This window comes from Erythranthe guttata, chromosome 14, assembly GCF_056151865.1.
Source record: "Erythranthe guttata isolate IM_541 chromosome 14, IM_541, whole genome shotgun sequence".
Classification (NCBI taxonomy): domain Eukaryota; kingdom Viridiplantae; phylum Streptophyta; class Magnoliopsida; order Lamiales; family Phrymaceae; genus Erythranthe; species Erythranthe guttata.
Window position 1 is genome coordinate 17,177,346 of NC_142546.1, and position 142,420 is coordinate 17,319,765.

Sequence of the window (142,420 nt, forward strand, 5' to 3'; positions counted from 1 at the left end):
ATAAAAAGGTCCGCCCTCGTTCATTTCAAGTTGGAGATTTGGTTCTCGCAGTAAGAAGGCCAATTACCCTCACCCAGCGAATGGGGAATAAATTCGCGTCTAAATGGGACGGCCCCTACGTAGTGAAGGAAGCTTACACAAGCGGCGCTTACAAGTTAGTGGACAATGATGGATTACAGATTGGCCCCATAAATGGCAAATTCTTGAAGCGTTACTACCCTTGAAGAAACATTTACCTTCGAGGAAGAGAACATGGGAAATTGATGTTGCATGTTTGCTTGAACTACGTTATGACTTGATCCCTTTGAGGAGGGTACGTAGGCAGCTTAGACCCATATTCTAAGTTCAGTCAAACCAAAAAAAAAAAAAAATTGTTCTAAGTTGTTCGCTTGAACTACGTTATGACTTGATCCCTTTGAGGAGGGTACGTAGGCAGCTTAGACCCATATTCTAAGTTCAGTCAAACCAAAAAAAAAAAATAAAAAAAAAATTGTTCTAAGTTGTTCGCTTGAACTACGTTATGACTTGATCCCTTTGAGGAGGGTACGTAGGCAGCTTAGACCCATATTCTAAGTTCAGTCAAACAAAAAAAAAAAAAATTCGTTGTAACTGCGTTTATTCTAAGCAAGTTCGGTTAATTTTCTTTTAAGTTAACCAACTTGTAAAATCAAGCGGATCCAAAAGTGTGCACGATGTAATCATCCAAAGTTATTATTTGCTACATAATGATGAAAAAAAAGGATGCCAAGACGATAATAAGGCCTTATGAGGAGCAAGAGAAAATTATATTGCATAAAAAAAAAGATGGAATGTTCTTTTACATCGAAAGATAGTAAAACGACATGAGAAAAAAAAAAAAATTAAAAAAAAAAATAATAATAGGGGGTAGCACTTAAGCGAACAAATCAAAAGCTTCTAGCTCCCGCCGAGATTCTTCAAGTAGTGCTTCCATCTTCTCCAAAGCTTCCATCTCATGGTTAGATAAGAATGGTGTATTCTCAAGACGAGAGATATTATCTCTTTTCATAGCCACAACCTGCTGCATCTTGGCCAAATCTTCTTCGACTTTACCAAGAATGAACTTGCTGATTCTTTCTTGTTCCTCAGCTCTTCTAGTTGCTTGGTGATTTCAAGAATTTCAGCCTTCACATTGTTCGCCGTTTCGACGAGCTCACTCTCTTGCAGTTCAGCCTCGGAAAGATCACGTTGCGCAAGCGAAAGAGACTTCTCGTGCATCTCTTGTGTCTCTCTCTGCGTGAAATCCGATTTGACCTTTGTGTATTGCGAAACATCTTCAAAATATGACTTCAAGCGCTTCTCCAACGGTGATATGTCTTTCATGTAAGCTTGCATGTCTTTGAGCACCTTCTCGATCGCTGGCTTTATCTCGGAAAGTTGTTGAAATGAAGTATTCATAATCTTTTGGGAAATCCTTTGCCAATAAAAATTCAAAAGTACTCTTTCGGCTTCACTTTTGATGATCTGAGGAGAAAACTCGGAGGCCTCACCATATGCCTTCTCGATTGTGGGAACAGGCAAAACTGTCTTTGGTTGTTGTTCAGTAGAAATCCTCCCCACTGCAAGAGAAGTTGTTTTTTGTCGTTTGTCTTGAGGACGCGAGGTGGCACCCGTTTCATGTAAACCCAAAAAGTTGGCCTCGTTTACCGACCCCAAACTGACCTGAGAAGTAGGACGGACACCCTCTTCGAAATCGGGAAGCTAAAAAAAAAAAAAAAAAAAAATTAAAAAAAAAAAAGAGAAAATTAATTAAAAAAAATGATAATAAAACGAATCAAGAAAGATAGGGTGATTTATTTTACTGATCCGTCTAAAGGCAATGAAGAACTAGGCACGCCCTCAAAAAAGGAGGAATTTGCAACGGCTAAGTCAAAAACCTTGGATGTCTCTTTCGATGGACAGTGGTTGCTAGACTCGTCGTTCGAAGGTAAAAGCGCGGAGATGATCTCATTCCCTTCACCATGAGCGGCTTCGAATGCGGGATCAGAGGCCGCGTTATCAAGAGGAATACGCCGTTTCCTAGTAGAATTCTCCGCAGCTTGCTCGACGTTTCCCTTTCCAATAGGTGAAGAAACATGAGGTTCTTTGGGGTCTTTCGCTGAAGCTCTTTGAACGGTGCGACCAAGTTTGAGTGATAACATAGTGTTTGCTCCTAAAGAAGTTTTCCAACTTTGGGCCCACCATTCTGTATACTCTTTTGTCACCAAAGGGAAGGAAGATGTGTCACTTGGCATAATAAGCTTGGAGGATGTTCCCAATAGAGTGCAAGATTTCCAAAATCGGATGAGTTCGTGCAACTCACAAGTCAATATTTCTTTCTTTAAGTCACCCGGAATGCTTTGGCAAAAACCATGTTGGCGGCTGAATCTATGAGGACTGTACGCTTCAATGATGTGTTCTGCTTCACAACGGAATGTCAAATAGCTGGATCGCAAAGCCACAAGAATATCTTTGCATTTGCTGGAGAGTTTGGCATCGTCCGTGACTAAGATTTCTTGTTTGGAATACCACAAATCTCGGAGCTTTGACATATTGATATTATGAAACAAGTCGCGTGCCTCATCGAGATCAAAATGTTTAGCCATGTTCTCTCCCGCATATTTCACCATATGAGCGCCGATTATCTCGAGTTTGGAATGAAAGTGAGTCTCGAGAGTGTGTCCTATCCACGCATAGAGATAATGAATGGGGAAGATAATAGGAGACTCGCCTAAGTTCTCCGATGTAGATATTCCCCTTAAGCCGCGGTAGATGCTTGCCAGCACAGGAACTGCCAACGAAAAATATTCTCCTCTAGCCATTCGACTTGAAACCTTGAAAACAGAGGCGCGTATCTTATCAATTGATCCATGAGGGAGAGCAAAACTACAAAGCCAACATGCAATAAACGCGGCCAAGTAAGTTTCTTCTTTAACATCCTCCTCAATTTTGAGCGTTGCAAACGGTATGTCGTATTCCTTGGGGCGAGATAACTTTGATGCGTCGACCTTTCCACAAGGATTGCGAGAAAGTTTTGGCTTAGAAGTCCTCTTTCTTGATAACCTTAGAGGAGGCTCGCTGTATCTGGTTGGTCCTTTGAACCAAAAGTCAATCCAATCGGAGAGTAGTACACCACTGGAATCCTTTGAAAGTCTGTGGTACGCCATGAATAAATATTTGCAACTACGAGGTAAAGGAGTTCCACGAGAGTCATTATTGAGGAGCTCTTTCGCTGAAGGAACCACTTCGTCGTAGAAGTCTCCATGAATGGACAGCCCGCACAGTCCGCGTATGTCCCATAGGGAGATCGATAATTCTCCATTGGCCGCGTGCAACGTGTTCGTCGAAGGGCACCATAGTTCAAGGAAAGCTCGAAGAACCTTTTTGTTGCAGACGTACGTGAATAGCGAGGCATGAACAGCTGCATATATCTTGGCTTGGCGAAGGGTATCCTCATAATGGCCTAGCACGTCTTCTGTCCACTCCCAAAAGCCGACGTGAAAGGACACCTCTCCGAAGTTGGACGGTGGAATCTTCCACGAGCTTCCCTTAAATGAGAAACGACGATGTGGGAGTATAAAATCCACAGGTTTAGCTTTTTCGTCGTGAAGCGAGGACCTCAGCAGCAAGACTCGTGAGCGGGAAGAAGAGCCGGAACGAGAGTCAATTGTTTCCCTGGTAGCCTCCTCGGACCAATTGGAGAGGTGCATGGATTTTTCGATAGATCGTGACTGGGAAGACGGGCAGTTTGAAGCCGGTTCATGAACGCGCAAGGTTGTACCTTTGATTTTGAAGTTGTCCTTATCATTGCGAATAACAATGCATGGAAAAGGTTTGTCTCGATCTTCGATGTACATCCACGAGTTCCCTAAAGATTATTTAAAAAAAAAAAAAAAAAAAAAAAAAAAAAAAAGGGGGTCAGAAGCAGCAGGAAGGGGAGTGATAATACAATTTTGGTAGAAGAAAGTTGAATGCAAATTCAGATATTAACGGCAATTTGGATTTTTTTCGTTGAGTCAAATTCACAAGCATGTTATGTGCGTGGCCACAAAAGGTGTTTGTTTATGTTAACAAGGAATTAAATTTGACCAAGAAAATCAACCTACCAATTGTGCAGCAAAAAACAAAGAAAAAAAAGAGGACGAGGTCTCGGTGACTCTATGCAACAAAAAAAAAAAAAGAGATGAGGGTTTTAAAGCCGCAATATGAAGCAATGGAGCTACATATATTTACATATATTGAGTATGTTGATATAAAATTTAGGAAATTATTCCTTCTTCTAAATTACTTACGTAAGAAAATAAGGTTTAGAAGGAATCTTCCAACATTGCTTACCAAGAGTTGAAGGGGTATTACTTTTAATTACCAAACCAAAAGATTTGTGAAGATTGTTTCTCATTATACTCACAGTTGTGGTCTCGGGATTTTGGAGGATGGCTTGGAATTTGTCTCGTGCGGCTGGTCTACAAGGGCCACAAGTGATGAGGCCCGTAACAAATTGTAAAAAAAAATAAAAAAAAAAAAAAAAAAAAAAAAAAAAAAAAAAAAAAAGAAAGAAAAGGGGCTACTTTCTCGATGACAAGCACTGAATGAGAAGGTTGGGCTAATACTTGTTGCTCAACCCATGATGAGCTATGCCATGTTGGATTGAATTGCCATGTCACCAAGTCTCGGTCAACCCTTCACGTTTGTGCAAGAATGCACTTTACATGGAGATCACTTTTTTTTAATTATGATTTCCGAAAAAAAAAAAAAGAAAAAAAAAATAGAAAAATAGAGAGAGGTTTTGAGTACTTCAAGTCTCGTCTTTCACAAGTACGTTTCCCCGTTTCCCGTCGAGACCTGAAGTGGGGGCATTTGTTGACATCGAAATTGAGATTAAATTACAAAATAATGGCCTAAATAAATTGGTTATTAATTTGGATCTCGATTAATAGTCCATAATAAATATTGGGCTTGATACTGAAGTCCACAAAATTTGGGCTTCACAAATATATCATATGGGTTAACCCAGAATTGAGTACTAAATTCTCATTCTTGGGTTAGCTATTTGGGCCCACGAAATATGGCCCACAATAAATAAATTGCAAGTATACAAGTCCACGGGCCCAAGTTTCAAGTCAAGAAACCCTAAAACCGAGCCTATAAAAGTTGGTCTCAAACACATACAAGAGGACGGGTACACAAGCATCAAGCAAGTACACAAGCATCAAGCAAGTACACAAGCATCAAGCAAGGCGTACATCAAGCACTCAAAAGCTCTCAAGTCTCGAGCTCTTGCCACGACGAAGAACAACAACCGCGGAGGTTCTACATCTTCATCAAGGCACCAAATCCACAAGACCTAGAAATCCCCAAATCGATTTCTAGATATTCATATCTACTTCCGCAAATCAACGGTGGAATCAAGCTCTCAATTCAAGAACAAGCTTCGGCCCTTGGATTAAATCTAGGAGAAGAATCAGAGGAATCAACAAAGATTGTAACCCATTTTCGTTTTGATTAAAATATAATTATTTGTTCCTATTTTTTCTTGTCTTGTAATTTATTTTGCAGACATTTAAATTTGAGGTTAACAGTATATTTTTTAGTTTCACTGCATGGAAGCATACATATAAATCACGAGGCAAAAATGGTGATTCAAAAAATATATAAAAGCTCACATAAAAGGTTGTTGACAAACTAAACGAACCCGAGATAATAACAATAGTTCAGGCTATTCTCGTCTGGAAAGTGATAAGGTTTCTCGGTGATTCGAGAATTGAACTGCAAAAGATGAAAATAGCTAGCCTCAGAGTTCAAACTTACACAGGCTAAAAATAAGACATTATGGACAGTAAACTAATATTATTATATTGCTTACGTTGTTGACAATAAACGAGTAAGCTGGGTCAGCGAAAAATGAATACGAGACGGAAGAGTCGAAATTTGCGGCGAACACAAGATCGGTCACGTTATTATCGACAGCAATTTGTGTCACCGTGATATTATAAGTTGGTCTACCAGAAAGATGGGAAGATAAATTAAAGATGGAAAAATAAAAACCGAAGAAAAAGCAAAGGAGTGATCACTCGTTGCTTACTTTGATTGTTGAAGATTAAAGGGAGTTTTTTTCTGTAGCGGACTCCCTTTATCTCCAAATTCAATCCTTCCAACGCTACTACTAGAGCCAAAGCACAAGGAGAAAGAATTTGCCACAAGACCTTTGTTAGCTAAAACGCTAGGGATAGATATATTGTCCATACCAAGTCCAAATACACCATTAATACCAGCAACGTCTAAGAAATTTCCGGTTAGATTTTGGCCACATCTGAAACACAAGATATATAGATTAAAGATTATTACATGACCAAAATAGAAGTATTTTAGGTTTTGGTGAGAGATCGGGTGTTCGAATCCCTTTGGGCGCGTTTGTTGTAAGGTCATGTTATAAGACCATTTGAAAAAGGGGGGAAAAAAAAGAAGTAAAGAAGTGAATTGAAGTGGATTAAATTTTAGAGGTTTGAGGGGTTATGTAGCATTTATCAAAACTGCAAAAATTAACGGTAACAACCGAAGTTTTAGTTCCTTGGTTTTTATAAAACGAAACATAACATGTTCTCCGCACAGTTTACGTGCAAGACTTTTGAAGAAGCCTTGATCAAGACTAGATTCTTGAACTGAATTAACAAAGTCGCAGTAACGGTAAGAACAGAAGTTCTTGAATTGTATAAAAGACAACATAATTTGTTCTCATTACGCATGTAACGTATTTTACATCTATATAATTCTTTGCTCTGAAAAAAGAAAAGTACCCACCCAAATGTAACCGGGACATCGACAACGTCTTGTGGAGTGACATTTGTACCCAAATGCAAAACATCATCTACCAATATACATGTACTTGAGGTAGCACCGTATGATATTTCGTACGAACAAGCATTATACATGGTAGAGCATCCTCTTGTGGGTCCACACTTGGTACTATTGCACGGAAGTGGCTTGCTAGTTGTCGAATTACTGGGACTGTATATCGCTAGTTCCATTTTCTGTCACATTAAAATTAAATAAGAACAACACGAATTCCAATAGAGGCAAGGCAATACGGAGGCATAACTTACGAAAAGCAGGTTTTTTTAGTTCACTAAATAAAATATCATAAAATATATCGATTAAAATGCGTTGGATTATCACTTGAGTAAGGAACTTCCGTGCACAGGTAGTACAGTCACATGGTAACCAGAACAGGTCCTTGCTCGTGTCGAGTGCCACAAAAAATTCCAAACTAGGAGTACCCACACTAAGATATGCATAATGCAAGCTGCAAATAAGCAGAATCGAGGATATCAATACTCGAACATATAAGAGAAGTTTACAGGGAAAGCGTGTATGAATTAGGATATACATGTTGGAATTAATGCACTTTCTAGAAGTATATCCACATGCATGTACAATGTATGATAGGATACATGAATAGGCAAATACATGAATACTGAGATACATGTATATCTAGGATTCATGATGAATATATTTAATATGATGCATGTACTACTGATGCCTAGACTAGTATAAATAGGTGTAAGATTGTATTTGTAATTCAACATGTATTAGCAGGAGTAAAATATGTAGGAGATACGTACTCCTCAATTATTTCCTTGTTAATCTTGTTCATATATTTCCCCAAAATATCCAACATGGTATCAGAGCCCGATTGATCATACTCAACTGGGACGTTAAAAAAAAAAAAAAAAAAGAAAGGGAACACGAATCCCTGCCTTCGAAAAAATCTCGTTGAATCAGTTGATCACGCATTCAATTGATTGAAGATTGCAGAAAAATATCCAAAGGGAATACGTATCCCCAATCAAATCAAGAAGGAGATTTCATGGCAAGTTCCAGACTCCCTCAGTGAATGAAGAAGGAGATTTCAATGGCAAGTTCCATAACTCTCTCAACAATCTCTTCCCATCTTTGCCGGAAAAATTTTGTGCAAAGATTGAGTAGAAAGAGAAGAAAAAAAAAACTTCCTTGAGGAGTAGTAAAAGAAAAAATGCATCCCCATGTAGTATTTGCAAGTCAAAACACTTGGAGAAGGATTGCAACTACAAAGGCAAACCCCATGTACAAACTATAAAATAAAGGTTTGGACATTCGGAGAAGTATTGTCGATCGAAAAAAAAAAAACACCAAGAAAATTACTCCGAAGAAAATGAAGAATATTTGCTAGTCAATTTCCAGAAGAAGAAGACGACTGCAGATTCGAAGAATCTTGGAGCTGAAGAAGAAAGCACATTAAGAAGAGTGTATCCACATGCATGTACAATGTATGATAGGATACATGAATAGGCAAACACATGAATACTTAGATAGTTAGATATATGTATATCTAGGATTCATGATGAATATATTTAATATGATGCATGTACTACTGATGCCTAGACTAGTATAAATAGGTGTAAGATTGTATTTGTAATTCAACATGTATTAGCAGGAGTAAAATATGTAGGAGATATGTACTCCTCAATTATTTTCTTGTTAATCTTGTTCATATATTTCCGCAAAATATCCAACAATACACACGTGCGCGCGCACGCAGTACAAACCAAACGACACTAGCTAATTAAACAAAGAAAGAAAATGGGGAATAACTTACTATGCAAGATTACTGATGTAGTAAGTCTCGTTGCCAACAGAACTATAGAAAGTGAGGACGGGTTTGGTAGAGGCGGCAAGGCGGCGGTCGTGGAGGAGCTGATCGCGGTGGGCCATGGCGGTGTAGTAGTCAACCGTACCCTTCTCCGGCAACCCATCCAGATTCAAATATTCCTTAACAGTGTCGGAATATCTGTGGTGGATGTCGAATCCGAACGTCCCAAATGCTTCGCCGCACTTGGCATTAAACCAACACGCAAACGCTATTAGCATCAAACAACCCCCAAATACTGAATTCTTAAAACACATCATCATTAATTACTTTATATTGACCAAAAATAATCCAAACCGAAAACAAAGGAAAAAATAAAAAATGAATCCCCTATAAATACTATGATGAAAATGACAATTGTTGAAGTTAATGGATAAGACATATAAGAAAGAGAAAATTAGGAGAGTTGAACCTGTCAAGTCAAATAGAATTAAGTGGAGATTAGAGAGAGAAGAAGACATGATCACCAACTTCATAATATGAAATTGAAAGCCAAAAAGTCGTCGGGTGGCCAACATAGCATGTTTCATGCCTACTATAGATAGTTTAATCTGTTTGCCAAAGTCAACGTTTACAAGATCGTCTGAGAATCTGGCGGCCATGCGAATTCGAATAAACCCTTACTTTTAACGGTAGGGTTTATCAATTTTGAATCAAGCCACTTTTATTTGACAAGAGAATTTGTTAGAGCGGAGTTGAATGTTTCTCTGCGCCACAATTCCAATTTTTTAAAAATTATTTTTCCGAAAGTTGTGATTTCCAATTCTTTTTTTTTTCTTTTTCAATGTACATATTGGATTTCCATTTTTGATCTGGCATTTTCATTTCTGAAAATATTTCCAAAAATTAATAATCACATATTCTTTTACAGTGAATATCCCATGCATCGCACAAGTGAGTGAAGTAGTAGTTATTTTCTATATTTACCCTTCACCTTTCAATAGTATTATATATTTCGGTAAATGAGTGATACCCCCTTGTTTTGAAAATATATATGAGGAGGTCCAATAAATTTTTATCTCCTAGTCAAAAACCCAATTTCTGATCTTAATTAGTGAGACCCCCCTGAACAATTTAAAATATCTATTTTACCCTTTTAATTTAAATTAATATATACCCTAACCCTAACATTCTCTTCGATCAAACCCACAACCCCGTTACATCACTCTCTTACTATCTCTCTTCATCTCTCCTCTCTATCTCTCGTTCACTCTTTTTTTTTTCTTCGAAATTAACCACCACCAGATCTGAAAATAACATGAGAGACGGCGCGATGAGAGCAGCGGCGTTGCAGGAATCACGGTGGGGAACGGCGGTCTGCGTGGCTTCACATCGTCGGAGCACCACCCGTTCTTCTCCGCCACCCGATTCACAATTTCTTCCCGTGGTGCATCGGTGGAAGACGTGAAGCGACGGCGGCGCGGCGGTAGCCCAGAAGAAGCCGAAGATCGGCAAGAAGATAACATCGGCAAGGAGAATCGCCGAAAGGAGATCGACGACGATTACGAGGAGAACGGGATCCATAGTCCGTTGCACGAGATCGCGTTCCAGGTAAACAACTCCCCTGGTGATAATCTGGCGTAAGTCTTTTTTTCGTCATATTTAATTAAATTATTATTTTCTCTGAATTTTCGTGTTCCAATTGTTCAATATATACATTAATAAAATGAATGCAGAGGAAAAATGGAGAGAGAAAGATGATTTTGAGAGGGTATTCTCATAAATTAACCCTCTCTGTTCAATCAAGGCTATGCATATTTAATCAATTACATGTTCGCCTATTTTCTCATTGTTGATTGAAGTTGTGGCTATGGCTGCTGCCTTTTATTACTTATGTTTATAGTTTTAATTTCCGAGTCCATGGTTAAGGTACAACTATAAGAACAGGGATTTGAGTGCCTCCAAGATGTGGTGGGAGTTCAAATTCCAATTGCACCTAACATAATCAAAATTAGTCACATGTAGTAACAAAAAGCACATAATTATATGAGACTATAGTTGACTACATGAGATTATAGTTTACTAAATTAAATTTAGGGTTAAATACAGTTTGCACCCCTGTACTATCACCATCGTCGCATTTACCCCCCTGTACTATGAAATGCGACAAAACAACCCCTCATTTTAACAGTCAACTCTCACGTCTTTAACGACGTTAGTTTCATCAGTGAAACTACCTTTTTACCCTTACCACTACGACCAAGTGAATGAAAAAAAGCTTCTGCAACTTCTGACATTGGCTAAATTTCTACAAACTGTACAAAACTCTCTTCTTCGCCCAAAATTCTCTCCGATGAGTGACTTCATAATTGCTCATTTCTTCGGGTGTCATCACAATTGTAAAAATCCTCATTTTCATTTTGGTTGAAGTTTATGATATGGGCAGTGAAGCATTTCCCATGGTAAAGTGGAGATAAAAAAAAAAAAGGACGGTAAGGATCACAAACCATGATTGGGGGCTAAATTAGTGATGTACGTTTCTTGGGCTCAGGGGTATGACACCGAAGGAGAGAGGAATTGATTTGGGGAGCTCCAAATCGAAGGGTCTCCTCCATCAATTTCATTTTGCCGTTGCAACAACCACAACCGCAACTGATGGTGTTGTTTCCTGCAGCGTGAAAAGCAAAGATCCAAACGTGATTGAAGATAAGGTTTGAAGAATCATCCAAAAACAAATTTTATTAAACCACACATCCCAAGAAATTGGATGTTTATCAAACCCATTTTTCTATTAAGCTTACAATAGGGTGTAAATTTTATTTCATATTTTTTTTATATCATTTCAATTTTGCATTTCTCTATTAAGCTTACAATTACATATTATAGAATTTAATAACAATTACATATTATAGAATTTGATTGAACAAAAAATAAATGATTTTGCGGAAAAAAGAGAATTTTTTTATAAAACAAATTTCATATAAAATGGCTTTTTTTATAATTTAAAGATCAGGAATAATTTTTTTTATGGCTTTATAAGATTTTCAAATAATTATATATTATACATTTTATGCAAATATTATAATTAAGTATTTCATTTGTTTTTTTGGTAATTGTTTTGTCGGTTCTGAAGTAGTAGAACTCTTCTTGCATTTCTTTTGTTCTGCATCTATTTATTTGAAGGGTAAAACTGTCTTTAAAAAAAAAGAGTTGTTGTCAATGCGCCACGTCATCCTTAGGGGATAGAAGAACTAACGGTTGCTAACAGTAGGGGTTATTTTGTCGCATTTGATAGTTCAGGGGGGTAAATGCGACAGTGACTATAGTACAGGGGTGCAAAGTGTATTAAACCCTTAAATTTATCAAAAGTAGAAATGGCTTTTGTGTGTGATTTTAATTTTATTAATAATTTTAGTTGTTGTGTTTGATTATTTTTTTTTCCTGCAATCAATTTTTTGGTGAATTTTATCTATGGTGTTCCACTTCAACTTGCTTTGATCTTTGACCTTTGGTTATACGAAGAATAATGACTAGCATACTTTGTTTGTAATTTGATTTTGATAATATAAGCTGTCTCGTATCGCCTGGAGAACAAAGTTAGGTACTTGAAGGGACAAATAAAGTCACATACATGTATATAGTCACGTGTGGTCATATACATGTAGTCATATATAGTCATGTGTAGTAACATACAGTAATATATGGTGTAGTCACATATAGTAATATATAGTCACGTGTAGTAACATACAGTAATATATGGTGTAGTCACATATAGTAATATATAGTCACGTGTAGTAACATACAGTAATATATGGTGTAGTCACATGTAGTAATATATAGTTATATATAAACTATGTAGTCATGTAGTCATATGTAGTCATGTATGAGTTATGTGGGGAGTATCTATGTGTAGGTGATAGTGCGTGTGTGCACATTTAAATTTGAAGCAAAATTCGTTATTTGTTTAACTCTTTTTCTTTTTCACAGGTCTTGGTGTTTGAACTACAATGTAGTAAGTTTTTTCACAGATCTTGGTGTTTGAACTACTATGTAGTAAGTTTTTGCGGAGTGGATTGTGTTCGTTGTTCAAAACAAGCGGTTCTCGTGTTGACAAGTGCGATTTGAGTCAAATTTAATCGTATAGATAATTGTAGTCATGTATAATTCCATGTAGTTATATATATTTATAGAGCTAATAGCAAAGACCCCCCTGTGTTATTTCTAATTGTTGAAAAAGACCTTGTGTTAAAAAAATTAACAAAAACCCCCCTATGTTTTATTTTAAAAAACACAGAGCCCCTTATTTTAAAAGTAGTTGTTGACTTACGTGAAATGACTCTAATATCCCTAGTTAGTTTTTAATAATATTTTAATTTTAATAAAAGAAAATAAAAGAAAATATAAAATTAATATAAAAAAAATAAAATAAAAAAGAAAAAAGAAAATGGACTACATCTTCTTCCCATCACCCAACCCCTCACCCCAACACACCCAACTTTTCATACCACATCCGCTGACGCGCCACCACATCCGCCGCCGCACCACCACCACTTGAAACACATTCTTCTCCGTTGAACTTTGGGTTATTGAGAATGGTGAATTTCAAGTTTTGGGTTACCAAGAATGGTGAAGTTGAAGGTCATAATCAAAAAAAAAATTCCCAATTTTTTACATGGAAAATGGGGCTTAAGCTCTGTCCTCTTCCCCTTGTCTTCTTACCTTTTAATTTTTCCGGATTTGCAACAAAACTGAGCTTGAGAATCTGGAGTCGATTGATGTTTTTTACAGGAAAAAAAAAATCAGAAAATGGGTCTAGAAAGATGGCCTTTTTGAAAATAAGAAGGACCGAATTGAAAATTTTGAAAACTTCAATTTGGTGCTTACAATTCTAGGGCAAGTCTGTAATTTTTAAGACTTCTAATATGAAGGATATTTAGGTCATTTCAGGTCAAAAAACACACCCCCAGACGCACATACGGCGAGTGTAGCGCACGATAACCTGTCAGGGGCCTTTTTGGCTTTGACTAACTTTCGTAGGGGGGTTCTTGCTAATTTTTTTAACATAGGGGTGTTTTCGGCAATTAGAGATTTCACAGGGGTAGTTTTTGCAAAAAACCCTATATTTATATACAAGGTATGTGGTTTTTCTGATGTATAATGATCTTGATGATTGTTTTTTTTTTTTTTCACTTTTTTGTTAGGCATTAAATTATTTATAATATCAAGAATCAAATTTTGAATTTGTTTATTAGTATAGATGATTTTTTTATATATATAATCAACGGTTTTTATAATCGATCGATCATAACTTTGGGGTAAAAAAACAGTACATGGCTACATATAACTATACATGACTGTGGTATACTATAGTCATGTGTAGTCAATTTCAGTACAGTAAATTAAAAATTAAAAAAAAAAATTAAAAAATCAAAAATTAAAAAAAAATTAAAAAATTAAAAAAATTAAATAAATTAAAAAAACAAAATTAAAAATAGAAAATAACTAAAAAATAAAAAATTAAATAAATTAAAAAAAATAAAAAATACAAAAAGAGGGTACGTATAAAAAAAATAATAATAAAATCAAAATTTATAATTTTTTATTAAAAAATCTGAAAAAATGATAAATGCGGGTCTAAATGTGTGGAGTGCAGTTAGCTATAATGCTGAATGCAGTTGGAAAAGCTGAATGCAGTTGGTTAAAATTTACAAATAAGGGCACAATAGTACTTTTGCATCTCCAGAGGTGTATCTCAAAGAAAGAATTTTCGGGGTGGACTTATCCCTATATATTTTCCATTCTAGGGGTGCATATCAAATGGCCCCTTTTTTGGGGTTATATGAGATAACCCCTTTATTTAATTTCCTAAGAGGGATAAGTCCAATTAATAATCCTATTTTTGGGATAACCCCCTCCCATAGCAAAATACTTATATTACCCTTATAATGTATTTTCGAATTTTAATGTTTAATTTAATTACCCAAAACAACTCCCCTAAAAATCCGCCTAATCCCCAAAATCTCTCAAAACATCTCAAACCGTTTCAATTAAACTAAATTATGTTTGATTCTATTTTTAATTTTAACCTTTTTTTTTTTTTGCAGAAATTGTTTTTTAAAATTTTGATTAAATTGTATTTTTTCTTTTGTAATTTATTTTATTCTGAAGTTTTTTTATAAAAAAATTATAAAATTATAATTTTCTTAAAAAAAAATATTTTCGTTATTAAAAATTGATTTTTTTTAATTGTCTTTTTACATTTCGATTTAAAAAATAAGGTTTTTAACAAATTGAAATTCACTATAAATTTATCGAAAACCACTATGTAATCTACGAAAACCACTAGGTAATTAATGTATTCCATTACAAAAATTCATTATAAATTTATCGAAAACCACTATGTGTTAACGTAGTTCATTACGAAGATCCATTATAAGCTTATCGAAAACCACTAAATAATTAACATTATCTATTACGAAAATTCACTGTAAACTTATTGAAAATTTCAGTTTTTTAAAAAATCATTTTCTTTCCAGGTTTACCAAAAAATGAAATCCACTACACATTTGTCAAAATTTATCGACATTCATTATAAAAAAATTATAAAAAAAATAACGTAAAGTTCACTATTAAATTGTCGTAATCCATTGTAAAATTAACGTAATTCACTATTCACTGTCTAAGTTTAAAATTCACTATTCCGATACACATCGAAATTTATGAACACTCACTATCTAAAAAAAATTAACGTAATCCACTGTTCACTGCCTGAATTTGAAATCCACTATTCACTGTTTGAAATCCATTATTCACTGTACGTGTTGTCAACCTCATCCCTCTACCGTAATCCACTATTTAATGTCACGTAAGAATTCGAAAACCACTATTTACTAAAACCACTATCCACTATTCATTGTCTAAATTTGAAATCAACTATTCACTGTACGCGTTGTCAACTCCATCCCTTTAACGTAATCCACTATTTAATGTCGAAAACCACTATTTACTAAAACCACTATTTACCGTAAGCGCGTCGACACCCCCTCATCTATTCCTCGCGCCTGCAGCAGGTATATTTTGTCTGAAATCCACTACAAGTTTATCAAAAACCACTATGCAACTAACGAAAACCACTGTGACTGTGCAATTAACGGAAATCACTATACAATTAACGAAAACCACTGTACAATTAACGAAAACCACTATGCAATTAACGAAAACCACTATGTAATTAATGTATTCCTTTACGAAAATTTAATGTAAACTTATTGAAAACCACTATGTAATTAATGTATTCCATTACGAAAATCCACAACAAGCATATCAAACTACAACTATCAAAATCCACAACGAAAATTGACCGAAATCCACTACGAAATTATTGATATCCACAATGATATTATCGAAATTTACCACAAACTTATCCAAAACCACTAAAAACATACGTAATCCACTACTAACACAACTCAAAAATAACAAACAAAAAAACATAATCTACTATTTGAATCGCTTGGTGGCGCCGTGGCGGTGCCTATATTGCCTTGGCGCCGTTATGTGAATCGCCAGGTATGAAGGCGGTGGTTGGTGGCTCTGACCACAAGCAGATTATTGTTCTTCTCTGTGAGGACGACGACGAAGAAGATCCAAAGACGATGGTGGCGTGTTGGCGTCGCACTACACCTCCGCCAAAGTGTGGATAATGACGGATGACATCAAATTTATCCCCTACTCACAAAAACATGGTTTCATATTTAAAATCAAGAGAAGTACTAAATATTAATCACAGAGCTTGACAATAATTATAGATAGTAAAATATTGAAAATTAAATTCGTAACCATCATTTAACTATTCTCTATCCTGCAGAACTTAAATCTTTTATAGTAGTATTAATTTTCCAAATCATATGAATCATCTATTTATCATAATTAGTTATCAGACTACTATATATACATATATTGTCACGAAATCATGTGATATGAACAAAACCAAAAAAAAAAAATTTGAAATCAAAATACATCAATTATAAAAAGCATCATCTAGGGCAAAAAATATAATTTGACATACCAATATTTGCGGAATTCTTCCTCATGAATCCATTTTTCAATCGTCCCCGCCTTCTTCTTCTCTTCCATTGATTCCGCATTTTGCTTCACCTTACAGTCGTAGACGGAGAAAGGCTAGACTGTACTATGCACGAAAAAAATCCAAAAAATCGGCGTGGAAAGAAAATAGAGGGGCATAGGAAACCGTAGTACACCTTTGAGCGAACCATCGATCTGCCGGCAACACTGAAACCGGATCTTCCATTGTGGTCGTCGGCGGCTTTAAGCGAGGAGAAGGTCACCGATTTAGTCGGCGGAGAAAGGGTGGTCGAATTATTAGGGGGAGGGGAGTATTGTGTGCTATAGAATTGAAGAAAGTAGAAATGAATATAGATGAGGAACGATAGATTAACGGCGGTTCAAATTAGATGAGTACATGACTATGACTAGGTCAAGAAGGGTATAATAGGATTATAATGATTTAATAATATAATATTTAAATAAATGGATTTATCTCAAAATGTGGAAAAATAAATGGATCCCCTCTAATTGTAAATGTCATATGAGGGGGTTTTCTCAAATAATCCCTTTTTTTTTTCACTTTTCAAATTTTATAATTGGGAATCCAAATCATATCCATCTTGATATTGTATCACTTAATATGAGTATTTAACAGGGAATGTGTATCGTCAATTCAATCTCATGGGCTCACCGGAAAAGGGAAGATGAAAATGGATTTCGGTTAATTTGAGGAAGAGGGCTTTTTAGAAAGGGGCTTTAAGATATAGGTCCCTAGTGGCAAAATTAATTAGAACTAAATGACAAGTCTAACTAAACATTTGCTTCACATCCTTTATATATTTTATTCCAAAAATGCTCCCACATACAAAAAATGAAATATGCACCAAATGATATTTAAACTGCATTTATAATTTTTTTCATTCTGCATTTAACATTTTTATTTTCGCATCTAGCATTTTTGTTATTATTTTTTTTGTAGAACAATTTTTTTTTTTTTGCATTTTCGTATTTTTTCCTTTTTTTTTTACATAATATTGCAAATTGTGATTTTTTAATTTTTTTTTCAGCTGTAGTCTTCTATATAAACCCGTAGGAAACCATAGTAGTCAGTAGTCATGTATAGACACTCATAGAAAACTATAGTAATCCATAGTCACGTTTTCTCAAAACCCTAATTCCTCTTTTTGAACCCTAGCCGTCAAACACCATAGACACCCATAGATACTCATAGAAATCTATAGACATAAAGTCGAAAAAACCTAGATCTACCCCACCAAACCGTAGATCTCCTCCACCAAACCCTAGATCTGTGACGCCAACATCACCACGCCGCTAAAAATGCCACAAAACACCACCCACGCTGCCATAACCGCCCACAACGTCGAGCACCACCGACACCATCCCCAGCCCCCGAGCGCCGCCCCCCGACGCCGCCCTCATGACCAACCCCGCCCCAGAGCCGCCGTCGCCGCCCTAGAGCCGCCGCCGCCATCACCATCCATCCCCCATGCCACCGTCTCCAACATCATAGTCGCACAACGTCGAGCACCACCGACACCATCCCCAGCCCCCGAGCGCCGCCCCCCACCGCTGCCCTCCTGACGAACGCCGCTCACCGCCACCGCCGCCCCAGAGCCGCGGCCCGCCATCACCATCCCTCTCCCCATGCCACCGCCTCCAACATCATAGTCGATTCCATCGTCACAACCACCGACCCCTCTCAAATCATGACATGGAGTGTGGCGAGAAAGATATCTTGAGATTGAGAGAAATAAATCGAGAGAGCGAGATAGAGAAAGCCAGAGAGAGAGAGCGAGACAGAAAGAACGAGAGAAAGAAGAACAAAGAGGAAAAATAGATCTGAGAAGAAACGTGAATATGTTGGTTATAAGATTTAGGGTGTAAAGGCAAGATAGGGATTAAAAAAAATTAAGGATGTGGGTCATATAAATTTTCAATCTAAGGATTTAATTAAAAAATTGAATTTAGACTTGTCATTTAGTTCAAATTAGGTTTCGTATGAGGGACTCCTAGCATATTACCCCTTTTAGAAATGCTAAGGACTAAATTGAGAGAAGACTTCTTTTTGGAGTCAATTCTGTATTTTTTATTAAAGGGTATTTGGGTCTTTTCATGTAAAAAACACACTCTCAAGGCGTATTATCGACACGATCAACTCGAAAGAGCTTTATTGCAGAGCCGGCCTTGGGGGTAAGCCAGGGAAGCCATGGCTTAGGGCCCCACCCCACAAAGGGGCCCCACAATTTGTTTCATAAATCACTATATAGCCCCAATAATTAGTTATATAGCACATTTTAGTCCTTAAATATTTTATTAAATGCTATTTTAAACTATATGTTAATGGAATATTTTATAATCTCAACTATTCAAAAAATATAAAGAAAGACCAATTTAAATATTGGTGTTTTGTAGATAAATTGTTTATAAATGAATTATATAATTACTTATAGTATGTTATTAATATCCAAATGTATATGCTAATTTGTTTTTAAGATTATAATTAAATCTTAAACCAAACATCCATATCACAAAAAGATTGAAACAAACTGTTGTCGGTTGAGATGGACAATATAATGATCAATATATGTACTTTTAATAATTTTGATTAACGATTGTTTTTTTCCTCCCCGTAATGTGTTGTTTATGCATGAAATAGATGCATATATCATTATGTAGAAAAAAAAATTGTTTATTAAATAAGATATTTGTTAAAATGTGTATCAATAACAATATAATTTAGATACTATTTAAGAAAACCAAAGCGATAATATTAAACTTCGCTTAGGGGCCCTAAATTCTCAGGACCGGCTCTGCTTTATTGACTTTGACTTCTCATCATAGTGGATACATGCTAATTGTTTTAACATATGGACTTTTAACCACACTCCCAGTCGTATAGCGACGCATGTAGCTCACGATCAACTCGAATGGGATTTATTGGTTTTGACTTCTCATCAGGGTGAAAATGCTAATTATTTTAATATATGGATTTTTTACCACACTCCCAGTCGCATAATCCACTCGTGTAGATCAACTCGAATGGGCTTTATTGGCTTTGACTTCTCATCATAATGGAATAAATAGTAATTATTTTAACATAAGGACTTTTCCGATGAAACTTATCACAGGGGTACCGCTTGTTAAAAACTCCATTTCAGTTGATAAACCTCTGATATGTGAATAGGGGCATACTTTTTTATTTTATTTTTCTTTGAAGAAAAAAAAAAAAAAAAAAAAAAAAGTAAACCAAAAAGAAAAAGAAAAGATTAACGATACGGTTTATTCGAATTGTCATGGCAGATTCTCATAAGATCCACCAAATTAAACGTGGACTTTCGCAAACAGATTAAACTAAGGAAAGGGCGCCATGAATGAAGCATGCTGTTTCCACCCGACGACTTTTTGTTTTGAAATTTCATATTACAAAGATGATGATGATGATGATGATGATGATGATGATGATGATGATGATGATCGTGTCTTCTTCTTCTCTTCTCTCTCTACTCTGCAAGTTGTCTTTGAATTGATCAAATCGACAGGTTCAACTCTACTAATTTCTCTTTCTTATAATATATGTGATTGCACTATCTTCAACAATTTGCATTTCTATGTTCTTTTTTTTTTTTTGATTATTTTTTGTCCATATAAAGTAATTAATGATGTCTTCCAGGAATTCAGTAACTAGGGGTGGTTTGATGCTAATTGTGTTTGCGTGTTGGTTTAATGCGAAGGGCAGCGAAGCATTTGGGACATTCGGGTTCGACATCCACCATAGATATTCCGACACTGTTAAGGAATTCTTGAATCTGGATGGGTTGCCGGAGAAGGGTACGGTTGACTACTACACCGCCATGGCCCACCGCGATCATCTCTTCAAGGGCCGCCGCCTTGCCGCCTCCAACACCAAACGCCTCACTTTCTTTGGTGGCAACAAGACTTACTCCTTCACTTATCTTGGATAGTAAGTTATTCCCTATTTTCTTTCTTTCTTTCTTTCTTTATTTTATTAATTACCCAGGGTGTTTTATATGATTTGTTTTCGTAAATTTATATGCAGCTTGCATTATTCATTTATTAGAGTGGGTACCCCTGCTAAGGATTTTTTTGTGGCACTTGACACGGGTTCTGACCTATTCTGGTTACCATGTGACTGTACTAACTGTGCACGTAACTTCTACTTGACCAAGGGAACTGTAAGTTCCTTAATACGCCAGTCTTTTAATGTTTAAACCAACTCATTTTAATCGAAATAATATTTTACGATTTTGTTATTCAGTGAACTTACAATATTGCATGTATTGAAATTCCAGTTTTTCTTATTTAATTTTTATGCAACAGAAAATCGAACTAAACATATACAGCCCTAGTAATTCGACAACTAGCACGCCAGTTCCGTGCAATAGTACTATGTGTGGACCGAAAAGAGGATGCTCTGCCAATTTTAATGCATGTGCTTACAAAATATCATACGGGGACACCTCAAGCACAGGGATATTGGTAGATGATGTTTTGCATTTGGGTACAACTACCAATCCACAAGATCCTGTCGATGTCCCAATTACGTTCGGGTGGGTACTCTTTTTTTTTTTCCTGGAAAAAACTCTTACTTTGTTTGTTGTGATATTTCGAAGCATATAAAACTGCTCTTGATCAAGATTCTTGAGAATTCTTAGATATATATGGTAAGCATAATGAGGACAAGCAATGTTATACAATTCTTTTTTATTTGGCCATGTGGTCGTACCCAGAAATTCTTTTTTTTTTTTTTTTTTTGCTAGTATACAAGATATGTTTGGATTCTTATACATTGTTGGCCATGTGGTCGTACCCAGAATTATTTTTTCTTCTTATTTTCTCATGTGCCTCTATACTAAGCTTTAACGAATATATCTTGTGTTTCAGATGTGGAAAAAACGTAACCGGTTATTTCTTGGACAGTGCTGCTATAAATGGTGTACTTGGACTTAATATGGACAGTATATCTGTGCCTAGCATTTTAGCTAACAAAGGTCTTATAGCAAATTCGTTCTCCATGTGCTTTGGCCCCGGTGGACGTGGAAGAATTGAATTTGGAGATAAAGGAAGTCCACTACAAAAAACAACTTCATTTAATCTTCAAAAATCAAAGTAAGCAATACTTGATCACTCCTTTGCTATTTCTTAACGTTTTATATTTTTTGCATCTTTACTTATCTTCCCAGCTTTCCGGCAGCCCGACTTATAATATCACTGTGACACAAATTACTGTGGGTAATAACGTGACCAATCTTCAGTTCACCGCAAATTTCGACTCTGCTATCTCGTATACATACTTCACCGAGCCAGCTTACTCGTTTATTGTAAACAATGTAAGTTATATATATAATAATGTTTTTATTATTGTCCATGGTATCTTATTTTTAGTCTAGGAAAGTCAGAACCCTGATTCTACTTTCTTATTTTGCAGTTCAATTCTCGAGTAACCGAGAAACCTTATAAAATTCCAGGCGAGACTAAGCTGAACTATTGCTATGATCTCGGGTTTGTTTAATTTCTCAACAACCTCTTATGTCAGCTGGTATATTATTTTCTGAATAATCACTTTTGCCCTCATGATTTATATATGTTCTCTACAGTGCAAATCAACAAGGGTATATAACCCCAAACTTGACCTTGACAATGAAAGGTGGAAGCCAATTTAATGTTACCGCACCAACAATTGGGATTATACGTGATGTGAGAATTTTTTTTTATTTAGGGGATAAATGGTATGAAAATATTCCATCATAAAAAAAGGGTATATTACAACCACCCCTGAGGTGTGATCAAATTCCAAAAACTCCCTTTTTGTTTGGGTAATTACAACCACCCCTCAACTATAAATCTTCTTACACGTCCAGCCTTGTGGTTTCAAATTTATTGGAATCTTCTTGATTATATGGAATATTATCACTTTTGTACCCGTTTTATCTCATTCGAGCTCTACATTTTGAAGCGACGTGATCATAAGATGTGTTGTTTGGCTTGTATACATCAGATTGTGGTGCATCAGAAACTGTATTTTCACACAAAACTAGTACAAATTAGAGCACATTCCACAGAATCTAGATGATTATGTTGAATTTGACACCATAAGGGTGGAGGTGCAAGAAAATTCATAGTTGAGGGGTAGTAAATGTAATTATTCAAACAAGAGGGTGATTTTCGTAATTTGATCATACCTGATGGGTGGTTGTAATTTACCCTAAAAAAAAAAGTGCCAACATTTTCTATATTCATATGCAGGAAGGTGGATACGCACGCGTATTGTTTGGCTATTGTCAAAAGCAGGAGTATTAACGTCATTGGACGTGAGTATTGTAACCATGTATTGAAATGAATGCTGATTTATTCACGAACTTCGTGTGTTAATAATTTGAATTCTTCCCAGAAAATTTTATGAATGGGTACCGCCTGGTCTTTGATCGCGAGGAGATGGTTTTGGGCTGGAAAGAATCTGACTGTGAGTATTTGGATTCTTCATTATTCTTTGCTAGTGTCGTAAGCATGTTATGTATGTATATATGGGCCGTGATAATGCACTCGATTTGAAATTGCATTCAACTCTTTAAAATTCCAGGTTCCGATACCAGCTTGTCCGAAACTCTACCCCCAAACAATGGAAACTCCTCGCGTCCACCACCACCACCACCACCACCACCACCACCACCACCACCGACAAACCGTGCCGCCCACTTGAGTTTCATGACTATCGGAGTACTTGCTGGGGTCATACTCGTCATTTTCTCCCACCACTTGATCATTCTTTAATTTCTTCACTAGTTTTCTACCGCAGGAGGAACATTTTGTCGATTTTTACATGAGATGGTTTGGATTATTTATGTACATGTTCTTTCCACCATTTTGTAAGTTTTTTTCCATAACACTTGCATGTATGCAATATATTATTGCATGCTTTGTTAGTTGTTTGCCGTAGTTTGTTGTCACACTTCACATTTTTCTTTGGCCGGATAATTACATTACTGTCAAAGATTTGTCTTCGAATTGGAATTCGTTTTTGAAATTCAGTCTCTAAGTATTAGTATTTCACATTGATCGTCCATTACTTCTCTAGCTGTCTTGTAGTCAGCGATCTTTTATTCTTTTTCTTCATTGACTTCTCTCATGTTTCTTACACCCACTAGCAGGTGCACGTAGGTCCCACATGTTTCATTGAGATTATTTTAGGGAACCCCTCGTATATGGGAATTATATATAATTAACCACAAAACAAATTACGACGACCATCGTCGTCGCGATCGAGTCCTTGCGGCTTGCATCGCACGGTGCCGATGTCGGTAAGGATAATGCAAGTTCTATAAAAAAAAAAAAAAAAAAACCACACAAGCAAATTACATCCTGATGCATACTTCCTCTATTTTGAAATTAATTTGATAGACCCCATTGCCCACCATGAAGTACCTAAAATGCTCATTTTAAAAATCAATTTTAAACCTTAGCCAACTGATATTCGTCTTTTATTCTCTCTCAACTCCCAGATCCAAATCTCGTCCCCATAGATCTCCAAAAGGCGAAGTTGCTTCCTCGAGTCATAACTCTCTCTCCGGTGGTTGGAATTCGATGGTTTAACTGTCGTTGGCTTCCTCTCGTCGAACTCTTTCTTCTGGTGGCGATTTCATTCAGTATGGAGCACTCGATATGATTCGGCAATCGTTTTACAGTCGGTGCATATTTCGACGATGGTGGGTATTGCTGGAGGTGTAATTTGTGTTCCGGCATTCAAAATTTGACGGGCTACCCATAGTTGGATTCCTCTCGTCGAGATCTATATTTTGATGAAAACTCCGTTCAATTTTTCTATTGCCATATTTATTTATATAATGTTTTTCATTTGTGAGCGCGGAACCTTAGGTGGTTATCGGCGGCTAGGGTTTTGGTAGGAGGCGCTTGGGGTGAGGAGTCATTGGCGGTTTGGTCTAAAATTCGTAGCATTTCGTAGCTATGGCATCTCTCTCTCTACCTTTCGATCTCTTAGTGTTTGTTGATTTTTTAGTGTTCTGATATTTCTTCAAGTTTGTTCATTTGCACCAAAAAAAAAAAAAAATTGTTTTGATTTTTGCAATTGTAGCTTAATGAAAGTCATTGATCCTCTCCTTGAAGGTGTCAAAACATTTGGTTAAAGTTACATCTGCTTCAAGTTACAGTGTTCAACAGACTGCATACATTACTGTATTTTACTATACATTACTAGTTACATATAGTAACATGTAGTTACATATGCATATATTTGTGTATTTTCGATTTGTATTTGTTGGTTACAAAGTCATTTATAATATAAATATTGAAATTGTATTTTTTTGTTGTTGGGTTTATGAATTTCTTTTGTATAAATCAGTATTCGTGTGTGTACATAGTTGTTCACTAAATATATGAGGTAAAAAAAAAAGAACATGACTACGTATGACAATAGTTTACTATAGTTGCATGTAGTTAGTTATTTTCAGTAGAGAAAACATATTAATTTAAAAAGGAAAAAAATATAAAAAAAAATTATCACAAATTTTAAATTAGAAAAAAAATATACCAATAAAAAATGATAAAATAAACAAAAAGGTTTTAAAAAAACATATATATAAATAAATCAGCGCAAATGCTAAATGCAGGACCAGAAATACTGAATGCAGTTTGACCGAAAATTGCATATAAAGACAATATATTTCGCCTCTCCAAAAGGTTATGTCAAAAGATGATTTTGGCTTGGGTTTATCCGTAGTTTATTAGGCACTAGGGGTGTACGTAAAATAAGCCCTTTTATTAATTAGTTTTCCTATGTATTTATTAATTTTCCATCTTGTATGTTTGTTGTTGTTTAAAAAATAAAATAAAAAATTGTATAAATACAAATTGGGCACATCAATTCCAAAATACCCCTCCTAATATAATTTACATCAATTTCATACACAATGTCTGAACTTAACAAATATTTCACATTGACCTCATGTTTTAATATATATTAGGCTGCGGCTATATGCAAGACTAATTTCACTTGTGCAAGACCAAATTAAAATTTTCAATGTATAAATACTATAATACCCTTATTTATTAAATAAATAAAAAATTTCAAATATGCAAGACCAAAAATTCAAAAACACAAAAAACCCTATCACAAGACCACAAAACCACAAGACCAACTCTCATCTTCTCTATCTTCCAAAATCCACAAGACTTTTCTCCTTCCTCCTCCATTAACCCACAAAACCTAGAAATTCAAAATCATCAAAACTCAACAAATCTTACTAAGATGACAAGTATGGAGTCAGAAGACATCACAATAGAAGATTCTACGATGGAAGAACCCAAGAATGTATGCATTTATGGGTTTTTTAGCTAGAATATTGATTTTCAAAAAAAATCCCACACAAACGAATTCGACATGTACAGGTCGAATTTTACAGGTAAAAATCAACATTTAGATGTCGATTTTGAGGTATAAAATTCGACATGTAGATGTCGATTTTGAGGTATAAAATTCGACATTTGAATTTGTGCTATAAATTCGACATGTCAATGTCGATTTTTACCTATGAAATTCGACGCTTAAGTGTCGATTTGTAGCATAGTTTTTCGACACCTTGGTGTCGATTTTTGTTTTTTTCTCATTATTTGTATTTGGTCTTACATGAGAAAAAAAAGCCAATTTAATTTATGGGCATACTTGTCATTTCATCTTAATAAAATAGAATCTTTTGGAATCTTTCTTTAATTTGGTCTTGCACAAGTGGAATGAGTATTGCATACAGCCGCAGCCTATATACCCTAATTTTTATAATTTTTTAAAATAAAATATTTTTTTATTCAAATTTTTTTTACTTTAATTCAGCCACTGGTGATGACTTTTTCTTTTAAAAAACCTTTTTTTTTCAAAAAAAAAAAAAGCATTTCCCGCCACCACTGTTGACTTTTATTTAGTTATTTATTATTTATTTTTTTGATATTTTTTGAATTATTTTATTTTCGTGCCTTTGACCAGCCAACACAGTAACATATTGTCTTACACAATAATATTAATGTGTTCACAGTAATATTAAATATTTTTAACCTTTTTTTTCTAAAAAAAATCTTTTAAATAGTGTGACATTATCGTGCTAATAGAAATAGTACTTGTCTGATAAACTAATATTGCATGCCAAAAAATAATATTAATATAAACACAGTAATATTAGTATGTTAACAACAATATTACTGTCTGAGACAGTAATACTGTAGGCCAAGACAACAATATTAGTGTGTTAACAATAATATTAGTGTATGAGACAGTAATACTGCAGGCCAATACATTGAGATCACTATATTAACAACAATATTACTGTATGAGGCAGTAATATTGCAATCCAATACATTAAAATTCTTGTTAATGCAATAATATTATTGTGTTATCAATAATATTATTTTACAGCAGTCAAAATCTCAGGGGAAAAAAATTCAACGTCGGCGACCAACAAGAAAAAAGTTTTAGAAAAAATAAATTCCAAAAATAAAGTCAACACACGAAAAAAAAAAAAACTCAAAGTCGGAGACCGGTGGTCAACGACGGCTGATCGACGGTCACAGACTGTGACGGTCAAAATTGGGGTCTAAATTGGGTTAGGGTCAAAATTGATTAACTAGTAAATTTGGGGCTAAATTATGGTTTAAATTATGAAATTGGGGTGACTTAGAGTTTCAAGGAGTTAGGGGTTCTTTCGTATATATAAGTGAATTTTTCTTAGTTACAAATAAATGGTGATGCGTGGATATATTTACAAGACAAAATAGTAGAATGTTCTTTCTACCCTCCCTTTGAAAGTGTGAATGTTTGTTTGATAACTTTTTTTTTCAAGTCTGAACTCCCTTTAGAAACGCGGATGACCTCTCCCGAGATCTGTTCAACAACTCTATATATATTGGCACTCATCAACGAGAGCACAATATTGCTTTATAGATTGCCCTCGCAAAGCTTCAATACGATAAGAAGTTTTACTTCAATAAAAATTCTGAGATCTTCAATAACTCATGAGCCTTTATATAGGTACGAATTCAACATCCAAACCCTTGTGTGATCTCCAAGAAATCGTATAATTAGGGAAAATACAAATATAGAAATAAATATTTGCCAACAAATATATCTAGCTAGAATAAGATACATGAAAATACATCAAATTCCTAATAAGTGTAATATAAACATAGGACTCTAAATAATTTCAAAAAATAAACATAGAAATAAATATTTTCCAACCTTTTAATTCCAAAAACCGAATTTCCTTGATCTTCAATATTCGGAAATCCGGTGCCAGCAATATTGAAAATTAATTTTGAGATAAGTTTTATTGTAATGAAAAATGAGAAAAAAAAAAAAGAAAAAGAAAAAAAGGGTAGTATATATAGGCAAAGAATAATGAGAAGGTAACAAACAAGCTACGAGGACCAACTCATTAAATCACACCATAATGCATACAAAGTTACCAAGAAATTATTGAAGTTGAACCATGTGTCTATATCAATGTACATAAATTTTGTAAATCATCCCATGTAAGAGAAGTGTTCCAAAGGTTGTACAATAGTACCCAAAGTTCAAACAAACATATCACTCAAATAAGGCAAGTAGTAGGTCACCAAGAATCTCATGATTAAAGAAGGATGAAGTTGTGTGCGAAAACGGCAAGCATCACCATCACAAGTCCGTTAGCCATCGAACTCAATCGGCCAACATCGCTTGCCCGTGGTGGTGGTGGTGGTGGTGGTGATGGTGGTGGAATTAGTTTTTGTGGTGGTGGTGGCGGTACTAGTTTTTGTGGTGGAGGTGAACGAGTAGTGTTTGGGGGTATAGTTTTGGACAAGAGGGCATCATAGCCTGAGATGAATAAATTTTCAATCATATATAGCGAAAAAGGAAAAAAAAATGAAAAATGAAAAAGGACATTAAGTAATGATAATTGAAAATGAACTCACAGTTAGATTTTCTCCAACCCAAAACCATCTCCTCACGGTCGAAGACTAGGCGGTACCCAGTCATAAAAATATCTGTTATAAGAAAAAAAGAAAAAAAAAACACAGCATTAATATCCGATAAATCATCACATAAGCCTGAAGGTCGGTCGATCCACGAATTATAATAATCCCGATTTATCATTTTGCTTATAAATTAGAAAGAAGAAGGGTGAAGAAAGAAAGGGAACAAAGTGAATGTATACATGATGAATTTGGTATTAAATATGGCAAATTACAGTTTTCATCCCTCAAGTTTGCATTGATTTCATATTTGGTCCCCCATGTTTCAACAATTTAACACTTTTGATCATTTCCGCCAATTTTACCATTAATCCGTCAGTTAAGGCAGTACTGGGCACATGCTTGATTCCGTTATTACAAAAGGAAAATTGACGGAAATGACTAAAAGTGTTGAAAACATGAGGGACCAAATGTGTTTTTGTGAACATGGGGACCAAATATGAAATCGGTGCAAACTTTATGCATGAAATTTGTATTTTTCCCATATTAAATACTTAAGCTCTGTAGAAATTTAGAGTTGAAAGCAAAAAATATTCAACACACGCAAAAATTGTAACTATTCGTTACCGTCACTTCATACTCAATAACTCGCAATTGCAATTTAAGCAAACAAACTTATTGGATACTCACTTCCGATGATGTTAAAATCCTCGATTTGTACGATAGCCAAACAATACCCAAAACCACCATCCTGCATATGAATAGAAATCTCAGCACTTCCTTTTTTGAACACATGGAACATCCTCATAAATTTATCCGCTGAAAAATTTCTTACCGGCCGTTTAAAATAAAGAATTGGTGCATTAATAGTAAATTCGCTTCCACCTTTCATTGTGAAGGTTATGTTTGGGGTTATAGGGTCATCTTGATTTGTACTGCATGGAAACATACACAAATCGTTAGGCAACAAATGACGATTCGAAAATTTACGTTGATAAATTAAACGGACCTGAGTTCATAGCAGTAGTCGAAAATAAACGCGAAAGGAAATACATAGCGTTTCTCGGTTACGCGAGAATTGAACTGCAAAAGAGGAAAGTAGAATCAGAGTACATACTTTCACAGGCTAAAAAAATAAGATATCATGGACAACAAATTAACATTATATATATCTATATAACTTGGGGAAAATTACAGTTTCCGTCCCTCAAGTTTACACAGTTTTCAGATTTGGTCCCCTATGTTTACAAAACACACATGCTTGATTCTACTAGTACTAACGAAAATTTACCGTTAGTCAGTCAGTCAAGAAACTGATGGGCACATGCTTGATTCCATTAGTACTAACAAAAATGTTAAATTATTGAAACAAGAGAGACTAAATATGTTTTTTTTTGTTAATATGAGGGACCAAATATGAAATTGAGGTAAACTTGACGGACAACAAATGTACTTTTTCCATGTAACTTACATTGTTTACAATAAACGAGAAATCTGGATCGCTGAAGTATGCATATGGGAGGGAAGAGTCCAAAGATGCGATGAACTCATGATTGGTAACATTTGTACTCACAGCAATTTCTGTCACAACTACATCATAAGTCGAGCTGCGAGAAAGATGGGAAGACAAATGAGGATGGAAAAAAAGATGGAATTTTACAGCTATCTCCCTCAAGTTTGCACCGATTTCACATTTGGTCCTCCATGTTAAAGAAAAACACATTTGGTCCCTCATATTTCAATATTTTAACACTTTTGGTCCTTTCCATCATTTAACCGTTAGTCCGTCAGTTAAGGCAGTGAAAGGCACACGCTTGATTCCGTTATTGCTAGCGAAAATTAGACGGAAAGGACTAAAAGTGCTGAACTTATGAAACATGACGGACTAAATGTATTTTTTGTAAACATGGGACCAAATGTGAAATCAGTGCAAACTTGAGGGACAAAAATGTATTTTTCCCAAAAAAAATATATAAATAAAAATAGAACAAGGAAGCAACTCGTGCTTACTCTGTTTGTTGAAGAGTAAAGGGAGTTGTTTGTTGACCCGGACTCCCTTTATCTCCAAATTCAATTCTTCCATATCCATCATCGCCAAAGCACATGGAGAAAGAATTTGCTGTAACATTTTTGCTAGCTAAAATGCTAGGCACAGATATACTGTCCATACCAAGTCCGAATACACCATTAATACCATAACGGTTCAAGAAACTTCCGGTTAGAATTTTCCCACATCTGAAACACAAGATATATGCATTAATGCTTAAATCACACTAACAACAAACTAATATTTAAAAAAAAAAAAAAAAAAAAAAAAAAAAAAAAGGGTACCCACCCGAATGTAATCGGGACATTGACACTGGCTGCTGAAACGACATCTGTGCCCAAATACAAAACATCATCGACCAAATAACCGGTACTTGTGGTGTTGCCGTATTTTATTTGGTAAGAACAAGCAATAGGACTGGTAGAGCATCCTCTTGTGGGTCCACACAAAGGGCTGTTGCATGGAAGTGGCTTGCTAGTTGTCGAATTACCAGGACTGTATATGTTTAGCTTCGTTGTCTGTTACATCAAAATTAAATAATAACAATTGAAAACACAAACACGTACGATATAAAGTCATCGTAACCTTTTCAATTGAAAAAAAAAACGATATACCGACAATTTAAGGGACTTACGCTTCCCTCAGAAATGTTGAAGCTACGTGTACAGGAAGTGCAGTCACATGGTAACCAGAATAGGTCACTGCCGGTGTCGAGTGCCACAAGATATTCCACAGAAGGGGTACCTACTCTAACAACTGAATAGTACAAGCTGCACATAAATTGGGCGCTATGAATTACTAAATGTATTTTCAGTTCTCTAAAGTGAAAGCTGCTTAATATGCTTAACAACGAAAATAAGTAAGTGGAAAAGGGATTAATTAGCTGCCATAGTAGAATACGGCATGAGATAAAAATCGAGCAACATTATCTGATAGTTAATTTCGGCAGTAAAACTGAAAATTGATTTCCGAGCCAATGTTTGGAATCATTTTGGTGGTTATTTTCATTTTATTTTGGGAAAAATATATTTTGAGGGAATAATTTGAGAATGAAAGTAATTTTGCTTATAGTTTGAGTGAAACAAGATACGATGCAGCAGTCAGATCATGTTTAAAGGTATTGAAAAAATAGTATTTTAGAAGAATAATTTGAAAATTAAAGTGATGCTACTTTTTTTAGTGAAGACATTTTTATATTGTTGCAGTCAAATCTTTTTATGTAGCAGTCAAATCATGCCTGGATTTGAGATAAACTTTAGAAATTGTTTTCGGATTTTTTTGAAAAGCTATACAAACACGCATTCGTTTCGAGGAAAGAATAAAAATGAAATAAAAACATTTACAGAAAAAATCCAATAAAACAACTTGTTGGTTTTATGATGGCACACGCCCACACAGAGTTCGTATAATTATCCCAGATAAAGTAAGTACTACGAAACGACACAAATTAGAACAAAAAGGAAATAACATACTTGTTAAGAGATCTGAGTTTGTAAGTCTGGTTGCCAGATGAACTATAGAAAGTGAGGGGTGGGGTGGTGGAGTCGGCAAGGCGACGGCCTTTGAAGAGATGATCACGGTGGGCCATGGCATTGTAGTAGTCAACCGTACCCTTCTCCGGTAACCCATCCAGATTCAAGAATTGATTGACAGTGTCGGAATATCTGTGGTGTATATCGAACCCGAATGTCCCAAATGCATCGATGCTCTTCGCATTAAACCAACACGTAAACACTATTAGCATCAAACAACCAATCACTGAATTCTTAAAACACATCATTATTTACTTTATTTTAAACCAAAAAAAAAAATAATAATAATAATAAAGAGAATTAAGTGAAACCCCTCTCCTATTTCCAATCACTGAATTCTTGTATATATATACATGCACACATTATAAGAGAGAGAAAGGAGAGTTGAACATGTCGAAAAATTAATAAAAGTGTACTTGATATATTTGAATAATAACAAGTGGAGAGTAGAGAGAGAAGAAGAAGAAGAAGAAGACGTGATCATCATCGCCATGATAAATTCATAATGTTGATAATATGAAATTGGAAGTCGAAAAGTCGGAGGCATGCGAATTGCCATCTCTAATTTGTTTAATCTGTGTTGGACAATGTCTATATTCGCAAGAGCATATGCTAATCAGGCCAAAAAAAAAAAATCTAAGTCGTATCAGTGGCCAAATCCCCTCTCTTCTGGCTTCTGAGTTCACTTTTTTATTTCCCCCGCAAATGAAATATCAATCACAGTTAAAGAAGAAAAATAAATAGAACACATCTTTTTGTTTCAAACATTTATTTTGACAGAATATCGCATTAGTAATCTTCACAACACTAGTTTATCAATTGTGTGCATAACTCTGACTAGTGTCTAATGTAGACTCTCGTTTTTTTTTTTTTTTTTTTTGGATTTGTAAAACTTTCTTAGATCGAATTGTTCCACTATTTTTTGTGTTTTTTGGATTTCTTTTTAGTAAAAAAAAGTCCACAAAAAAACTATTCACTCTAAGTAGAAACTTCTGTTTTTCGATTTTAAGAAAAACATGTGGACCAATTTTGAGTTTAAATGATTTTTCACCATTTAAAATAGTATAATTAAATAATCAAAAAAAGAATTTAAAAGTATAATTAAATAATTTCGTTAATTTTGGTCTTTTTTTTTATGGAATAATTTTTTCATTCCAACTTTAATATTTTTTATTTTAAATGTTTCTATTTTTTTCGAACGACATTGAATAAGCTATTCACTTCTTAAAAGAATTGATAATTTTCGAAAGTAAATAATTTTTATGTTCATAATATGAACACACTAATTTGAGAAAGGCTACTAGGGAAACCCACATACAATATAAGTTACTAATTGATGGAAATGTAGTGATTAAGATAATTTATACCACATTTGTAATACGGCCAAACACTCAAAATGTCACAATTAACATCATCTTAAATGATAAACACTATAATAATGCTTGCATCTTATCATACTCAACTGCTAATATAAAACGATCATATATTTTATCAAAAAACATTGCAATTATCCTTTCATGAAATAATATTACTATAATTGGTATTTTTGAGGAATATGCCATTGAATAACTTATTATATTTTTTTAAATTAACCTTGATTCATAGGCATTTTTTGTAATTGAGATGCTTAATGTCGTTTTAATTTTAGTGATACTATTTCGATTTCAAATGGAATTTGCACCATTTTTTTCAGTACAAATTTAATTTGGAAAAGTCAAAACACAATATAAGGGGTTCTTTAAGTTGACTTTTTAATCAACTTGAATCAACTAGATTGAATATTCGGTTATCAAGTTATACATGAATGAGTTAGATGTAAAACTCATAACATCGAAGTTGTAGTCAATGTTTATTCATTATTGCATAACTCTCTCGTCTAACATCCAATCTAATTGATTCAAACTGTATTAGAAAGTTAACTCAAAAAATTACACATTATGCGTTTTGTCTTTTTTCGAAATTGAATCAAAAAATAATAAAAATTGCATTCAAAGTCAAAATAATAGTATTAGTATTAAAACAACATTTATCACCTCTGATAAATATATATATATATATATATATATATATATATATATATATATATATATAGAGAGAGAGAGAGAGAGAGAGAGAGGGAAGGGGTTATGCGTTGTGTCGCATAGAATAGACTTTGATTTCGAAATTTTTAAAATATTTTAGAAGGAATTAGACAAATGGGATCAAATCATTTATTTTCATATAAGTAAGAAAATTTTAGGGTCCATTTGGATGGAGGGATTTGGGGAGGGATTTGATTTGGGGAATGGATTTGAAATGACTCCAATTTTGGAGTCATTTGAAATCCATCACTATTGCTCCAAAATCAACTAAAAATGAGGGGTGGGGATTTGAAATCCATCTCCAAATCCCTCAATCCAAACAAGTCGGATGGATTTGTTATTATGGATTTGAAATCCCTCCCCCAAATCCCTCCATCCAAATGCACCCTTAGGTTTTAATTAAGGGGCAATTTTATAAAACTCCATCATTCCTTCGAATGATAAACTCATTTTTAAATTACATATTAAGTATAACCCTTCAAATGCAGAATGCAAAGTGGCCCTGTTGTATTGTTATGACAAATTAATTAAAAAATTGTGAATATTCCCTATTTTATATTCATTTTTAAATTACATATTAAGTATAACCCTTCAAATGCAGAATACAAAGTGGCCCTGTTGTATTGTTATAACAAATTAATTAAAAAATTGTGAATATTCCCTATTTTATATTCATATTTTATTTTTATTATTTTTCAATTTTCAATTTTTATATTATTTGAATTCTTTTTTTTCTTTGTGTAATTTTCAGTTTATTTTATAAACATATGTCTTTTAAATTTTCTTTTTCCAATAGGTTTACGTTTACCAAATTAAAATACATTACACATTTATCGAAATCCACTACAAATTTATCGAAATTTAATAAAGGTTTCCAAATTTCATTTTCTTGTACCCTCGTCTTTTTTTTTTTCTTTTTCTCCTTAATACACCCGTAAGCGCCTCAATAACTTACAACTCTTCGAACTCAATTGAATTTTTCAACTAAAAGTTGGTCAAATTGTTTTTTTTAACCAAGTTGACCAATTTCAAATCCGTACATGATAATGATCCCATTAGAATTTGGGAATTTATCAAACACAATTTTTTTTAGTTCTTTAAGTTGGCTCTACAAATTATCTTGGGTCATCTATAATTGGTTCCAAAGATAGTATAATAATAGTAACCTGTGCCAATTAAGTTAGTCGAATGAGTAGTTCAATTTCAGGCTGGATTTGTAAATATTCCATTTTAATATTATCTTGCAGTCATATAAGATTATAACGATAACAAATTATATTTGTATTTTTATTTTTAAAACATAAAATACCTGGCAAAACGAATTGCACATATATAATTTTTTTAACATTTGATGTATTCGCCAAGTTAATTGGGGATTTTTTTGGTTCATTTATTTAATCCCCTCCTGGATTTATCAAATACTTTTGACCAATTCCGTTATGTATTTTTTTATTAAATGTTATTGAAGATAATATATTTAATTAAAACAATAGAAAAATAAACTTTTTCTTAATTTTAGGATAAAATGGTTGCTAAATAGGAGATAACAAAAATTATATATACACATAATTAATTTATTTTTACAAATATACTATTAAGATCTTAGATTGGCATGACATTTCTTGCACCAAAATGCGAAATCCCTCGCCTCCAGGGCCCGACAAAGATTGATGGAGGAATGTAAATCATGGTAAAGGGCCCCCATCCCTTGGTCCGACAAGGATTGATGGAGGAATGTAAATCATGGTAACTCAACGACCCGTTAAGATAGCGGAAGGATTGATGGAGAAATGTAAATCATGGTAACTCAACGGCCCGTTAAGATAGCGGACCCGGACCTGATGCCCACAAGGAACCTATCTGGTTTGGAATGACACCAATACTTATCATTGTTTCGTTATAGATGGTAGTTAGGGATTAAGTTAATATTTGTTATACAACGTGTCTGCCTCTATTTTTTTTTTTTTTTTTTTGTAAGAAATATAATGTTTTTAAGGAGGTAGAGATGACTCGTAAAATATATAGTGTAAATTATAATTAGTAGCCCTGTGTTATTTTGAAGGGCAAATGATAAATACAGTAGAACCTCGATAAATTAATACCCGATAAATTAATAACTTCGCTTAAATAATAAATTTTCCTGGTCCCGATTCGGGGACAACGTGCTAAATTAATAATTCGCTAAATTTATAAGATAATACACATTCGAAAATTTTAAGAAGCCCCATATAATATATAAATTAATAATGCACAAAAATAATTCTTAAATTACATGGTACATTATATATTTTATAGATCTATGAAGGCTTAACACAATATAATTTAATTGTCTCTTGTTTCTTGTTGAAATTCACATTACCATCAATCTCGTCCCTCACTTTTCTTAACATGGTTAGAGTTTCGTTATAGTTTTCTCATAAATCGTTCTATACCGTTGCTGCTTTAAGAGCTTCCGTCCATGGAACGAGCTCTATAGTGCATTGAATTAATAATACAATTAATAATATACACGTAAAAAAATTATACAAAAATGTATTTATTGAAAATAATAATAAAAGTAATTTCATAAATTAATAAGTTATTAATTAATATATAAATTAATAATTATTAATTTATCGATAAGTTAATATTTCGCTAAATTAATGAAATTTTGATGGTCCCAACTGTATTAATCTATAGAGGTTTAACTGTATCCGCATGACAATGAACTTAAATGAACATATGTTTATATAAAAAAAATATTTTCGCAAATAAACCCATCCTCATGTCTTTTGTCCAAAATACCCTTCATAACATAATTTTTATCAATTTCATCCATTATACTCTAACTTCATCAATATTATACATTAACCTCGAATTTGAACAAATATATCACACTAACCCCACTTCATAAATTTTTGAAAAAAATAATTTTTATAGAAAAAGAACTTTTTCTTAATTTTTTTTCCGGCCAGTATATATATATATATATATATATATATATATATATATATATATATATATATATATATATATATATATATATATATATATATATATATATATATATATATATATATATATATATATGTTAGTATTTCTTTTTCTGTCTGCTTTTTTCTGGCGGTCACCGGCGTCGAATTTTTTTATTTTTGTTTCTGTCGCCGTTGATAGGTGGCGTTGAATTTTTTTTTTCTGCCACCGCTACCACCATTTGCTCCCTCCACCTTCTCGCATACGCTGCTCGGAGTGAGATTTGCAACCGTCTAGGTGGAACACGAGCTGTAGAATAATTTGCATCTCAGAGTTTCAGGATCCAATTTGGACGAATTCTCAACAAATCAATTAATGTATAATTTCATATGAGTAAATCTGGGGGTCCGGATCTAGTATATTAAAAAAAAAATAGTTGAAAACATCTCGTTTCATGAAGATTGATCGCATTTACTGTTTTGAGTTTGATTTAGATTAGTTTGGTTTGATTTAATTTAGTCTTCCCACCTAGTTTTTACAATGACGTACTTGTTTTCGTTACTTTGTAATTGATTTCGTCTTTTGCTATTTTTATTTTTTGTGTAGTTATTTTCGATAATTTTATCATTGTTATCGATAGTTTTATAGTTATTTGATATAGTTGATTTCTACAATATATAGTTAATTTCTATTTTTTTTATAGTTGATTTCGTTAATTTGTAGTTGTTTATATTTTTTGTAAATTTTCTATTTGTTAACCACTATTTTTTATATAGTTGTTTTATGGTTTTCCAATAGTTGATTATCGCGAAAAAAAACGAACAATTGATTCTGCAAAAATGATTTTATATAATAATTGTTTTTCAGTAAAAAAAAAAAAGCCAAACAAAATAGTGGTTTCTGGGAAAAAAAAGAGCCAAATAACGGATAACCGATATTAAAATTAAGAAAAATGAAATAAAACAAATCGAAACTATAATCGATTCGGAAATATTGTAGTTGATTTCAAATTTTTTATAGTTGATTCTGAACAAGAAAACTGAAATTAAAAAAAATATTAAAATATTTTTTAAATAAAAATTTAAAAGAAAAATACTTTTTGAAGTTATTAGTGTTAGTTCTTAAATAAAATAATAAGAAAATGATTATTTATTAAAATTATATTTGAAAGAAAAAGGGAAAATTTGTTAGACACCTCTTATTTTGGACTTAGAGGGTGTTTGGCTAAGCTTATAAGATGTTAAAAGGAGCTTATAAGATGTTTTAGAACTTATGAACTCTTCCAAAGTGTTTGGTACATTTAAAAAAAAAAAAACTTCATTTTTTTTTAAATAAGCTCTTAGAGACCAAATAAGATCTTTTTAAATAAGTACAATTACCCCACCTTTTTATTTAAGATCTTATAATTAGTAAAAATAGGAAATAAGCTCATTATCCAAACACTCTAAAAATTAATCATAAAAATAAGATGTAACATCTTATCAGCTCTAAGAACATCTTATCAGACGTAAGAGCTTATCAGCTATTTAAAATAAGTTTAGCCAAACTGATATAATATAAAAAAATAGGCCTAGGTCCTTTCACATAAAACAATAATATAAAAAAATAATATATAAAATATAGAGACATAATTACCCTTATTAAATAAACATATTTTAGGGGGATTCAGTTGTTTACGTAAAGTTGGGAAATCAAATCCCACTAAAAACGATTGAGGGTAGAGTAATGACAAACAGATCTTAGTCGATTCAAGTGAAATACGAGATCTTCATGAAGAGTTCGAAAAACCAATATGAGTGTATTACAATTAAACGCCAGAGTCGAAGTTGATAATTAGTGAATCATTTTTTGGCCTGTAATCAACATGAAAATAAATTATACGCAAAGGTTTGTCAATTGATGTTTGTTGTTTTGAATTTTCAATTTATTAATCGTCGTTTTTACAACTTAATTTTCGTTCAATATTGTTTCTCACCGCCCCATCACCATTTAATTTTTTTTAATTATTATTTTTTAATTTTTTTATTATTATTATTATTTTTTTTATAATTTTTTTATGTTTTAAAAAAAAATTATCTATCAGGTATATATAGTCAATTAAAGAATTAGCTACTAAAAAAATAATTATAACTACATAAATACAAAAATCAACATTTTTTTATAAAACAAATAATATACATAAATTTTAGTTGATTTATACGAATCGGAATCAATACAAAAAAAATCTAAAAACGAATTAAAAAATAAAATCGAGTAACCTTAATCGACTACTGAAACAGTCGATTAACACTTTAATCGACTATCGGTGCATAGTAAATTAACTTAATCGACTATGATGAAGCATAGTTGATTAAGGGTCGAGCATGTGGGAATTTCTCAATCGTCACTACACCAACACCGCCACATTATACCATCACCATCCCACACACCATTCAAACAAAAAACATAAAAAAACATAAAAAAAATAAAAGAAAATTGAAAAAGAAAATCGATCCACCCTTCTTCGTTTTCAAACAAAAGAACCCACCACCACCTACACGGCGGTCTGAGGCGGTTTTGCACCCACCTCCGCCCAAGGCCGCCGCTCAACACAACTAACTTCCATCTAAAACTTGAGAGAGCCGCTACATAATACATTCGGGTATACAAAAAGCGGACCCACCACCACCGTCATTATCTTCCTCATCTCCGACGCCGTCGTGCATCTCCGACGAGAGTGGGAGCTGCAATGTCTGGAGGAAAGAGAGAGAAAAAGAAAAGAGAAAAAAGAAGAAAGAAACGAGAAAAGAGATGGGATAAATGACAAATGAGATTAGAGTTTTCAAAAAGTACATTGTGCAATTAAAGGTAGATTTACAATTATGAAAATAGCATTTAGGTGGAATATTAATTACGGAAAAGCTTCATGGCCAGAATCTGGCTGGCCAAAATGGTCAATTTTGTAAATACATATAAAAGTTTATTACACCTAATTACTAATATACCCTTCAACTATAATAGGAGTAATAATTAATTCCAATTTGAAATTTTTGTCTCTCTCCTAATATAATTACCAGGATTCATAGTTTCCAAGTATTCAATCAGATTATAATTTACAATGATCAATGACGTCAATTAAATTCCTTCATCTATTTATTTTGTTTTCTTCATGTCCAGATTCTAAAAATTGTAAAAATAAAATAGAGGCTTCTACTTCTTTTTATAAGAGTGTTTTTTTGTTTGGATTTTGTTGGAATAAAGACACAAAATTGGTGGAAAATTGTATCATAATAAAGCTTCACATACCAGAAAAATAGTGGCTACAATAGATACAATTATGAGTTATGCTAAAAATACGACAAAAAAATGTGTTCTTGATAATTAGTGATGCGATATTCTGATAAAATAGCGGTTCAATAGTCTGAGTTAGGGGTGATAAACAAGCCGAGCCGACTCGTGAGCTCGATGAGCCGGCTCGAAAAAAGCTCGAACTCGAACTTGAGTTTTTCGAGCTCGAGCCAATTTTTAGTTGTTCGTGAGCTCACGAGCTGGCTCGCGAGCCTTATTTATTATTTTTATTTTTTTAAATTATTTTTTTATATATTATTTTGTATTTAAATAATATATAATAATATAAAATATTATAGAAATAAATAATAATATATATAATTACATTTTATTGTTGATTTTGTAATTTTTTAAAATAATTTTTAATAATAATAAAATATTAATTAAAAAATATTAAAAAATAATAAAACGACAAAATGAGCTTGAGCTTGAGCTCGAGTTCGACAAAATGGCAAGAGCTCGAGCTCGATCGAAAAAAGAACAAACTCGACGAGCTCGAGCTCGACAGAATAGACTCGAGCTCGAGCTTGAGCCTGTCAAAAGAGGCGAGCTCGGCTCGTTCACACCCCTAATAATAATAATAATAATAATAATAATAATAATAATAATAATAATAATAATAATAATAATAATAATAATAATAATAATAATAATAATAATAATAATAATAATAATAATAATAATAATAATAATAATAATAATAATAATAATAATAATAATAATAATAATAATAATAATAATAATAATAATAATAATAATAATAATAATAATAATAATAATAATAATAATAATAATAATAATAATAATAATAATAATAATAATAATAATAATAATAATAATAATAATAATAATAATAATAATAATAATAATAATAATAATAATAATAATAATAATAATAATAATAATAATAATAATAATAATAATAATAATAATAATAATAATAATAATAATAATAATAATAATAATAATAATAATAATAATAATAATAATAATAATAATAATAATAATAATAATAATAATAATAATAATAATAATAATAATAATAATAATAATAATAATAATAATAATAATAATAATAATAATAATAATAATAATAATAATAATAATAATAATAATTATAATAAAAAATAACTGTTAACTTAACGTTGGTTTATTGTTTCGTTCAAATATGATATACTCCCTCCGTCCCAATTTAAATGTCGTTTTGGGTTGTTTTGCACATATTAAGAAAATCAATAAATGTGCATAGATTATAGTGAAAAAACAGATAAATTACTGAAATATCCTCAACATTAATTGATTCTCAACTAATTAATTAGGAGTGATTAAGGTTAAAATTGAAAATAATGCAATTAATGTTTCATTGAAAATTTAAAATGACAAATAATTTGGGACAAAAAAAACTCTCTAAAAAGACATATAATATGGGACAGAGGGAGTATTGGGTTTTATTGTTTATCGTGAGAATGTGAAAGGTTACATGTTATAACCTTTGTTTACTTAGGCTCAACTAACTTCCATAATGACAAATTGGGAACAAAATTAAAGAGATAAATTAATAGAGCCAAAATCACTATTAAGGACATAAATGTAAATAAATAAAAGAATAAAAAAAAATATTAAATTCTGGTTGGCCAGATTCTGGCCATTTAGCAAGGTCCTATTAATTAAGGTAATTTTCTCTAATTATTTTTAGGATGGAGATTTTGTTTAACTACATTTCCTAGATGTTGGAGATCTTGTTAATTTTCCTTTTTTTTTTTTTTTTTTTAATAATCTTGATAAGTGCAAACTATTATATTATGTAATATTTAAGATAACAACTATTGATGAAAACAATGTAAACCGTGATCGTTTCTTAAATCACGCCATATTTGCATATATATACGCCAAAAGTCTTTCATAAATTATTGAAGTTGGAAGGTGGAACCATGTATTTATGTATTATGTACATAAATAAATACTGCAATTCATCTCATGTAAAAGAACTAACACAGTGTTCCAAAGGTTCTTCAAACAAACGGATCACTCAAACAAGGCGAAGTAACAAATTGGTAATAAGAATCTCATGAAGAAATAACGATGAAGTGGTATAAGAAAATGGCAAGTATCACAGCCATAAGTCCACTAGTTATGGAACTTGATCGGGCATCACCACTTGGCGGTGGTGGTGATGGTCGTGGTTGTTGTTGTGGGGGTGCACGTGTACGAGTTGGGGGTATAATGTTGGACGAGCTGTAATCACAGTTAGATTCTTTCCAGCCTAAAACCATCTCCTCGCGATGAAAGACTAGCCGGTACCCCACCATATAATATTCTGTCAAGAAGATATATATCAATCTATTAATATAGAAGAAAAAAAAAACAGCATTTATGTCGAAATAACTCAAAATTGAATTACTCTGAAGGAAGGAGATGGATCATGAAATGTAATTTAAAGAGACAATTGGAGAAAAGCAAAAAAACTTATTGATATACGGTTCCAATACTCACGTCCGATTATGTTAATACCCTCGGTTTTGATAATAGCCAAACAATAGACAGGTCCATCATCCTGCATATGAATAGAAAATCTTAGCACTTTTTTTCTCATAAATTTATCCACAGACAAATTTCTCACCTCCTCAAAGGTAATTGTTGGTAGAATAACATTAAATTGGTTTCCACCTTTCATTGTGAAGGTCAAGTTTGGGGTTATAGGGCTATCTTGATTTGCACTGCATGGAATAATATATAAACCATAAGGCAAAAATGACGATTCAAGAAAATATACCAGCTCTCAGAAAAGGATGTTAAAAAATTAAACGGACCTGAGTGCATAGCAATAGTCTAAAGTAACGTTGTAGGGATAGACATAACGTTTATCGGTTATGCGAGAATTGAACTGCAAAAGAAGAAAGTAGAATCAGAGCTCAAACTTTCACAGGCTGTAAAATAACATTATATATAACTTACATTGTTTCTAATAAACGAGTAAGCTGGATCACTCAAGTATGAATATGGAACGCCAGAGTTGAGAGTTGCGGAGAACTCAAGATTGGTGGCATTATTACCGACAGTGATTTTTGTCACACTGATATCATAAGTTGGGCTGCCAAAAAGTTGGGAAGATAAACGAAGATGAAAAAAATTAAACTGAAGAAAAAGCAAAAGAATGAGTACTCTTGCTTACTTTGATTTTTGAAGATTAAAAGGGAGTTGTTTTTTGTTCGGCAGTCCCTTTATCTCCAAATTCGATTCTTCCAGTTCCATCAGTGACAAAACACAAAGAGAAAGAATTTGCTACAAGGTTTTTGCTAGCTAAAATGCTAGGGATAGATATACTGTCCATACCAAGTCCAAACACACCATTAAGACCACGACGGGTCAAGTAATTTCCGGTTTGATTTTTTCCACATCTGAACCACAAGATAGATTCATTAACTTTTATTATATTCATCAAGACCAACAATGTGAAAAGAACAAAGTTCTCGTTCTGTGGATTCCTCTCGTTTTTCCAATATGCAAGAGAAGAAACAAATAAGTGAATAAATACTAATGACTTATTACAATCTTATATTAAAGACCAACATATGTTTTTTTCCAGAAAAGAAAGTACCCACCCGAATGTAACTGAGACATCGACAGGGTCTTGTGGATTGGTGTCTGTACCCAAATGCAAAATATCATCAACCAATATCCCTGTACTACTTGTGGCGTTGACGTTTCCTATTTGGTAAGAACAAGCCTTAAGAGTGGTAGAGCATCCTCTTGTGGGTCCACACATAGGGCTATTGCACGGAACTAATTTACTAGATGTCGAATTACTAGGACTGTATATGGGTAGATCGTATTTCTGTTACATCAAAATTAAGTTAGAACATAATGTTATAACTTCCAAAAATCAGGTTTTTAAAATGAACTGGTTCGTCACTTGGCGTGAATAGTGCACGCTGCCAATAAGCACGACATGGCGTGATATTTTAAAAAAAAATGATGGAAAGAGAAATGAGTAGTTATATTATATATATACTTTCATTTTTCTAAAGCAAAAAGCTACTTCATATATGCTTCACGACAAAATTAAATAAGTGAAAAAGGATTAACGGCAGATGTTAGTTAATACCTAAATGTGATTAGGGGTGGGCATTCGGGTCGGGTCGGGTTATTCGGGTTATTCGGGTCGGGTTATTCGGGTTTTTTGCAAAAAAAAAATTACCCGAACCCGACCCGAGATAACCGGGTACCCGGTTGCCGGGTACCCGGTTATTTCGGGTCCGGTTCGGGTCGGGTTCGGGTTTTGCTATTTTCCTCTTTTTTTTTTTTTTTTTTTCTGTTTTTTTTATTATTTATTTATTTTTTTTTTTTTTCCTAATAATTATTTATTACTTCCAATTCGAAATGTGACATCAAACTTCATAAAATATCAAAAATATATTAGATGTTGTTTTACTTGGATTACAAATACGGGAAGTAAAACATATTGTTATATACACAGATTCATAAAAACAAAAGAATTACTAAATTTATTACACAAAAACAATTAATCACAAAAAAAAAAAAAAAAAATAATAATATAAGTTACATAAAATATACATATATATAAAGACATACACACACACATATATATATATATATATATATATATATATATATATATATATATATATATATATATATATATATATATATATATATATATATACAAACATATACATATCTATATACATAGTCTGTATTACAGACATATACATATATATATATATATATATACAGAGTACAGACATATACATATGTACATATATGATATATATATATATATACAGACATATACATATATATACATACGTACAAACATATACATACAGACATATACATATATATACATACAAACATATACATATATATAATACATAGTCTGTATTACAGACATATACACATATATATATATATAATTTTTTTTTTTTTTTTTTTTTTTTTAACCGGGTACCCGGTCGGGTACCCGGGTAGAATTTCTAATACCCGGACCCGACCCGGTTTGGGAGCACCGGGTACCCGAACCCGGGAAAAACCCGGTTACGTCAAAAATTACCCGATCCGGTCGGGTAATACCCGACCGGGTCGGGTTATACCCGAATAACCCGACCCGAATGCCCACCCCTAAATGTGATGAACATTGAGCAACATGTCTGATGGTCAATTTCAGCAGGAATAATGAAATTCTCTAAAAATTGTAAATCAAAACAGTGTACAACTAAGCATCCCTTGCTTTAAAAAAAAAAAGAAAAAAAACAAACTAAGGAAAGAAACGAAACCAATTAGAACAAAGAAAGAAAAAGGAAAGAACTTACACTCCAAGAGTCGACATTCTGTAAGTCCCATTGTCACCCATGAAAGTGAGGGGGGGTGGGGTGGTGGAGGCGGCAAGGCGGCGGCCGCCATTGAAGAGATGATCCCGGTGGGCCATGGCGGTGTAGTAGTCAACAGTATCATTTTCCGGCATCCCAACCTCGTTCAAGTATTCCTTAACAACGTCAGAATACCTGTGGTGGATGTCGAATCCGAATGTACCAAATGCTTCGATGCTCTTTGCATTGAACCAACACGTAAACACTATTAGCATCAAACAACCCCCAAAAACTGAATTCTTAAAACACATCATCATTAATTACTACTTTATAAGGACAACAAAGAATCCAAGCCAAAAAAATAAAAAAAAAGGAGGATTGAGATGAGAATGAAAAATTGTTGAAGACAAAGCAATGCATATTATAGGAAAGAGAAATTCGGAGTGTTGAACATGTTGAGTACTGATAAATTCAAATACAACTGGAGAGAGAGAGAGAGAGAGAGAGAGAGAGAGAGAGAGAGAGAGAGAGAGAGAGAGAGAGAGAGAGAGAGAGAGAGAGAGAGAGAGAGAGAGAGAGAGAGAGAGAGAGAGAGAGAGAGAGAGAGAGAGAGGCGAAAACGCGATCAATCAATCATCATTTCATCGTCATCACCGTAATAAGAAATTGGAAGCTGAAATAGTCATGGCCAAATTATTCATGCCTCCATTGTTTAATATGTTTATTGTAAAAAGTCTACATTTTGTAAGAGCATCTGCTAATTATCTGGCAATGTTTTCCTAGTACTTACGAGCTTCCCACTTTTCCCTCCATTTTGGGGTAAAGAGCATTAAAAAAAAACCCAAGTGTTTTGTAAAACCTGGACCAAATCCTCTGTGTTAATTTTATTGCGTAGAATTCCCCTATGTTTTGTTTGCTCTTGTACACAGACCCCTAACCGTCAAATCTGCTAGCACGTGTCTGTCACGCCAAAGATCCAAAAGTTGTCTACAATTTGTTAGACAGGGCCCAAGCAAAATATCTCCGGTCAACGCCGCTGGTGTTGACTTTTTTTATTTATTTTTCTTTCTTTAACATCTTTTTGACGTGTTTACACAACAATATTGTTATGGTTGACAGTTATATTAACTATATTATTGAGAAACACATTAATATTAATTATTTTACTGTGAAACACAGTAATATTAACTATACTACAGTGAAACACACAGTAATATTGTTATATTAATCTCTACCACAATAATATTAACACAACAAAAGTCATTACTGTGTAATAGAGTAATATTAATATGTTGACCGTTCAACAAAGTTAAACATAATAAAAAGCTAAAAGAATTAATTTTGATGTGGTTGGTAGTAATATTACTCTCATCCACAATAATATTACTGTAACAATAGTAATATTACCGTCAACCACAATAATAATATTGTGTTTACAGTAATATTACAATAGTAGACAGTAATATTATTACATTAATCCGTCAACAATTCAAACAAAACAAAAAAAGCCAAAAAACAATAATATTGATGTGGTCGACAGTAATATTATTGTGTTTACAGTTATTTTAACGTCAATGACAATAATATAATTACGTTAACTTGTCAACAAATCAAACAATAATAATATTGTCGATGACTGTAGTTGTACTGTAAATCTGTAATCGACAATAAAATTACATAAATATACTGTCAACAACAGCACAATTACGTTATTGTACCATCAACGACAGTACAATTATGTTAATGTACTGTCGGTGAGTATAACTACTGTTAATGATAGTACAATTACGGTCAACATTTAGCGACGGGCGTAAAAAAGTACAAAAATTTTATGGAAAAAAAAACACTAAAAAAATTAACGCCGGAAACCGGCAGCGGAAAAAGCAGAAAAAAAAAAATTGTTCGTCGGAAACCAGCGATAAAAAAATAATTTCAGAAAAAAAAAATTTAAAAAAAAGTCAAAATTTGAGATTATAATTCATAATTTGATGTAAATGGTTGGGGTTAATTTTGTCATATACATTATTTTTTCCTTTATTTATAATACATATTAAAGGGATAGGCTTATTGGCGAAAGAGATATAACTCCTAAACATAAAATAATAAAGATGATTGATCACGAACTTGGACATATGTATACAAAAAACCCTTTAGTCTACATCTCACGTGATTTCCAAGCAATTCCACACTATCATTTACAATCTATTTTATTAAACTTTAATTTTTACTTCTTAGTTAAATATTTTTATTAATTTTAGGGTAATGGGCTAAGCTCCCTTCCAATCATCTTTAATTAAAATAAGTACATTTTATTTAGTTCACTTAAGGAATGGGACTAGCTATTAGAGTAAGAGAATTTGTGTCAATCAATTAAACTTAAATTAAAATTATATTTTCACATAATTATATTAATTAATTTTTAATAATTATTTATTTCACTGCCAAATAATTATTGCACACTCGCCCACATTCTCAATCGTTATATTTGAGCTTCGATTATAGTAGTCTCTTACATTAAAATAGTTCTATAACCACTAAATGATTTATTTAGTGCAAAATAAATTGATGATATATTTTCTTCAGTCTTATCCACCTAACTTATTTGAGTATGCCGAATTTAAAATCAACTTGGCCAAGTCTTAGGCATACACAAACCTCAACGTCGGAGATGGCAGTTAATGGAGGTGGCGGATTTAATATTTCTTTTCTTTTCTTTTTGAATTTTATTAAAAATGAACAATAAAGTGGTCCTTAGTAGAATCAGACAACTATATGAAATATATAAAAGTAGTTAATTGGAAAATTTGTGGGAATTCTTTCTTCGTCTATATTTGATGTGATGGCAACCTCGGCCGCATACTTATTATTTTTATAAGTGAAAGTGGTTTATTTAGTGTTCAATTCTTAAATATTAGTTTGATATATTTCAATTTTCATCTCCCTTCATATTTAATATTGTCTTTTGTTTCTTGAGAAAGCAGAGTGACCGCCGAGGGGATGACTAGGTGAGTGATGCTTGAAAAATGTTACAATAAGAAGAAAATTACATAGAGTATGCTCGGCTTTGTTAGAATTTGTAGTGTTGATTGTTTGTAGTGGATTTTCTTAGTGGGTTACAATTATTTACATAGTGAATTTTGATATATTTGAAGTACTTTAATCACATTTTCGATAAGTTTATAGTTGATTTTTCGTAATGGTTTTTGTTAATTTTATAGCGGTTTTCGTTAATTATATAGTGGTTTTTATTAATTATATAGTGGATTTTCCTTAATTACATAGCAATTTTTGTTAATTATATAGTGGTTTTTGTTAATTACATAGTGGTTTTTGATAAGTTTATAATGGATTTTTGTAACGAAATACGTTATCACATAATGGTTTTTGATAAACTCATAGCAAATTTCAATTTGTTAAAAACTATTTAAAAAAAACTGAAATTTAAAAAAAAAACAGAAGTAATAATAATAATAATAATTAGATAATAATAATCAATTTTTTGAAGAAAAAAAAAATAATTGATTTGGTGAGAAATTTTAGGGAGTTAGCTGAAGTTATTTTTTGGGAAGATATGATGTTTTTTCTTTCTTTTTTTTCCGATGAATTAATTTAGGAGCATTTTTGGAAGTATACAAGAGTGAAGGGGTTCTCATTAATTGGTAATTTAAAATTGGACTTATCCCTATAAATAAATTGTATGAGGGGGTTTTGTCAAATAGCCCCTAAAATTAAAACCATTTACTAATCAATAGAGTTTGTTTATAGTGAGATACCCCGTGTTCTAAATTCATATGAGGTCGTATGTTTCAATAGATTCGACCCTAGAAAAATGACATGGATGATGTTACAATTAATGAATCATTTATCAAAGTAGCATTCATGGATGGTGTTACAATTAATGAATATAATGGGAAATGCCTAAACAATTTTGCACTATTTGAGAATAGTCGACTCCTAATTTCAGCCATCAATTTTTTCAATTATGTCTTTGCCACCTCATCAACATTATCACAAGACTATCACCGCCTCATCACTATTTAATTTTCTTTTTAATTATTACTTTTTATTTTTTTTTATTATTATTATTTAATTTTTTAATAATTTTTTTTAAACTTTTTTCCTCCATCGGGTATATATAGTCAATTAATGATCTAACTACTAAAAATAAAAATAAAAGTACAACTACATAAAAACAAAAATCAACATTTTTTTTTACAAACAAATAATATACATAAATTTTAGTTGATTTATACGAATTAAAAATAAAATCGAGTAACCTTAATCGATACCAAAACAGGCGATTGTATTATGTACATAAATAAATACTGCAATTCATCTCATGTAAAAGAACTAACACAGTGTTCCAAAGGTTATACTGCAGTCTTCGAACAAACAGATCACTCAAACAAGGCAAAGTAACAAATTGGTAATAAGAATCTCATGAAGAAAGAACGATGAAGTGGTGGAAGAAAATGGCAAGTATCACAGCCGTAAGTCCACTAGTTATGGAACTCGATCGGGCATCACCACTTGGCGGTGGTGGTGACGGTGGTGGTTGTTTTGGTGGTGCACGTGGACGAGTTGGGGGTATAATAATGGGCGAGCTGTAATCACAGTTAGATTCTTCCCAGCCTAAAACCATCTCCTCGCGATCAAAGACTAGCCGGTGCCCCGTCATAAAAATTTCTGTCAAGAAGATATCAATCTATTAATATATATATATAAAAAAAAAAAGACAACACATTTATGTCGAAATAACTCAAAATTGAATTACTCTGAAAGAAGGAGATGGATCATGAAATGTAATTTAAAGAGACAATTGGAGAAAAGCAAGAAAACTTATTGATATACGGTTCCAATACTCACGTCCGATTATGTTAATACCCTCGGTTTGGACAATAGCCAAACAATATACAAGTCCATCATCCTGCATATGAATAGAAAATCTTAGCACTTTTTGTTTTTTTTTTCTTTTTAATTTTTGCGAAGGAATTTTCTCATAAATTTATCCACAGACAAATTTCTCACCTCCTGAAAAAGAATTGTTGGTAGAATAACATTAAATTGGTCTCCACCTTTCATTGTGAAGGTCAAGTTTGGGGTTATAGGGCTACTTTGATTTGCACTGCATGGAAAAATATATAAATCATGAGGCAAAAATGACGATTCAAAAAAACATACGAGCTCTCAGAAAAGGTTGTTTAAAAATTAAACGGACCTGAGTGCATAGCAATAGTCGAGAAAGTCGAATGGATAGACATAAGGTTTATCGGTTATGCGAGAAATGAACTGAAAAAGAAGAAAGTAGAATCAGATCAGCTCGGACTTTCACAGGATGTACAATAACATTATATATAACTTACATTGTCTGTAATAAACGAGTAAGCTGGTTCACTCAAGTATGTAAATGGAACACTAGATTTGAGAGTTGCGGAGAACTCAAGATCGGTGGCATTATTATCGACAGCGATTTTTTTCACAGTGATATTATAAGTTGGGCTGCCAAAAAGTTGGGAAGATAAATGAAGATGGAAAAGGTTAAACCGAAGAAAAAGCAAAAGAATGAGTACTTTAGCTTACTTTGATTTTTGAACATTAAAGGGAGTTGTTTTTTGTTCGGCAGTCCCTTTATCTCCAAATTCGATTCTTCCAGTTCGAGCAGTGATAAAACACAATGAGAAAGAATTTGCTACAAGGTTTTTGCTAGCTAAAATGCTAGGGACAGATATACTGTCCATACCAAGTCCAAACACACCATTAAGACCACGATAGGTCAAGTAATTTCCGGTTTGATTCTTTCCACATCTGAACCACAAGATAGATTCATTAAATTTTATTATATTCATCAAGACCAACAATGTGAAAAGAACAAAGTTCTCGTTCTGTGGATTCCTCTCGTTTTTCCAATATGCAAGAGAAGAAACAAATAAGTGAATAAATACTAATGACTTATTACAATCTTATATTAAAGACCAACATATGTTTTTTTCCAGAAAAGAAAGTACCCACCCGAATGTAACTGAGACATCGACAGGGTCTTGTGGATTGGTGTCTGTACCCAAATGCAAAATATCATCAACCAATATCCCTGTACTACTTGTGGCGTTGACGTTTCCTATTTGGTAAGAACAAGCCTTAAGAGTGGTAGAGCATCCTCTTGTGGGTCCACACATAGGGCTATTGCACGGAACTAATTTACTAGATGTCGAATTACTAGGACTGTATATGGGTAGATCGCGTTTCTGTTACATCAAAATTAAGTTAGAACATAATGTTATAACTTCCAAAAATCAGGTATTTAAAATGAACTGGTTCGTCACTTGACTAGATACTCAAGATCGACAAAGGAAGGGACTTACATTTCCGTCGCTACCGTTATAGTAGCGTGCACAGTTAGGACAATCACATGGTAACCAAAATAGATCACTGCTTGTGTCAATTGCCACAAGAAATTCCAAATAAGGGGTACCCACTCTAACGAATGAATAGTGCACGCTGCAAATAAGCAAGACACGGTGTGATATTTTTATAAAAAGTGATGAACATTGAGCAACATGTCTGATGGTCAATTTCAGCAGGAATAATGAAATTCTCTAAAAATTGGAAATTAAAACAGTGTACAACTAAGCATCCCTTGCTTTAAAAAAAAAAAAGAAAAAAAAAAGAACAAACTAAGGAAAGAAACCAAACCAATTAGAACAAATAAAGAAAAAGGAAAGAACTTACATTCCAAGAGTCGATCTTCTGTAAGTCCCATTGCCACCCATGAAAGTGAGGGGGGGCGGGGTGGTGGAGGCGGCAAGGCGGCGGCCGCCATTGAAGAGATGATCACGGTGGGCCATGGCGGTGTAGTAGTCAACAGTATCATTTTCCGGCATCCCAACCTCGTTCAAGTATTCCTTAACAACGTCAGAATACCTGTGGTGGATGTCGAATCCGAATGTACCAAATGCTTCGATGCTCTTTGCATTGAACCAACACGTAAACACTATTAGCATCAAACAACCCCCAAAAACTGAATTCTTAAAACACACCATCATTTATTACTACTTTATAAGGGCAACAAAGAATCCAAGCCAAGAAAAAAAAAAGAAAGGAGGATTGAGATGAGAATGAAATATCGTTGAAGACAAAGCAATGCATATTATATAGGAAAGAGAACTTCGGAGTGTTGAATTTGTCGAGTACTGATCAATTCAAATACAACTGGAGAGTAGTAGAGAGAGAGAGAGAGAAGGCGAAGACGCGGTCGATCAATCGATCAATCAATCAATCATCATCATTTCATCGTCATCGCGGTAATAAGAAATTGGAAGCTGAAATAGTCATGTCCAAATTATTCATGTCTCCATTGTTTAATATGTTTGTTGTAAAAAGTCTACATTTTGTAAGAGCATCTGCTAATCTGGCAATGTCTTCCTAGTACTTACGAGCTTCCCACTTTCCCCTCCATTTTGGGGTAAATTAAAGAACATTACAAAAAACCCAAGTGTTTTGTAAAACCTGCACCAAATCCTCTGTGTTAATTTTATTGCGTAGAATTTCCTATGTTTTGGTTTTTCTTGCATACAGACCCCTAACCGTCAAATCTGCCAGCGCGTAACGTTCCGAAAGTTGGCTTCAATTTGTCTACAACTCTCAACCTTACCAAAATAACCTTCAAATACCTTGTATTAAATATACCTTCATATTTTATGTTTATTTGCATAAAATCCCTGTTTTAGGATTTATTTGCATAAAATCCTTCTTCTAGGAAAAAAGTAAAAAGAGAGACAAGACACATATTTTTTTTTCAACATTGACTCGATATTTCTTCAATATTTTTTTATATATATCAAGAAAGTTTGAACTTATATTTGCATATCAATAATTTCATAATATTTTAATTTTAATTTTCACTGCCCGAATAAAATTGGAACCAAATGTCAGACTTCATTTTATTTGTTTTAAATATTATATATATTCTTGAACTTCTCCAAAACAAAAATAAAATATTAAACGATTTGTTTTAAATATTTTATATACTCTTGAACTTCTCCAAAACAAAAATAAAATATTGAACGAATTGCATACACGCAAACAAAAATCATATATATAAAATTGATAAGCAACAATAATTTATCATTATATATAATAATTAAAGTCAAATTAAACTCGTCCATAACCAATTCCATAAGGGTCCATTTGGATTAGATTTAGAGAAAAAATTGATATGGGGAAGGGATCTGAAAATGACTCTAATTTGGAGTTCATTTGAAATTCACCACTATTGCTCCAAAATCAACTGAAAAGAAAGGGTCGGGATTTGAAATCCATCTTCAAATCTCTCAATCCAAATAAGTCCAAGAAATTTGTTATTGTGGATTTGAAATCCCTCCATCAAAAGAGAATAATGGACAAACATGCGAGGGTCAATGAAATTATGTTCTGGGTTGAGAAGACCGAAAGCTTTTTTGTTTTCTTTCTTCTTTATTTTTTGTTTCTTTAAATTTATGTTAATTGATTGAAATGACAAAATTATATATCTAACGGAGTTGGTAACTAACAAAGAAAGGGAGTGTGTACAAGAAAAAACAAAACAGATAGTGATTCTACGCAATAAAATTAACACATGGGGATTTGGTGCACGTTTTACTAATCACTGGGTGGTTTTATACTCTTTATCCCTCCATTTTGTTAGTTGCCCTTTCTCTTCCTCACACATTTAATGCAAAACGGCGTCGTCTTGTTTAGAGCCTCCAGATTTGCACAAATTTTCTTTCTTTTTTCTTTTTTCGTTTTATTTTTTTGTTGCGGGGCAAACCGAGTATTTTTTATTTATGATTTTTTTTTCATTATTCAATTCTAATAAGAAAAAGAAAAGTAAATTTGAAGAACATGATTTTTAACTCTAAAAAGTTAAAAATATAAATGGTTTGAAATTAAAACTAAGTTTATGTATTTGGTACCAAGTCAAAATCCACGTACTTTTTATAATTGCTCAATTATAATAGGAGCAAAATATAAAAGGACTTGAGCTTTACTCTATATTAAAAATTTGGAAACTTTTAAATCTCTTTTATTCTCAATAATATATAGTTTATTATTGAGATAATTAGGATATTCAATTATTTATTTTAGTGTACATGTTAAATATAAATAGGAAACAATTTATTTAAAAAAAATGTGATTATGGTTATTAAAATCTTATAATTTACGACCCAAATTCTTCGATTCAATTCATACCGTAATAGATTCAAATCTTTGAATAAAATTTAAATGTCAAAACTCAAATCGATTAAATGTTAAAATTTATCTTTTACAATATAAGATTCAATTCTTTAACCTTAGTTGATTCTTTATATTCTTCAAAATTCATGTAGTTTTTAAATAGCATCATTAAAAAAAGACTTTGGACCTGGATTTATTACCATAAAGTTTAAAATCTATGGACCAATTGCCCATTTAAAATTCCCCATAGTTAATGCTTGACTATCATAACAATGATGATCGTCAATTTAGAGGGAGACACGTTCTCAAACAAATAATTATACATTATTTAATGCTTAACTGTGAAAACAACGAAGATAACTATTATTTTTAAGGGGTATTAGGATATATGTCCTTAGTGACAAAACTTATTAGAAATAAATGATAAGCTCAATTAAACATTTGCTTCATGTCCTCTATAAAATTCATTTTCCAAAAATGCCCCTCCACTCACAAATTCGAAATATGCATTAAGCAAATTTCAAAGTGCATTTAATATTTTATATTTTCATTTAACATTTTTTTAAATTTTTACAGAATATCTGTCTATCTTTTTTTTTTTTTTTTTTTTACATAATATTGAAAATTGCAAAAAAAAAAAAAAAGCTGTTATTTTATTTTTATTTTTTTCAATTCATATATTTTCGATTTATAGTAGACTATGGGGTGTAATAGGGTGTATTATAGCATATTACAGTGTACTTATACTACGATGTACTATAGTGTATACGGTGTACTATGTTTTACTACTAAACACTAGCCGCCAACAACTCCTGGCCGTCGCCAGCCCTAGCAACCAACGCAAACCCTAGCTGCCAACGCTCACAACCGCCGCAACCATTGTCACCTAGCAACATTTGAAAAAACCTAGATCTACCCTTTGAACCCAAACTAAGCAAAATCTCTTAAAAGATAAGAAAATTAGATGCAATTAAATATTCAAAATATGCTTTCAATAACATCACAACTATAACCACAACCCCGCCGCACAGTCCCATGTCGTCGCCACCATAGCCGTCGCCACTTACCAAGCTATAACCACCGCCACCATAGCCGTCGACACATACCATAACTACCGTTATAGCCTCCATAACTATTCCACTATAATTGAATTTAATCTTTTATTAAATATAAATATGTTAAAAGAGAGAAAAAGGAAAAAAAATACAAAAAAGAAAACAAAAAAGGATCTGTTAAAAGAGAGAAAAAACAAAAAAAAAAACAAAAAAAAAAAGAAAACAAAAAAGGAGGAGGAGGGGGGGTTGGGGACGACATCATATGAGAGAGAGAGAGAGAGCGAGAGAGAGAGAGAGAGAGAGAGGGGGAGGGGGTGGGGGAGAAACGAGAAAGTCAGAAGAGTGGGGAGGGGGTTGTTGAGTGGCGTGAGATAGAGGGGAGGGGAAGAGAGAGAAATAGTGATTTTTATTAGGTAGGTATTGGAAGAGTATTTTAGGGTTAAATAAAAAACAAAGGATGTATATCAATTTTTATTTTGAAATAGGGTTATAGTTAAAATATTTTATTTGATATTGTCACTTATATCTAATTAGGTTTGATTTGAGGGATGTGAGACATATTACCCCTATTTTTAATTTCGAAATAGTTGATATATATTAGGCTGCGGCTATATGCGCTAATTCCACTTGTGCAAGACCAAATTAAAATTTTCAATGTATAAATACTATATTACCCTTATTTATTAAAAAAATAGAAAATTCCAAATGTGCAAGACCAAAAACTCAAAAACACAAAAAACCCTATCACAAGACCACAAAACCAACTCTCATCTTCTCCATCTTCCAAAACCCACAAGACCTTTCTCCTTCCTCCTCCATAAACCCACAAAACCTAGACATTCAAAATCGTCAAAACTTACCAAATCTTACAAAGATGGCAAGTATGGAGTCAGAAGACATCAAAATAGAAAACTCTACAATGGAAGAACCCAAGAAGGTATGCATTTATGGGTTTTTTTTAGCTAAAATATCGATTTTCGAAAAAAAATCCCGCGCCAACGAATTCGACATGTACAGGTCGAATTTTACAGGTAAAAACCGACATTTAGATGTCGATTTTGAGGTATAAAATTCGACATTTGAATTTGTGCTATAAATTCGACATGTCAATGTCGATTTTTACCTATGAAATTCGACGCTTAAGTGTCGATTTGTAGCATAGTTTTTCGACACCTTGGTGTCGATTTTTATCAGTTTCAAATTTAATTTGTTTTTCCTCTTTTTTTGGGCAGATTTAGGTCATGTGCGTGGCGGGGCTGGCGGCGGCGGCGATCGGCGGCGGAGCTTGAGCGGTGGAGAAGGTGGGGGTAGGTAGGGTTTCAAGGGGGGGGGGGGGGGGGCTGTTTGTCTTCTATGTTTTCTTTTTTTGTTTTTTTTTCCCTCATTATTTGTATTTGGTCTTGCATGAAAAAAAAACCCAATTTAATTTATGGACATATTTGTCATTCCATCTTAATAAAATAGAATCTTTTGGAATCTTTCTTTAATTTGGTCTTGCACAAGTGAAATGAGTATTGCATATAGCCGCAACCTATATATTATTGTTAAGTGCCATACATGATAGATACACTTTAGGCGGATATTCAAGCTGCCAAATTGTTATTTTAAAATTTTAACTACTTTTTTAATCCTTGATATGTAGCAAAATGTTATATATGTATAATATTTATTCTATTTATATCTAGGGACAATGTTGTATAGAGCCATAAGGACTAAATGCTAAGAATAGAAATTATCTTTCACCTAAAAATTTATGGCAAAAATATCATCATGATAATTGTGTTCAATTTTTTTTTGGGTAATGAGTGAACGCGCAACCAACCATATATGTGCACTGATTAAATCTACTCTCTCGTATAATAACTTGGAAAATATACTAGCCTAACTATGTGTGAAACGCTCCATCTAGCGACCGTTGGCAATGGAATTCGAACTTGCGTCAATTGACAGCAAGTCATTATTCCCCATCTTTGTCATCTTATGATGTTATCCAAAGCCTTATAATCCTTGGGCTGTAATTCACACTCTCACCAACACCAATCTTTTCTTTTTTTCTCATCTTCTTAATGGCTTCTGAATTGAACCCACCATCATCCCAAACTCTCTAGATTTGCCAACTCCACTACTCACCATCAAAATGTACACGATTCCATTGCTAATAACAATCCTAAACCAGTTCCTACCACCACTACAAGGTCTCGGAGTTTCCACCTGTTAATCTTGTTCAAACTGAAACTATTCATTCTGAAGATGAAACTGATAACAATGTATATGATCAAAATGTTGATGATGATAATGTGCCTCATGTACATAATTTCGGTGATTACCAACTTGCTAGGGATAAAAATAGAAGAAATATTGTTAGGCCTCATCATTTAGATGATTACCAACTTGCATCTTATGTGTTTCATGTGTTCGAATATCTTGAAGGTAATGAACCTAAATATTATAGGTAACCTTTGAAATCTAGAGAATTTGTTGCTTGGTAAATTCTAAGAATGATGAGATTAAGTCTTTGGATGTTAATTGTACTTCGATTCTTGTGCCTAAACCTGTTGCATGCTCATTGGTTGAATGTAAATGGCTATTTAAGGTTAAGCATCAATATGATTATGTTACATATAAAACTAGGCTAGTGGCTAATGATTTACCCAAAAAGAAGGCATTGATTATACATAAATATTTGCTCATGTTGTGAAATTTATAAGTACAAAACTGATGTTGAACTCTGTGGTTATGTGGATTTAAACTTTGCAACTGATTGGGAGAATAGAAAATCCTCCACTTCTGTTTTAATTACCTTACATAGTGCATGTCTTAGCTGGAAATCCCAACTTAAAAATATTGTAGCCCTTTATACTACCGAGTCTGAGTATATCACTGCTACTGAAGCTATAAAGAAGCTATTTGGCTTAAGGGTCTTCTGTTTGAATTGGTTTCCTAAAAAAAAATGGTGGTATTTTCTGATAGTCAACCTCGCATTGAACTGTGCAAAAATCACGTGTTTCATGATAAAACTAATCATATTGATGTTAAGTTTTATGATAAATCTATCTTTCCCAAATTCAGTATTTCCAAACAAATAAAAAGCGATAATTGAGCACTAAAATGGCTTTATTGAGCACTAAAATTATGATCCTTGCACTTGATCTCACTTCCAAAAATCAGGAATCAACTATATCGTTATTTAAGATAAAGTTGATTCCCAGTTTTTGGAAGTGAGTTCAAGTGTAGGACAAAGAAGACAAATGACAAATTCTAACTTTAAAGACCAAATAATTTATTTCCAACCAAAGAATACTTAGAAGTTGTAGCTGTTGAATTTGAATGCCTATCAAAGTCCACTCATCTGTTGAGACAGACTACATGTTACGACATTAGGTGACGTAACAGAATTGTTGTGTTGTCACAGTAATAAATCTACGAAAAGCAGAATAAAGAACACAACAATTTAATGTGGTTCGGATACAAACGTACCCTACATCCACGAGGACTTGCAAAACTAGTTCAGATTTATGTGTACATTAATAGGACTTAATAAAACACTAAAGACTCCCTCTTTATGTGATACGCCGTTCTTGCACACGACTCGAACTTGTTGATAATCAAAGCAATTCCTCCTCCGCACTCTTGGACTTCCTCCAATGTTGAACTCCCTTCAAACGGCGGATCGACCTCTCCCGAGATCTTTTAAGCACTTCTCCCGAAACGCCGATCTTCTTTATGGCCTGGTAGAAGAAACCTGTTCTGTTGCCACACCTGCCGTGCAGACAGGGCTGCAGCACGGGCTGCACCCTTCAAAGCCTTTATGCTGGGATTTTTCTTATTAAAGCTCCATCGGACTCATATGAGGTTGAGGGCCTTATATAGGCACGAAATCCACCACCCTAAACCTAACTTGGGCCCTAAGAAATCGATTAACTAGGTAATAGAATCCTAGTCGATTTCTACTTCTATTCTAGATAAGTACAAAAGATACCTAACTAGAATATAATACATGGAAATAAATCTAAGTCCTAATAACAATATTACAAAAATAGGACTCTAATTAATTCCAAAATAAACATGGAAAACAAATCTTTGCCAATCTTTAGCTTCCACGTATGGCGGATTTCTTCAATCTTCACAAATAGAAATCTGGTGCCAACAATCTCCCCCTTTGGCATAGATTGGTTAGAATCCATGTTTAACACGAACTCCCCCTGCAGATGAGATTTACTCCCCCTGCAACAGAGATGCCACTTTTCTTCACCCGTCTTGGTCTTCTATCAGAGTGTCCCATCACGGGGCACGTTACAACGCAGCGGAATTGGGTGAATGCCGTGACAGACTTCCGTCTCAACCTTCCTTGTGAACACACGTCATCCAATAAGCAAAGCAAACAAATCAAAACCCAAAATCGGACACTAAGTATATCTAGTGACCCGCTCTGATGCCAATTGTTGAATTTGAATGCCTATCAAAGTCCACTCATCTGTTGAGACAGACTACATGTTACGACATTAGGTGACGTAACAGAATTGTTGTGTTGTCACAGTAATAAATCTACGAAAAGCAGAATAAAGAACACAACAATTTAATGTGGTTCGGATACAAACGTACCCTACATCCACGAGGACTTGCAAAACTAGTTCAGATTTATGTGTACATTAATAGGACTTAATAAAACACTAAAGACTCCCTCTTTATGTGATACGCCGTTCTTGCACACGACTCGAACTTGTTGATAATCAAAGCAATTCCTCCTCCGCACTCTTGGACTTCCTCCAATGTTGAACTCCCTTCAAACGGCGGATCGACCTCTCCCGAGATCTTTTAAGCACTTCTCCCGAAACGCCGATCTTCTTTATGGCCTGGTAGAAGAAACCTGTTCTGTTGCCACACCTGCCGTGCAGACAGGGCTGCAGCACGGGCTGCACCCTTCAAAGCCTTTATGCTGGGATTTTTCTTATTAAAGCTCCATCGGACTCATATGAGGTTGAGGGCCTTATATAGGCACGAAATCCACCACCCTAAACCTAACTTGGGCCCTAAGAAATCGATTAACTAGGTAATAGAATCCTAGTCGATTTCTACTTCTATTCTAGATAAGTACAAAAGATACCTAACTAGAATATAATACATGGAAATAAATCTAAGTCCTAATAACAATATTACAAAAATAGGACTCTAATTAATTCCAAAATAAACATGGAAAACAAATCTTTGCCAATCTTTAGCTTCCACGTATGGCGGATTTCTTCAATCTTCACAAATAGAAATCTGGTGCCAACAGTAGCAACATACTCTGATACAAGCTACTAGGACGACCCAACTTATTACAGTGTTCCAAGGCATATACTACTTGATAAAATCTTCATGAAAACATTTTAAAAAACGATGAAGTTGTGGAAGAAAACGGCAATTATGACCACAACAAGTCCGCTAGTCATCGAACTAACATCGTTTGTTGTTGTTGTTCCTATTGTTGTTGTTGCTGGTGGTGGTGGTGGTGGTGATTGTGGTAGACGTGGACGAGTGGGGGTTCCCGTAGGTGGTGGAGGAGAACTAGTGGGGTTTCTCTTTGGTGGACTTTTCGTTGAGATGGAGTCATAGCCTAATATTAATATATAGTTTTGAATCCATTTCAAACTGAATACGTGCATGTTCAGCCGTCGTTAGCCGTCGGTCTCCTTTGTTGTTTTTTCGAAAAATTATTTTCATTATTATTACTGTCGTAGTCTGTAATATTAATGTCTGAGACACTAATATTGTTGTCAAAGACGATAAAAAATTAATGTCAAAGACAATAATATTATTGTGTCAATATTAATTTTTACTGTCCTAATTTCATTATTACTGTTTGAGACGTGAATATTGTTGTTAACACAGTAATATTAACGGATTAACTAATTTTATCATCTCCGACAATAATATTAGTGTCCAAGACAGTAATATTAATAATATTTCTGTTTGGCACAGTAATATTAATATATATTAGGCCTCGTTTAGTTGCCAAGATAAGATTAAATGGTATGATGAAACACAATTATACTATTAGACCTTTGATAATCCAATAAAAAACATGTTTTGAAGTCAAGACAAGGCATGACAAAATAATATTTGCGGGTCGACCCGACAAGTTATTGGGGATACCAAACATGCATCAAATAAAATCTAATTATTTAGTTAATCATGGTTAATCTACCCAACCAAACGAGGCCTTACTGTGTTAATATTAATATTATTGTTTTGGCATTCAATATTACTGTTTCAAATAGTTATTATTTTACAAGAGGAAAAATTAAAATAAAAAAAAAAAGTCAACGTCAGATACCGCCCGGGAAAAAAATCATAAAAAAAAAAGTTATAAAAAAAAAAAGCAACGCGGAAACTTGCTGGAAATAATAAATTCATAATTTTTTTTTTCTCGGAAAATTGTGAAACTGGAGGTTAATGGATCAAAATTGTGCAATATTGGTGAACTTAGAGTTTAATGGATGAAAGTGATCTAAAGTATATCATGAGAGGTATTTTAAAAAACAGACACAAAGATGAATTTATTTGCGAAACTGTTTTTGGTAGGAATATATGTGCATTTAAGTCCTCCTTCTTTGGGTCATATGCAACTCGCACATATTTTAAGCATTGATTACTTGACAGAAAATGACCTCCCTCTTTTTTTTTTCCTTTTTAAAATTGATGACTTCGTTAGTTCACTTATATATTTAATCACCTCTTGAACATATCAAATATTCTGACGATTTAGGTTGTGTATGTGTATACTCAATATTATTGACAAAAAAATATTATGCAATAAATTTATTGAATACAATGCGATAACCTAGTATTAGTAGTAGGTACAAATTTAATTGGCCGTGTACGAGAATATATTGGCTACTTTTCCTTGAAGCAAGTTGTCATGATGTACAATTTCAATCTGCTAAAAGTCTTTGTATAGTGATAGAGTTGACTTTAGGTTCGTCAATGGTTGTTAATGATAAATATAATAGGGGATAATTAGTGAAAACCCCCAATACATTTGATTATATAAGGATGGATATAACTTCATTTTACATATTAGTGAGAACCCCTTATTTTATATTTTAATTTAACATAAATTCAGATTTTAAGTGTTATGTCTATATTACCCTTAGTTATCATATAAAATCACCAAACCCTATTTCTCTTCTTCATCTCTTTTTTCTTTCCAGCCTCCACCTCTCTCTCTCGTTTCTATCCCTAATCCCAAACCAGATCTCGTATGCCCACTGCCACCCTCCGTCAACCGCCGTCGTCGCTGCCCTCCGTCCACTGCCGTGTCGCTGCCCTCCATCCACCGCCGTCGTCACTGCCCAACGGTGCCCTCGTTAATCCTTTACTCTTTTTGAGTCTCGCCAAATACCAAAATTTGTCATTCAATAGGCAACAATTGCTCCCCGATTGCCTCGAGTCGCGGCTCTTGCCGATTCATTCAGCCCGATGATGAAACCGGTAATAAAAAAAATTCATCGGAGCAAAGCAGTTAATTCATCCTATCTTTTGCCTATTTTAGATCGAATTTTCAGATTCGGGTTAGATCTGTATTTATGATTTTCGATAAAAATGTGGTTTGTAGTTGATTTTCGATATATTGTAGAGTGTAGTTGATTTTTTATACTAATTTTCTCTGAAATCATTTTAGGTATCCGCAGCGGCGATCTGATATGGCACAGTGGTAATTGACGGTTGACGCAAAGGGATTTGAGTCCTTTCTTCACCTGAGAGTCATTGGCATGTAGACGTTGGGGGGCGGTTGAGACGGTGACGATGGAACAAATCACCCTCACAGCCTTCGGATTCAACACATGGTCGGTGGAGATATAGCCCTTTCTCTCGATGGATATGCGACTGTAATATCCAACATGTGAATTGAACTATAGTTTTTTAATCTCTTAAATTGAGATTTTTTATTTTATAGTTGATTTAGATAAATTATAGTTGTTTTCGATTTTTATAGTTGGTTTAGATAATTTTAAAGTTCATTTGATAAATTTTTAGTTGATTTCAATTGGTTATGGTTGATTTTCGTTAATTTGTAGTTGATATAATTTTAGTAAACCTGCTATTAAAAATAACTATTTTTTGTGATTGTTTGTTCGAGAAATAAACGAAAAAAAAAATAGTTGTTTTCAGTAATTTATAGTTGATTATGGAAATAGTCAATTTCGAAAATAGTTGATTTCGGAAATAGTCGATTTTGGAAATAGTTGATTTCAGAAATAGTTGATTTTAAAAATTTTATAGCTGTTTTTGGAATTTTATAATCGATGTGAAAACAAAAAACTGGAAAATAAATACTAAAATGAAAAAAAAAATATTTTTTAAAATTTTTAAAATAAATAAACGAATATTATAATTAAAAGAAAAAAAAAAGTGAAATAAATATTAAAGTAGTGGAGAGTGAATAGGAAATAAGGGTAAATTTGAGAATTAAAAAAAATTGGACCTATCACTAATAAAGGAAATAGGGCTGGATTCATCTTTATTAAAAAAATGCTAGAGGGGGTTCTCACTAATAGTCCCATATAATATACACTTGGATATAATAATCACAAAGAATATAACAGTTGGCAACTTATCAAGAATAATAAGAGAATATTTATAACTTGTCAAACATCAAGTAAACTCTATTACTATAAGGCATATTTTGGTTGGAGGGATGGGATTGTGGATTCATTTTCAAATGATAATGTATGGATTGGTGTTAGTTGGATGGGATCTCCGCTTTGGTTGGTGGGATCCGGGTCTGTAGGATTGAAACCGGGTGTGCTAATCTCACGAATGATTGGGTTGATTGGGACGGATAATGTGGTTAATTATATCACCACCCTTTCTTCATTTTTTTATTATTATATTATATACCCAAAATAATGGAAAATACAGTTTGAACCCACCCATTTTTACCTTCTTACAGAAGCCATTTTTCTGGTTTATAAAATCGCCCCTCTAATTTTGTTGAGACTTAAAAAAAAATATCAGTAAAATTTTCATAGCTATGGCGTGTAGATAAATTAATGTCGAGGCCCCGCAACAATCCAAATTTGTTTGGGGCGAGTTCGTCCGGGTCAAACCGTCCCTCGAAGAAAGATAACGATGACAAGGGGCCAATCGACGGGGCAAACGATTACTAGGTGTCGTTCGAAACGTGTATCGTTTAGGAGACTTCATTGAACAATGGGAGTCCAAATTTTCCAATCTCCATGATTTCGGCTAGTTTTTCCTAATATTTTTCCGTATTATTAACATTAGTATTTTCCGTAGTATTTTCCCACATCCATGTAGTCGGCTAGTTTTTCAGTGTTAGTATTAAATTTTCCCGCCTTTGTATTTCGGTTTGTAATTTTCTTTTTCATGTTTCGTCACCTTCACCCATAATATTTATAAATATTGTTGTTTAAGTTTGCATGTTCTACTGCATTTCGGTCCATATATGTTTATAAACATTTTCATGTATTACGTTTTATAAATATTTGTGTTCTACTGTCAAGAATTTAACTTACCAAAATTTATTGAATATGTAACCAAACAATATTTAACTTACCAAAACGCAACGACCGAGGTACTTGGCTCGATATCAACGATCCGTAAGCCCCCAGGACCCCTCGGTCTCGTCAGTATAGTAACCCTCTGATTCAACTTCATTCACACCTTCATACGGCACAATAGCATATTCCTCGTTCTGTGCCCCCAACATATGGAACCATTGCATATGCCTCGTTAAGGGAGGCAAACTCGAAAGGGACATCGTCTTCATCCGCCTCATTGCCCGATCCAACTCCTTCATCAATCGTGATTGGGTCGTCTTTGTTGAAACTTTGTTTATCACTAAAGTCTATCGCCCCCGCTTCTTTCTCCGCGCACCAACTCACAAGTGTCGTAGAATAGGAAAACCCATTAGCAACGAAGAAATTTTACAATGCATGTTCCACCTTGTTCTAATCGTAAAAGGCAAAAATATAAGGTGACAGGATTAATGATTTGCACCTACGGAAATATCACACACAAAAAAAAAAACTAGGTTTATGTTTAAGTTACTTATTTTTCGGCCGTGTTTGCCATTAACAATGGTGATCCTACTAAGCTGACAACAAAAAACATGACATAATTATAAATAGAGGAAGATTTTGTGTATTTTATAAAAATACTAATATGGAGAATATAAGAAGAAAAAAAAACACAGTAATGCAAAATTATTTTTGTGGCCTAAGTCATTAATGATTAATGCATTTTGGAGTAAGCGTCTTTCAGCTATTTGCAGGCTAGATTACAATTCTACGAAACTTGGAAAACCCAATAATTTCAGTTAAGATGAACACCTAACCTACGGTTTAGAAAATCTACAAAGCTTGGAGAGCCTACGAAGCATGGAAAACCTACGAAGCATGGAAAACCCAACAATACTATTGAAGACCCAATATTTGAGAGATCAACATTCACATCTAATTCAAATATAACCAATGTAAGTGAAACCACTTATTTTTTTGAAAGCTTTTTTTTTCTGAATTTTTTTTTCCGGCCGGTTAACCACTGTTGATCGTCGGTCTCTGGCGTTGACCTTTTAAAAAAAAATACTTTTTTCTCTTTAAATTACTATGTTAACAATAAAATTATTGTCTGAGATAGAAATATTGAATGCCAAAACAGTAACATTACTGTCCCAGATAGTAATATTACTGCCCAGAATACTAGTACTATTGTCCCGAACAATAATTGTACAAATATTACTTTCCCGAACAACAATATTACCAATATTATTGTCACAAACATTAATATTACTGCATGAGACAATAATATTACAGTCGGAGACAGTAATATTAAGGTCGAAGATAGCAAAATTGCAGGATAACATGATAAAATTAATTAATACAGTAAAATTACTGTCTCAGACAGTTAAATTACTGTCTCCGATAGTTAAATTACTGTCATCGACAGTAATATTACTGTCGGAGATAGTAATATTGCAGGTCAAGACAGTAATATTAATTAAAATAATTTTTTTAAGGAAAAAAAAGTTTAAAAAAATTCAATGGCGACTGACTGATGGTCTCCAGCGGTGGTGGTTAGAATTGGGGTCAAAATTAGTTAATTGATGAAAATGGGGTACATTTGGTGTAAATCAATAAATTGGAGTTGAATTAAGGAGTTGGGTGTAATTTTGGTATATATAAAAGGGTTTTTCTTATTTACAAATAACTTTGAATGATGTGAATTTATTTGCAAAATAAAAAAGTTGGATGTCCATTTTTTTAGTAAAGCGCTAGGTTTAGGAAGATAAATATTTTACCCAAAAGAAAATAACAAACAAACCCCTATTCCACACATATCTACTACATGTACGGAAATTAGAGGTTACACATGATTATTTACATTGAGTGGATTTGAACTGTTGATATACACATAATTACGCACACACCCATGTGTATGTGTGCTTAGTGGATAGTTATTTAATCAAATATACGGTTCGAATCCACCCAGTGTAAATAAGCAGGTATAACATCTAACTCCCCCTATACGTACGTGTTGCCTCCACATAACTCGCACTGAGCCACCTTGGCAAGGAGGGGATCCTCTAGTATGTGCTGCTATGTTGTTGGGTGGCAAAGGATCGTTTGGGGTCAAACTTGATATAGAATCAAACACCATACCTAAGTTTTCGGAAGTGAAATCAAGTGCAGCACAAAGAAGACAAATGACAAATAGTTACTATAATTTATTTCCAGCCAAAGAATACTGAGAAGTTGTAGCAACATACAAGCTACTACGACGACCCAACTTATTACAGTGTTCCAAGGCATACTACTTGATAAAATCCTCATGAAATATAAATACATTAAAGAACGATGAAGCTGTGGAAGAAAACGGCAAGTATCACCACCGCAAGTCCGCTAGTCATCGAACTAACATCGCTTGTTGGTGTTCCTATTATTGTTGTTGTTGCTGGTGGCGGTGGTGGTAGTTGTGGTAGACGTGAACGAGTGGGTGGTGGAGGAGAACCGGTGGGGTTTCTCTTTGGTGGACTTTCCGTTGAGATGGAATCATAGCCTGAGATTAATATATAGTTATATATATGTGTGTGTGTGTGTGTGTGTGTGAGTGCGCGCGCACGCGCATACTACACTAGCAAAGAATGATGAAAAGCATTAAGTACGGAAGAAACCAACTCACAGTCAGATTCTTTCCAACCCAAAACCATCTCATCACGGTCAAAGACTAGGCGGTACCCCGTCATAAAATTTTCTGTCAAGAAACCAAGAAATTCATGAAGAAAAAAAAAAGTTAATATTGGATAAATAATCACATGGAGTACGAGAATTCAACAACCGTAGTGATTAGACTCGAAGGTAAGATTATTCAAGATGAGCAAAATTGATTGAATACTAATCCGACACTCAAAACTCAACATTCGGAAGTTTGCTGATCGAGCAAACTTATTGAAACATGGTCAGAATACTCACGTCCGATGATGTTAATACCCTCGCTCTTAACAATAGCCAAACAGTACCCCTGACCACCGTCCTGCATGTGTATAAATACAAATCTTAATTAGAACCCTTGTTTTTTCAGATGGAAATCTCTCGTACGTATATACATATATGCCGTAATTAATAATTTCTCACCGCGCGTATAAAGTTAAACGTTGGTGTTGTAACGTAAAATTGGCTTTCACCTTTCATTGTGAAGGTCAAGTTTGGGGTTGTATAGCCATCCTGTGTTGCACTGCATAGAATATAAATCATGAAGCCAAAATAATATGACGATTCAAAATTTACCAGATTTTAGAAAAGGTCAATGAGAAATTAAGAGTTTATTGCATTTAGTACTCCTCTGTTATATCGAATCGCTAAAATATCCCTTAAAAAATGCATTTATTTTTAGCACACAACCCCCTAAGTGGTAGAGTAAATTGCATTATAATATTAATAACACGATGATTTTTGTTAACAATTAGAGTAGACGCATGGGTGTTGAATGCAATAAACCCTGAGAAATCAAAACGCACCTGAGTGAATAGCAATACTCGAAAATAACCTCGTATGGGAATTTATAAGGTGTCTCGGTTATTTGCGAAATGAACTGCAAACGGAGAAAGTACAATGCAATCATATCAGAGTTCATAGTCCATGCGTGGGCAATAAAATAAACATTATGTGTACAACTCACATTGTTTGCAATAAAAGAGTAAGTCGGCTCGTTCAAGCGTGTAAACGCGGAACCGGAGTCGAAAACTGCAGTGAACTCAAGATCGGTCACATTATTACCCACAACAACTTGTGTGACGGTGATATTATAAGTCGGGCTGCACGCGAGAAAGATGGAAAAAAATAAAACATAGGGAAGATTAAAGCAAAGGAATGCGTTAATTAATTAATCTTGCTTATTATTACTTTGATTTCTGAAGATTAAATGGAGTTGTTTTTTGGTCTGCACTTCCTTTATCTCCAAATTCAATTCTACCAGAAGATCCTTCTGCTGCGAAACACATGGAGAAAGAATTTGCTGTAACACTTTTGCTAGCTAAAATGCTAGGCACGGATATACCGCCCATACCAAGTCCGAATATGCCATTAATACCGCCACCACTTTCCAAGAAATAACCCGTTTGGTTCATTCCACATCTGAAACACAGGATACAGTTAAACCTTTTATAAATTAATACAGTTGGGACTAACAAAATTCTATTTATTTAGCGGAATATTAAATTATCGAATTTAAAAAAAAAAAAAGGTTACACACCCGAATGTAACCGAGACATCAACGATGTCTTGTGGATTGGTATTTGTACCTGATGATGCTAAAGTATAGCTCACCTAGGATAGTATAGAAAACGAGCTGGGAGAGCAAAGCGGATCAGTAGCTGGATAACTTGATGATCCTGAGGTCCCTGCGAAAAGAGCACACGTGAACTAAGCCGGGGGTTGATCCGGCGGAAACCCCTCCGACGCTCAAGTCAGATGTACGGATCGTAGAGGTAGCCGAGAGAATATAACTCGTAGTTGATTGTGAATAAAATAGAACGTACCTTTACAAATGAGTAAAACACCTATTTATATCCCGGTGATTGGATTGGGCTTGCTTTGTTGGGCCCAAGCCTTACTTTGAAGGTATTTGGGCTTTCGTGTAGTGGGCCTAATTAGTAGATATATTTGAGGGCCCATTGGGCCGGCCCATTTAGGTATATCATTAAGCCCCCCAACTCTCGATTCGAGATGGGGACTTGTGTAGAGGAATCCGGGTCGTGTCGAGAGTTAATTGCGTCGGGGATTAAATTGTTTCCGTTGGTGGTGAATTAATTCCTTAATTTTAATAAGGGATAATTGTATTTATTTGGCAACGAGGTATATATTTAAGGGTTTTAAATATTATACCAGGGCCAAATAAATAGACTTCTTGTGCGGTAGAAAGAGATAAACTGCCTCTCCTGCGTAATTAATATGGGTATGTACTTTGAACTCTAGGTTTTCTTCTGTGCTATTCTTCTCTTGAAAATTTTTTATTTGCGGTTGGGTAGAAATTTTTTGTTTTTTAACCGGATAAAAATATATCATGTCGAACCCGAGTAAGTCAAATTGTTTGCGTATTAAACTTCGAGATCCGGTCGAGGGGGGCGAGAAAACGTTTGGTACGGTGGGTATGGAACGCGATAAACTTGTACTATCGGGTGTAGAAATTGGATCTGCAGTAGGAAATTCACGAGGTGAAAATAAAAGGGGGGTTGTAACAGGCTTGGCTTCTGGCGTTGGCTCGAGCCAATTAGCCGGGCGGATGTGTGTGAGAGAGGGCGCGCACTTCGAGGCGGATGGGGAGCCGAGCCGAGCCGTTGATGTGGAGGCTGGCCCGGATTCCGAGAAGGGGAGGGAGAGAGAAAGCAGGCCACGTGGGCCTGCTGCTACCGGTCGTGCGTCAGACGTGGGGGCACGCGCGCGCGGGATTGGTCCGTGTCCCGACGCGCGCGTGGTGGCAGGTGGTGTGGGCAATGCTGACGCGCGCGCGCTGCCCAATGAAGGGGCGCGTGCGCGCGCGTCGATGGAGAGCGGGAGAGTTGGTGACGTGCGCGCGCTGCCATCGGAGGGCGCGCGTGAGCGCGCGTCATCGGGGGGTGACAGAGCGCGTGGGAGCGCGTGGCTGGCTGGGAAAGACACACGTGGCCCTGCTGTACTGGAGGACGCGCGCGCGCGTGAAGCAGCCCCTTTTGGGGTAGCGCGCGCGCGTGCGGGCGCGTGTAGCTCTCGTTTTCGGCCCGATTTGGGCGAGCGGGTCGGGCGAAATAAGGAGCAAATTTTCGATGAAGATGATGTGACTGTTCGGGGTTCCGTAAGGCGAGAAATCATTGAATCTTGGAGTGACGATGTCGAAACGAGTGGTAATGTTAATATTCGCTCTAACGTTGTTGAGGATGGTTCTAGTAGACGTCGCCGTGTCGTGGATTTTGGGAGCGATAGTGATGATTCGCATCAAGCTCCTTTGGCGAGTGATTTGGCGGTGTCCAATAGTGAAGTTGAGCTGACAGATGATGAGGAGGAGGAAGATGATATTCCGCCAGGTGATATTGAGATTGATAAGAGGAAGCAGAAGAAAATTAAGCCGATTAATTTGGACTTAGTTGATTTTGATAGTTTGTTGACGGAAGAGCATCTGCACTCTATTCGTCGTTTATCTGGAGCGCCAAGTAACGTTGAGTTGTTGTTGCCTCAGAAGGGTGACCGTTTGTATTCGCCACCCGATGGATTTCATACGGTGTTTTTAGGTTACTTGACGTGTACATCTCAGATTACACCGCATCCGACCTTGTTGAAGGTCTGTGAGGAATTCAAGATTGGGTATAGTCAGCTAACGCCCAGTGCTGTTCTGATTTTCCAGGCGTTTCATTTTAGGGTGGCTCGAGTAGGTCTGCCTGTGTCTGTGAGTTTATTTAAGGCGTTATTTACGTTACATCGGCCCAATAAGATGCCTTTCTTTTGCTTTCATCCTCGCGTTCATTACCAATTCGTGAAGAGTGTGAAGCTTTCCTTGGAGAAATGGAAGAACTATTTTTTTTACGTGAGGGCTCCCACTTTTGACGTTCCCGTAGTTTGGAATCCTACGTGTGAGAGTTTCGCGATGACTGCAAATATGGCGAAGAGGATTGAGGAATCTGGGTTGTGTGATGTGGAATTTGATCCGAGGAGTTTGATACCGACGGTGAAGGGTCAGCATCGTATATCCTTTTGTTGCCATGACTTGTGTTCCTCTTCTTTGTTGTTTTTTTTTTTTTTTTATTTTACTTTATTTTGCAGTTTATATCTCATGTTTCTTATGTATTCTTTATCTCTTGTAGATGGGGGTATCACCTTTGCGGCACTTCAAGCTAAGGCGAATGGGACGTCGAAGAAGGCATCGAAGAAGGCATCGAAGAAGGTACCCTCTACCTTGGGAGGTTCTTCAAATGGTTTGCCTCGTGGGGAGGTCCATGTAGAAGCTCCTCGAGTAGTCGCAGATGATCGTAGCAGTGCTGGTGAAGTGGAGGGGCGTCCACCGACGAGGGACCGTGGCAAGGGGAAGAGGGTGGATATCGAGTATGTGGCTGTGCCTAAGCGTCCACGGGTAGAGCCAGAGGAGACTTATGCTTTCCATGGTGGAGGAGGGAAACAGCTGTTTACTTATGGAGTAAACCGCGATGGTAAGGAGTCGTACTGGGATGTGTCGGATTATGATTTGCCGATGTTGAGTACCGAGGGTTTCGTTCGAGAGTATGATCGTGTTCGGATGTCTGGTAAGGGTCCTTCTCACATGCTAGAGTTAGCTGGTGGAGACATATGTCGGGTGAGTACTTGTCTATTTAAAACAAGATTTTATGTTTTATTCTCTCTTGGCTTGTGAATAATATTGTTATTATTATTATTATTATATGTTTTTTTGTTTTTTTTTTTTTTTAGTTGGTAGCGACTTGGAGATACCTCGTGGAGCACGGTAGGAATGCGGAAGCTAGTAAGGAAGAGGGTCGGGCTCGAAGTCAAGCACGTGAGGATGAGCTTCTAAGTCAGTTGGAGGAAGCGCGGTCCGATCTCGCTCTACGCTCTGAAGAGCTTGCTCGGAGGACAGAGGAGCTTGCTGAGAGGACGGAGGAGCTCGAGGTTATCCGGGGTGATGCGAAGGCTTATAAAGATGATGTTCACAAGTTGAACAAATGCTACGATCAGCTTAAAGAGAAATATGAAGCTGAGAAGGCGACGGGGAAGAGGTTCCTTGCGACATCAGGTGGTGCGGCTTATAAGGAGTCCATTGTGGAGGAGACTAAAGCTAGTTTCCGAGGTAGTGATGAGTGTGCTGCTATGGTTGAGGAGCATGCATTGGCTGTGGTTTATAAGCCATTAGTGCGTTCTTGTCGCAAATATCTGCGTGATGCGGGTGGGATCAGCGAGGAAGTGATTCGCGGGATGGAGGCTGGTATATCCGATGAAGATGAAGATGAGGTCGATGGCAACGAAACGGGCACAGAGCTCGTGGATGACATGGCTGTTGATGACTCCACTGTTAGGGCGTCTTCTGCCCGTGGACGTGGAGTTTAGATATTTTTGCTAGGATAGTTATCTTTCCCTTCTTGTTTTTTTTTTTTTTTTTTTTTTTTTTTTTTTTTTTTTGCTGATGTAGATGGGTATGTCCACTACTCTTTCGTTTGACTTTTTTCCTTGTTTGACTTTGAAATTTAAAATTTCGATTTATTAATTTTGACATTGTCAAGAATTACTGCGTTGCTTTTATGTGTTTACATTTAGCATTGTACGCGATGTACTTGAGGAGGGGATCAGTCTCCCAAGGTTTATGTTAAGGGTCGTGCCCTTTGTTTGGACCGCTTGGGTCTTAATTATATTTGTCCGTGGCCACGTTTTAAAATTAACACCTCGTGAAACAAATAAAAGGACTTAGCTAATCCAGCTGGCCAGGCTATACGGATTATCTAAATCTCTCTAAGTGTTTGTAGGGTGGTATTGACTTGAACTCGTGGTAAGAGGTAATTTGTATAGACGTAAAGGCGTAGATAGTAAAGCGAAAAGTATTATTTATTCAACGATAGCAAAGGAGAATTGTTACATGTCTACGTGAGGCGAATGTAAGTAAAGGACTAATGCGATAGGCCTTCATGAGGCGAAGGTAAATAACTACTGGTGGAGCGAGAAAAAAAAATTGACTTGATAAAAATTGTTCTAAGTGATTGTACTACACTTGTTCTTCTTCTTCCACGTCTTGCTTGTACTCGTTCGTTTTGCTGTGCTGATGGTAAAATGAATTCCTTTGGCGTTTCGATGCCTGTCAAATATAATTGAGAAAAAGGAATTTTGTCTAAGCATTTGTATTGAACACCTAGTAATTGAAGCTGAGGGGATGCGCATTGCCGATCTACGTACCATGCTATGGGGATGTTTTTTCTTCCTCGCATTTCGAGATATGAAATCAACTCGTGAGTTGCTGCGAGTTACTCTGCGACCATGCCTGCTAGTGGAATGATTTTTTCACGTTAGTAGGAGTAAATAAGATCATCCGTGTGTTGAATGCTAATGGAAGTATAGTTACCCTTGGCGATGTGGTATGGAGTGTTCTCGCTCTTCGGGCCGTTGCTTGAGTAATATGCATCCTCTCGTAATGGATCTCAATCTGTAATAAGATGGTGAGATGTGATGATGAATTACTGGTGAAAATAAATTTACTAGCCCCCCAGTTTAGGTGGGATGTTAACGCACCTGGTTATGTAGTAGAAAAATTTCTAACCATCTAGGAACAGCTTACAAGACGAGTTACGTGGAAGGTCGTGGAGCCTGCAGATGCGACAATTTGTAAGTAACTCCAGCGATCCATTTATGGATTGAAGCAAGCATCCCGTAGTTGGAACATTAGATTCGACTCAACTATCAAAGAGTTTGATTTTGAGAAGAATCCGGAGGAACCTTGTGTATACAAGAAGTTTAGTGGGAGGGCAGTGATATTTTTAGTGCTTTACGTTGATGACATCCTACTCATTGGGAATGACGTAGGAATGCTGCAACAAACGAAAGCATGGTTGTTCACACGTTTCTCAATGAAGGATTTGGGAGAAGCATCTTACGTATTAGGAATACGCATCTATAGAGATAGAGCAAGGAAGATGCTTGGCTTATCCCAAAGCCTGTACATAGACACCGTTATGAAACGGTTTAGCATGGAAGAATCCAAGAAGGGATTCTTGCCAATGTCCCATGGGGTTCGTCTCTCGAAATCTATGTGTCCGCAAACACCTAGTGAAATCGAGGAGATGAAAAGGATGTCTTATGCTTCTGCCATAGGAAGCATAATGTATGGCATGCTATGTACGAGACCCGATATTGCGTATGATGTGAGTGTCACAAGCAGATATCAGTCTAACCCCGGCCCGGCTCACTGGAAAGCCGTGAAAGATATTCTCAAGTACTTGCGAAGAACTAAGGATATATTTTTGGTCTATAGGGGTGCCGAGTTGAAATTAGAGGGTTTTACTGACTCTAGTTTTCAATCGGATGTGGACGACTCAAAGTCGAATTCTGGATTTATATTCACGCTTAATGGTGGTGTCGTGTGTTGGAAGAGTTCCAAGCAAAGCACAACGGCCGATTCCACTACCGAAGCGGAATACATTGCAGCGTCCGAAACTGCAAAAGATGGGACTTGGATAAGGAAGTTCATCCAAGAGTTGGGTGTCGTTCCTTGTGCTATTGATCCAGTACCGTTGTACTGTGATAACACCGGAGCCTTGGCGCAAGCTAGGGAGCCGAGATCTCATCAGAAGTCGAAGCATATTCTGAGAAAGTATCATGTGATCCGAGAGATCATTGATAGAGGTGAAGTTAAAGTAGAACGAGTCACCTCGGAAGAGAACGTTGCAGACCCCTTTACGAAGCCTTTACCGAGATCGGTCCATGAGAAACATCGAGAGTCGATGGGATTGCGATTCATGGGTAGTTGGCTTTAGGTCAAGTGGGAGATTGTTGGAGTAGGTGACCAACAAGCCAACTTTTGGCTGTGGTCTTTCGTATTTATTATGGTAATAAACGAACCTTTATTCGTATTAATGATAAAACACCTTGGCATTCTATATCTTTGTCCCTTTGTCACAAGCATAGATATAGTCCTTACAGTTATTACAAGTACTAGTAATTGATCGTTAGGATCGTGAGATATTTACTCAAGTATTATAACTGTTAAACGTGTTCCTAGTCGAAGGGTTACGCCCCTAATGAGGATATCGGCCTTTCCCATTAAGAGACTAGCACTTAGTGTATGTGTACTGCATCTCATCAGTAAACGGTATTGTGATATCGGCATGCATAAGTGGGTGCTCGTAAGTTGACGAGTTCACTGAACTCCCTCACCCTAGAAATCTCTAAGTGGTTCCCAATAATCGAGTAGAGATATCTATGGTATAGTTGTACACCATTAGTCCTTATGACCTAGACATCACCGTGACTTCACTAGAGGACCAGCTGTATCGTGACCTGTCCCTGAGTTCCACCGAGGACCATCCCAAGGGCCAGTGTTCGTGCAGTCCGAAATCTAGTGGGAGGTCTGTGCATTGTAGTCGGGGATTCGATCGCTAGAATAGTCTTGGATGTCCTGTGTGTTCTGAAAGTTTGTAATCATTCTAAGTCTCTGGCCAGAGCTGACTGAGTGATGATTAGAGAATTCGATTCTCTAAGTCATGCACGTAAGGATTACAACACTTGGAACGATCGCACCGTCATCGAACATATAAAGAGGTCTCGATGAACCAATGCCTCTAGTTCGATCGGGACATATGAATCGAAGGGACCGTACTGTACGTTAACTATATCTGAAGGTTCTTGCAGGCACTTCATTTGTATCTAGGGAATCATGACGCGTAGTTGCTAGACGCCAATCTTGATTCGTTGGGTGATTAAGGTAAAACGAGTTTCATCTTAATCGTAACTCTAAGGGGACGAGTTTTGACCACAAAGGGTTGTGGGCCCACGGCTAGCTTACACCTGAACCATCGAGGGTCACACTGCTTGTGTACATGAGATCTTTGAATAAACGGTCAGAGATAAAATAGTTTATCTTTGCATGATTGGAAGTCAATATGATTGGATCCAACATTCGTAATTTGGAATTATGAATGAGAATAAGAAAAGGAAAAGAATAGGCGAACGTGTTAGTGAACTTTCTAAATCGGGAAGTTTCCAAATTTAGAAAGTGCACTGAACTAGGGTTTCCACTTTTGGAAAGTTGGAAAATGAGAGTTGACACTCGTAATGACGAGGATATTATAATGATTCCGAAAATGTAATTGTTGCAATTTTCCGATCATTGAATTGAGAGAGACGAGCGAGTAAAAGAACTAACGAGCTTAAGCTGTTGGGCCCGGTCCAACTTAAGCCCGTTAGGGTTTTATGCAAGACATATAAATACTTGATTTATAGGTCTTGCATAAACACAACTAAAAAAAAACACAAGAGAACACACGTTCATAACCCTAGCCGCTGCCTCTCTCGATCAGCCACCCTCTCCCACGGCCACCACCACCGCGCCGTCGCCGGAAATTCGCCGGAATCGGCCACCCGTTGGCCGATCTCTTTCGGTATTCCTTTCCTTCTTTCTTTTCTTCCGTTATTCTGACTATTACGTGTCTAGTGCCACGTGTTTAGTAGATCGAAGTATACGAGGTGAAATCCAAGAGGAGGAAGATCGAAGAATCGAAGATGCGAGAAGGCAATTCCGAAAAACTGCTCTCGGATTTTCTGCGCTGCCCACCGAGAAAATTCGCCATAAATCAACCGGTCATCCGATGGACGTGAAATTTTGACAGCAGCTTCACAACTCATAAATCTACCATAGTCCAGAAGGAATTGTTCATCCAGTAAATACGCATGGAGATACTGAAGTCGGAGCAAGGCTGTAATTTCAGATCAGCAAACAGGTTGGATCAATAGGAGTGGGAAGAGCAGCTAGCCATCTTCTCTGTGTGTGAATCACATGCGCCGCCGTAGCTCGGATCATTGCCGTTGCTGCCCCGGATTGCACGGATTGGTTTCCGTGGCAATCTAGCTTTGCTTAGTGCGCCTACCTCACGCTCCAAGAGGTAATGTTTCGAATCTATTGTCATTCGATTCGGTTACGTTTAAATTAATATATGCATGTTCGTTTTAATAAGAAACTTGTATGATTTTATGTGACTACATGAAATTGGTTTTATTATTGCGAGCATGATTATTTGATTTAAACGCGAGCATGCTAATTGATTTAATTTCGATTAAGTAATTAAGCATGTTGTTGTTTTAATTTCGCTGGAAGCGCAAAGGTACGCAATTAATTGATTTAATTGTTCGGGCATGTACTTGTGTGCTTTAAAGTCGTTTAAATCGCATAAAATTTTTGTTTTCCGCTGCGTATGCGTGCCCGAAACCCAACAGTGGTATCAGAGCTCGTTGCGTAATTAATTGTGTTGTATAATATGCTATGATTTTATGCATGTTCGATTTATTAAAGTAGTGATTGTTGTATTATGTAATTGGGAGTTTTCGTAAGTTTAAAATATTTTTGAAATATTGTTTAGAATTTTTCCAGCTTTAAAATTGTTTAAAATTGGAAAATCGGATCTGAAATTGTTTTTAAAACATCGGTTTTTGTTTTAATCGGATCGAACCGGTCGAACCGGCCGGTTCGATGGTTGTGTGCGATTTAGCTGACCGAATCCACGTGGATTAGGGTCGGTCAGACCGGTTCCCGGTCCGACTGACCTGACCCACTGATTTGGGTCAGCTGGACCGGATAGAACCGGACCGCTTCGGTCCGAACCAGTCAGACCGGTTGGGCCGAACCAGTTCACTGAAAAAAAAAATTCAGATTTCTAAAATTAAACTTAAAACAAATTGATTTTAATTTTTGGAAAATTATTTTCAATTAATCCCAATTAGATAATTGGATCAACAATCATCTATTTTAGTAAATAGGTGTTAGATTAATTAAATTGATTTAAATTGTTAAATTGATTTCAATTAATAGAACACATATATAATATTGATTATAGTTCAACTTAATTAATAGTACCTCAACATTATTTGAATGATTTATGCTAGTTGAGGTTCTATAATTATTTTGAAAAACCCGATAATTAATTATTGTAATTAATTATTAAATTAGGTCGTATGTTCCTCTTAGGACAATATGCGCTTCCATATACCTTTAGAGAACATAGATGTAGGAATCACATAGACCAATCCAAAACCTTCTGATGAGATAAAACTTTTAAATAAAATCCCTCATTCTTAATTCAATTAAGAATCATTTCAAGCTATAAAGAAAAACCCAATCTGTTGAGTTATTTCTTTCCTTCTGCCAACGGTTGGATTATGTGTAGCCCTTTGCTGTAGTGCAGTAAGCCGTGTTAGCGGGGAGTGCTATGGTAGAGTAAGCTGTAATTCAATTGACATAATGATGAAGGTAGCCATAGAAAAGGGTTATGTTGGATTAACGTGGTCGGCTAGATTAACTAGGGACTGCATTAGTTTGGCATAATCAAGTTCTATGAGCATCTTTGATTGGTAGGTTAGACTTGACACACGACGATTTTGATATTCGCGAGATTAACTTAGGTCATTATCAAGTGTGAGGAAAATTAATTTAGGGTCATATTGTGGATATGATTGATTGTGATCTACCTTTGGGCAAATATAATCGGGCTAGATTAACTACGGGTTATATTTGTCTATTGGACCTAAAGCCCATTAAGAAAAATCAGTTTTCTCGTTTGTCTACTAGAGGGAAGTGGAACTCGATAAAATTAGTGGGAGAACAATTAAATAACATAAGTCCAAACATTTAATTGTAACAATCATTTAACGCGAATCTCTAATAATCCTCTTCTCTATATGTCTCAGAAAATCATGTCTAAGAATCCCATAATGTCAATCCTCGACAAAAACTCAATGGCCCTAATTACCTAGATTGGTTGCGTAGTCTTAAGCTTGTGCTAACTGTTGAGGGGCGTCTCTATGTTTTGAACGAGAGACTTCCCGCCACTATACCTGCCACAGCGACTGATGCTGAAAAGGAAACTTATGAAGTTTGGAAGAAAGATGACACTCATGCTAGGTGCTATATGATAGCCGCCATGGAGCCCGCGCTTGCGAGGAAATATGAGTCTCACATGCATGCTTTCGATATAAAGGCTCATCTCGATAGCATGTATAGTGAGAATATTAGGGCATCGAGGTACATTGCTACAAAGGAGTTGATCACAGCGAGACTGCGCGAAGGGACTTCGGTCCACGAGCACTGTCTCAAAATGATCACCCTCCTTGAAAAGCTAGTGAATCTCGATGTCACCCTCCCTGCCGAGCTCTCGTTGGATTTGATCCTGTTGTCTCTTCCTAGTTCCTATGAATCATTCATAGTGAACTTCAACGTGAACAAACTAGATCCTCCCTTGGATGAGTTAATGAACATGTTGGTCAGCTTCGAGTCCACCATTAAGAAAGAGAAGTCTGTTCTCATTGCTGCTACATCTGGAAAGAAGAGTTCTTTCCAAAAGAAGAGAAATGAAAGAGTTCCCTTTCCAAACAGCAAGTTCGAAGTGGGTGAAGGTAGTGGGGGCCCCTAAGGCGAAATTCAGCAAAACGTAAGGAGATAGGTCAAAACCCCGCACAACTTTGGCACGCTAGACTAGGTCATGTCTCTTTAAGAAGGATGAACGATTTTGTCAGTGAAGGATTGTTCTCTTTGGAGGACGTGAAATCACTACAAACTTGTGAATCTTGCCTTAAAGGGAAAATGACCAAGTCACCCTACAAAGGGAAAATGGAACGAGCCGAGGGTCTTTTGGATTTGATCCATACAGACGTATGTGGTCCACTAAGTGTTAGTGCGAAGGGTGGATATAACTACTTCGCTACCTTTACCGACGATTATTCTAGGTATGGGTATGTGTACTTGATGAAGTACAAGTCTGAAACATTTGAAAAGTTCAAAGATTTTAGACACGAAGTGGAAAAGCAACTCGGACGAAGTATTAAGAAGCTACGATCCGATCGTGGTGGAGAATACTTGAGCATCGAGTTCATTGACTATCTAAAAGAAAATGGGATTCAATCCCAATGGACTCCACCGGGAACTCCTCAACTTAATTGAGTCTCCGAACGTCGGAATCGAACTTTATTAGATATGGTTCGATCAATGATGGGGTTCACAAACTTACCGGCATACTTATGGGGTCATGCACTTCGTACTGCCGCGTATTTGCTGAATAGAGTTAACACCAAAGCAGTTAAATCCACACCTTATGAACTTTGGCATTCCCGGAAACCCAACTACAAACATATTAGGATATGGGGTTGTCCCGCTTATGTGAAGCGATTAGTGGGAGATAAGTTGGATAGTAAATCCGACTTGTGCTATTTTGTGGGGTATCCCGAAGACTCGATGGGATACGAGTTCTACTATGTCAAAGAAGCAAAGGCGTTTGTTTCGAGAAATGCCACCTTTTTGGAAAGGGAGTTTCTATCCGGTAGAAAGGGCAGCATGATAGAACTTGAAGTAGTTCAAGAACCACAAAGTGAAGTTCAAACGCAAGAACAAGTAATCGAACCAACACAACAAACCACTAATATACCTCCTGAACCTACGGTACGTAGACCCGAAAGAGTTCGGAAAATGCCGGATAGGTTATTCCTCCTCGAAAATGATGAAGATCATGTTGATCTTGGACGAGATCCAAGAACATACAATGAGGCCGTATCGGATGCGGACATGGGACATTGGCTAACTGCCATGAAATCCGAAATGGACTCCATGTACTCCAACAAGGTATGGACCTTGGTAGATCCACCCAAAGGAATTGTTCCTATAGGCTGCAAGTGGATCTATAAGAAGAAAATTGGAGTTGATGGAAAGGTGTCGACCTATAAAGCTAGATTGGTAGCAAAAGGATACACTCAAAGGCAAGGTGTTGACTATGAGGAAACCTTTTCGCCAGTCGCGATGCTGAAGTCCATTAGGATTTTGCTGGCCATAGCTGCGTGGTACGACTACGAGATATGGCAAATGGATGTGAAGACCGCCTTCCTTAATGGAGATATTGAGGAAGAAATTTACATGGCGCAGCCGGAAGGCTTCATATCTTCTGGAAGTGAGCAAAAGGTTTGCAAGCTCCAGCGATCCATTTATGGATTGAAGCAAGCATCCCGTAGTTGGAACATTAGATTCGACTCAACTATCAAAGAGTTTGATTTTGAGAAGAATCCGGAGGAACCTTGTGTATACAAGAAGTTTAGTGGGAGGGCAGTGATATTTTTAGTGCTTTACGTTGATGACATCCTACTCATTGGGAATGACGTAGGAATGCTGCAACAAACGAAAGCATGGTTGTCCACACGTTTCTCAATGAAGGATTTGGGAGAAGCATCTTACGTATTAGGAATACGCATCTATAGAGATAGAGCAAGGAAGATGCTTGGCTTATCCCAAAGCCTGTACATAGACACCGTTATGAAACGGTTTAGCATGGAAGAATCCAAGAAGGGATTCTTGCCAATGTCCCATGGGGTTCGTCTCTCGAAATCTATGTGTCCGCAAACACCTAGTGAAATCGAGGAGATGAAAAGGATGTCTTATGCTTCTGCCATAGGAAGCATAATGTATGGCATGCTATGTACGAGACCCGATATTGCGTATGATGTGAGTGTCACAAGCAGATATCAGTCTAACCCCGGCCCGGCTCACTGGAAAGCCGTGAAAGATATTCTCAAGTACTTGCGAAGAACTAAGGATATATTTTTGGTCTATAGGGGTGCCGAGTTGAAATTAGAGGGTTTTACTGACTCTAGTTTTCAATCGGATGTGGACGACTCAAAGTCGAATTCTGGATTTATATTCACGCTTAATGGTGGTGTCGTGTGTTGGAAGAGTTCCAAGCAAAGCACAACGGCCGATTCCACTACCGAAGCGGAATACATTGCAGCGTCCGAAACTGCAAAAGATGGGACTTGGATAAGGAAGTTCATCCAAGAGTTGGGTGTCGTTCCTTGTGCTATTGATCCAGTACCGTTGTACTGTGATAACACCGGAGCCTTGGCGCAAGCTAGGGAGCCGAGATCTCATCAGAAGTCGAAGCATATTCTGAGAAAGTATCATGTGATCCGAGAGATCATTGATAGAGGTGAAGTTAAAGTAGAACGAGTCACCTCGGAAGAGAACGTTGCAGACCCCTTTACGAAGCCTTTACCGAGATCGGTCCATGAGAAACATCGAGAGTCGATGGGATTGCGATTCATGGGTAGTTGGCTTTAGGTCAAGTGGGAGATTGTTGGAGTAGGTGACCAACAAGCCAACTTTTGGCTGTGGTCTTTCGTATTTATTATGGTAATAAACGAACCTTTATTCGTATTAATGATAAAACACCTTGGCATTCTATATCTTTGTCCCTTTGTCACAAGCATAGATATAGTCCTTACAGTTATTACAAGTACTAGTAATTGATCGTTAGGATCGTGAGATATTTACTCAAGTATTATAACTGTTAAACGTGTTCCTAGTCGAAGGGTTACGCCCCTAATGAGGATATCGGCCTTTCCCATTAAGAGACTAGCACTTAGTGTATGTGTACTGCATCTCATCAGTAAACGGTATTGTGATATCGGCATGCATAAGTGGGTGCTCGTAAGTTGACGAGTTCACTGAACTCCCTCACCCTAGAAATCTCTAAGTGGTTCCCAATAATCGAGTAGAGATATCTATGGTATAGTTGTACACCATTAGTCCTTATGACCTAGACATCACCGTGACTTCACTAGAGGACCAGCTGTATCGTGACCTGTCCCTGAGTTCCACCGAGGACCATCCCAAGGGCCAGTGTTCGTGCAGTCCGAAATCTAGTGGGAGGTCTGTGCATTGTAGTCGGGGATTCGATCGCTAGAATAGTCTTGGATGTCCTGTGTGTTCTGAAAGTTTGTAATCATTCTAAGTCTCTGGCCAGAGCTGACTGAGTGATGATTAGAGAATTCGATTCTCTAAGTCATGCACGTAAGGATTACAACACTTGGAACGATCGCACCGTCATCGAACATATAAAGAGGTCTCGATGAACCAATGCCTCTAGTTCGATCGGGACATATGAATCGAAGGGACCGTACTGTACGTTAACTATATCTGAAGGTTCTTGCAGGCACTTCATTTGTATCTAGGGAATCATGACGCGTAGTTGCTAGACGCCAATCTTGATTCGTTGGGTGATTAAGGTAAAACGAGTTTCATCTTAATCGTAACTCTAAGGGGACGAGTTTTGACCACAAAGGGTTGTGGGCCCACGGCTAGCTTACACCTGAACCATCGAGGGTCACACTGCTTGTGTACATGAGATCTTTGAATAAACGGTCAGAGATAAAATAGTTTATCTTTGCATGATTGGAAGTCAATATGATTGGATCCAACATTCGTAATTTGGAATTATGAATGAGAATAAGAAAAGGAAAAGAATAGGCGAACGTGTTAGTGAACTTTCTAAATCGGGAAGTTTCCAAATTTAGAAAGTGCACTGAACTAGGGTTTCCACTTTTGGAAAGTTGGAAAATGAGAGTTGACACTCGTAATGACGAGGATATTATAATGATTCCGAAAATGTAATTGTTGCAATTTTCCGATCATTGAATTGAGAGAGACGAGCGAGTAAAAGAACTAACGAGCTTAAGCTGTTGGGCCCGGTCCAACTTAAGCCCGTTAGGGTTTTATGCAAGACATATAAATACTTGATTTATAGGTCTTGCATAAACACAACTAAAAAAAAACACAAGAGAACACACGTTCATAACCCTAGCCGCTGCCTCTCTCGATCAGCCACCCTCTCCCACGGCCACCACCACCGCGCCGTCGCCGGAAATTCGCCGGAATCGGCCACCCGTTGGCCGATCTCTTTCGGTATTCCTTTCCTTCTTTCTTTTCTTCCGTTATTCTGACTATTACGTGTCTAGTGCCACGTGTTTAGTAGATCGAAGTATACGAGGTGAAATCCAAGAGGAGGAAGATCGAAGAATCGAAGATGCGAGAAGGCAATTCCGAAAAACTGCTCTCGGATTTTCTGCGCTGCCCACCGAGAAAATTCGCCATAAATCAACCGGTCATCCGATGGACGTGAAATTTTGACAGCAGCTTCACAACTCATAAATCTACCATAGTCCAGAAGGAATTGTTCATCCAGTAAATACGCATGGAGATACTGAAGTCGGAGCAAGGCTGTAATTTCAGATCAGCAAACAGGTTGGATCAATAGGAGTGGGAAGAGCAGCTAGCCATCTTCTCTGTGTGTGAATCACATGCGCCGCCGTAGCTCGGATCATTGCCGTTGCTGCCCCGGATTGCACGGATTGGTTTCCGTGGCAATCTAGCTTTGCTTAGTGCGCCTACCTCACGCTCCAAGAGGTAATGTTTCGAATCTATTGTCATTCGATTCGGTTACGTTTAAATTAATATATGCATGTTCGTTTTAATAAGAAACTTGTATGATTTTATGTGACTACATGAAATTGGTTTTATTATTGCGAGCATGATTATTTGATTTAAACGCGAGCATGCTAATTGATTTAATTTCGATTAAGTAATTAAGCATGTTGTTGTTTTAATTTCGCTGGAAGCGCAAAGGTACGCAATTAATTGATTTAATTGTTCGGGCATGTACTTGTGTGCTTTAAAGTCGTTTAAATCGCATAAATTTTTTGTTTTCCGCTGCGTATGCGTGCCCGAAACCCAACACTTCCCACTTTGGGTCGAGCTTACCGATGGGGTGAGAGGCTTCAGCTTTTCGGAGGACTAAATCTCCGACTTGAAAGGAGCGAGGGCGGACCTTTGAGTTATATGCCTTGGCCATGCGTGATTTATACATCTGTTGTCGGATGTATGCAATCTCACGTAACTCATCTACAAGGTCTAGGCTTCCTCGCATAGCTTCTTCATTAGCTGCTGGATCATAGTTGGTGATTCTCCAAGATGGTTCACCTATTTCAACGGGTGCTATAGCTTCTGTTCCGAAAGCTAGATTGAAAGGCGACTCTCCGGTTGCTGCGCGTGGGGTTGTGCGATAAGCCCATAGGGCGTTAGGCAATTCTTCCACCCATTTTCCTTTGGCACTTCCCAGCCTTGTCTTAAGGTGTTGGAGGATGGTGCGATTTGTAACCTCCGTCTGGCCGTTAGCTAGTGGATTTGCTACCGATGTGAAGAACTGCTTGATGTCCAAACCGATGCACCAATTTTTTACTTTGTCACCGCAAAATTGGGTTCCATTATCCGAGATGATGGAACGCGGGATTCCGAAGCGGCACACGATGTTCTTCCATAGGAATTGGATGACTTCTTCTTCTCGGATACGTGCTAAGGGTTCCGCCTCCACCCATTTGGTGAAGTAGTCCACTGCTACAATGAGGTACTTACGTCCTCCTGTGGCGGGTGGGAATGGTCCAACTAAGTCCATCCCCCATTGGGCGAAAGGGATGGGGCTGTCAATTGGTTGCATTAATGCCGATGGTAGGTGAGTGATATTCGCATGCTCTTGGCAGGGCTTACACTTCCGGACTAACTTCTTCGCGTCTTCATGCATCGTCGGCCAATAGTAGCCTTGCCTCAGTAGTTTGAGAGCTAAAGTTCTCCCGCTTAAGTGATTTCCGCAGATGCCTTCGTGTACCTCTCTAAGTACGTAATCCGCTGTGGTCGGGTCGAGGCACTTGAGGTAAGGGAATGAGAAACCTCGTTTGTATAGTTCTTCTCCCACTATAGTGAATCGGGCGGCTCTTGTTTTTAACTTCCGCGCTTCAGTGGGATCTGTTGGAAGTTCTCCCTTCTTGAGATACTTCAGGATTGGAGTGAACCAGCATGGTTCATCCTCCTCGGTGTACTGTACTTCTGTGGGTGAAGTTATCTCTGGCTGAGGTGAAGTGAGGAGCGTCACCTTCCGACTTACGATGGTGGCCATGGAGCTTCCAAGCCTAGCTAATTTGTCAGCGTGGATATTATTGGAGCGAGGTACTTGTCTTATCTCGTAGCTCTCGAATTTAGATAAGAGAGTGTGCGCGAGAGCTAAGTATTTGGCCATGGTGTCTTCTTTAGCCTCGTAAGTTCCAAGTACTTGGTTGACGACGAGCTGAGAGTCGCTTTGGATTAGGAGCTTGCGCGCTCCGGCTGCTAGGGCGAGGCGGATTCCTGCTATTAGTGCTTCGTACTCAGCGACGTTGTTCGAGGCGGTGAATTCGAAGCGTTGAGCATACTCGAATTCGTCTCCGTCGGGGTTTGTTAGTACGATGCCCGCTCCACCTCCTGTTGTAGTAGAAGATCCATCCACGCTGACAGACCAAGTAGGTAGAGAGGTATTTTCTTCCATCGAAGTCATTTCGACTAGAAAATCAGCCAATATTTGTGCTTTGATAGCTGGGCGGGGTTTGAACTCCACTCCATATTCACTTAGCTCTATCGCCCATTTTGCTAATCGCCCGGATGTTTCGGGACTTCTTAGTATTTGTTTCAGAGGATAATTTGTGAGAACCACCACTGGATGTGACTGGAAGTACGGTCGAAGCTTCCGAGCTGCGTTGATAAGGGCGAGAGCGAGTTTCTCCATGTTGGTGTAGCGTTGTTCGGCTCCTTGGAGTGCGCGACTTATGTAGTATATGGGTTGGTGGCCCTTTTCCCCATCTCGGATGAGGACTGCGCTGACGGCATTAGCTGAGGTAGCTAGGTATAGTAGGAGGGTGTCTCCAGGCTGAGGTTTTGTGAGCAGTGGTGGTGATGCGAGATATGACTTTAACTCTGTGAAGGCCTTTTGACATGCCTCATCCCACTGGAACTTTTTTCCTCCTCTTAAAATCTTGAAGAAGGGGAGAGCTTTGTCCGCTGATCTTGAAATGAACCTGTTCAGGGATGCCAAACAACCGTTGAGCTGTTGAACTTTCTTTATCGATGTTGGCGGGGCCATGGAGGTAATTGCTTCGATTTTCGCGGGATTAGCTTCGATCCCTCGGTGTGAAATCATATATCCCAGAAATTTGCCTCCCCGAACTCCGAATGAACATTTGAGGGGGTTGAGCTTCATCTTATATTTTCGCAAGGTGGCGAAACACTGTTCCAGATCCGTTATGTGGTCCGAGACCTTAATACTTTTGATGAGCATATCGTCGATGTACACCTCCATATTTTTACCGATCTGAGCTGCGAACATTTTGTTCACTAGACGCTGGTAGGTGGCTCCTGCGTTTTTCAACCCGAAGGGCATGACTTGATAGCAGTAGATGCCTTGGTCAGTGATGAAACTAGTCCTCTCTTGATCTTCTGGCGCAAGTAAGATCTGGTTATACCCTTGGTATGCATCAAGGAAGCTGAGGAGCTCGCATCCTGATGTCGAATCAATGAGCTGATCGATTCTAGGTAGAGGAAAAGGGTCCTTAGGACAAGCTTTGTTGAGGTCGGTGAAGTCTATGCATAGTCTCCACTTGCCTCCGGGTTTGGGAACGAGTACTACGTTCGACAACCATTCAGGATATTGAACTGGTCGTATGTGGCCTGCGTCAAGGAGTTTTGCCACTTCCGTTTTGATATGTTTGTTGCGCTCGGGACCAAATGTCCGTTTCCTCTGTTTGACTGGCTTCAACCTCTTGTCGACGTTGAGCCGATGCAGGGCTACCTGAGGGGGAATGCCTGACAAATCTTGGGCTTTCCAAGCGAACACATCTCCATTGTGCCGCAGGAATTTAACTAAATGCTTCTCGATCTCAGGATCTAAATCAGACCCAATGCGTAGGAATTTTGAGCTATCTCCAGGGGTGAGCTCTATGAGCTTAAGCTCTTCAACAGCTGCTAGCTTGATGCTATCGTCTGGTACACTGATGAGGATTTCTTTATTGTCCTCAGTGATCGCATTGACCCATTTCCGTTTGTCGAATTTTTGGGTGTCGTCTCCCCTTCCGGGTGGTTTAGGCTTCTTGGAAGGTTCTCGTAGGGCCCTTGCATAGCACTCTCGGGCGAGACGTCTATCTCCAAGCACTTCTCCCATTCCATAGGGAGTAGGGAACTTCCATTTCTGATGGTAGGAGGAAGGTACTGACTTGAATGTGTGGATGGCTGGCCTCCCCAGAATGATGTTGTAGGGTGATGGCCTGTCGACGACGAGGAACTTGATTAGTTTCGTGATTCGACAGGGGTCTTCCCCTAAAGAAACAGGCAGCTCCACTTCTCCCATTGACAAAATGCCTTCTCCTGTGAACCCTTTCAGGGGTGTGGAGATGGGACTAAAACGGGCATTATCTATGCCTAGCTGCTTAAAAGCATGGAGGTACATGATGTCAGCTGAGCTCCCACCATCTACTAATATTTTCTTGACCAAGAAGTTGGCCACCATTGTTGTTACCACTAATGCGTCGACATGGTCTTCCTCTGGACCTTCAAGGTCGGAGGAGTTGAAGACTATGCTGTGATCAGGTCTTCGTATTTGATATACGCGTTCGGATGGAGAAGCGCGTTCTTGATTCATGCGCGCTGATCGAGCGAGTGTGCGTCTTGCATTATGTGAATCGCCTCCCGCCGGTCCTCCGGAGATGAAGGAGATGATTCCTCGGGTAGGCTGGTTATCATTGTTATCTAGGTCACGTCGGTGACCCCCATCTTCTCGTCTTTGTTGTTGATCTCGGTTGTTATCTCGGCGTGGAGGATCATCACGGCGTTTATTTCGCGGCTTATCGACGTATTCGCCTAAATGGCCTTGTTTGATCAGCCTCTCAATCGCCATTTTAAGTTGTGCACACTCTTCCGTAGTATGCCCTCTGTCCTTATGGAATCGACAATAACGATCCGATTTTTCTCGCTTTGCGTTTGGCTGCATAGGACGTGGAGGTTCTGCTAAACCTTTCTGCTCTATCACGTGAAGGATTTCCGTGAGGCGAGTGTTCAGCGGAGTGAACCTATTGTAGGAGGAAGAGGGTTGGCCTTGAGGTGGTAGTGGTGGACGTCGATCGTCGCGCCTCCTATTGTCCTGACGTTCGTCTTCCCTTTTTCTTTTAGGAGGAGCATGGGTAGAGGCTTCCTCTATCCGGACGTATTTTTCGGCTCGATTCAGCAACTCTTCTAGGTTGCCTGGAGGTCTTCCGGCGATAGATTCTTTGAATCTACCCGGTTTCAAGTTCTGCTGCATGATCCCGGAGAGCATGTCTTGTCCTACACTGGGGACCTCGTGGACGGCTTCTACGAAACGCTTAATGTAGTTGCGGAGCGTCTCGTTATCTCTCTGTACTATAGAGAAAAGATGAGCTGGAGTCTTGGCATATTGTTTGTTGATGGCGAATTGGTTGGTGAAGCGGGTCGACAACCGAGCGAAGGTGTCAATCGACCCTATGGGCAGGGAGTTAAACCAATTCATTGCCCTCTTGGAGAGAGTGGTGCGGAACATTTTGCACATCGCTGCATCCGTTGGGCCATATAAATCTGCCATGGCACTGAATTTCTCTATATGTTCCTGCGGGTCGGTGGTCCCTTCAAATTGTGGTAACCCCGAGATCTTTACCCCTTGAGGTAAAATCTCGTTGAGAATGTCTATGGTGAAGGGACTGCGTCTTGTTTGGGGAGGCATTCTTTCATCCCTTTGATTATTTGGTTGGGAGAAAAGGTTTTGGCGAGACATTCTGCTGTTTACTTCGCCTTCTCCCTCATTAAAGAGAGGGACTCTTGGTGGTGACGCATTCCCCCGTGGGGGTGAGCGTGGACGTCGCTGTCTGGGCTGTGCCCCTCTATGGTTGGTAGATAGCTGCACTCGGGACCGTGGATCCGAGGTAGAGGAGGAGACACTTATTTGATTCTGGATTGGCGGTGGCGCCACAGGTGGCGCTACAAATGGAGCTGGTGCTGGTATCGCATTGGGAGCGTTTGCTCCCATCGTAGCGATATATTGAGTCACAGCCTCTGTGGCGGCGCGAGTTGAAGCTTCCGCTATCATGCGTTGGAGCGCATCCTCGGTTATTTGAACCGTTCGAGGAGCAGGGAGAGCTGGATCGGCGAGTGGTGGGTCCCGAGGAGGGATCACCTGAACCTCGCGAGGTGGATCTGCCACACGTGGAAGAGCTGGCTCCGTGGGACGTGGGGGAAGTGGATCCGCGGGGCGTGGAGGAGGTGGTATGCCCGATCCTCCACGGACTGGAAGGTTACTTGCTGTGTCATTCTCTCTCCGAGCTGACGCCTCAGGAGGATCTTGTTGGCTACGTGATCTGGTTTGCATCGTTTCCCACAGACGGCGCCAAAATGATGATGCTAAAGTATAGCTCACCTAGGATAGTATAGAAAACGAGCTGGGAGAGCAAAGCGGATCAGTAGCTGGATAACTTGATGATCCTGAGGTCCCTGCGAAAAGAGCACACGTGAACTAAGCCGGGGGTTGATCCGGCAGAAACCCCTCCGACGCTCAAGTCAGATGTACGGATCGTAGAGGTAGCCGAGAGAATATAACTCGTAGTTGATTGTGAATAAAATAGAACGTACCTTTACAAATGAGTAAAACACCTATTTATATCCCGGTGATTGGATTGGGCTTGCTTTGTTGGGCCCAAGCCTTACTTTGAAGGTATTTGGGCTTTCGTGTAGTGGGCCTAATTAGTAGATATATTTGAGGGCCCATTGGGCCGGCCCATTTAGGTATATCAGTACCCAAATGCAAAACATCATCGACTAATATTCCTGTACTCGAGGAAGCGCCGTATAATTCTTGGTAAGCACAAGTATTAGACCTAGTCAAGCATGCTCTTGTAGGTCCACACAGTGTGCTATTGCACGGAAGCGGCGAGCTAGTCGTCGAATTACGAGGACTGTATATATTTAGCTCCAATTTCTGTTGCATCAAGTAATTAGAACAGTTGGAGATAGAAATTAGGGCAACCAAAAATGACAGGGCTTATTTTCATTTTATTTTGGGTAAGATGTTTTGGAGGAATAACTTATGAATGAAACTATGAAAGTAATATTTGTATATATTTTGGAAGTAGGCATAAAACACAGTCAAGTATTTAGAATAATTATTTATAATAAGGAAATATCAAGTAATTAGTATGAATTCGTGTATAATAATAATTAGTTTAAATACGTCGTTTATATTTCGATCTTTTTATTAAGCTTTTCATATTGTTTTTATTTGGAAAATTATACTTTTACTCCTCCAAATTTACCTTAAGTTTGTATTTGGTCCTTCTTGTTCAAAAATAAATAAATTTAGTCGCTCATGTTTAAAAATTTAACACTTTTGATCCTCTCAGTCAATTTTCCATTAATTTGTCAGTTAAGATAGTGATGGCCAGGGGCCAGTCTAGGGATGGCAATGGGGCGGGTATGGGGCGGGTTTTGCAATCCCCATCCCCGCCCCGCTATGGAAATCCCCATCCCCATCCCCGTAAAAAATCCCCACGGGTATTAAAAGAATCCCCATACCCGCCCCATAAAATCCCCACGGGTATCGGGGCGGGTAAAAATCCCCGTCTATTTTATTTTCTTTTTTTTTTTAATTAAATAATATGCAATTTACTTATAATTTAAAGGTTTATTTCAACAAATAAATCAATATTTAATTATAATACTAATATTTAATTATATAATGGAAACCTAAAAATCCCCATTTTTAACTAATATTTAATATATTACTACTATTTAATTATTTATATTTAATATAATAATTAAAAAATATATATTATATATATAAATAATGCGGGGCGGGTACGGGGACGGGTACGGGGCGGGTCTACGGGGCGGGTATAGGCAAACCCATCCCCGTACCCGTACCCGGTCAAAAAAAAATTTCAATTCCCATACCCGCCCCATTTTTTTTCGGGGCGGGTAATACCCGAAAATTTCGGGGCGGGGCGGGGCGGGGATCCGTCGGGGCGGGTCAAATTGCCATCCCTAGGCCAGTCCACCCAAGGGCTAGGGTGGACTCAAGCCCCCCCTCACTTTAATTTTGTTCCCTAATATATAGATATATATTATCTTTTTTTTAGCCTACCCAATTACATTATTTTATTCATTTATTTTTACTCCACTTATTCAAAGTCGCCTCACTTTTCAAAGCCCCTTCATGTCTTATCTTCTATTTTTCACTTCGTTCTCATTCTTTGAAAAAGAAAAAAAAAATAACTTTGTTCTATTGTATAGTCGCACTTATGGCGGTTATATTGTACCCACCGACCGAACTCACACCGACGATCAATTAACGTTTGATGTCTTTTCTTTCATCTTAATTTTCATAATGAATATTAATTAAAAGTCCATTGTGTAAATATTATAATCGACTTGATATTCATGTTTCTTAGATTTTTATAGCAATTTAACTTTCGCTATTCGCTTTGGTATTATCTTCTGAAAATGGAGGAAAAAAAAATCATATCAAATTTTCATCTTAAATTTCTTTGATAGCAAAAAAATTTTCGGAAGCTCTGCCCCCGAACCCCAAATATGTTTAAGCCCCCCCCCCCCCCCCCCCCCCCCCAAAATATTTCTGGCCTCGCCACTGGTGATGGCCACATGCTTGATTTCCTTCGGTACTTACGGAAAATGCATAAAAAAGACCAAAGTTGTTAAATATTTGAAACATGAGGGATTAAATCTGTTTTTCTTTTAACAAAAATGATTAACTGCGGAATTGAGTATACTTAAGGGACCAACAATATTATTTCTCAAATTTTATTTGATTTTCATGAATAGTGAGCACAGTTTTTTTTTAATTATTTAATGAATTTTATTCCATATTTATTGTTTTAGTATGACATGACATCTCAAAATTGTCAACTCTAGTAAATTAAATGTGAAATTTTATATATATATTTAAAAATCACAGAAACCACGTAGGCACATGTTATTATGGTTTGACCATTGACCAAACATTAAATAACGACAAATTGAACTTACCTTTCCGTCACTAATGTTGAAGTTACGTGCACAAGTGATACAATCACATGGCAACCAGAATAGGTCACCGCCCGTGTCGAGTGCCACAAGAAAGAGCAAAGCAGGGGTACCCACAGTAATAAGCGAATAATGCAAGCTGTAAATAAGCACAACTTTGTGTCATATTTATTTTCTCTTCAAAAAAAAAAAAGGGGGGGGGGGGGGGGGGGAAAGAAACATACTATGAAAGGGCCCTGACGTTGTAAGTCTGGTTGCCACCATAGAAAGTGACGGTAGGGGTGGTGGAGGTGGCGAGGCGGCGGCCCTTGAGGAGCTGGTCACGGTGGGCCATGGCGGTGTAGTAGTCAACCGTACCCTTCTCCGGCAACCCATCGAGATTCAAGAATTCCTTAACAGTGTCGGAATATCTGTGGTGGATGTCGAATCCGAAAGTCGTCCCAAATGCTTCGATGCTCTTCGCATTAATCCAACACGTAAACGCTATTAGCATCACACAACTCCCAAATACTGATTTCTTAAAACACGTCATCATTAATTACTTTGTTTGGACGAGAGAGAGAGAGAGAGACGATTTAACTGAAACCACTCTCCTATTTCGAAGAAGCTAAGTAAGAAGAGAGATGAGTCAATGGAGATGAGAATGCATGCAACTTGTTGAAGATAATGCAATACATATATATTATATGAAAGAAAAATAATTAGGAGAGTTACGTTGATAAATAAAAAAATGAAAGAGTTGATTTAGTCAAATATAAATTAAACAAGTGGTGGGCAGTTCATGTATGATGTATCCATTGTTTAATCTGCGCGTACGAAGTCAACACATGCATGCATATATAAGAGAATATGCTAATTAATCTGGCAAAAATCTTTATAGGGTCGTCGCATTGGAAAATGCTCTCTCTTCAGAGTCGTCGTATATATAAATTACATATATTTACTTGGGAGATCTGTACAGCTATTATATTTGGAGTAGACTTCAAATCCATTATAATATATAAGAGGCCTAGCTCATTTCCACATTTACTAAACTTTACGTACCTTTTTTATTTATTTTTGATAAGGGCAAATGGAGCACTCAATTAAAAAACGGACATCCAACTTTTCTATTTTCCAAATAAATTTAGTTCATTCAAATTTATTTGCAAATAATATATACTTAATAAATGCTCTCCATGTACGGCATGCCTGCCAAGGCAGTCGCCGGAAAACGACATGAAAAAACAAGAGGAAGTACAACAAGAAAAAAGAGAGGGAAGAGCAGCGAAGTCAACAATAAAAGAATTAGGGTAAGAGTTAGTTTTTGGTATTTAAGTGATGGAGAATGAGTGGTGGCGATTGCACCAAATATATGGTCGATCAAGATCAAAGTATCACTTAAACACAGACCAGGTCAAGACACATGACCATAAGCTGGGCCGACTCTGCTAATTAGGCTACTCGGGAGAAAAAAGAGTACTGGGCGCCCAATTCACTAAGAATAATTACACTTTGGGCCGCAAACTCACCAAAACTGAAAATGGAAAGTTCCAAATTATGCAATATTGCATACATGTCTTATGACAAACTAGCAAAAAATGTGAAACACGTGGAATTCCACAATCTGTTTTTAACTCTCTTATTTTTAAACTAAATTTTAGTTATAGAATAAATAGTGCTTAGTGGGCTAAGTATAATGCTTAGTGGGTTAAATTGAGGATATTATCTTAACTACTAAACTAACCCACTAACCCATGTTCTTGAGTGTTCTTGTAGTCGGTTTTCTTGCAGATCATGGGCTGAGGAGTGGAAGCTTGGAATGTCTACAAATACCGGCTTCAAGACTCAAGGAATTTGATCGATTCTAAGAAACAAAAACCGAGAGCTGAAGAGAATATATGAGAGTATTAGTGTGTATTTAGAATCTGTTGTACGTACTCCTCATGAGTACATTCTTTGTAGTCTAGATTCACTACACCACAAAGCATCATCCATAGCGTTTGAAAAACGCTATCGTAAGCTATTATAGCGCTTTTACAAACGCTATGTCTGCCGGAGCTATAATAGACTGGGACTTTTCCATAGCGTTTTGTAAATGCTATCTTAAAATTTCTACGCATAGCGTTTTTGTTGAGCTATTATTTACTGTGTTATAGCACGTATTAAACGTTTACTGTTTCAGCAAATGTTATGTCATACTATAGCGTTAAATTGTGAGCTATTTTTGCGTCACTAATTTTATTTAATTAATGCTATGGAACCCATTATTTTTTCTAATAAATTTGTACAAGAAAATAATAAACATAATAATATAACAATCCTGTTTTAGTAAAATATATGGACAATACTGTATAATATCACCAAATATTGTCATTAATATCTTAACCAAGTTAATACATGAACATAAAAAGGCTAACACTATTATTCAATATGCTTACATAACTAAAAGAAAAGAGATATTGTCTTAATAAAAAATATGGCCTACAATAAAAAACTGACACTTATCATTATTTGAAGGGAACAAAAGCTTCTAGCTTAAAGATCTCCAATATTCTCTTGCCTTCAAATCAGCAAGTATTTTTGTTGAACTCTGAACTCTGAATTCTGAAGGTTCCAAGTTTCTCTGTAAAAAATAACATAGAAATACAATATTAAAATCTTTGCAAGATACTACTTAAGTACATTTCAACGCAGACTCAATAATTTGAACTACTCGTATGGATTAGTGAACTTCAGCATTCGCAGTATACCATATTCGTAATCAGATAGAAAATGCATACTATTTCCCATATGGAATAACACACATTCTGGCACTTTGAAACATACTATATAATTACATGTGTTTGTAATTAATTTAGCCCACTTGCAACTGGTAATAAACTTTGAAAATTATGAATTTCAAAGCGATACGTTATCAGTTGGCTTTCTCAAGCTAACCGTGAAGGAAGGGTGATTGAAATTCACTAGAGTAGCAAAGATGACAATTGCAAAGACATTATGCCATGTAAAGAAGACCAGAATAAGCTGTTATAGACTAGATCTGCAAGTAATAAGTACATATACTGCACATTTCAGTAAAAACTTACAAAAAAATTTATAATGAATTTACAGCCACTTGCATTAAGATTTTACCTTCATAGGCCGAATAGATGGCCACACCATGAATCACAATTCATAACCGAACATCAATGGTTATCACTTATCAGTAAGCCAATCAATAAAATGCTTCTAAAACCATAGAAATGCACACCTATTTTTAGGTAATGAATCAATAATGTTAAAATCATTGGAATAACATGTCAAAACTATCAATATTAAGATGAGCATATAATGAAAATAAAAATAAAAATAAAAATAATACAAGTTCTTCTACACTTACAATTAGTGGACAAATCCCCAAATCATTAAGAAGAGTACTCGCCGAAAGTATTTCTCCATTTTGAATATGTGCTATTTGCTTATAATTTCAACAGAGAAGAGGGAAGATGATTGTTCCGTAAAATAAAATCTGCCGTAAATGATAAAATAAGTGTTATATGTATCTAAATTTTATGAGCCAACACAAAATCTTAACCAATTTCTCAACAAAATGACCCTAATAAGAAAAGATAAATCAACCCTATGAGAAGTACTGGTTTCTCGCAGTCATCATATTAAAAGAACCTTATGAGATTTATAAAAATTCAACAATTTTCACATAACTCGATAAACAATTGGGCTCTAAAATATATGGGAATCATAAAACCCATACTTTACCCAACAAGAACATTCACAACCGAAAGTAAGAGCAAATGAATTGAGTAGAATTTGGGATTTTTGCAAATAAAGTAAAAGTAGAAAAATCCAAACTAATGAGAGAAATGTATACTGAGAACAAGATGTCTGGACTGGAAGGAAGAGAAACGGGAAGACGATGGAGTCGGGTTGGTCGGCAGATCGAAGAGAGTAAACATTCACTACTGGCTTTGCGAGGAAAGAATTGATATTTAGGCTAAATGAAATTTTCTCTCACTAAAAATCTAATTTATTCTTTTGCGACCAAAAAAAATTCATGGGCCTGCGGGACGGCTAATCTATAGCGTTTGTTTTTTTAATTCTTTTAACCCTAAAAAGTAATAATAGCACTTGTTGAAAAAACGCTATAAGATAGTGTTATAAAATGCCAATTATGTTGTAGTGATTGTTTAGTATATAGTTTTTATGTTTTTATGTTTCTATATTTGGTTGTAAGAATGATCAAGATAGTGATTCATTCATAAGAAAGAAGTTCTTGTACTTCTTCTCTTTGTATTCTTGTAATACTGTTTTAATATAAGTTTTTACGTCCTTTAAAGGGCAAGTTCACAAGTTTTACTTGTGAACATTTTTAAATATGAGTATTGTTTTTATATTTCCACTACATGTTTATACAAGTGAAATATATACTTACTATAACACCTCTATATTAAACGAATTCGGGACCATAAATTCTTTCAATTGGTATCAGAGCCAACACTTGTATACTAAGTGTTTGTTCCTATTTATTTTCAGATTCGAATTCGTGATGGATACTCAGATGACTGCTACTATGCGACCTCTTGTACTTGATGGTACAAACTACACCTACTGGAAAGTCAAGATGAGGGCATACATCAAAGCTATTGATGAGAGGGCCTGTAGATCTATTCTTACTGGATGGAAGCCACCAACTATAACAGATGCGGATGGGGATGTATTTCCAACACCAGAATTATGGTGGAAAACAGACGATCTATCAAATGGCAATCAAAACTCAAAAGTGTTAAATGCAATCTTTAATTCAGTAGATTTAAACATGTTTAAATTGATCTCAGTGTGCACTTCTGCGAAGGATGCATGGGAGGTTCTTCAGTTACATTGTGAAGGACCAGACAGTGTCAGAAGAACTAAGCTCAGATTACTCTCTTCCAAATTTGAGAGACTGAGGATGGAAGAAATTGAAACAATTTCTCAATACAATGAGAAATTGATTGATTTAGCTAATGAATTTCAATCCTTAGGTGGTCCTTTGAGCAATGAGACACTGGTGAATAAGGTACCGAGAACTCTTCCAGAAAGATTCAGCATGACAGTTACTGCAATTGAGGAGGCCAGAGACACATAATCTCTACGTCTGGATGAATTAATTGGTAGCTTAAATTCTAGAGAGATGAACTTTGAAGATCAGAGAAAGGAGAAAGGTAAGGCCATCTCAAATGCACTCCAGGCAGAATTAGAAAATGAAGAAGTTGCTACGGAGTATGAAGAGGATTCAGAGGAATGTTTCAACAATGTGGCATTTCAGATTCAGAAATTCAATAGGGCATACAGACGAAGTGGAATCAAGCCCAGACAGTTATTTCCAGATGACTCTCCACAAAATCGACAAACTCAGCCCCGGAACAGATCTATTACACAGAGAACATTTCATCAAACATCCTCTCAAAACACCTTAAAAAATTCTCCATTTATTCGTTCAAATTATGAACCACCTAACTTGGATCATATTAAATGCAGGGCTTGTTCAGGATTTGGACATTATGCTAATGAATGTGCAAATACCTTGAGAAGAAGATGAATGAGCCTGATTTGTGCTGTCAGTGTGAGGAGAAAGAGCAACCTAAACAGACAGGGGAGCAGCAACCCACTAAACAGGCTCTTTCTGTCAGATATATCACTGAAAATTGTCCTGAAACAGAATCACACGGAGTTTCTCTAGATGTTGCAACACTTTCTGAAACACTTTCAGGAACTGAAATTTCTGAGTTAGATGATAATCATTATACATGTTTGAACTCTATTTCTTTGAATGCTGTAGAATACAGTAAAGAAACAGTGGGAGATGAGGAAGAAATGTATAAGAAATTGTTCAGCGACTTGGAGAAGAAGACTCATGCTCTAGATGCAGCCAACAAGGAAAATTCTTCCCTTAAAGAAACAATCACTCATTTGGAGGTTGGAATCACCAAGAAGGATCTTGAACTGGCAAAAGTGAAAGATGAACTCAAAGAAGCAACTCTAGCAATCAAGAGGATGAATACCGGCACAACTTATAAACTTGAAGAGATTGTGTCACTGGAGAAGTACAACAAAAATTAAGGTCTAGGATTCAAAAAATAAGTGAAGAAACACAAGCCAGTAAAGAAGAAGGAAATTGTCTTTGTAAAAGAGAAGGGCTCAAATGGAAAAGAATGCAGAAATTCTACAATCACCACTCCAGAGTCCAGAATAAGGAGATACATTTGTCATTACTGTTTCTCACCAGGACATATCCGTCCATTTTGTGAGAAACTAAGTAGTGACAAAATGTTGTACAGAATGAGTCACATCACTCCAGGGAATACCTCCAAGAAAAAGGTAGAGTTTACCAAAAATGAGTGCAGAATATGGACTCCCAAAGGTAAACTTATGTGCAAAGCAGTATACACTTCATTAAATGCTAAAATTTCAGGTTCATGGTACTTTGATAGTGGATGTTCTAGGCACATGACTGGAACTAAAGAGTTTCTATCAAACTACCATACACTCAATGGTGGTCGTGTAACCTATAGAGGAGGAGCTAAAGGCAAAGTGGTTGGACGTGGAATACTCAATGTTGAGGGACTTCCAAAACTTTCAAATGTCTTACATGTTGAAGGATTGGGGTCAAATCTCATCAGTATTAGTCAATTGTGTGATGATGATCTACGTGTACAATTTGATAAGTATTGTTGTTCTGTGTTTGATAATCAAAATCATTGTGTACTGACAGGTTCCATGTCAATGGACAATTGTTATCAAACAGGTGACACCATCTCATGCAAGAGTTCAAGAGTAAGTGAAGTAGAGCTGTGGCACCAGAAACTAGGGCACACAAACTTCAAAAATCTGAAGTTTCTCAACAAGTACAATGCCATAAGAGGAATTCCAGATCTCAAGATCAAGGACATCCTTATATACGGAATGTGCCAGAAGGGGAAGCAAACTAGAGTGCCACACAAAGTGTTACAACACGTTGGGACCACCATTTGTTTTGAACTTGTACATATGGACCTTATGGGTCCTATAGAGGTAGAAAGTCTAGGTGGTAAAAATATGTATTTGTGTGTGTTGATGATTTTTGGAGATATACTTGGGTGAAATTTTTAAGAGAAAAATCTGATACTTTTGAAGTTTTCAGAAATTTGTACAGGTTTGTTAGAACTCAATTTCAAGTTTCTATTCGAAGAATACGGTCTGATCATGGAAAAGAATTTGAGAATGCTTTATTTCATACTTTTTGTAATAAAAAGGGCATAAATCATGAATTTTATGCTCCAAAAACTCCTCAGCAAAATGGTGTTGCTGAAAGAAAAAACAGAACTATCTAGGAGATGGCTAGGGTAATGATGAGTGCAAAAAATCTGTCTAAAAGATTTTGGGCTGAGGCTGTCAACACAGCTTGTCACATCTCAAATCCTGTGTATCTAAGATTAGGGTCTATGATGACTTCATATGAAATTCTTTATGGTAAGAAACCTAATCTAGAATAGATGTATGTGTTTGGATGTGTTTGGTATGTCCTAAATGACGGATATCATCTAGCTAAATTTGATTCAAAAATTGATTTGAGTTTATTTGTTGGATACTCTAATAACAGTCATGCCTATAGAGTATATAACTTAAGAACTCGAACCATTATTGAACCTGTAAATGTGGTATTTGATGATTTTGCCTATCTCCGCAGTAAAACAGCTGAATATGAAGTTGATGACATGATTGCTGAAGGAGAAACAATCGGTGGAGACACTACTACCAAAGGTGCTCCAGATATAAATAGTCCAGTGTCAAGAGAAGAGAGTGTTGAGCCAAGTGTTACCACATCTGACTCAATACTTCCTACGGAGAACACAGAAGCTGAAACGCAGCCAACTCATGATGTCTGCAGAAAGGAACCATCAAGTAGAATCCAGAAAAATCACCCCTCTACTCAAGTTGTGGGAGATATCTTTGATGGGATAAGGACCAGAAGAAAAGAGAGGGTGAATTATAGAGATATGGTAAGATTTGCAAATTTATCTTCTGAATGTGTACTAACTGGAACTACTTGCTTTGTATCTTCAGTTGAACCAAAGAATATTGCAGAAGCACTGAAGGATGAGTTCTGTATCAATGCAATGCATGAAGAACTGAATCAGTTCATTAGGAATGATGTTTGGTACTTAGTTCATAGAGAAAGTCATGTTAATGTGATAGGAACTAAGTGGATTTTCAAAAACAAAACTGATGAAAAAGGTACAGTTGTTAGAAATAAGGCTAGGTTAGTAGCACAAGGTTACACTCAGATAGAAGGTATAGATTTTGATGAGACCTTTGTTCCAGTAGCTAGAATTGAATCTATTAGGTTACTTCTTGCTACAGCCTGTTTTCTTAAAATCAAATTGTATCAAATGGATATCAAAAGTGCATTTCTAAATGGTGTATTAAATGAAGAAGCATGCATATGTAGAGCAACCCAAGGGTTTTGAAGATTCTGCGAAGTCTAATCATGTGTTCAAGCTTAAGAAGGCTTTGTATGGTCTTAAACAAGCTCCTAGAGCTTGGTATCAAAGACTCACTGACTTCTTACTTGAAATACAGTTTACTAGAGGAGAGGCAGACATAACTCTATTTGTTAGAAGAACAAATAACCATATAATTATTGTACATATATATATATGTTGATGATATTGTTTTTGGTTCTACTTGTGCTAACCTATCACAGTCTTTTGTAGATTCTATGTCTCGCACTTTTGAAATGAGCATGGTAGGAGAGTTAAATTACTTCCTAGGACTCCAAATCAAACAGACAGGTGAAGGAAATTTTGTAAATCAAAAGAAGTATGCTCTCAATCTGGTTAAAAAGTTTGAGTTGGAGTCAACCAAACACATGAAAACTCCAATGGGATCAAGTCAAAAATTGTCCAAGGACGATGTTGCTGAGGATGTTGCAATACCCTATACAGAAGCATGATTGGAAGCCTTCTGTATCTAACTGTAAGCAAACCTGACGTTATGTTTAGTGTCTGTGTGTGTGTGCCAGGTACCAAGCTAATCCCAAAGTCACTCATCTAAAAGTTGTGAAGAGGATTATTAGGTATGTTGCAGGTACAGTAGACTTAGGTATTCAGTTTTTCAAAGACATTAATACCAATTTGATAGGTTTTAGTGATTCTGATTGGGCTGGGGATATTAGTGACAGAAAAAGCACATCAAGTGCATGTTTCTTTTTGGGGAATAACCTGGTTTCATGGTTTAGTAGAAAACAAAATTGTGTATCACTTTCAACAGCTGAATCAGAATATGTTGCTGCTAGAGGATGTTGTGGCCAACTAATTTGGATGAAACAAATGTTGGGGGATTATGGGTTAACCAGTGACACCTTGACCATATATTGTGATAATTCAAGTGCTATTTATATTTCAAAAAATCGAGTTCAACACTCACGAACAAAACACATAAATATTAAACATCATTTTATTCGTGATATAATTGAGAAAAATATAGTATGCATAAAGTATCTTCCTACAGAAGATCAGCTGGCTGACATCTTTACAAAGGCATTAGATTATGAGAGGTTCTCTAAATTTTGAAAATCTCTCGGGATGTGTACTCAATAAACATGTCCTGAAGCATGTTGCAGCACCTCATCAAACATCTTAAGCTGCAACATACTTTACTGAAACTTAGCTTCCTTGAATAAAGGCTTCATTGTGATATATTATTCTCTAAATAAGTAGCTGGAAGTCTTTCACCTTGAAACGTGATCATGCTTCATGTAAACATTCTGAGAACAATCATATTCACATAAGCCAAACTCCTCTACCTTGAAAAGTCATATCTTAGTAACAGAGGAACTTTCAAACTGAACACTTGATCATATTCCATGTGAAATGTTTGACTTGAAAATAAGAGTTTAAAAAAAAAAATCTATGCATGTTAGCCATTTTTTTTTCCTCTTCTTATTTTTTCTCACTATTAAACAATAAAAGATATATTTATTATTTATGTGTAAATTTTTGTGAGTATTATTACTATTATTACTATTATTATTATTATTATTATTATTGAATTATCACAATTTATATGGGACATGGGGTACATGGGTTAGTCTTTTTTTCTTCCACTAAGTCCACTCCTTATTGTGCCATGTGTCACGTTTTTTTTAAACTGCCACATAACTTTTATTCCCCTTAATCACACTCTCTCCAAGAAAATTGCACGCCACTTCTTCACCTTCCCCACTTCAATTTTTCTGCAAAAATTTGGGCTTATAAATTTCTTGCTTCTCTCTCCGAAAATTAACCCTCAAAAATCAAAAGCACAAGAAGCAATTCAATATTTTTTTTACCTTCTCTCTACTGTACCATGGTATCTCCTCCTAGAAATCCGCTTCCGGCCGTTGATGATGTGTACAACGATGCTGCAGCACCTGAACCAGCAGACCCTAATTTAGCCATCATCGTTCATCCTGTCAACCTTGAAGCCATGCCGATCAGCTTCATTGAGCCCGGCGACGAGCTGAATCCGATCCAGACGTTTCCCAGAACCTGGGTCCCTCTTCCACTGCAGGAAGATTCTCTACTCGCCGGTCTAAGCGCATGAATCCCTTCCCAGATCTGAATACTACTGGGTCACAACGCCTGAGGGGAGCAAACTCTCTTTGCAGAGGCGGTAGAGCTGGAAGAAGAGGCGGCAGAGGCGGTCGTACTCCAGTTAGACAAAACCCACCAAGAGGTCTCCATTTGGTTGATGAAGAAACATATGATGAAAAAGGAGATCCTACCTTTGCAGAACCAGAAACCCAAGCTCTCTCCTCAAGCTCCACTGAGTCATCCTCTAAAGACTCGACTCCACCAGCATCAACTCAGGGGGAGACACTTTAGACTAACATGGCAGCAGCCTCTTCTCAACATCCTGCTTCCGAAGATGTTGCTGCACATATTCCTGAAAATGCTGATGCACTTACTGTCTCTGACAATGCCCCTCAGAGTGTTGCTGAGGATGCTGTTCCTTATGAAGATGAAGAAATGCCACATTTTTCTGGGATGTCCTCTGCTGAGCATGTAGATATCCCCACTGTTGATGCCCAAGACTTTGCCACCACAGAAGAAACCTCACTTCCTACACCCTCAGCTCCAAATGAAGATCCTCTGGAAACTCTGGCAGAGGCAGCTGTTCAAGTGGATGCACCATCTTCCCAGGCTGAAGAGGAAGAGAAAAGTGATGACAGCTGGGATGTGCCCCTTGCCTCTTTCCTCAAAAATCTGCCACCCTTAGAGTCAGACAGTGACTCTTCTGAGGACTCATCCCAGATGGAATAAGATGCTGCTCCACCTGTTGCATCACCTGAGCCAGCATACATCCCTGATGAGATTGAAGACTCAGAAGAAGAGGAACCCTCAGAGGATGATGAACTAGACTTGGATGGGAAGGATCTGTCAACCCCTTTTGAGGTAAACAACGCTTTCAGTCCCACTTTTTATTTTGAATCTGATTCATACATAGGTCCTCAAATCATGAATTGCCAATTTATTGAGAAAAGAAATTTTTCAAGGATGAGTTTGATAGACATAGGATCACTGCTTTTCTTTATCAAAGAAGCATCCTTAGTCTAGTTGAGATTGCCTGTCCTTATGATCCCTCTATTGTGAAGGAATTTTATGCCAATTTACAAACCTCACTTTTAAAGAAAAATTCTCCAAACTTTGGAAAAGTTTTTGTGCGCAATTCTATTTTTTATTTTTCTCCCAAAATTATCAACTCTCACTTAAAAACTCTTACTGTGATTGATGAGGATAATTATGATGATTTCACTGAGGTTTGTAAAACTCTTTCTGGAAATCGTCTCAAATCTTGGCCTGCTCACCCCAACAAATTCAAAGTTTCTCAACTTACTGCATTTTACTCTGTCATGTTTAGACTCACAGTGATGAATTGGATTCCATCAAAAAATGTCTCTGTTATTACTAAACCTCATGCAGTACTCATGTATAAATTAGGGGTGGGGTTACCTGTTGATTTTGGCAAACTTTTCTTCAACAACATAAGTAATCTTGCACAGAAAATTTCTTCCTCCACTCATCTTCCCTATCCTTCTCTCATCTACTCCATTCTGCTTTCTCAAAATTTGGGCCAAGATGAATCAGAATATCTTTACACTCCACTTGGCATGATAAATGTCTCTCCCAATTCCCTGGAATGGAGATAATTTTCTCCCAACTGAATCAGGTCAAAATAATCTTGGTACTGAAGGTGTTGCTTCTCATGTTGACAAAACCCCTGACATCTTTGCTACTAATATCTCTGTTCCTCGAGATCTTTTGTTAAGACAGCTTACTCACTCCCTAGCTCAGATTACCTATCATCAATCCATGGTGGAGATGCTCCAGATTGCTCTTTCTGATCAAAAAGGGGGAGAACAAGCTAGTCATGAAGTTGAAGCAGGGACTTCTCATCCTTTGGATGCCAGAGGCAGAGCGCATGAAGTTAATGAAGAAGAAGAAAAGAATGAGGGTGAAGAAGAAGGAGCAGAGAAAAGCAGTGGGTCGTCCAGTGCTAGTGATGGAGGAGCAGCAGCTGATACTGAGGAGACTTTGGATATTTTTCTTTAAAGTTATTTTTGTTATGAACAATATTTGTTTTTGTTCAGTTTTTTATTTTCCCTCTGAACTTTTATGTTAGGATTGCACCTTTGTTCGTTTATGTTTGTTGAATTGTGTTGGATTATTTTTGTTGAATTTGTTTTTGAACTGATCTTCAACATTTTGTTATTGCTATATTGGTTATCAAATTCAGGGGGAGCTCAAGCAATGTCTCAGGGGGAGTTAAGCTAAAATTTAGTTTTGATCATAAAGTTAAAAAAATGGAGTTTGAAACACGTGGAATTCCACAATCTGTTTTTAACTCTCTTATATTTAAACTAAATTTTAGTTATAGAATAAGTAGTACTTAGTGGGCTAAGTAGTGCTTAGTGGGCTAAGTATAATGCTTAGTGGGTTAAATTGAGGATATTATCTTAACTACTAAACTAACCCACTAACCCATGTTCTTGAGTGTTCTTGTAGTCGGTTTTCTTGCAGATCATGGGTTGAGGAGTGGAAGCTTGGAATGTCTATAAATACCGGCTTCAAGACTCAGGGAAGTTGATCGATTCTAAGAAACAAAAACCGAGAGCTGAAGAGAATATATGAGAGTTTTAGTGTGTTTTTAAAATCTGTTGTACGTACTCCTCATGAGTACATTCTTTGTAGTCTAGATTGTTTAGTATATAGTTTTTATGTTTCTAGATTTGGTTGTAAGAATGATCAAGGTAGTGATTCATTCATACGAAAGAAGTTCTTGTACTTCTTCTCTTTGTATTCTTGTAATATTGTTTTAATATAAGTTTTAACGTCCTTTAAATGGCAAGTTCACAAGTTTTACTTGTGAACATTTTTAAATCTGAGTATTGTTTTTATATTTCCGCTGCATGTTTATAAGTGACATAACACTTACTATAACACCTCCGTATTAAACGAATTCGGGACCATAAATTCTTTCAAAATGTACAAACTTAAAAGAAAATCCAGAATACTACATCACCATCCCAAATTGTTTCGGAAAAAAAGTGTTAGAAAAATTATTGAAGTTGAAATCACCATGTGTTATGTACATAGGCAATCACACATAAAAGAATTGATACAATATTCCAAGTCCTCTGTGGTATATATACCGTCAAACAAATGGCTCAAACAATGCAAAGAATATTGAATGAGGTTAAACAAGAGCTAAAGTGGTGAGTAAGACCATCACAAGTCCGGTAGTCATGGAACTCAAACGGGCGGCAACACCATTTCCATTTCCAAAAAATGATGGCCTCGTTGTTGCTGGCGGCGGTGGTGGTGGTGGTGGAGGCGGTGATGAAACGGGAGTGGCTTCCGGTGTAAAAACCGAAGGTGGAGGACTTTTAACGGGGCTTCCCTTGTTTATAGGTGGAGTATTGGATTCGATGGAATCATAACCTGAGATTATTAAAGATTTTAATGCAATAACGAAATTGAGTGCATGCTCGTGGAAATATATCGATAATTATAGCAAAAAGATAATTGAAATAAACTCACAGTTAGCTTCTTTCCAACCCAAAACCATCTCCTCGCGATCAAAGACTATGCGGTAACCCTCCATATAATTTTCTGTGAAGGCAAGACAATTCAATACAAGCAAAATTGAACATTAATAGTGCAACCAAAAATTTCATTGTCCGCTGAATTTTACTTCCGTCACATGCGGTTGACTCGAGACGAGACAATTAGCAACAATGTAACTGATATATAATTCAAATACTCACGTCCGATGATATTAATATCCTCGCTTTTGACAATAGCCAGACAATATGCGAACCCCCCCTGCATATATTATGAATAAAGATATTTTAGCGCTTATTTTTAAGATGGAATTCTCTAAAGAATCGATACCGTAAAAATATCTCACCTCCCGTGGAATCACAAATGTTGGTGCCTTCACAAAAAAATCGCCTCCACCTTTCATTATCAAATTCAACCGTGGGATTCTATAGCTCTCTTGAGTTGCACTGCAGGCGAATAGAAGTCATGAGACAAAAATAATTCACAATCATTATTAAAAAAAAAAGTTTACTGACAAATTTAACGGACCTCAGCGAATAGCAATAGTCGAATATAATTCTCCTCGGAGGTACATAACGTGGCTCGGTTATTTGAGAATCGAACTGCGAAAGATAGAAAGTTCATCAGAATCAAGACTTTCACACGACAAAATTGAATATAACAACATTATGTAACTAACTTACGCCTTGTACAATAACTGAGTAAGCTGGATCATTCAAGTATGCAAACGACGTGCCAGTGTCGAAGATTGCTGAGAACTCTACATCGGTGACGTTTTTGCCCACGACAATGTTCGTCACAGTGACATTATATGTTGGACTGCCAAAAAGCTCAAAAATTAAATCAAGATTGAAAAATAAAAGAGAGATAAAGGTTATAACTAGTTTTTTAACGCTTACTATAATTGTCGAAGATTAAATGGAGTTACTTGTTGGTCGGGGCTCCCTTTATCTCCAAATTGAATTCTTCCAAGTCCATCATGGCTAAAACACATGGAGAAAGAATTTGACGTAAAACCTTTGCTAGCCAAAAGGCTTGGCACGGATATACCGTCCATACCAAGTCCGAATAGACCATTTATAGCAGCACCATCCACAAAAGCACCCGTTTGAACTATTCCACATCTGAATTAAACAAAAAAATTCATTAGAGTTTATTATCAAACAAGGGTTTATTGCTCTTAACTGACCATATCAGCCAAAAACTTAAGCTATTAGTAATGAAAAAACCTTGTAGATGGAATATTTGAAATGGGTAGCGGTGGAATTCGAATACATGATTTTTCATTTGATCAGAGTCTAATATCATGTTAACTGATCACATCGACCAAAAAACTTAATCTATTAGTGATGGAAGTCATTTAATAAATATATCTCCAACAATTGCATTTAGCAACCATTTGTTTACTCTAATTTTAAAAAAAACTTTACGTGTTAGAAAAGAAAGCACCCTCACCCTAATGTAATTGGGGCATCGATGGGTTCTTGTGGATCGGTATCTGTACCCAAATGCAAAACATCATCAACCAATATGCCTGTGGTTGAGGTGTTGGCGGAGAGGTACACTTCTTGGTAAGCACAAGCATTGAGTCGAGTAGAGCATCCTCTTTGTGGTCGGACACAAATAGTGCTATTGCATGGAACTGGCACACTAGATGTCGATGTACTAGGACTGTATATGTTTAGTTTCCACGGCTGTTGCATTGATATTTTTATATAGGAGCAGATTGGAGATTTAAATAAAGGCAATTACAAAAATAATATGTAGGCTATCAAGATAATGGCATAACTTAATTACTATTTAAAGTACCTTTCCGGAAGTGGTGTTCAAGCTACGCAAACAGGTAGTAGTGCAGTCGCATGGTAACCAGAATAGGTCACTGCCGGTGTCGAGTGCCACAAGATATTCCAAAGGAGGGGTACCCACGGTAATAAATGAATAGTGCAAGCTGCAAATATAAGGAGGACATAATAAGATGTTTTTACAAGTGGAAGGACATTTAATTTTTATGCATTTTATTTCTATGTCGGGACGGACGGTCGTCCCGATGACCTCTCTTTTCTCTCTATTCTCTCTCCTCCTCCCTCTAAAAATCATTTTCATCACTTTTTATACCTGAGAACCAAACATACATCGAATTTTCAAATTCTTTCGTGTTTTCATTTTTCTCGTTTCAAAATCCATGAACCAAACAGAGCTGAAGCAAAATATCTGCAGTGTTTGAGAATAAGTTTTGTTTGCAGATAGCTAGGAAAACTCAAAACTGATATCCAAGTCAAGATAGTTAATTAATTAGCATAATCAACGGCTAAGACTAATTTCATAATGGATTATTTTGGAGAAACACTTATAGAAATGCATACAAGCGATCGAGTAACTCACAATCCAAGAGAGCTGATCCGGTATGTCTCGTTGCCACCAAAGAAAGTGATGGGTTGGCTGTCGGTGGTGGAGGTGGCGAGGCGGCGGCCCTTCAAGAGATGATCGCGGTGGGCCATGGCGGTGTAGTAGTCAACCGTACCCTTCTCCGGCAACCCATCGAGATTCAAGAATTCCTTAACTGTGTCCGAATATCTGTGGTGGATATCGAATCCGAACGTACCAAATGCTTCGATGCTCTTCGCATTGAACCAACACGCAAACGCTATTAGAATCAGACAACTCCCAAATACCGATTTCATAAAACACATCGTCATTAATTACTATACTCTATACGGACAAAAATGAATCCAAACAAAAAGACAAAGAGAATTAATTACGTTAATCCCCTTTTGCCCCCCTGGCCCAATCAGTAAACAGAGACGTGGCTCAGCTGTGATGATAATGCAAATTCTTGTATGTTTGTATATATATATATAAGATAATAAGAAGATACTTCAAAGAAATGGGGGGAAAAGTAAGAGGAGAGAGAAATTAGAGGGAGTTGACTTGGCCAAGTCAAATACAGGAGGGTAGAGAGAGAGAGAGAGAGAAGGAGCAATCATTGTCATCGTGATCGCCGATCGGCTAAAAAAGTCGTAGGTTTTAAGCAGCATTTTTCATGTGTCTCTTCCCTAAGAATCTCATTGTATAACACTAAAATACCCCTCACGTTTTAATATGCTCAATTTCATCTTTTAATTAATTTGACATCAAATTTCACAAATTATTCAATTATGATTCAAAACTTAATTTTGTGTATACTTTCGCCCGTCGCCGCCGTTGATCGCTGGTCTCCGACGTTGATTTTTTTTTTCTTCCTGATTTTTCCGCCGATTTCCGGTGTTGACTGTATCGATTTTTTTTTTGTTTTGTTTTGTTTTTTTCTCCTGCTTCTACCGGCGATGACTTTTTTATGTATTTTTCTTTCTTGAACATCTTTTTGCACCGTTTAAACAACAATATTTATGTGGTTGGCAGTCATATTAACTATATTACTTGCTGTAAAACACAGTAATATCAACTATACTACAGTGTAACACAGTAATAATGCTATATTAATCTCTAGCACAATAATATTAACACAATGAAAGTCATTATTATTGTGTAATAGAGTAATATTAATATGTTGACCTTTCAAGTAAACATACTAAAAACAAAAAAGTCATCCACAGTAATATTACTGTAACAACAACAGTAATATTACCGTCAATCACATTAATATTTTTGTGTTTACAGTAATATTACAATAGTAGACAGTAATACTATTACGTTAATCCGTCAACAACTCAAACAAAACAAAAAAGCCAAAAAAATAATAATATTGATGTAGTCGGCAGTAATATTATTGTGTTTACAATTATTTTAATATTAACGAAAGTAATATAATTACGTTGACTTGTTAACAAATCAAACAAAATAAATAAATAAAAGCCAAAAAAATTATAATATTGTCGATAACTGTAATTGTACACTGTCAATGACAATACGATTACATAAATGTATTGTCAACGACAGTACCATTACGTTAATCTACCATCAACGACAGTACAATAACGTTTATGTACTGTCAGTAACAATATAATTACTATTAATGACTATACAATTATGGTCAACGTTTAGCGACAGACGTAAAAAAAATATAAATATTTTGGGGAAAAAACACTAAAAAAGTCAACGCCAGAGACCGGCGGTCCACGCCTGAAACCGGTGGAGGAAAAAGCAGAAAAAAAAATGTTCGCCAGAAACTGGCGGCATAAAAATAATTTCAGAATTTTGTTTACTTTAAAAAGTCAAAATTGAATTTTTGTGGTTAAAATTGATTAAATTAGGGTTACAATTACGAATTTGGTGTAAAAGGGTCAGAGGTAATTTTGTGATATACATTAGTTTTTCTTTTATTTGTTATACATATTAAAGGGATGGGCTTCTTGGCGAAAAAGATATAACCCCTAAACATAAAATAATAAAGATTGTTAGTCATAAAATTATGCTAAAAAAAAAACCCATTTAGTCTACATCTCATGATTTCCAAGCAATTCCACAATATCATTTACAATCTATATCATTAAACTTTAATTTTTACTTGTTAGTTAATATTTTTATGGGTAAATTACAAACACCCCCTGAGGTATGGTCTAATTACAAAAACCCCCCTCTTGGTTGGAAAATTACATCTACCCCCTCAACTATGATTTTTTCTTATACCTCCACCGTTATGGTGCCAAATTCAACATAATCATCTAGAATCCGTGGAATGTGCTCTAGTTTGTACTCGTTTTGTGTAAAAATACAGTTTCCGATGCACCACAAACTGATATATACAAGCTAAAAATCACATATTATGATCATCTTGCTTCATAATGTAGTGTTTGAATGGGATAAAACGGGTACAAAAGTGATAATATTTCATATAATCTCGAAGATTCCACTAAATTTGAGGAGTTGAGGGGGTGATTGTAATTATCCAAACAAGAGGGGTGTTTTTGTAATTTGACCATACCTCAGGGGGTGTTTGTAATTTACCCTATTGTTATTAATTTTAGGGTTATGGGCTAGGCTCTCTTACAATCATCTTTAATTAAAATAAGTACATATTTTCTAGTTCTCGTAAGAGAATTTGTGTCAATCAATTAAACTTAAATTAAAATTAAATCCTCAAATAATTATATTAATTAATTTTTAATAATTATTTATTTTCACTGCCAAATAATTATTGCACACTCAGCCACATTCTCAATCATTATACTTGAGCTTCGATTATTGTAGTCTCTTACATTAAGATAGTTTAATAACCACCAAATGATACATTTAGTGCGAAATAAATTGATGATATATTTTATTGAGTCTTATCCGCCTAACTTATTTGAGTATGTTAAAATTCACTTGGCCAAGTCTTAGGCAGAAAAACAAATTTAGATTAAATAAATTTTCGAAAAGGAAAAAACAAAGTTAATAAAGGTGACACTCAAAACTGATTAATTGGTGATATTGAGACTAAATTAAGATTTAAATCATGAAATTTGAGGATAAATTACGGTTTTAAGACGTTAGGGGTAATTTCGGTATATATGGGATATTTTTCTTTTGTAGCAAATAAATATTGAATGGGTGGATATATTTGCAATAAAAAAGTATATTGTTCATTTTTTTTAATTAAGTTGTATTTTTTCACAATTTGCCCAAAATTTATCAAATCAAACATCATTATCATATAATTAAATGATGAAGATAGGGCTGTGCGTTGGTTGGTTTGGTTAAAAACCAGCCATAAAACCAAGTCAACTCATCCAACCAACTTTAGTAAATATTGGGAAACGTTATCGACCCAATTTACATGGGTTGAGTGATGGTTGAAAACCAATTTCGTGGGTCGGTTGATGGATCATCCATCTAAATATTTTTTAATTTCTTTTTAATATTTTATTAGTTGTCACAATATTATATTTTTTATAAATTAAATGTGACTAGTTCAACAATATTCAAATAAAAGATTCAAAACATTACGGGCATATCTATTGCAATTAAACATAAATAGTTCAACAATTAATAACCGTCCAAATATTTAGGCTATATGTCTTAAAATTAAAATAGTTCAAATTAGATAATTAGGTTAGATTTATTGCTTTTAGGATTTTGGTCAATTTTAAACAATTTAATAAATGTGATATAAAATAGAAATTTGAAATTAAAAAATTATACATTTTAAATAAAATTAATAAATAATAAATTAATAAATAAAGTTGGTTGGCCGATATAACCCGACCAACCAACTTTTTAGCATATTAGAAACCATTATCGACCCAACTTAAATGGGTCGGTTGATGGTTGATTAATCATCACAAATTATGGGTCGAAAATGGGTTAGTTGGTGGTTAAAACCGATCCATGCACAGCCCTAGATGAAGATAGTTAAAAAAAGTTTAAAATATTTAAAATCTCATATTTAAAAGTTGTTATACGAGAGTGAAGGTTATATCTAGGGATGAAAAATTGAACATATGCCTCGACCGACCCGAATTAAAGTTAGTGGGTATTTTTCGCCCTAAATAAATACGGGGCGAAAATCGCTATTACCCCAAAATTGAAACTGGTACGGGGTAGGGGACGAGTTTGTGCGTACCCACCCCTTAGCCCCGCCATGTAGAATTTTTATTGATATATATATATACTAGTCATGGGCACCGCGCAAGGCGCGGTGGCAATACCCAGTAAATGTAGTAATTAAAAAAGAATACCAATGCATTTACACATAATCTAAATTAATCTTTGTGCAACAGAATCACTCAAACAAAACCTTGTTGTAAAAGTATCAGGAACATCTAGCGCAACAGCGGAAGCAAAAAATATTACAAGCGAAAATTACAACAATCAGCAAGGACGAAATTTCCAGCAATGCACAAAACTTAGGTGGGGAGGAACGCGGAAGACTGAATAAACAAATTGAAGAATCAGACGCGAAAGAAATATGTTATATAAGCGTGTCATAGGCACAGGCTGCAGACACAGATTCAGCCAGCTGAATGAAAAATAAATAAATTCTTCATCAAATCTTCACCTGAAAATCAGCAGCCTTCTGAAATGCAACAATCTTGTGCACTAAACCGAAAGCTGATAAGACCTACACATGAACTCCAATTTTAGCATATTACAGAGAAACCAAACTAAAAACGAGAAGGAAAGAAGGAAGCAAGATATATATAATTTCCAAAGGAAGTGAAGAAAGCTATCACCAATAGAAACCTGTCTAAGATTGGTAATAAACCAGCAAATGAGCCTAAATGGGAAAAATCCCTTCAAAACACATGGAATAGTTTAGGAAAAAGTGATATGCAATGTTTTATTAAGTTCCATATTTTAACTCCACCAGAAACACTCCTGTTATTCAAAACTGTAGAATAATTGGCCTCATTTATTCAGAGTCCAAAATATCAGACGTACTCAAATTGAATAAAGTACTCAAACAAGTTGCAGTCAATTAACAAAAAAGAATATAAAGAAAATTTGGTAAGGCTCATAAATCAGAACAACTCAAATTAAACAAGTAGTAAAAGAAGCTGTGATGGAGAAGATACATCCACAACCATGAACATACAAACATAATATCTCTACGACATAGGACATTTCTATATGCTGAAGAACTAAAACACCATCAGAAAAGAAAATGGAGAAGGGAAAATTAAGCATATAGTAACTTTCGACAAATCACAAAACGCGAGACTGGAATTTACTAAGTAAAAATAAATTTTCTAATTTGTAGTTTGGTATCTTAGTTGTCCTCATTGTTGTTAACCTTTCCTGTGAGTTCTTTCATTTTAAATAAAATTTCAAAAAAAAAAAAAAAATCGAAAATGGCCACAGTTGATCCTTTATCGGTTTGGCAACATTCGAAGTCGCATCAAGTCCTTCAAGCACCAAACATAACTCAATAAATAACATATACAAAACAAAATTACGCTTTTTTTCATCATAATACAACAAGTCCGAACACAATTCGATTAATTACCTGTCGATATTCAACAATTGTTGACCCAAACAGTATCGAGTGGGCCCGCCAGATTGATCTTGGCAAGACAGTTAACGTGCACGATAGTGTATCACTAAACATCGAAGTTCCTAAATAACCTCGTCTTGCCATCTTCGATCATGCCGCCTTCTTTAAATTTGCCGGGGAACACCAGAAGCAAGCTAGAAAGCCTAAACAATTGATAGCAGACGATCAAGACCAGACTCCAAAAAATCAAATAACCCATAAAAAATAATACGGTATGAATATCAGTGAAGAAAAAAAAAGATTACAGAGCAAACAAACGGTGGAGTTGCCTCCCCCTAAGAGAATATGTATATTACACGACAGCGGTGGAGAATCAAGGTCATTTAACCAACCTAAATTCGATGCCGACAAACTTCAATTTCGTTGCTCTTCTAGATCTTCCGCTACCACTCTTTTTGTTCGCCGCCGTCCTCCAAATCCAGAGGAATCTCAGATGAAAGAAACGCCGCAACGTCGCAGTGTTGGATTCTTTGCATATTAAGCAAGGCTAAAGTTATAAAAGTAATCAGGTTCATGATTAAATCTTTACACTTACATTCTCCTCAAATATAAAAATTCCAAAGAATCAAGAGATTTTCCAACAAATAACCCAATATTTGCACTTAATATATTGGGTCACCTTCGCAGAACAAAGGAAAGTGTTCAATTTATAAAAAAACTTGGAAGAACCATGCAATAAGAAATATTAAATGCGAACTCACATCAACGTCAAAAGCAGAAACTTCAGTAAGTGTTGCTACCGGCAGTTGAAGCTCGTCACTTTGTGTCTTGTGTCTTTCATAGTCCAGAAGAGACTAATGCATATAGAAGGACAAATTAGGGTTTTGACCTAAATGTAGCACCTAAAACACATTTCAAATTAAACGACAACGAAAAAAAATGTTAGCCTAAGAAAATGTTACCATCTCAACGTCGTACAAAATATCAACTTGTATGTTCTCACGCGAAATGAGATTGCAAAAAAGGAAAACTAAATTGAACCATTTTAACTTCGTATAATCAGAGTGAAACAGAGCAAAAGAAATACTCAACAATTAATATTGAAATTATGAAAAATTGAAAAAAAAATCATTGTGTCTGTAAACTAAATCCGGTAATGAAAACATGTTCGAATAAATCATTCCAGAATCAGGCTAATGACTAATCTATGTCTGGTACAGACTGATCATCCAAGAAACCCCCTCAACATACAAAACAGAAAAACAAAAATTGGTAAGGCCGACAAAAAACAAAAAGAAAAAAGGGCCATTATGTCCGAATACTTGAGAAGATGCCGTTTGGAGCAATAATTTAAGTACACTAATTGGTGGCAAGATAGAAACTATATTGAAATTTAGCAGGGGTAAATAAATTGTATAGCATATAGTCAATCCATTAGGCACAACTACTAACATAGCTAACATGTATTTTATCAGCAATAAACCAGCCAATATCTTGTGCCAATAGACAATTTCATCGATGACATTAATAATTTCTGATTAAGATAAGGTTGAACTCACCCGTCGAAGTTGTTCTTTTTACAAAAGTTTCTGAGGGCAACACACAAACTATTCACCCTCTTTGCACCTATGCTGGTAATTTAAACCCAAAAAGCTCAAAATCAGGAAATTTAATTGCCGAAATTGTCCTTGAGTATAAGAAATAATAGATTAAGAAAAGGACAAAGAAAAAGACATAAATTTCTTCAGGATAAAAAAAACATACACACAAAGAACGGAACAACAAAGACAATAAATTATTACCTGAAAGTGCTACGGCTGAAGTCGTGAAAATGAGCATCAACCTAGTTAAATCTAAAACATGTTGACCACGTAGATTGAAATTGATATCAAAATAAATTAATAAACACATTAGTAATAACGGAAAGGTAAAAAGAAAACAACATAGATAAAGAAAATCAAACTCACACGGCAAGCGCCAAATTGTTGAGAAGCTGCTCAAGATCCTCAAAGAAAAGGGAAACAGCTTCGAATATAACATCTGGGTAAGTATTCCAACATTACTCATGCATCTAAATGTCTAAAAGTGAAGCATCATATTATACTCTACGTATTCAAAGAGCATCAACATATTAATACTATCTTCTAAGGGGCTGCCTGAAAGTGCTGAGAGACAAAATGGACTTGAAAGGAAGTTGAGAATATATTATCCACATATATTAGTCTTATTCTTCAAAAACATCTAAACTTGTTCATCACAGACATCATTAGGAAAACAAGTGAAAAAAAAAACTTTTATGTTCAAACTGTAAGAACAAATTTAATTTGCATTCACACTCGGCTCATTTTTCGTCTTCTTCTGCTTCGTCATCTTCATAACCATCACTGTTATTTTCTTGCATATAAATACATCATATATTATATTTAGAATGAGACAAATATAGAGCTATACATAGATTAACCATAGTTTATTTTCCCTATCAAATTATTTCCATTTAGGAAGTCAGAGAAACAACAAAAGTAACTCACGTGAGTCCCAGCAAACTGCAAAAGATTATCTTAAAAAAAAATTGAAAACTAACAATATTATCATGATATCAATTTTTAGTTTGTGAAAAACGAGCAAATCAAAGCATTAAAATTATAGGAAATAATACACCATTGAAGCAGACATGCATTTAGTAAGTAATAGAAGTTGCAATAATAAAATCCATTTACATAACTGCAAAATAAGTGCATTTACCTCATCATCTTCGTCATCATTCATTTCAAGTTCATCTTCATCAGCCTCCTAAAGCAAGGTAAATCAAAACGAAAAAATATAAATAAGTCGAATGGATAATACTTTATATTTAAAATTAGCAAAAAGAGAGCCAAGGAGCAGAAAACATACACTGTGAAAATATGTAAGATGATTTGTAGCTCTCCTCTCTCTCTCTCTCTGCCTTAGCTCGACTGCAAGCGTCGGTGGAGGTGACCGGAGGACCGACAGAAAGAGCAAAACAAGAGGGAAAAGTTTTATCGAACAAATCGGGGGCAAAAGAGCACAAAACCTGGCAAGTTGGTAGCCGAAAAGGGGTGGAGAAGAAGAGGAGGAAGATAATAGAACGAATGCCATGGAATAGAAACTGGGAGAATTGGAGAAAAAGGTTGTGCACCCAAAAATTACGAGCCCACAAGTCAGAGTAATCCAATTGCGGATGCGGATGAGATCGAAAGTGGAGAAGCCTGCAATTGGAGGAAAAAAAGGTGGGAACTGACATTGGTGGGAGGGGCGGTGGGCATCGAACGAAGCGGCGTCGGCGACGACGGTCATCGAACGAAGCGGCGGCTGCGTACGAGGCGGCGGTCAAAGTCAGGAATTGTAGGCCTGTGGATCACCCGTTGAAGCGGCGAAGAATTTTGAAAAAAAGAAAAAGGTAAAAGAAAGAAGCACAGAGGTCGATCGTGCATATTCCAAAAGAAAAGAGAAAAGAAAATAAAGACGCACGGTGATTGGTGGATTAGTACGAGACGACGCCGTTTCAGATTAAAAGGGGCAAAAAATAAAGCGTGGAAAATAGGGGGGCGGGATTTGGGGGCCATAGAGATATATATATACTTAATATACATATATATATATATATATGTGTTTTGAACTACCGAAACATATTTAATAAAAAAAAAGAAGAAATTCAAATGACAAAAATAAAAGATTATATTCAGAAAATAAGAAAATAAAAATCTAAGTAATTAGATGTTTTGTAAGAAAAAGTAAAAATACCAAAATTTTCCAAGTAAAATCGACCGAAAATGTTTAAAAAGATATAGTGGAAAATGGCTCAAACAAACTCTCATATTTATAAGATTTAGCAGGGGTATTTTCATCCGATTTTGGAAAAAATGTAATAATAGGAGATTTTTCTATTTATGTGTAGTATACGAGTATATGATACAATGTACATAGTACATGTATGTTTTTATATTTAACCCTATTTAATATGTATGTAATTGTTTTATATATATGTATATATATATAATTTTCATTGTTTAGTGGGCCATTTGACCCTACTCAAGCTGCTATAATCTTGGTATATAAAACAGAATTTAAAATGCCTTCGTCAATGGATACAAATACAGAATATAAACAGTTTGGCACTTATATCATTAATCAATAATTCTCTCATAAAATAATTCTTTTACAAAAAGTCAAGAATTAATTTGGTAGCATGATGAACTGATGAACACCCGCCGAATATGGGTAGCACTTGGTCAACTTCCATTCCACGAGGTAAGTCAACTCAGCCGAATTCACACAGTTTTTTATCATTGTATATTTTGAAAGAATTTATGGTCCCGAATTCGTTTAATACAGAGATGTTATCTGAAGTGTGATGACACTTGAGAAAATATGCAGCGGAAATATAAAGATAAAAAGACAATACTCAGAATTAAAAATGTTCACAAGTAAAGACTTGTGAACTTGCCCTTTACAGGACGGAAAAATATATTAAAATCAGTATTCCAAGAATACAAACAGAAGAGGTGCGAAAACTTCTTCCTTATGAATGAATCATTCTCATGATCATTCTTACATTCAAATCTAGATACAAAAAGAAAAATATTAAAAATTCTAGATTTCAAAGATGTACTCGTGAGGAGTACGTAAAGAACTTATGAATGAATCACTATCTTGATCATTCTTACAACCAAGTCTAGAAACATATATACTAAACAATCTAGACTACAAAGAATGTACTCATGAGGAGTACGTAAAGAATGTACTCATGAGGAGTACAAACGACCGATACTAAAATCACTCTAAAACACTCATGTATTCTTTTCAGCTCTCGGTTTTTTATTTCGTAGAATCGACAATCTTCCTTGAGTATTGAAGTCGGTATTTATAGGCATTCCAAGCATCCACTACTTAGCCCATGATCTGCAAGAAAACCAACCACAAGAGCACTCAAGAACATGGGTTAGTGGGTTAGTTGGGTAGTTAAAATAATATTCACAATTTAACCCACTAAGCACTACTTAGCCCACTAATCCATATACTAAACCCATTAAGCACTACTTATTCCATAACTTAAATTTAGTTAGAAAATAAGAAAGTTAAAAACAAAATATGGAAATAATCCACGTGTTTCATATTTTATTTTCGTACGTAGGTGAGGAAATCGGACGGAATAGATCGGAAATGACTTTTTCGGAGAATTTTCAAAAAAAATTCGGAAGTAAAAAAACGGGGTCCAATTTCCGTTCCAAAAAAATCGGAAGACAAAGATTCATTCCTTATTTTGGAATGCCTCGGAATCAACGGGATTTCAGAAGTTTCGGAAAATGCATTAGTTTATAATATGTAGTTCCAAATTCGGATATAATGGAAATTTGAACAATATTTTTCTAATTTTTTTAAATATCTGCAGGGAAATGCAAGATAATCCAAAAAAGAGTTCGACAAAACGCAATTGAAACATGGATCTTCTTATAAGGAAACATTCAAGATAAAGTTTTTGTTATCAATTAATATTTTCTAAGGTTTTATTTACTTGACCCTTCATAATTTATATTTTTTCATATGAAATATAAGATAAGTTATATTACAGAATTATAAAATTATATTAAATATTTCAAAAATCGATAGAAATATTCGGAACCAAAATAGGATAGGAATTCGGAATTTTCGATAAATTTATATACCATTCCAATTAATTATGTTCCAAATAAGTTCGGAAAAATTGAAAATCAGAATGAAAAATACGGTTTCTAATTCAGATATTTTCGGATCAGAATTTGCGGAATTCGGAAATTTCATTCCAATTTCCACCCCTAATCGTACGTGAATAAAGAAATATAATCATCAAATTTTGTTTATTATGATTTTATATCTACTGGAACAACTTTTCTCGTTCCAATTTTAATATTCAATGTTTGATTTGTTTGGAACAAAGTTATTACGTTAGAACTATTTATTGATTTATGAAGAGAATTAATATGTTTCCAAAAATATTAGTTTCGCCCATAATTTTAACCCACTAATTTGAGAATAACTACCAGAAAAATCCATAAAAATAAAATAAGTAATGAAGGGAGATGTAGTGAATTACAATAATTTCTACTACATATGTAATACAGTAAAACACTCAAAAGATCACAACTTACACTTTCTTAAATGATAAACATTACAGTAAAACTCACCATACACAATAACTAGTATAGTTGTTGTACAAACTATGGTTAAATGTTTTTTGGGAATATTTATCGAAAAAATGTTGTCAAAATTTACACCATAAGGGAACTATGTAAGACAACAATAAACTTCAGTAGGTTTTTTTTCCCTTTGGTTTAGGAGTTTTTCGTAATTTACCATATTCAATTTAGATATATATGTATACGTAATTGTCTTCCTTTTTGGAATATGATTATAGGGTTTTCTTTTGTTTAAATAAATATCTTTTGTTAGGATGTCATTACATGTACAAAATTATTGTTGAATATATATTACGCTTTCGTAAAAATTACTGTGACACGTGACATCAAATTACTTTCTCGTGATTTGTAAGTTTTTGCACGAGATTAGAGGTTTAGTGTATGTCAAAAATAAGTGTAGCTAGTAAGAAGCTACGAAGAATCGACTTATTAAATCACGCCACATTGCATATACGCGCGTCTTACATAAATTATTGAAGTTGTGCATAAATACTGCAATTCATCACAAGTACTATGAGAAGTAAACGCAGTCTTGCATGCAAATTAAAGGTTGTACCACAGTGTTTCAAACAAATAGATCACTCAAATAAGGCAAAGTACAAATCGGTAAGAACCTCATGAAGAAAGAACGATGAAGTTGTGGAAGAAAACAGCAAGCATCACCGCCACAAGTCCGCTAGTCACGGAACTCAATCGGGCAACACCACTTGGCGGTGGTGGTGACTGTTGTTGTGGTGCACGCGGACGAGTGGAGTTTCCCCTAGGTGGCGGTTGAGTGTCGGACGAGATGGAATCATAGCCTGAGATGAATAGTTTTTTAATGCACTACTACTACTACTACTACTACTACTACTACTACTATTATTATTTTTATTATTATTATTATAGGGCGAATGGCAAATAAGCCATCACATGGGACTTAAATGCACATTAGTCCACAAAAAAAACAGTCTTTTAAATAAACGCATCCCATGTTTTTAGTCTAAAATACCCTTCATAATATAATTCTTATCAATTCCATTAATTATGCTCTAATTTCCGTAATATTACACACCGACCTCGGATTTAAACAAATATATCACATTAACTCCCAAAATAATAATTTTTTGAAAAATATTTTTTTCTTCTCAATTTTTGAAAACTTTTTTTTTTCTGAAATTTTTTTCCGGCCGGTCAATCACCGTTGACCGCCGGTCTCCAGTGTTGACTTTTTTCTTTTTCTTTTTCTTTTTTCTGAAATTACTGTTGAAGACAATAATTTAGCAGCCAAGACAGTAATATTAATTAAAATAATATTTTTTAAGATAAAAATATTCAGAAAAAAAAAGTCAATTAACAGTTAAATTACTGTCTCCGACAGTTAAATAACTGCTGGAGACAGTAATTTAGCAGTCAAGACAGTAATATTAATTAAAAATATTTTATTTGAGAAAATGAAAGTCAATTAACACTTAAATAACTGCTGGAGACAGTAATTTAGCAACCAAAACAGGAATATTAATTAAAATATTTTTGAAGCAAAAAAAAAAAAAAATCAATTAACAGTTAAATTACTGTCTCCGACAGGTAAATAACTGTTGGAGACAGTAATTTAGTAGCCAAGACTGTAATATTAATTAAAATATTTTTTTTAAGAAAAAACAAAATTAAAAAAAAAATCAACGCCGGAGACCCGGCGGTCAACGGCGGTTGACCTACCGGAAAAAAAAAGTTAAAAAAAAAATTAAAAGTCAACGCCGGAGACCGGCGGTCAAGGGCGGCGGACCGGCGGTCTCCGGTGGTGGCAGGATCAAAATTGAAATTAGGGTTAAAATTGGTTAATTGATAAAATTGAGCTAATTTGGGGTGTAAATTATGAAATTGAAGTTGAATTGAGTTTCAATGAATTTAGGGTAATTTTGGTATACATAAAAAGATTTTCCTTATTTGCAAATAAATTTAAATGGACTGGATTTATTTAAAAGACAAAAAAGTTGGATGTCCCTTTTTTAATTAAGTATTTGTCATGGACCTATTTGCCATTATATATATATATATATATATATATATATATATATATATATATATATATATATACATATATATATATATATATATATATATATATATATATATATATATATATATATATATATATATATATATATATACACACTAGAGTACCAAAAAATGATGGAAAGCAAACATAACGAGATTAAACCATTTACTCACAGTCAGATTCTTTCCAGCCAAAAATCATCTCCTCGCGATCAAAGACTAGGCGGTGCCCCGTCATAAAATTATCTGCGAAGAAATCAAGGTAATAATATTATATATATATATATATATATATATATATATATATATATATATATATATATATATATATATATATATATATATATATATATATATAATATTAATCCATGAAAACTAGAATATCATTAATACCGGATAAATCGTGACATAGAATTAGAAAGAGCAAATAAAACTTATTGATGAATTCTTGGTTCCAAAATACTCACGTCCGATGATGTTATTACTCTTGCTTTTCATAATAGCCAAACAATATGCAGATCCACTCTCCTGCATGTATATCAACACAAATCTTCGTTAGCAGTTTGTTTTGAAGATCGAAACTTCAACGTACATTTTATTTAATCCCCTTATAATAATTAATAATAAATAAGTTCTCACTTCTTGTGCAAACTTTAACGTTGGTTCCGTAACGTTATATTGGTTTCCACCTTTCATTGTGAAGGTCAAGTTTGGGGTTATATAGCTGGTTTGATTTTCACTGCATCGAGAACATATAAACTAAATATCATTAATTATATATATATATATATATACACACACACGAGAATAAAAAGTTGTTGACAAATTTAAACGGACCTCAGTGCAAAACAATAGTCCAAATCAACCTCGTATGGATATTTATAAGGTTTCTCGGTTACTCGAGAAATGAACTGCAAAAGAAGATAGTTCAGTACAATTCACAGTTATATATATATATATATATATATATATATATATATATATATATATATATATATAACTTACATTGTTAACAACAAACGAGTAAGCTGGCTCGGTCAAGTAACTATACGTGAAGGTAGAATCCAAAATCGCGGTGAACTGAAGATCGGTGACATTATTACCCACAGTAACTTGTGTTACTGCAACATTATAAGTCGATCTGCATGCGAGAAATATCGGAAGATAAAATGAAGCATGATAAATAATTAATTAGAACATATATATATATATATATATATATATATATATATATATATATATATATATATATAATTAAAAAAATAATAATAATAAGGAAGTAGTCTTGCATACTTAATTTTTTGAAGATTAAATGGAGTTGTTTTCTGCTCTACACTCCCTTTATCTCCAAATTCAATTCTTCCAAGACCCTTATTGACAAAGCACAAGGAGAAAGAATTTGCGGTAAGACCTTTTTTAGCTAAAACGCTAGGGACGGATATACCGTCCATACCAAGTCCGAATATACCATTAATACCCCCGCCAATTTCCAAGTACCCACCCGTTTGATTCTTTCCACATCTGAAATACACAAAATACATGCAATAAATCTCATTATTTGATGATCTGTATAATTCTTCGAGTTTATCGAATTGCTACAAAACTCCTCTTGTTATTAATAATTCTTCGTGTGTTCTTTGCTAATATTAATATAAATACAAAGGGTTTTTTTTTAGGAGAGAAATTAAGAGAAAGTACCGACCCTAATGTAACAGTGACATCGATAGGGTCTTGTGGATTGGTATTTGTGCCCAAATGCAAGACATCGTCGACCAATATTCCTGTACTCGAGGCAGTGCCGTACATTTCTTGGTAAGAACAAGTATTGGACTTGGGCAAGCATCCTCTTGTCGGTCCACACATAGGGCTATTGCACGGAAGTAGCGAGCTAGTTGTCGAGTTACTTGGACTGTATATGTCTAGAGGGAATTTCTGTTGCATTTAATTTAAATAAGAACACTTGGAGAGATACACATTCGTTGTCATTTTGAGGAAAGAGGTTTCAATTTGGAGGAATAATTTGCGAATGAAAGTAATGTCTGTATAATTTGTGAATGAAAGTAACGGTTCAATAAAAATACTTCAAATTAAATATTGCCTTACTAATTTAATTAACATTTAATTTAAGATTGTTTGCATAAGTGATGTTTGGATTTTTAAGTTCTCTTTAATATTTTTGTAACATGATTCTTTCAATACTTTAAAGGGGTTTTTGTGCATACGTACCTAACCAACCATTTTTATTATTTTAGGTTTAGGGGCTATATCGCCAGTAAGTCCATCCCTTTAATATTTATTATAAATAAAGGAAAAAATCATATATATATATATATATATATATATATATATATATATATATATATATATATATATATATATATATATATATATATATATATATATATATATATATATATATATATATATATATATATATATATATATAACAAAATTATCCCAACCCTTTACACCCAATTCTTAATTGTAACTTCAATTCAATTAATTTTGACCACAAAAATTCAATTTTGACTTTTTTTTTCAAAATTTATTTTTTTTCCGCCGGTCTCCGGCGTTAACTTTTGGTTTTTTTTTTTCTTTTGTTTTTTGTTGTTTTCTAGTCTGTTTCTCCGCCGCCGGATTCCAGCGTTGACCCTCGGTTTCCGGCGTTGATTTTTTCCGGTCAAATAAGCCCATCAATGGATACTTATTCATAAAGAGGTTCAGACAATAAACTCTTTTACAAAAAAGTCCACACATGGTCCAGAGGTTTGTAAAAGGCTAAAATAGCCCCTCACATTTTAATATGCTCCAATTTCATAATTTAATTTAATTTAACATCAATTTGAATCAAGTTTCACAAATTATTCAATTTTGACCCAAAACACAATTTTATGGACAATTTTCGTCCGTCACCGCCGTTGACTTTTTTTTCTCGCCGGTTTCCGGCGTTGAACAACGGTCAACGCGGGTCTCCGACGTTGAATTTTTTTATTTTTTTTCTTCATGATTTTTCCGCCACCGATTTCTGGCGGTCGACGCCAGTCTCCGGCATTGACTTTTTTGATTTTTTTTGATTTTTTTTTAATTTTTTTTAATTTTCTAATTTTTTTTTTCTCATTAACATTTTTTGCCCCCCCCCCCCCCCCCCCCCCCCCCCCCCCCCCCCCCCCCCCCCCCCCTTTAAACAACAATATTGTTGTGGTTGACATTAATATTAGCTATATTACTGTTAAACAGTAAAATTAACTATATTACAATTTAACACATTAATATTGTTATATAAGTTATTATTATTGTGTAATAGAGTAATATTAATTAATATGGTGACCGTTCAACAAAGGTAAACATAATAAAAAGCCAAAAGAATTAATATTATTGTGGTTGTCTGTAATATTACTACAATAACAGTAATATTACCGTCAACCACAATAATATTACTGTGTTTACAGTAATATTACAATAATAGATAGTAATATTAATACGTTACTCCGTGAATAACTCAAACAAAACAAAAAATCCATAATAATAATAATAATAATAATATTGATGTGGTTGACAATAATATTATTGTGTTTACAGTTATTTTACTGTCAACGACAGTAACATTATTACGTTGACTTGTAAACACATCAAACAAAATTACAAAAACAATAAATAATAAATAACCCAAATAAATAATAATATTGTTGTTGACTTTAGTTGTACTGTCAGTGACTGTATAGTTACGTTAATTTACTGTCAGTGACAGTATAATTACGTTAATTTACTGTCATTGACAGTATTACGTTAATGACAACACAATTACGGTAAATGTCCAGCGGCAGCGGACATTTACAAAACACTAAAAAAAAATCAACGCCAGAATCCGGCAGCGGAAAAACAAACAAGAAAAAAAAATTCAACACCGGAAAAACAGACCAAAAACAATAATCGAAAAGTCAACTCCGGAAACTAGGTGGAAAAAACTAAATTTTGAAAATTTTTTTTATAAAAAAAAAGTCAAAATTTGATTTTTGTGATAAAAATTAATTAAACTGGAGTTATTAAAATGCTAATCACAATTAAGTTACAATTAATAAATGTTATTAAAATGTATATCATATGGGGTCATTTTCAATATAAACAAATCATAAGGGGGTAAACTGCAAAAACAAAAACACTTTAACAAGGGCAATTTAGTCATATCATGGTACTAACTGATATCACTCTTTTTTTGGCGAGTATCCGGGACAACACACACGGTCAATCTTAACGAGAAATTAAAGTTTAGCTGCATTTTACCATATCGGAGTTATCATATCGGAGTTATGTGCTTATACTGATACTTTAATGAGGTTAAGTGCATAATAATGAAATCGCGAGGGTGTTAATTAAGTACTATTTGCTCTGATAAATAAATACAACATATATGAGATAAACTTATTATACGACAAATGAACGGACGTACTTACCGATCCATCAGATTCGTTATAGTAACGTGCACATGTAGTACAATCACATGGTAACCAGAATAGATCACTGCCTGTGTCTAGTGCCACAAGAAAGAACAAAGCCGGGGTACCCACTCTAACATATGCAAAATGCAAGCTGCAAATAAGAAGATAGTGTCGTATTTCAATACAACGGAAGGAAAGAGATATAATTAAGGGTCTATTTCGCTAAGTTTATTATAAACAGTTGATAAACCTTTACATATAATAAGTTGTTTTAAAAGCTGGTAAGTGTTACATATAATAAGAATTAATTTTTAAGGTGTTTAGATAATGATCGTATAAGCTATTTTTTACGTATTATAAGATTTTAAATAAATAAGTGGGGTAGATGTACTGTTTAGAAATATGTTATTTGCTCTACCAAACACTTAGGAAGAGCATATAAGCTCATAAACATCTTAATAAGCCAGATTATCTCTTACACCCGTCATGTTCGTCGAACAGTCGTCAAAGGAATTTAGCGGCCAAAACATAACTAATATACAAAAATGTTAAGATAATTAACGTGCAAAGTATTATTACTATTTCTTTTTTTCAAAAATAGAGAAGAAAAAGAAGAAAATGTAATACTACTCTATTATTATAATGTAAAGATATGTTTGTAACCTCCATGTAGCCTTATTTAATTGGAAATTACTATTGGATTTAGGCATGATTAGCAAGATGAATGTAACCTCCATGTAGCCTTATTTAATTGGAAATTACTATTGGATTTAGGGATGATTAGCAAGAAACCTTCATCTAGGAAAATGAGTTAAGGAAACACCCTCTTCAAAAAATAATTAGAGAAAACCCCCTTAGTTAATATTCCACCCAAATATTATTTTAATAATTCCGAAACTACCCTTATTAATATTAAATCTCATTAACCTTAACCTATTTCATTTGTCGTTCTCTCTTCTCCTTTTCTCATCTTCTCATCTTCTCTCTTCTCCCTTCTTAATTTTCTCGACTAAAATTAGGAAGGAAAAGCAAGATGTCGACCGACGGTGGTGGTGGTGGAAAAGTGTTTGTCGCTACTTCCCGCCGCTGCGTGAAGGGTAGTGACGGATCTGTAGTTGGCGTGAAGTGTTTGTTGCTACTTCTCTCTCTCTTTTTTTTTTATTATTTTTTTAGTGTTGGTTTTGTCTTGTGTTCTGAAATTGTTTATGGATCGGAGTGACCAACAATAGTTGACTAATAACCTGAATTGTTTCTGTTTTTTTTTTTTTTTTTTTTGGACTTTGAAATGCTAATTTGTGTTTCTTTGTATGAATTATTTATTTTATTATTTTATTCTTGTTAGGGATTGGTTGAATAGTGTGGTGTGGCGGCGGTGTGGTGACAATGATGATGCAGATTTATGGTTTTTTGGTGGATCAGGCGGAGGACGGCGTGTGTAGAGAAATTCAAAGCTGGAACCTTAATCGACTATGTACATGTTCAATAGTCGATTAAGCAAATCAACTATGCTCTGGTAGTCGATTAAGGTTGATCGACTCCAATTATTAATATTTTTTTTTTATCTTTCGTTTATTGATTCCAATTGTATAAATCAATTATAATGTTTGTATATTTTTTGTCTTTGTAAAATATAGTTAATTTTGCATTTTTTTTGCAGTTGTGATTTGTTATTTTTAGTAGCAGATTCTTAATCGACTATGCTTCATCATAGTCGATTAATATACCTGATATAGATAAAAATTAAAAAAACAAAAAAACTTAAAAAAAAAATTAAAAAAAAATAAAAAGATAATAAAGAATTTCTTTAATCGACTATGCTTCATAGTCGATTAATAAAACTGATACAAAAAAAAAGGGGGGGGGGGGGAAAAACCATAAAAATTCGCTGATGACCAGCGCATGCAGCAGTGATGATGCGGCGGGCGGGGACAAAATTCGGAAAAATAATGGCTGGAAATGGGTGTGCATTTTTCTCAAATTAAGAGAAATATTTTGGGACTTTCTCCATTAAAAGAAGTAATGAAGGGGATTTTCTCAAAGAACCCGTTAATTTATTGCATTAATCACACCTATTTTTCCTACTGACTAATATTATTAAAAATGGAGCTGCTAAAACAATTAACTAATTTTTTATTTTTACCAAATTGCACCCTAAAAACTCACCCGGATGCTTTCCAAAAAAAGAAACATAAACCACAGGGGGTTTTCAATTAAAATTAGTTAATAATACTAGAAATTTTTAAGCAGTTCGATACAACAAGGTGTACATACAATGAACTCAATTACTCCATTTGTTTCAAAACAAATACGTTTGGTTGCGCACGTATCAAGAAAACTAATAAATATGAGTGCTTTTAGGAAAAAAAGACATTGAACGTGACCAAACTACATACCCTTTCCATTAATTTATTTTCTACTATATCTCTTAATTAAGTAAGATAGATTAGGGTAGAACTGCGAAAATGATACCGACAGAGAATATGACACAAGAAAAATTTACTACACTCTGAAACATATGTAGTACCATTTATTGGACTATTCATGCGTTCCGCAGTAGGGAAGTGGCGGTCATGGCCCCCGTCAAATTTTATTTTATATTAGGGCAAATTACGACCATCTTCCTGAGTTATGGTCAAATTACGAGAACCCTTCTCATGTTTGGGTAATCACAGTCATCCCTCAACTATGAATACTCTTCCAGAGGTAAATTTAGGGATGTCAAATCGGTAAAATCGAAACGAAATTTCGGCACGCCAACATTTCATACCGTTAATCAAACTGAATATACGATTTGGTTCGGTAAATAACCGAATTACATAAATTTTAGGGTAAATTACTGTCACCCCCTCAAGTATGGTCAAATTATGAAAATCCCCCTCCTGTTTGGGTAATTATAACCACCCCTCAACTCTAAATCTTCTTACACGTCCACCATTGCGGTTTCAAATTTTATGGAATATTAGCACTTTTGTGCCCATTTTATCCCATTCGGGCTCCACAGTTTGAAGCAAGATGATCATAAGATGTGTTTTTTGGCTTGTATATATCAGATTTTAGTGCATCAGAACCGATGGAGGTGTAAGAAGATTCATCGTTGAGGGGTAGATGTAATTATCCAAAACAAGAAGTTTTTTTTTTTTGTAATTTGATCATACCTCAGGGGTGGTTGTAATTACCCAAACAAGATGAGTTTTTTTTGTAATTTGACCATATCTTCGGCGGTGACCGTAATTTGCCCTTTTTTCTTTTTCTACTATATATGTATTTATAGTTTTTTTGCCTTTGCATTGCACTCCTATTATAACAGGACCTAACAAGTAGGATAAAAAAATTTATGAATTTTGACTTGGAACCCGGGGGAATCCACTCTTCGGAAGTGATGGACTCAAGTCATCCTCAAGTGGACAAATCTCCGATGTATGACGAGCATTTATAATATTAAGTCCACCAAGTTTTAATTATTTAGCGCATCTAAAATCCAAATAAATGGAAACAAATATTAAGTTTTTTTCCCTATCTTCTAGATTTGTCAAACAAAAAAAACCCGAATTTCTTCCGCTGGCGCTGCCCCCGAACCCCTAAAATACTAAGTTAATTGTGTAGTAACATCTAAGATTCAACAATAATTGTTTTAAAAAAAAAATTATGTTATTTTTAATACATATTCACCCCCAATAATGAAATTCTGGCTTCGGCACTAGCGTTTCGGCTGATTTTTTTTTTTTCAATCTACTGTTGCACCGAAGAAAGTAACAACAAACGAGACTCATTAACACAAAGAAAAGAACGAGAAAAAAGAAAAAAAAAAAAAAAAAAACATACTTTGTAATAGCCGTGACGCTGTAAGTCTCGTTGCCATCAACAGAATAGAAAGTGAGGATGGGGGTGGAGGTGGCGGCGAGGCGGCGGCCCATGATGACCCGATCACGGTGGGCCAGTGCGGTATAGTAGTCGATGGTGCCCTCCTCCGGCAACCCATCCCCGTTCAGGGATTGCTTGACGGTGTCGGAATATCTGTGGTGGATATCGAACCCGAACGTCCCGAAGGCTTTGCTGCTCTTCGCATTAATCCAACAAGCAAATGCTATTAGCATTAAAAATTTCCCAACTACTGAATGCTTGAAAAACATCATATGGACAAAAAAAAAATCACAAAAGGCCCAAAAAAAAAAAAAGTTGGTAAAAGATGAATATTCCAAATTCCGCTTTTTGCGCTCCCTAGCTTAATAAGTAAGCAGAGAGGTAATGAGAATACGAAATCTTTAAGAAAATTGAGGACTTATAAGAAAGAAAAATAAGAGTTGAACCTGGTGATAAAATAATTAAAGAGTACTTGATCAAATCGAATACAATAAGAATAATACGTGATCATCATCATCATAAACTTCATCATCGATCAATCATCATCGTCAATCATAAATAATAATATGAAATTCGAAGACTAAACATCGTGGGCATTTCATTTAATTTGTTTGTTGTCACAAGTTTAAATACGGTTTAATGGATGAAAATGATTTAAATTATATCACGATGGGTACTTTAAAAAAAAAGGAGGTGAGTTTATTTGTGAAACTGTTTTTGGTTTGGATATATGTGTATTTAAGTTAAATTCTTTAGGGTCGTATGCAATTCCCTCATATTTTAAACATTGATTACCTGACTGAAAATGACCTCTTTCTTTTTTTTTTTCTTTTTTTTTTTTAAATTGATAACTTCCTTGGTTCACTTATTTAATCACATCTTGAACATATTAAATAGTTTGATGATTTAGGTTGTGTATGTATATACTCAATGTTAATTAAATAAATAATTATATAAAATAAATAACTATATAAAATAAATAATTTGTAATTAATTAGTTAACTTATTAAATAATAAAAAATAATTTTCAATAGAAATTAAAATGATATATATTTTTATTTATTATTAACTTTATAGAGGTTGGTTTACAACGAAAAATATATTTTTATTTAAATGTTTAACAATGTAAATAGTCCCCCTATTTCAAATAGTATAGTATCTTAAATAATTGTAAAAGTATAATGCTTAGGCATGGTACAAAAAATTACCTTATAATAATAAATTTATTCAATAGAAAGGCGATAACCTAGTATTATTAATAGGTACAAATTTAATAGGTAGTGTACGAGAATACAGATTAGCTTGAAGCAAGTTGTCATGATGAACAGTTGACTCTATTCAAGCTTCAAAAAGTCTTTGTATAGTGGTAGAGTTGACTTTATGCTCGTCAATGGTTGTGTTAACGATGAATAAAATAAACACAAAGAATAAAACAGTTTGCAACTTATCAACAATAAAATATTTATAACTTGCCTAACAGGGATAATTACACTTTTCGTCCCTATACATTACCACTTATACGATTTTCGTCCCTAAACAAGATGAAGTTACAATTTTCGTCCCTATACATGTCACTTTTATGTTGTTTCTGTCCCTCCGTCCATTTGTCCAGTTAGTTTGGACGGAAAAATCGCACGTGCGCCACACGTGACACACAAAAGCACCTCTACACCTCAAAACGTTCAGATTATTAGAATAATTTTATAAATATCAAAATTCTCTGGAAAACCCTAAGCCCCAATTTTCGAAATCTCTCAATTCCTTATGAATTCATCATTGAATCCGTCCATTGCCCGTCGAGTTTGCCATCAAAAATCTCGCCTTGGCTGATGCTACCACCAGCTTTTGAAGGCGGCGGCATGGTCTATAAGTTCTACAGCCTCGCTGAGGACAAAGTATTGAGCCTCGGATCCGCCGCCGCCATCGGGGGTCGGAGAAAACTGCCGCGCAATGATGACGTACGGGCCGGAACAAAGGCTGCCCTTCTGCTGCCCCAGCCGCCGCAGCACCACCCAGTGGATCCCCATCGGCGCTCCGTCTTCAAATCTCCACAACAGGGATTACCAGTCCTTCGTTTACTCTGCCGCGCAAAAGCTATTCTACTGCGTCACCCGCCTCGCCGAGCTCGAGGCTTGGGATCTGCGGGACCGATTTTCCCCAACCTTGATTCCGATGGGAGACCTGTCCGACGGCGTGGATTATTACATCATGGCACGGTCGGAAGAAGAGTTGAAGCTCAAACAGTCGTCTCACATTGTGAAATTCTTGGTGGTCAACTAATAATCTGAACGTTTTGAGGTGTAGAGGTGCTTTTGTGTGTCACGTGCGGCGCACGTGCGATTTTTCCGTCCAAACTAACTGGACAAATAGACGGAGGGACATAAACAGCATAAAAGTGACATGTATAGGGACGAAAATTGTAACTTCATCTTGTTTAGGGACGAAAATCGTATAAGTGGTAATGTATAGGGACGAAAAGTGTAATTATCCCTGCCTAACATAATGTAAACTTTATCGTTATTATATATATAAAAGTAAGTAACATTAAGGCCACGTAATAAATTTTAGGGGTTTTTGTGCATAAGTCCCAACTAATTAGCCAATTCCTTTAATATTTATTATAAATAAATGAAACATTCATGTATATACCAATATTATCCCCAACCCTTTATACCCAATTCTTAATTGTAACCCCAATTTAATCAATTTTGTCCACAAAAATTCGATTTTGACCACAAAAAATTCAATTTTGACTTTTTTTTGGATCATACTTTAATATGCTCCAATTTCATCCTTAACTTAATTTAATCTTAATTTGACCCCAAATTTCACAAATTATTCAATTTTAACCCAAAACTTTTTTTTCAATTTTTTTATACCACCGGATTCCGGCGTTGAGTTTTAAAAAAAAAAAGTTTTTTTTTTTCTTTTTTGTTTTTTTTTTCTTTCGATTTTGGGGTTGATTTTTTTAGTGTTTTTTTAAGGTTTTTTTTTTAGTTTGGTTCGGTTTTTTTTACGTCTGCCGCTAAACGTTGACCGCAATTGTGCTGCCACTGACAGTAAATTAACGTAATTATACTGTTAATGACAGTTAATTAACGTAATTGTACTGCCGTTGACAATACATTTATGTAATTGTGCTGCCGTTGACAGTAAATTAATGTAATATTATTATTTTTTTTTTGTTTGATTTGTTGACAAGTCAATGTAATTATATTACTATCGTTGACAGTAAAATAACTGTAAACACAATAATACTGTCACCAACATCAATATTTTTTCTTGGGTTTTTGTTTTGTTTGAGTTATTAACGGAGTAACGTAATAATATTACTGTCTATTATTGTAATATTACTGTAAACACAATAATATTATTGTGGTTGACGGTAATATTATTGTTGTTATAGTAATATTGTTGTCAACCATGTCAATATTATTATTTTTTCTGGATTTTTTGTTTGTTTGTGTTATTCATGGAGTAACGTAATAATATTACTGTCTATTACTGTAATATACTGTGGCTGACGGTAATATTACTGTTGTTATAGTAATATTACTGTCACTCACAGTAATATTAATTCTTTTGATTTTTTATTATGTTTACATTTGTTGAACGGTCAACATAGTAATATTACTCTATTACACAATAATAATGAGTTTTGTTGTGTTAATATTACTGTGCTAGAGATTAATATAACAATAATACTGTGTTAACCTGTAGTTTAGTTTAATTTTACTGTGTTTAACAATAATATAATTAATATTACTGTCAATCACAACAATATTGCTGTTTAAACGAAAAAGAGGTTACAGAAAGAAAGAAAAGAAGAAAAAAAATCGAAAAAGTCAACGCCGGAAACCGGCGAAAAAATCCGGAAAAAAAAAAAATTGAAAAGTCAACGCCGGAATCCGGCGGGAAATTTTTTTTTTGAAAAAAAAATGTTATTTGAAAAAAAAATTTGGGTCAAAATTGAATAATTTGTGAAATTTGGGGTCAAATTGAGGTTAAATAAAGTTAATGATGAAATTAGAGCATATTAAAGTACAGGGGTTATTTTAGTCATTTACAAAAATGTGGACCATATATGGACTTATTGGTAAATGAATTTTTTTATCTAGATTTCTTTATAAATAAGTACCCATTGATGGGCTTATTTGTAAAGACCCTTAAATTTTAATGATAAATTTGTAAATTTTTATAAATTAATTTTTTTTTCATATCTTACTTTCCGGTCATTTTTTTTCTTTCATTACAAATCATATTTGTAAATCCACTAGCAAAATCTTAGTCTACTCGGACAGTTTCCTTTTCTTTTTATTTTTCATTTAAATTTTGCAATTTTCTTTGTAAATCTCTATATGTTACATACATTGATGCCGAATTTTTTTATTTTAATTATCGGGTGGGTAAAACAAACTCTGTCTAGCTCACGCACACATCAATGTGGATATTTTTTTTTATTTTAGTTTATTTTATTTGAGTTTTTTTTTTTCGGTAGGTTTATTGAAAATAAAATTCACTACACATTCATTGAAATCCATTAATTAACGTAATTCACTACAAAATTAACGTAATACACTACGAAATTAACATAATCCACTACGATAATTTTGTACAACATTAACAAATGTAGATAAGCAAATCATTTCCAAAAATACAATGTGCATTGGCAGAAAGAACATAAACGAGTAGAAAAAATCTAGCCGAACTACTACTATTACTAGGCCTGTGGAATAAAGTTTTGCTACAAATTAGCTCACTCTTTAATTTTCATTTCAAATAAACCTACAAAAATACGAATTCTTAAAATAGCCGTACATATATTTGAGATTTAGCTCAACCCACCTCCACCCTATCCCACCTAGTCCGACCCGGTCTGACCAATTCGGTCCGGTCCGACTTGAATGGTTTTTTTTGGGTAACACTTAAATCCCCTGTAGTTACAAGCTTTTGCAGATGACCCCCTTGTGCTTGTAATATCAAAACATTACTCCCTTGTGGTTTATGGGGGTAGCTTCCGTTATTTTTTCGTCAACCTTAACCGCGTGTGTCAAACGTCAAAGTATTTTTTTTGCAGATCACCTTCTTGTGCTTTCATTTTTCCTTTAATTTTTGCAGATGACCCTATTGAAGTTTGACGCATGCAGTTAAATTTGACGGAAAACTAACGGAAGTTATCCCATAAACCACAAAGAGGTTATATGCTGATATTAAGAGCACGAGGCGATCATCTGCAAGCTGGAGCTTTGATTAGCTGACTAAGCATCAGTTAATTTCATCATTAGCTCACATCCATCTTTTTTTCCTTTTGATTTTTTTTTTCCGACAACTAGGCGTCGGAGCTTTGATTTGCTAACTTGCATTAGCTGACATTGCATCGGACATGCGCCCTTTTTATTTTATTTTTCTCTTTTAACTTTTTTTTTTTTTTATTTTGCCAGTTGATCGTCGGAGTTTTGTTTAGCAGACTAAGCATTAGTTGAATTTCACGTTAGCTGGTTTCACCATTAGTTCACTTTTCGAATTTTTATTTTTTATTATTTATTTTTTCTTGCAGCAAGTTGTCAAAACTCCGATTAGCTGACTAAGTATTAACTCACTTTAGCACTAGCTGACATACAACATTTTCTTTGAACTCCTTTTCTCGACGGTGGGTCATTGGAACTCCGATTTTGCTGACTAAGCATTAGCTGAAAACCCGACTCTTTTAGTGTTGAAGTCAGCTAATCAAAACTCCAATAGTCCGCCATCAGAAAAAAAGCTAATGTTGAAGTCAAGTAATGTAAATTGAGCTAGTGCAAGTCACCTAATCAGAGCTCCGACGATTAGTCGCTAGAAAAAAATTGAAAATAAAAAAAAATGTCAACTAATGTCGAAGTTAAATAATTCTAAGCCAGATAATCAATGCTCAGACGACCCACCACCAGAAAAAAAAATAATTAGGGTTAAATTAGTAATAGATATAAGAAGGGTGCCGGATGTAGCATATATATAACGGTTAAAATAGATGACATATGCAAAACATGTGCCTTTCTCCCTCCAACATATCCCCAAAATTAGAGATTAAACCAAATTAAACCATTACCATCCCTACAATTGATGTCAATTGATCTCACTTACAAAACCAAAGAACATGACCAAAGTACTCCACCGTTATTTAATAGACAAAAAGAAGACAAATGACAAATAATTATTTGAAAAAAAAAACAAATAAATATTTCCAGGCAAAGGAATAATTAGAACCCAACTTATTAAATCATGCCACATTAGCATACACATAGTGTTCCAAGGTACATATGGTAAGATCCTCATGAAGAAATTAAAGAACGATGAAGATGTGGAAGAAAACGGCAAGTATCACCATCACAACTCCGCTAGTCATCGAACTAACACCGTTTGGTTTTGTTGTTGGTGGTGTTTGTTGGGAAAATTGGTTAAAAATTGAGTCATGAACAATTTTTTATCAATGTTATTGTACGGTCTAATTGAGTATATAAATGAATTTTGGATTAGAACCAATTTTGTGGTGAATGAAAAAATTACTAGTCCAAAATATAAGGAAAGTGGGATTTGAGTTATCCCACATTAGAAAAGTAGAGAAGTACTGAGTTGTATATATATCAAAATATTGGGACGGGCCAAAAACATTAAGTCATGGGCTTTTAACCCATTGTGCCCTTATTACTCGAAGCCCATCTCGATTGGTCTGACTGGTCTGAATTGGTGCGGCCGAACCAATGCAAACCATTCGGCTCAACTCGAAATGGTGCAACCACTCCCAATTGGCTCAACTCGAAATGGTGCAACCATTCAAACAAAAGGTACCTTTGAAATGGTGCAACCATTCAAACAAAGGTACCTTTTTGCTCCAAAGGACACTACTTTTCGAACCTTATAAATAGACCATAACTTTCCCACAATTCCTCACTTCAATCCAAAAAATAAGCCTACTGCATATTAAGCCTACCCTTCACAGATTGTCTCGAAAAGTTCTACACAAAGTACAGTTCGTCGTACTTGGGATTTGGAGTGCTCCTATTCCAAGCCTTGCCGTTGTATCTTGGGAGACGATTTCCATTTAATCCGTTAGCACCGTTGCGGGGAAATTTCGTCTTAAGGACAGAGTCAACTCGCCTCGGCAAATTTACGTTCATTGCAGATAATCTTTTCGTATTTTCACTAATTAATTTGTTCAACCAATTTACTAAATTCACTACCCGTTTTATGTATCGGGAACAACAATCTTAAGACGAAATTTTCGTGATTTAGTAAATTGTGTTTTCTGCACACGTTGGTAAACGAGATGGAGAAGAAAATAGAAAGTTCATGTTCGGACAGAACATGAAGTCCACATTCCTGCCCATTTTCGAAGGTGTTAAAGTCCGCATATGGCAAATTAACATTTCACAAAAGTTGTAGATAATCAAGTTAGCTTTCCAGAACATGTTTGATCGTCACAATCGGAGATCGTACGAAGAAGTTATGATGAAAACACGAAAGGGTGGCAGAACTGCCGATGCACCTTTTCATGAAAAAAATACAACCGTTCGTGACCAATGCAACTCGTCGCATATTAACGCCTCATCAATGTCCAATGCACGAAATTTTGGTGAAAGAAGACTGAATCGAAGATCAATAATGAGGTTTTATATTATTTCGATTCATGAATATTATTTAATATTTTTTTCTGGTTCCATTGTAGGTGCAAATTTACAGCACACCTATTCCGACTTCAAGGCTTATTTTGATCATGATCCAGTCCGAATCTCAGAAAACGTAAAACATAAAAGTTGTAGATAATTTTGTTGGCTATTTGGATCATATTAAATCAACATAATCGGACTTCAGACGGAAGAGATATGAATAAATCATTCAGCACTGCCATAATATTGACACGATTTGGTGCTACCCACAAAATCTTGAATTGACGAACATATAATTTATCGGGTACGCTTTTTAATTATAAGATATCTATTTGTGAAATGCTATATGATATAATGGTGGATTATTGCATGATAGTTTAATTTTCTATGTGGAAGCATGGTAAACCATATACAATATATATGCTTAATGGATGTTCATTATGTTTGTGTATGTACATTAATAATAGAAATAATTTTATCCCAAATAAAATAAAGTGATAGCGTATGTGCTAATTATTTGAATAAGTTTATTATAAACCGCATGATAAGTGTTATACTAATGATATTTCTCATGAAAATGCAATATTTATCTGCATAAATTGCTTATAGTTTGATATGGGATTAACTTTCTCCCAATTTTCATTTGATATGGAACTGTCCGGTTGATTGATTTTTGAATATGTGAGTACGTGATCTTATTAACGTTTTTATTATTGTCATGATCGATTAGACTTGTCTCGTATATTAAGTATGAATTACTTAGTAAGAGGAATATTATTATACATATTATTATTTGCGTAAGCCATACTAATTCCTTAGAATTGTGTTATTGCATGGACATGCATTGATTACGTGATATAGAATTTTTATCAATTCATTATGTTGGACATGAATTTATTTATGCCATGAAATATTATGTTCCAATTTGATGTTATTATATACTCGTGTGTATACTATGTATATGTTGATATAATATGCTTGATATATTGTTTCTTTCTATGATCAACTAGTATGAAAGACGTGCTCACATGTCAAATATTATGTTTATTATAATATTGATGTACATATGTTTTAAATATATGAATCATACTACGGTTTAATTAAAAGCATGATTTGAAATAAAATAGAAAGAAAGAGAAGCTCAATTCATGAGAGCACATGAGTAGTTCTTGTCTCAAGAACATAAAAGAAGATCGAGTCGTTGGGTTCGATTTGATTTGATATCACATTTGCAAAATAATGATCTACAATGTGAATGGATGAGATCGGATTTTGATTTTTCAAAGATCCGAAATAGTTGTTAACAACAATGGATGTTTTGTTGAAATAAAATTCGAGCAGTTTAATTAAGAGCTCGTTTTGTAGAATTAAATCGTTGGATTTGACTGAATTTTGAACAACATGTTTAGGACATGCAATCCTAAATTATGAATGATTAAGATTAGAATTTATATATTCTAACTTTAATGTTGAATAGTGGAGATCAACCACCATTTGAAGAGATTAATATTCTCTTGTTTATTGACAAGATTTAAGTATCTTGACGAATTTTCTCTTTTGAGGAAAAGGAAGAAATCTTACTATCTCATTTGTTGACAAGATTTAAGTATCTTGAGAAGATTTCTCTTTTTGTGATTTCTTGAAATACAATTTCTTTTGTAATTAAATCATATTGGTGATCCAATATATTTCTCTAACTAAATAAGAAATGTATTTTGTTACATTGTGTATCCTTATTGATAAATAAAAATAAGGATTTCAAAGCATTTAAATGCTATCTGAATGAAAGTTGGAAAATGCAACTTTGACAAATGAATTAAAAAAATGAGTATTGAAACTCTTGGGAATTTTTTTTTTATGGATATCATAATGATAAATTCTAGAATACATACTCTAGAATTTGTGGGGAAAATTAGATATTCCGAGCTAACCACATTAATATTTAGAAATGTGGGGGTCTTTAGGCCCTAAACACATAAATTAGATACCCCGAGCTAACCACATTAATATTTAAAAAATGTGGGGGTCTTTAGGCCCTAACCAGTAATCACATTAATATTTAGAAATGTGGGGGTGTAAGGCCTAGTATAATTAAGTGGATAAATAATGATT

General features: G+C 35.3%; 8 protein-coding genes and 3 long non-coding RNA genes across 13 annotated transcripts; 2 read left to right on the top strand and 9 right to left on the bottom strand.

Moving 5' to 3' along the window:
- Nucleotides 1-5,658: 5,658 nt before the first annotated feature.
- On the bottom strand, nt 5,659-9,104 carry LOC105972738 (aspartyl protease family protein 1). Its single transcript, XM_088813701.1, has 6 exons — nt 8,630-9,104; nt 7,171-7,297; nt 6,796-7,025; nt 6,080-6,307; nt 5,861-5,996; nt 5,659-5,763 (listed from the first exon to the last, which is right to left on the bottom strand). Exons 1-6 carry the CDS (start codon nt 8,941-8,943, stop codon nt 5,680-5,682), a joined length of 1,119 nt encoding a protein of 372 aa, XP_088669827.1. The 5' UTR covers nt 8,944-9,104; the 3' UTR covers nt 5,659-5,679.
- A 10,956-nt stretch (nt 9,105-20,060) lies between these two features.
- Nucleotides 20,061-23,786, top strand: LOC105958448 (aspartyl protease family protein 1). Of its 3 annotated transcripts, none has more exons than XM_088813449.1 (11): nt 20,061-20,244; nt 20,376-20,666; nt 20,763-20,898; nt 21,044-21,273; nt 21,608-21,832; nt 21,918-22,053; nt 22,152-22,225; nt 22,321-22,420; nt 22,970-23,034; nt 23,115-23,186; nt 23,304-23,786. In XM_088813449.1, exons 2-9 carry the CDS (start codon nt 20,401-20,403, stop codon nt 23,021-23,023), a joined length of 1,221 nt encoding a protein of 406 aa, XP_088669575.1. In that variant the 5' UTR covers nt 20,061-20,244; nt 20,376-20,400; the 3' UTR covers nt 23,024-23,034; nt 23,115-23,186; nt 23,304-23,786. The 3 variants fall into 3 exon arrangements, with proteins under 3 accessions (XP_088669575.1, XP_088669576.1, XP_088669574.1); XM_088813450.1 differs by having other exon boundaries at nt 20,442-20,666; XM_088813448.1 differs by lacking the exon at nt 20,061-20,244 and having other exon boundaries at nt 20,264-20,666.
- A 4,297-nt stretch (nt 23,787-28,083) lies between these two features.
- On the bottom strand, nt 28,084-32,716 carry LOC105972736 (aspartyl protease family protein 1). The gene is made up of 10 exons (XM_088813755.1): nt 32,192-32,716; nt 31,354-31,489; nt 31,008-31,237; nt 30,683-30,907; nt 30,144-30,279; nt 29,682-29,755; nt 29,508-29,607; nt 29,363-29,423; nt 28,673-28,744; nt 28,084-28,574 (listed from the first exon to the last, which is right to left on the bottom strand). Exons 1-10 carry the CDS (start codon nt 32,497-32,499, stop codon nt 28,351-28,353), a joined length of 1,566 nt encoding a protein of 521 aa, XP_088669881.1. The 5' UTR covers nt 32,500-32,716; the 3' UTR covers nt 28,084-28,350.
- A 9,768-nt stretch (nt 32,717-42,484) lies between these two features.
- On the bottom strand, nt 42,485-46,249 carry LOC105955063 (aspartyl protease family protein 1). Its single transcript, XM_088812751.1, is given in 10 exon segments — nt 42,485-42,928; nt 43,105-43,165; nt 43,232-43,328; nt 43,422-43,495; nt 43,567-43,702; nt 43,784-43,806; nt 43,808-44,009; nt 44,214-44,446; nt 45,732-45,858; nt 45,942-46,249. Coding segments are annotated over 10 exon segments (1,512 nt in total). The 3' UTR covers nt 42,485-42,677.
- A 4,002-nt stretch (nt 46,250-50,251) lies between these two features.
- On the bottom strand, nt 50,252-53,230 carry LOC105958450 (aspartyl protease family protein 1). Its single transcript, XM_088814152.1, has 9 exons — nt 52,665-53,230; nt 52,298-52,433; nt 51,948-52,180; nt 51,519-51,743; nt 51,302-51,437; nt 51,157-51,227; nt 50,967-51,063; nt 50,805-50,865; nt 50,252-50,624 (listed from the first exon to the last, which is right to left on the bottom strand). Exons 1-9 carry the CDS (start codon nt 52,976-52,978, stop codon nt 50,377-50,379), a joined length of 1,521 nt encoding a protein of 506 aa, XP_088670278.1. The 5' UTR covers nt 52,979-53,230; the 3' UTR covers nt 50,252-50,376.
- Nucleotides 53,231-63,282: 10,052 nt separating this feature from the next.
- On the top strand, nt 63,283-64,215 carry LOC148765325 (uncharacterized). Its single transcript, XR_016029539.1, has 2 exons — nt 63,283-63,676; nt 63,867-64,215. It is a non-coding gene; the product is annotated as an uncharacterized LOC148765325 (long non-coding RNA).
- Nucleotides 64,216-67,912: 3,697 nt separating this feature from the next.
- Nucleotides 67,913-94,788, bottom strand: LOC105958451 (aspartyl protease family protein 1-like). Its single transcript, XM_088813095.1, has 11 exons — nt 94,348-94,788; nt 94,127-94,262; nt 91,883-92,063; nt 69,959-70,007; nt 69,610-69,840; nt 69,386-69,521; nt 69,225-69,298; nt 68,842-68,941; nt 68,680-68,740; nt 68,390-68,461; nt 67,913-68,266 (listed from the first exon to the last, which is right to left on the bottom strand). Exons 1-11 carry the CDS (start codon nt 94,656-94,658, stop codon nt 68,055-68,057), a joined length of 1,563 nt encoding a protein of 520 aa, XP_088669221.1. The 5' UTR covers nt 94,659-94,788; the 3' UTR covers nt 67,913-68,054.
- A 12,904-nt stretch (nt 94,789-107,692) lies between these two features.
- Nucleotides 107,693-111,055, bottom strand: LOC105958452 (aspartyl protease family protein 1). Its single transcript, XM_088814186.1, has 10 exons — nt 110,608-111,055; nt 110,035-110,173; nt 109,681-109,919; nt 109,125-109,349; nt 108,909-109,044; nt 108,754-108,827; nt 108,572-108,671; nt 108,429-108,486; nt 108,202-108,273; nt 107,693-108,102 (listed from the first exon to the last, which is right to left on the bottom strand). The coding sequence occupies exons 1-10, from the start codon at nt 110,919-110,921 to the stop codon at nt 107,858-107,860; spliced, it is 1,602 nt and encodes a 533-aa protein (XP_088670312.1). The 5' UTR covers nt 110,922-111,055; the 3' UTR covers nt 107,693-107,857.
- A 3,793-nt stretch (nt 111,056-114,848) lies between these two features.
- Nucleotides 114,849-116,339, bottom strand: LOC148765326 (uncharacterized). Its single transcript, XR_016029868.1, has 2 exons — nt 116,150-116,339; nt 114,849-115,264 (listed from the first exon to the last, which is right to left on the bottom strand). It is a non-coding gene; the product is annotated as an uncharacterized LOC148765326 (long non-coding RNA).
- A 242-nt stretch (nt 116,340-116,581) lies between these two features.
- Nucleotides 116,582-119,248, bottom strand: LOC105976891 (uncharacterized). The gene is made up of 6 exons (XR_001174509.2): nt 119,030-119,248; nt 118,880-118,927; nt 117,940-118,177; nt 117,697-117,768; nt 116,899-116,991; nt 116,582-116,665 (listed from the first exon to the last, which is right to left on the bottom strand). It is a non-coding gene; the product is annotated as an uncharacterized LOC105976891 (long non-coding RNA).
- A 3,509-nt stretch (nt 119,249-122,757) lies between these two features.
- LOC148765327 (aspartyl protease family protein 1-like) lies at nt 122,758-132,946 on the bottom strand. The gene is made up of 10 exons (XM_088813097.1): nt 132,627-132,946; nt 128,820-128,955; nt 126,071-126,300; nt 125,662-125,889; nt 125,374-125,509; nt 125,206-125,279; nt 125,008-125,107; nt 124,836-124,896; nt 124,543-124,614; nt 122,758-123,131 (listed from the first exon to the last, which is right to left on the bottom strand). Exons 1-10 carry the CDS (start codon nt 132,935-132,937, stop codon nt 122,947-122,949), a joined length of 1,533 nt encoding a protein of 510 aa, XP_088669223.1. The 5' UTR covers nt 132,938-132,946; the 3' UTR covers nt 122,758-122,946.
- Between the last annotated feature and the right edge of the window lie 9,474 nt (nt 132,947-142,420).

Coding starts and splice junctions, on each gene's coding strand:
- LOC148765327 (XM_088813097.1), bottom strand. CDS start 132,937: ATGATGTTTTTCAAGCATTCAGTAGTTGGGAAATTTTTAATGCTAATA. Junction 125,890..126,070: donor GATGTCACTGTTACATTAGG/GTCGGTACTTTC, acceptor TGTGTATTTCAG/ATGTGGAAAGAATCAAACGG. Junction 124,897..125,007: donor CGTTAAAGTTTGCACAAGAA/GTGAGAACTTAT, acceptor ATATACATGCAG/GAGAGTGGATCTGCATATTG.
- LOC105972736 (XM_088813755.1), bottom strand. CDS start 32,499: ATGATGTGTTTTAAGAATTCAGTGATTGGTTGTTTGATGCTAATAGTG. Junction 30,908..31,007: donor AATGTCCCGATTACATTCGG/GTGGGTACCCTT, acceptor CTTGTGTTTCAG/ATGTGGGAAAATTCTAACCG. Junction 30,280..30,682: donor TTTACTCTTCAACAAACAGA/GTAAGCACGAGT, acceptor TCTTTCTCGCAG/CTCGACTTATGATGTAGTTG.
- LOC105958452 (XM_088814186.1), bottom strand. CDS start 110,921: ATGACGATGTGTTTTATGAAATCGGTATTTGGGAGTTGTCTGATTCTA. Junction 109,045..109,124: donor TTTAATCTTCGACAATTATA/GTAAGCGTTAAA, acceptor GCTTTTTGGCAG/TCCAACATATAATGTCACTG. Junction 108,672..108,753: donor GACTATTGCTATTCGCTGAG/GTCCGTTAAATT, acceptor ATTCGCCTGCAG/TGCAACTCAAGAGAGCTATA.
- LOC105958450 (XM_088814152.1), bottom strand. CDS start 52,978: ATGATGGTGTGTTTTAAGAATTCAGTTTTTGGGGGTTGTTTGATGCTA. Junction 51,438..51,518: donor TTTAATGTTCAAAAATCAAA/GTAAGCTAAAGT, acceptor ACTTTTTGGCAG/CCCAACTTATAATATCACTG. Junction 51,228..51,301: donor ACTCGTTTATTACAGACAAT/GTAAGTTATATA, acceptor CTTCTTTTTCAG/TTCATTTCTCGCATAACCGA.
- LOC105958451 (XM_088813095.1), bottom strand. CDS start 94,658: ATGATGACGTGTTTTAAGAAATCAGTATTTGGGAGTTGTGTGATGCTA. Junction 70,008..91,882: donor CGATGATGTTTTGCATTTGG/GTACTGATATAC, acceptor TAGCATCATCAG/GTACAAATACCAATCCACAA. Junction 68,462..68,679: donor GGGTATTAACATCATCGGAC/GTGAGTATTCTG, acceptor GTTTCTTGACAG/AAAATTTTATGACGGGGTAC.
- LOC105958448 (XM_088813448.1), top strand. CDS start 20,362: ATGATGTCTTCCAGGAATTCAGTAACTAGGGGTGGTTTGATGCTAATT. Junction 20,667..20,762: donor TCCTTCACTTATCTTGGATA/GTAAGTTATTCC, acceptor ATTTATATGCAG/CTTGCATTATTCATTTATTA. Junction 20,899..21,043: donor TCTACTTGACCAAGGGAACT/GTAAGTTCCTTA, acceptor TTTATGCAACAG/AAAATCGAACTAAACATATA.
- LOC105972738 (XM_088813701.1), bottom strand. CDS start 8,943: ATGATGATGTGTTTTAAGAATTCAGTATTTGGGGGTTGTTTGATGCTA. Junction 7,026..7,170: donor CACGGAAGTTCCTTACTCAA/GTGATAATCCAA, acceptor TTAATGTGACAG/AAAATGGAACTAGCGATATA. Junction 5,997..6,079: donor TTTAATCTTCAACAATCAAA/GTAAGCAACGAG, acceptor TCTTTCTGGTAG/ACCAACTTATAATATCACGG.